Below are 120,771 nucleotides of genomic sequence, written 5' to 3' on the forward strand. Positions count from 1 at the left end.
CGGGGCTATTAAAAATAAAGCAGTATAAAAAGTAAAAAAAAAAAAAAAAAAGTGGAAAGGCTGCTCATGCAAAACTTTCAGGAGAACAGGAAATAAGTCAAGAGACTATTATAGAGAAAAAGATCACAAAAGAGAGAGAACTCAATGGCTTATGTGTTAGCCTTGGGGCCTTGCAATGAGCTCATTCATCATTCATTCACCTTGCTGTAGAAGGGCTGGGAGCTGGCCTAGGTGCTGAATTTCCACACAGGGGAGAATAGCCAACTTACATGCTAGGAAGGGGAGACTAAACAATTAGGCTGTGAACATAGCAGACAATCTGGCTTCAGAAAGCTCTAGATGCTTTGAAGAAAAACACACAGGATGGGATTATTGAGAGGCACTGTCAGGGTTGAAGAGAACACTCCTACAGCTTGGTGGTGATGGACAATGTCTCTGATGAGTTGGCATTTATAGGGGGTGTAAGAAAAACTCAGAGTAATTTTTGGAGTTTGGAGGCCTGGACAACTTGGTGGAAATGAGTTCTCAATATTCAAGATTAGTAAAGCCCTTTGAATTATTCTCAGGGACAAAATAAAGTATTAACCTTTGGTTGGTTGACCGATTTGGGTTTTTGTTTTTGTTTTTTGTTGGTCAGGGGCTTGAACTCAGAGCCTGTCCCTGAGCTGTTGCATTCAAGGCTAGTGTTCTATCATTTTGAGCCAAGTGCCACTTCTGTTGTTCTGGTGGTTTACTGGAAATAAGAGTTTCGTGGACTTTCCTGCCCAGCCTAGCTTCAAACCTTGATCCTCAAATCTTAGTCTCCTGAGTAACTAGGATGACAGCATGAGCCACGAGTGCTTGGATTGGTTTTGTTTGGTATTTTTTTGGATTGTAGGAGCCAGCTCATAAGAAATACAAGTGGTAGTTAACACTCAGATCTACAAGAGAAGAAATATTTTAGATTTTGTTTGCATATGATGATTTTTAACCTACTTCTTTGGCAAAACAAATGCCAGGCAGAGGTTAGAAACAAACGTTGGCATCCATGTAAACATCCACTTTGTGAAGATCAAGCAAAGACAGGAGTTTTCCCTGCCAAAAAGAAATCTATTTCTTAAGCAGGAAGTGGGTGGCTTATGCCTGTAATCCTAGTTATTTAGAAGGCAGAGATCTGAGGATTGAAGTTCGAAGCCAGTCTGGGCAAGAAAATCTATGAGACTTACATTTTCAATGAACCACCGAAAAGGTCTGGCTCAAGTAGTAGAGTACCAACCTTGAGCGAAAAAGCTAAGGGAGAGCATAAAGTCCTGAGTTCAAGCCCTGGTATTCACACACACACACACACACACACACACACACACACACACTGCCATATGAAATGACAATCATAAAGCAATCACAACAGATGCCTTTGTCTTGCAATGGAAAGCCTTCACAGCTTAGAGAAGTCAGGAGAGAATGTACACACAAGCTTGTGAGGCTGTTTGTGCTATGTGTATGCAAGTGTGTGTGTGTGTGTGTGTGTCTCAAAGTGCCAAAAGCCAAACTATCCATTGATTTTCTGACAAGCTTCATAGTTCCTCTCAACTGCCCAAACCAAAGAGAAGACAAGCAGACTTAACACTGTCAGGAAGTTCAGGAAGTACACACAGGAAGCCCTGAACACTTGATTCCACTCAACATTGGCAACCAATCAAGGAAAATTGTCCACTCTCAACAAGGTCAAAACAGCCCTCCAGGCACTAGGACCACTTCAGCCAAGCCCAGAAGTTACACTATTCATTGGCTTCTGACTGATAACGTCTAGGGGGTACAGATTCATTTCTCTGACCATTACAGTATTTTTTAAAAATCATACATGGAAGCTAGATATAAAATACACTGGGACGTAATAAATGATACAGGTCTCTAGGCATTCACACATGGTGAGACCAAGGAAGACTCCTAGAAGAAGAACACAAAGGCACAAGGCCTATGTGCCTCTAATGACTCAAAATTACATTTATCGACATGAACTCCAAGAAATAGAAACAAGAGATTTTCTTTCTGTTATGTTTCTTTTCTTTTTGTTCTGACTGTTCATTTATCTATCTTTGGGAGTGTGAGGAAAGGCACAGAAATGGAAGGACAAAAGGTGAACAAATGCAGCAGTGGGACTCACTGGACACGATGTGGAAAACGAACTCTACGACTTGTGGGTGGGGACAGGAGGGGAAAACTGGGAGAGAGGAAGGGAAGGGGTGACATTGTCCAAAGAGAAATGTACTTTTTACCTGGCTTATGTAACTGTAACCCCTCTGTACATCACCTTTATAATAACATGTTTTTATTTTAATGAATTTAAAGACAGGAGAGTGTGTAAAGTAGACACAGAAAGTTTATTTAAAGTGAAAAAAAAGCCAGGAAAAGAAAGCAACCAGACTTTCCCATCTTAGGAGAAGGGCCCCAAAGAAAAGCCCAATGGGTTCTCTCAGAGGGCAGTTTTTCTGGTAGGGGGGTTCTCCTCCCATATCCCTTCCCTTGTGGTGTGCACTGGATGCTTAAGGGACTCATGTATACGCCAACCCAGCTCTTTTCATTGGTTTGGGCACCTATGGGAAGACGTGTTGGCAAGAACCAAGGGCTTTATAAGAAGACAAAGGGCTTGAATGGAGGCCCACAGCCTTATGGGAAGAAGAAGCATTTTAGCAGGAGCCCAGAGCACTATGGGAACTGAAAGAGCCATGATGGGCTACACATTTATCTGCCACATGTTTTTTATCTGTTGTCACTTTTCATCCCTCTCGACCCTCACAGCTCCCCTTTCTTTCCTCCTTTCCAACACGTGCTGATGGAGAAGTTGCACCCTGGAGAGCTATGACAGGCTTTTATGGATTTTGTCATCCTATCTACTAAGATCTGAAGCCAAGACAATCCATTTCGAAAGAGGATATTTCCCCTTTCTGCCTTTCTCATGAACCCAGGATTAGCAAGTTCTTTGGGACTTTTCTTCTGGTGATATGTTCATAAAACACTCCCATGGTTTAAAAAAATTAAGTATTATCAAAACAATGTATTGCTTCATGAAAATTAACAAAGAAGACCTATTTTTAAAGGCCAATACGGAGGACTGGGTCATGGCTGTATTCCAGGCTCAGAGAAGGTGACATATTAAACACACAAAGGAGCACCCAAGAGGCAGGTTGTTTATGAAATACATAAACACATGCTGTTGCCAGCACAATTCAAAGAACTTGTCTTGTTAGACACTTTCCCACAGATATTCCCCAACATATTTAATCAGCTCCCTCAGACTGACACCATCATCAAAATCAAATCAATACTTGTTTTTTGTGAGAGTATGGTGTGGAAAGTATTTTCTCTAATAACCAACTTATTTGAGATGTGCAGTGTTAGTGGCTATTACCAAAAGGTATAGCTCAATTATTTACGTTTAACTCTACATTACTTTGATCTTTTTATCAGTGGCATTTGATAACATTCAAGCTTCTACTATAATAATGTGTATGTGTGCGAATCTGTCTGTCTGTCTGTCTATGCTGGAGCTTGAACTCAGAACCTGATCATTGTCCCTCAGCTTTTACCGCTCAAGGCTAACACTTTACTACTTGAGCCACAGCTCCATTTCTGGGGGGTTTTGTGGGTTGTTGTTTCATTTTGTTTTCTTTTTTTTGTTGTTTTATTTTTTAGTGGTTCATTGGAGATAAGAGTCTCACATCTTTTCAGCCCAGGCTGGCTTTGCACCCTGATCCTCATATCGCAGCTTCCTGAGTAGCTAGGATTTACAGGGGTGAGCCACTACAGTCTGCCTCCTAATGTAATTTTGTTGTGGTATTTTCTATGACATGTCTATTTATATCAATTGCTCAGGAGGAAAAGAATATGAGTAACTGATGGATATGGAAAAACACTTATCAAGCACCTTTAACATGCTAGCCTCAGAGCAAACCATCACAAAGGCTGTCTACTGTCATTTTCAGATAAGTCCATGAGGAAGACATGGGTTGGTAGTCCCGTTTCCTAAACAATGAACTGGGGCTGACACACCGTCTTCTCACTGGAACTGGACGCAGGCATTCTGACTCTAGAGTCTCACTGCCAGTCACCATGTGGGTCCACTACTGAGTAACATGAGGAATCCCCAGAGGCAATTTCCATCTGATTTCTTCCTGCTGAGTCTGCAAAGCATCTGGGGGAGGCTATGGACATGAGGGCTGGGAATGGACCTAGCAGATGGTCCAGTCTCTGCATAAGATCGAGGTCACTTCTACTTACTGTCTTCTGAGCTTTGATTTCCTTCTGTCTATAGCTTGCCCATTCTCTAGGAGTATTAAAACAAAAAAGAGCAACAGTCTATTAAAGTCTTCAGGCAAAGGGTACTTTCTAAGTAAGGCTAAAATGCAGGAGAGGAATGTATGGATAAAGAATGTCGGTGTAGCCAGGCACTGGTTGCTCACGCCTGTCATCCTAGCTACTCCAGAGGCTGAGATCTAAGGATCTTTGTTTAAAGGCAGCCCAGGCAGGCAAGTCTGTGGGTCTCTTATCTCCAATTAACTAGCAAAAGACAGAAGTAGAGGTGTGGCTCAAGTGTAAAACACCAGCCTTGAGCAAAAACGCTAAGGGGCAGTGATCAGGATACTGGGTTCAAGTAAAAAATTCCTATGTAGCAAGGGAAAGGGTGGCATTGTCCAAAGGGAAATGTACTCTTTACCTGATTTATATAACTGTAACCCCTTTGTATATCACCTTTATAATAACAATAAAATTCAATTTTAAAAATCCTGTGTAAATATATCAGCTTATCATCTCTTAGTTTTGTATATCTGAGTAAGGGCAAATTCTCTGTTCCTCAGTTTCTTATTTGGTGATGAGATGAGGAATGGGGAGAGAAAAATAAGAACAACATTTATGTGCATTTAGCAAGTGTCTGCTTCCAAAGAAGTGCTCGTGCTTGGTTATAGAAATTATGATTGCCTACTGAGACCACACCACTTTCAAAGAGAAAAAAAGATTTTTAAATTGAGTGGTAATTCAGGAGTTCAAGCCCAGTCTGAGCCCCAGACCAAGACCCTGTAGGAAGGAAGGAAGGAAGGGAGGGAGGGAAGGAGGGAGGGAGGGAGGGAGGGAGGGAGGGAGGGAGGGAGGAAGGAAGGAAGGAAGGAAGGAAGGAAGGAAGGAAGGAAGGAAGGAAGGAAGGAAGGAAGGAAGGAAGGAAGGAAGGAAGGAAAGGAAGGAAGGAGGGAAGGAAGGAAGGAGAGAGGGAAAGAGGGAAGGAGAAAAAGGAAGGGAGGGAGGGAGGATTGATTTCTCAATTCAGGTCTACTTTTCCAACCTCGCATAATTTATATGTTTACATGTCAGCAAACCATCTCTTTTAAAAAATGTAAAAATTTGCAAAATTATGGGTTAAACAATTTTTTGTGTCTTGCATCTTAAGTAATTACACAGTAATACTCTGATAATCTAATAGCAATTGACAAGATAAAAATGCACAGTAATCATGTATTGTCCTGATAAAAGCAATATTAGCTCACCTAATCCCCTGCCTTTTATACAGCTGTTTCATTACTTGGAAGCTCCATGGTAATGAATATGATATTAAACCAGTGTTGTTGTTTTTTCAATTTGCATGTTTCTCTTATAGTAATTCTTCAATAAATTTTTCTGCCCCCCTTCATAAATAACTTTCATTATTCCTCGTTATTAAAAAAAAGCACATCCTCTTTTCCTGAAATGATGTCATATATTATATGATCTTCCTATATAAAATCACAAATTAAAAAAAATGCCAGGCAATAAGAACATAAGTAATCAAGACAATAGAGTACTAAATACAGCTGGGCAGACAGAAGGTATTACGATATAGTTAACCGTCTTCAAGAAATAAAAAAAAAGAAAAAGAAAAAGAAAATTTTACGATGCAAAAAAAAAAAGAGAGAATTTAGTTTTACAACAGCACAAGATGAGTTCCGGCATTTGCACAATTTATCACTGATTTCTTCCTTTTGTTGTTTGAAACCTGCTTTTAAGACAGGCCCGGATAACGAGTCAGAATTGTATACCGTTTAAATGACATTTCAGATAAGTTTTATTGACTTAATGCTCTGATAATAAAATTATAACAATCAGTATTATTCTGATTTATGGCCATTTTTCCTTTCGCTTTGCGAATGGACTGGATGCTCTCAGAGATTTGAATGGGGTGTTGCTGCCCCCTCAAGGTCACTGGCAAAAAAAAAAAAAAAAAAAAAAAAAGAGTTCCTTCCCTTCCAGACTAATGCATGATAAAGCCAGTCAGTAACTGAGGACTTTATGGATGAAAATACCACTTTGCAGACACATGACAGTAAATCTAAACTTTTATTTGCAGTGGAACCATGGGTTTTATATGAAATTTCCAATGAAAATATTCTCCAATAACACTAGTGTGGAATTGGTGAGTACTTGGTGTGTGAGAAAGAAAAAAAGCTTTTCTACCATGATCCTGGGGAATGAATGTGAATTTATTTAAACTGAAGAAGCACCTGTGTGCAAAGCTGGTTTAATGGCATGCCAGAATCCAGATGTAGATGTTTCCAAGATTTTAAAAACAATAAAAAATAAACTGGGCATCAGTGACTTATGCCTGTCACCCTAACTACTCAGGAGGCTGAGATCTGAGGATCCGAGTTCAAAGCCAGCCTTGATAGGAAAATCTATGAGACTCTTATCTCCATCTAATCACCAAAAAGTGGAGCTGTGGCTCAAAGAGTACAGTATTAGCCTTGAGAAGAGGGGAAAAAAACTAAGGGACAGCACTCAGGCCCTGAGTTCAAGCCCCATAAGTAGCATAAGTAATAATAATAATAATAATAATAATAATAAATTAATTAAGAAGAAATAGTGCTGGACAGAGTGTGAGAGTTTATTTTTCTTTCCTAAAGCTTACTTGGATCTGGCCACTGGTGGCTTATGCCTCTAATCCTAGCTACTTAGGAAGCTGAGATCAGAGGACTGCAGATCAAAGCCAGCGCAGTCAAAGAAGTCTGTAGGAATTCTTTTGTCCAATGAAACCAGCAAGTAGCCAAAAGGAGAAGGATGTCTCAAGTGGTGTGTTGTAGTGCCAGCCCTAAGAAAAAAAAGCACAGGGACAGCACCTAGGCCCTAAGTTCAAGCCCCAGCACCAACACACACACACACACACACACACACACACACACACACACCACTTTACTTGACTCTTTTTCTCTCTCTCTCCAATCTTTCCCAGTTACTGACCTCCGTGAACCTGACTCCCTCTCTCTCTCTCTCTCTATATATATATATATACATATATATATGTGCATATATATATATATCCTTAACATGATCAAATACTTCTCAGAAGAGAAAATGCCAACTGAGCTCGACTCACTCACAGATTTGTGTTTTGCCTAACAGATTGTCAAAGATCAAACTTTTGATAACACTGGCTTGGCAAGGTGGAACTGTAAATTAGAACACGAGAGAAATGTGGCAACGGTTTTCAAAGTTTTAAAATGTGTATACCTTTGACCTGCACTTTCCTTTCTTAAATTTAAAAAAAAAAAATCTACTTTCCTCCAGGTGCCTGTACACATGCGTACAAAGATAGCTATGAAAAATCGGGAAAGAAGTAACTGTCCATCAACAGAACACTTGTAAATTGTGGCAAATCCATCCAATAGAATGCTGTGCTGTCTCTGAAATCAACAAGGCAGCTCTATATGTACCAATATGGCACTGTTTCCTACATCATATGGCTGAGGAGGGGGAGGGGGAGAGGGAGCAATGTGTAAAACATCGTATGCATTGCGTGAATCTCCTCTAAAATATAATATATATAATTAACCATTACCCTTAAGAATGGTTCATCTGTAGGGGAAATAGGGGAACAGGTATGTATTCAGGCTGGGGGTGGGAGGGCTTCGTTTTCCCTGGATGCCTATTTTTATCTTTAATTCTATCCTGTACATACATATGAACTACTTGAAATGTGTAAAGAGAAATAAAACATTTTTTAAAAAGCTGCTTGGGATTGTAATTCTGAGAGCAAGTCATTAACTATGAAGACAAGACAAAGGGAGCTTGCAGGGAAAGAAAGAGAGAGGAAGAGAAAGATCCCGGAAGGAAGGTAAATGGAAAGCTACCATCAAGGCCAGGAGCTTTGCTCTGCCCTCCCCTCTCCTGAACCTCCATTTCTTCCCTGGTCTGCCCCATTTCCTCCACTCTCCTGCGACTTTCCATCCAATCACCCCAAAAGAGTTGTCAATTCTCATTGCGATTGCTCCAATTGCTTGGGTTCTGCCTGCCTCCCAGGAGCCTCTAAAGGTCCCCTCTGTAAGAAGGCTCTGAGCCAGCCTCCCAGAGCCTGGTGCCAGTGCGTGGCTGTTTGTGCCAGGTACATGCCGTGCGCACCCTGGATATACAAATAGTGTGAAAACACCATTGCCATACTGGGCCCCATCTGCCATCCGTCCATCCCTCCTCGACTGGATGAGAAACATCCTAAGCACAGTTGCTTGTATTTCTCATCATACCATAATGAGGAACTGTTTATCTGCCCATTGAGCAGCATATAGAAGAAATGCCTTTAGAGTGGGGGGTGTGGGGGGTGTGTGTGTGTGTGTGTGTGTGTGTGTGTGTGTGTGTGTGTGGAGAGAGAGAGAGAGAGAGAGAGAGAGAGAGAGAGAGAGAGAGAGAGAGAGACTGAGACTCAAGGCCTGAGCACTGTACCTGAGCTTTTTCACTCAAGGCAGTGCTCTACCACTTGAGCCACAGCTCCACTTCTGGCTTTTTGGGTGATTCACTGGAGACAAGAGTCTCACAGCCTTCCCTCACCAGGCTGGTTTTGAATCACAATTCTCAGATCTCAGCCTTCTGAATAGCTAGGATGAGAGCCATGCTAAAACAAATCTCTTAATTAAGGGGATAGGTGGTGGGGTTGAGAGAGACAGAGAAAAATAATAGAAGGGTGATATTGATCAAGATGCATTTATACTCATAAACTGACATGTTGAATGGTCCTTCCTTTGTACAACTACTTTCAGATAATAAAAATATAACTTTAAAAATATAAAAAAAGCTCTTGCTATTTTTATAATTCCCTTCAATGGCACATCACTAACAGTAAAGCCAAAATTCTATCTGACATCGCCTCATAACTCAAATCCCATCATACAGCCATACTTTCATATGCTATTGCTATGCAGCATTTGAAAAAAGCATGCACTTTTCTGCTTTCCAAACTCCAGCACGGACTGTTGGGATTATTTTTTCCGCATTAATTTGCAATGCAACCGTTCCAAAGATTAGGATTCCTGCCCCAACATGGTCACTTTTACAAACTGTATCCACTTTGAAAACAGACACATCATTTTTATTCTGTTTGAAGGTTGTTGAAATGTTTTGAAACAGACCGATAAACAGAGATAGGATGGCAGATTTCTGGTTTAAGGAGATCCTTCTTCATTTTTCTTGCAGATACTTTCCAAGAAAAGGCGAACACCACATCCTAAGTCCTGTTAAAGAGATTTGGAGAAACCATCACTGAGGCAGGACTGCTGAGGCAGGCGGGGGGGGGGGGAGGGCTCCTTGGGGATGTGGGGCTCCGTGACACCACCCCACCACGCTGCCCCTCTCTGAGATCCAGCCAGATCTAAAACACTATGACATTCATTCTGAAATGAACAGGCGAAGAAGAACAGGAGAACAAACATGGGGGACAATGAGACAACTTTTGAAGGCTTAAAAACCAAACCTGGACCCATCAGAAACAGGAAATGACACCCACCTCCCTTTCTCCCTGTCTTCCTTCCTTCCTTCTTTCCTCCTTGCCTGCCTTTCTTCTTTATTTCCTTTGTTTCTTCCTTCTTTCCCCCTCCCTTCCTTTCTCCATACCTTCCTACCTGCCTTCTTTTCTACCTTCCTTCTTTTCTCCTTGCCTTCCCTCTTCCTTTCTCTCTAACTTCCTTCTTCCCTGCTTTCCTTCCTTCCTTCTTTCCCCCTCCTTTCCTTCCTCCATCCCTGCCTGACTTCTTTCCTTGCTTCCTTCTCCTTCCTTGACTTCCCTCTTCCTTTCTTTCCCTCCTTCCTGTTTTCCTTTCTCCCTGCCTTCTTTCCTTTGTTTCTTCCTGCCTTCCCTTCTTTCTTTCCTTCTTCCCTGCCTTTCTTCTTTCCTTCCTCTCTTTCTTCCTTCTCCTTGCTGGCCTTTTTCCTTCCTTTTTTTCTCCTTCCTTCTCTCTTTCTTTCCTTCTTTCCTTCCTTTCTTCCTGCCTTCCCTTCTTCTTTCCGTTCTTGTTCCTTGCTTCCCTTTCCCCCTTCCTCCCTTTCTTCCTGCCTTCCTTCCTATCCCTCCTTTTTGTTTTTCAGGGACTTGCATAGATATAGATTCAGAGAGACTAGTTCACCTAGTATTTTTGCCTCAGCGTTCCTTCTTCACTCACCTTCTGTGTAATTACCCGCAATCATCCCCAACATATAAATAGACACATTTAAAAATACCCCCACCTCATCAGGCGATCCCCACTCCAGTTCAAGATGGTATTTTAGAAATCCAAGATCTCCTGAGGATAGAAGGTATGTTTGTCTAAAAAAAATTAGGAGAAAAAGGGTAAATCTGCTCTCTCAAATATGGCTGGACATTTCAAGGGGACAGATGCTGGACCTCAGTGTAGAGACTGTGGAATATCTCCCAGGGGAAAGGATGTCAGTTGAAGAAAAGTTGATAAGAAAACCCTGGCCTTGGGCTTAGAACGTAGCTTAGTGGTAGAGTGCTTGCCTAGCATGCATGAAGCCCTGGGTTCGATTCCTTAGCATCACATAAACAGAAAAAGACCTGGCTTCACCAGGCACTGGTGGCTCATGCCTGTCATCCTAGCTACTTAGGAGGCTGAGATCTGAGGATTATGGTTCAAAGCCAGCTCAGGCAGGAAAGTCCATGAGACTCTTTTCTCCAATGAACTGGAAGTGGAGCTGTGACTCAAGAAGTAGAGCGCTAGCTCAGGGACGGTACTTAGGTCCTGAGTTCAAGCTCCAGGACTAGCACCACAAGAAGAAAAAAAAAGACTTTGGCCCCTCCTATGTTTTCTTTCATTTGTGGAAGCCAGATCTAAAATATAGCTGGACATAATAACCTATTCAGGACTCCAGGCCTTCACACACACACACACACACACACACACACACACACACACACTGTGAGCATAAAGGAGAACCCTTCAGGGAAGAACCCAAAGATGGAACTCCTCTGAACATACTACTTATCAAAAAAGAATTCCAAAAAATAGAAACATGATTGAGCTGTGGGTTTTTTTTTCTTTTTGGTAGTAGTAGTGGTGTTTGTTTTCGCTTTGGGGATTTTTTTGTGTGAGGGAGGGCAAAGTGGGGGCACAGAAAGTGAGGGAAGTGAATAAATGCAGTGGTGGTATTCAGTAGACACCATGTAGAAAATGAACTATGCAACTTGTGGGCAGGGACAGCATGGAGAGACTGGGGGAAAGCAAAGGAAGGGGTGACATTGCCCAAAAGTAAAATGTATTCATTACCAGGCTTATAAATTGGTTACTGCTCTGTACAACATCTTAAGAATGCAATTGTATTTAGAGAGAGAGAGAGAGGCCAGGTACCAGTGGCGCATGCCTATCATCCTAGCTACTCAGGAGGCTGAGATCTGAGAATCAAGGTTCAAAGCCAGCCCAGGCTGGAAAGTTTGTTAGACTCATCTTCAGTGAACCACCAGAAAACCAGAAATGGTGCTGTGGCTCAAAGTGGTAGAATGCTAACCTTGAGCAAAAGAGCTCAGGGACAGTACCTAGGCCCTGAGTTCAAACCCCATGACCAACCAAAAACAAAAGACCCTGGACCCTGGTGTCTTTAGCCAAGGGTTCTGACATATCTGCCATAATTAATAACAGTGATGGCATGTGTGGTACAAAATCTCCCTTGCCATGATGTCTGAGTGTGGGTACCAAAGTGGATTCGTAGACAGAATTACCACCACGCCAGAGTCCTGGTGTTTCCAATGTTTTATTCCACCTTTAAGAGGCTTACAGGAAATCTCCAGGCAGTTAAGCTGAGGGGCTGAGGTTTTCAGCTGGCTTGGAGCCAGCCATTGGGAGGGTAGCTCTCATTCCTGGGATCCGGAGTCATACAGTCAGGAAGTGCTCCTGACCCCAATAAGGTCAGTGTCATGGCCAACTACACCCTGGGCTCAATTTAGAGACATAACTATGGCAACGAATGTGCCCAATCGGTTATTAGAGGAGATTTATTGACGGATATGCTTGAATAGCAGAGCCATTAATTGCAATTACCAGACAAGACACTTCGTTCATCTCCAGGAACTGAATGCCAACATGCCCTAACAACTTTGAAAATCCCATTTTCTCCTGGGCTCTGCTAGTGTTTCTGTACCTGCTTCCAGCCCACAGCCTGAAAGGAAGAGGAAAAGGGGGTCTGAGTTAATACGGTGTGCCACCCGGAAAGATTGACCAGAGCTGGCCGCTGGGGGCATCCACTGTAGGACATAATGCCCATGGAGTTGCCGTAAGATCCTTCACAAACACAAGGACCACCCGAGCAGGCCCCTGCCCCCCATGCACCTCCTCTGAGTGTCACCAGTACACTGGCAAAATGTCTTCTGCCTCAGCTGGACCAGTCCTCTGGCCATTTCCTCCATCTTGCTCTTCCCTACTCAGCTCAAGATCTGTTCATTTTCTTTTTTTTTTTTTTTTTTTTGGCCAGTCCTGGGGCTTGGACTCAGGGCCTAAGCACTGTCCCTGGCTTCTTTTTGCTCAAAGCTAGTACTCTGCCACTTAAGCCACAGCGCCACTTCTGGCCATTTTCTGTATATGTGGTGCTGGGGAATCGAACCCAGGGCCTCATGTATATGAGGCAGGCACTCTTGCCACTAGGCCATATCCCCAGCCCCCTCATTTTCTTGTTGTTGTTCATGTGTGTGTGTGTGTGTGTGTGTGTGTGTGTGTGAAAGCTAAGTCTTGAACACAAGGCCTAGGCACAGTTGCTTCTTCAGTACCTCGCACATCTCTGTGTAAAAGAAGTCATAAACTTTTAAACCCTGCCCATGTATTGGAATAAGTAAAAATACACAACCCAGCACTTTTCAAGGATTAACAACAGCTAACACTTAAGGATGAGCACAGCGTCAAGTGCTCTCCAGCGCATCTACCGTTCGCATTGACAAGATAACGCGGAAGGTGGTGAATGCCTTTCGCTGTCTGTGACAGGTGTACAGCGATGGAGACAGAAGGGATTGTATAAGCTAGCAGGTGACAGAGACACAGCCAGGATCAGACCCAAGCAGCCTAAACTGAGCATCTGTACCTCCACCCTAGTCTGTGCTGTTTCTCTAGACTTTAAGAACTAGCATAATGATAGCTGGTTACAGATTGCTCACCCCTGTCATCCTAAGAACTCAGGAGGCTGAGATCTGAGGATCATGACTCAAAGCCAGCTCAGGTAGGAAAATCCGAGAGACTCTGATCTCCAATGAACCACCAGAAAACCAGAAGTGGCACTGTGGTTCAAAGTGGGAAAGCACTAGCCTTGAGCAAAAAGAGCTCAGGGACAGTGCTTAGGTCTTCAGTTCAAGCCTCAGGACTGACACAAAAACAAAATCGAAAGGATTTCCTAGCCTATCCTTAGATGATCAAAACAGGGATGATGATGAAGACACACATGTTGAGAGTGGGATGTTGTTACTGAGCTTTGCCATCCCAGATAATACAGCACAGACCTGCCAACAGCCAACCCTGAGATGCAACCCCAGGGCTTGGTAGCCCAGGGTCAACTCAAGTCAGCCACTAGAAATGGGGCTGTTTTATATTGCCTCCATAAACATGCAGAAAAGCTCGGTGAGGTACCTATTATTATTTCTGTGTCAGTACCAGCATTCTAGTGCATCAGGATATCAGGGTACTAATTTTAATCTGCACAGAAATCACAAAATTTTCATGCTGAGAGGGACCCTTAAACCTCATCTGAATATTTGTGCATTTCTCCTGTATGTTCAGAGATGCTTTAGTGAATACTTTATTGCCTGTTAATATGGATATTTTTTTAGACTGCTCAAAGCTGCATGTTTTTCAAGAAGCTGGACCTGTAATGCATAGGTACTGTCATTCAGGTCCTTCTTCTTCCTGATTAAGCCTAATAGCACGCACGCTCTCTCTCGCTCTCGCTCTCTCTCTCGCTCTCGCTCTCTACCTCTTTCTATTTTTCCCTCTCTCCCTTTGTTTCTCTGTGTCTTTTGCTATTCCTTTGTCTCTCTTCCTCTTTCTCTGTCTCTCTCTGTCTCTGTCTGTCTGTCTCTCTCTCTCTCTCACACACACACACACATACACACACACACAAAGTTTACACCCAAATGGTGATCAATCAATGATATTAGTTGACTGACTTACTGGTAACAGACAAAAAGCTGCCTTTGAGTCTGATGGTCAAAGCCATACATTGAAAATAATCTGATTAAACACAAGGGTATCTGTGGCTCACCCCTGTCATCCGAGCTACTCAAGAGACTGAGATCTGAGGATCTCGTTTAGAAGCCAGCCTGGGCAGGAAAGTCCATGAGACGCCTACCTCCAATGATCCACCAAAAAGCTGGAAGTGCAGGTGTAGTTCAAGTGGCAGAGACCAGCCTTGAGTGGAAAAAGCTCAGGAACAGTGCCCAGGCCCCTGGGTTCAAGCCCCAGTACTGGCACCAAATTAAAAAGAGAAGGCCATGGAGCTGGGGATATGGCCTAGTGGCAAGAGTGCTTGCCTCGTATACATGAGGCCCTGGGTTTGATTCCCCAGTACCACATATACAGAAAACGGCCAGAAGTGGCGCTGTGGCTCAAGTGGCAGAGTGCTAGCCTTGAGCAAAAAGAAGCCAGGGACAGTGCTCAGGCCCTGAGTCCAAGGCCCAGGACTGGCCCCCCCAAAAAAAAGAGAGAAGGCCAGGAAAGATGCCACAGGACTGGCTAAATCCCTGGGCATGGAATGAGGATATTAAACAAGCTGCCATTTCAGAAAGAACTTCTCTTTCTTTATCCATCAGTGTTGCCCTGGCCAGTGACCAAGTTCACACGGTCCAAGCAGACAAGCCTGTTCACACGCTTATCTCTCAAAATGGACAGAATGGATAGCTAAGATTAAACCTGTAGAAACAAACCCCTAGATGTCATTGTTGCTGCTGAAATAGCAAACATTGAGTCTTTACATTTAAAAGAAAAAAAATTTGAAGAGAAAGCGGTGTATGTCTTGACTAAACTACTTAAAATAATGCAAATGTGATTCACTTTCTGTGTTTCAAAGCCAAGTCCAGAGTCTTCTGGACTTCTTAACCAATATGTAACTCCACCGCGGGGTGTTAGCACGCATTCAGTTGCCAACAAAAATCCACATTGAGGAGAAAAAGGCTGAAAACCCTATGTCATATGTGACATTGCTAACAAGCTCACATCACATTCCAAGCTGATTATAGAGTAGCTGGTGACTCTGCCACCATTCTCTCTCTTTCTGAGTACCTTTGGATTTCCAGGATTTTCTTCAGCAGGGATAGACTGATGTGTAACAGACACCCCAGCACTTGCAGCCCTGCTAAACAACACCTTCTGGCCAAGAGCACACTGAATGAATGGATGGATGGATGGATGAATGAATGAAAGAAGTATTCCTCACCCTAGCCTTCACATCCAACTTCCAATTAGCCATCAAATGCCCCCATATTCTCTGCTCACAACATCTCATTTCTATGTTGCCCATTCACTTCATATCATGCCAGTCTGAATCTTTGCAAACATACGGTTTTCCTTTGGGGCAGTACTGGGACTTGAACTCAGGCCTTGAACTCACACCTGACTTCCTTGCTCATGGCTGGTTCCTTGCTCATGGCTTCACTCTACCAGTGAAGCCATCCATGCCGCTAACCCTGCTTATTGCTGGTTAATTGGAGATGGGGTCTCAATGGACCTCTCCACCCAGCCTAGCTTGGAACTGCGATCCTCAGATCTCAGCCTCCTGAGTAGCCAGGCTTTTAGGCATGAGCCACCATACCTCCTGGCTGCAAATACACTATTGATTACCAGTCACCTCCTATGTATCAGGCATATTGATGCTTCATATGCATGCTGTTCTTTAAACAAGGCACCGTTGGCTCGTGTCTGTCATCCTAGCTACTCCAGAGGCTGTGAATGGGAGGATAATGATTCAAGGCTGGGCAAATCCTCAACAGAGGGAAGCTGGGTATGGTAATACACCCCTGTCATCTCAGCAGGTGGATCGTGGTCCAGAGATAGGCCTGAGCAGGAAGCAAATCTCTTATCTCAAAACCACACAGCTCTAGAAGTGGGATAAAAGTGTAGCTCAGGGGTAAAGCGCAAGGCCCTGAGTTCAAACCCCACTATTGCTCAAAGTAAAGAAACTTCAAGTACCCTTTAGGTAAGACTACCACATTTTGCAGATAAGCAAAGACACAGAGAAGTTAAGAAACAACTTCAGTCATACAGCTCATGAATATTAATAGAGTTTGAAGATCAAGGTTATAACTCAAGTCACAGGCTAGATTCATAGGCCCTGCCTGAGGCTGACTCCCAGGTCCCTAACTAGGTGTTGGTTTTCTTTTTTTTTTTTCTTTTTTTTTTTGGGCCAGTCCTGGGCCTTGGACTCAGGGCCTGAGCACTGTCCCTGGCTTCTTCCCGCTCAAGGCTAGCACTCCGCCACTTGAGTCACAGCGCCGCTTCTGGCCGTTTTCTGTATATGTGGTGCTGGGGAATCGAACCTAGGGCCTCGTGTATCCGAGGCAGGCACTCTTGCCACTAGGCTATATCCCAGCCCCTAGGTGTTGGTTTTCTCTTTCCCACACTCCCCACCCTCCACATGATGCCCTCTCTGCCCCAAAGACTGCTTTGTATGGGTGTTCCTGTGTGCATGCATGCGTGTGCCTGCGTGTGTGCGGGTGTATGTGCCAGTCCTGAGGCTTGAACTCAAGGCCTAGGTTGTGTCCTTTAGCTTTTTTCACTCAAGGCTGGTGCTCTGCCACTTTGAACCACAGCTCTACTTTGAACCACAGCTCTACTTCTGAATTTGGGGTGGCTAAGTGGAGATAAGAGCCTCCTGGACTTTTCCTACCCAGACCGGCTTTGAACCACAATCCTCAGATCTCAACCTCTTGAGTAGCTAGGATTACTGAGTCACCAGTGCCCAGCGTGGTTTTTTGTTTTGTTTGTTTTGCCTTGTTTTGTTCTTTTGGGCAGGGTCTTGTTACATGCTCCACACTTAAACTCCTAATCTACCTACTTCCATCTCCTAAGAGCTGGGATTATAGATCTTCCTACCTCTACCTCCCAAGAGCCGGAATTATAGGCATGTACCACCATGCTCATTTTTATTGATGTCTTTAAGAAGCAAGAAGTAGAACTCTAGGCCATCTGACGATGATGTTAGTGACTCCTTCTAGTCTGTCACCTCAAGGGAAGCTGTCAAAATAACAAATGACATATTTTGAAGCGCCTGGATTGCCTCTGAGGTAGGATCTCTTGGTTTGATTAGTAGTCTTTCTTTTAGTGTCTTTCTTCATCTTCTCCTTCTTTTCATTTCTTTCCTCTATCCCTCTCATCAATAAAGGTGGATGCTTTAAGGAAAACACTGCTTCCCAGGGAAGAATTTCACAATATCCTATTACAATTACCCCACCTTGTTCAGAAGCAAATGGTATTACCTGTCAACAAGGCTTGAAGCATAGCAAATAGCTACCACCCAGCTTAGCTGATCTCCTACCTAACTCCTAGACAGATAGAAGTGGCAAAGGGAAGACAGTTCTTTGTGGAGGCCTCAAAAAATCTCATTTCCATTCCCTTTGCAAGAGAAGAGACTGGCTTTATCGACAAAGACGACTAAAAAATTGCTTGAGCGTTCCAATCACCAGACTGCACTGAAGCAGAGAGACAGTGTGGCTGGCGGAGGCAAGCCCCCCTGCAACTTCCCCACAGTTCTGTTGAGCCCCACTTTGATACAGCCCAAATCTGTGACATATGTACAGTAGGACTGAATGGAGCCTCCTGTCACTCTCAAAAGCAGCCCTGCTCCAGCTCCATGCCCAGCCTGCTGCTGTTGTGGCAGCGGCTGCTGCTGCCACTGCTGGGTTTCCTGGGTCTCAGACATAAATCAACATTCACCCAGAGAATCTCTGCCAGATATCAGACTCTTAGACTGAGTCAGAGCCCCAAGATGAGGTTTGAGTTAGCTGGGCAAGTCAAATGCCCCCCCTGACTCAGGGTGGTGCTTTGTGGCCTGGCTGCATGTTCCAAGGCTGTCACTAGATGGCACCACCACTAATGCGTGTCTACCTGGTGGGAGAGCAGGGGGAGAGGGGCTTTGAACTCAGAGCCTGAGCGCTTTCCCTGGGCTTTTTCTGTTCAAGGTTGGTGCTCTACCACTTGAGCCACAGATTCATTTCTGGCTTTTTGTCAGTTCATTGGAGATAAGAGTCTCATGGGTATGAATGAGATGGGGGGAGATGGGGGAGAATGAGGGAAGTGGTAATATTGACCAAGAGGCATTGTACTCATAATCTAACTTGTGGGACTGAAACCTGTTTGTACAACTACTTAAAATTTTAAGAATTGGAGGGGCTGGGAATATGGCCTAGTGTCAAGAGTGCTTGCCTCGACTACATAAAGCCCTGGGTTCGATTCCCCAGCACCACATATACAGAAAATGGCCAGAAGTGGCGCTGTGGCTCAAGTAGCAGAGTGCTAGCCATGAGCAAAAAGAAGCCAGGGACAGTGCTCAGGCCCTGAGTTCAAGCTCCAGAACTGGCAAAAAAAATAATAATAATAATTGGGGGGGAAAAAGGAGTTTCACAGACTTTCCTGCTCAGATTGGCTATGAACTACAACCCTCAGATCTCAGCCTTTTGAAGAACGAGGGTTACATACAGGCTTGAGCCTCTGTGCCAGTGCCTGTTCTTAATGGGCTTTTCCTAAATAAATGAACATCTCAGACCCAAAAGAGCTAAGCTGAAACTTAAGAACAGCCGAAATTAGCTGTAGCAAACCACAATTTTCACAGTCAACCCTGCTTTCTCCTCTTCTTCCTCGTATCTTTTTCTGTCCTATTTGGGGTCCTCGGTAAGAAATTAATTAACATGTGTGTCTCATATCACCAGAGATTTTAGACATCAATATGTAGCACTGAAATAACATGGGTTTGTGGCTTTTAGCTGAGAATGAATGACAGATGGATAATTTATGATGATTTCTCAGACCTGAACTATAATTATGAAGTATTTCTAGGTGTATATTCAGGATGCAAAGTGTATAGAATCCAGAGCTAATGTTAATTTATTACTGACAGCTGTATGTATAATAATATGTCATGTCTGTTCATCTTTCATGCCTTCTGACTTACATCAAGCAATCTTCGTTCATTAATAAAATCAAGCCTTGCCATTATTCTTAATGATGAAGCTGCGTTTTGATCTCTGAAGACTCCTATAATTAAACTCTGTGCATCCATATGCCTGACATCTGAAGTTAGAAAAAAAATAGTAAAGGGAAGTAATGGAGCTTGAACTCAGGGCCTAGGCACTGTCCCTTAGCTTCTTTGCTCAACACTGATGCTCTACCACATGAGCCACACATTCACTTCTGGCTTTTGAGTGGTTATTGGAAATAAGAGTCTCATGGACTTTCTTACCTGGGCTGGCTTTGAACCATGATCCTCAGATCTCAGCCTCCTGAGTAGCTAGGATGGCAGGTATGAGCCACCAGCACCTGGGTGGAGCTTATTTTCTCAGCACATGCTACCACATCCTTTTGCTTTTAATTGCCTTTCAGCCTCTTCTCACCTTTCCTGGCCTCTCCTTTGTGGAAGTAGTATAGACATTATTATGGTGGAGGTGGTGGTGTTAGAAGAGAACCCAGAGCCTGTACATAGAGGTACTGCTCTATGCCATGGAGCTAATTCCCAGAAGCTCAGGCAGTATAAGATTTTTAAAGGTTATGATAAAAATGACTATTAAGCCAAGTGCCAATGGCTTCCACCAGTAATACTGGCTACTCAGGTAGATGAGATCTGAGGATAGCTGTTTGAAGCCAGCCCAAGCTGAAAAGGCCCATGAGACTCTTTTATCTCCAATGAACCCCCAGAAAACCCTAAGTGACATTGTGGCTCCAAGTGGTAGGGCGCTAGCCTTGAGCAATAGAGCTCAGGGACAGAACCCAGGCCCTGAGTTCAAGCCCCATGACTGACCCCCAAAAAAGTCAGGTAAGACCATGCGGCCCTGAGTTCAAGGCTCAATACTGGCACAAGGAAAAAAAGGGGAAAAAAGATTAAACCCTTCAAGAAAAAAAAAATGTGACCTTATTGCATCAAAGATAAGGTATCCTTCATAAGTATCATGGCTAGAAACAAGTAGGACTTCCACACCTTTCAAGTAATTTGGTGTCTTGCAACTTCATACACTGTCCTTGTTTCCCAAATTTGTAGAATGTTCTGGTTTACATTGCAAAGCACTCTGTGTTATCACACTCCCTGGTCACTTTGGGAGATAGAGACCCATGATTCTAGTAGAAGAATCAAACCTTTAACCTTATCAACTAATTAATGAGCTCCAAATAGAATAATGGGACAGGACTACCTATCTGGGTCATCTCTCATCTGGGAAGAGAATCAGAATCCATTGAGTAGATGTGAGATAACCGAGTAAGCAAGTTTCCTATCTAGACCACTGAATCTTAGGACGATTGTTAATTAAATCATGATAAATACGTCTGCAGCAGGAGGAAGGGGGGAGAAGAGTTTAGATGAAATGTTCTGAAAGTCAAATGCACCTGAAGGTATACATTTCTCTGACTTGCTGTGATTTTTTTTCTGGTGAGTTCTATAGGAAAAAAAAAAGCTGATGTTATGTGTCACAAGTTCCTGAAGTTGTCTAAGTGTTTTATACAAGATTTGGTACCTTATAGTCTCTCTATTCTCTTTCTTCCTTTTTTTTTCTTTTGGTACTGGGACTTGAACTCAAGACCTGGGAGTTCATTCTTAGCCCTTTCTGCTCAAAGCTGGCATTCTACACTGGAGCCACATCTGTACTTCTGACTTTTGAGTAATTAATTGGACATAAGAGTTTCACAGACTTTCCTTCCCAGACTGACTTAAAACCACAATACTCAGAACAAAAAAAAAAAAAAAGCCGAGTAAGAGTACAAGGCCTTGAGTTCAAGCTCCAGAACAAGTGTGTGTGTGTGTGTGTGTGTGTAGGGGGGGGGGGTATGATTCAGACAAGCTAGTGTTCTTGGAGAGTTCCTGGAAAATACTTATTACTCACTTTGTATGTCAACATATTAGCAGGGGACCCCTAAACAGGACTGCTCACACCCTGTTATAAATTCCAAATGACAAACACTATGGCGGCCTTCAGCAGAAAAAGTTGTGTTACTTTGTCAAAATTAACCATACCAGTCCTTTACAACCCTTCAAAATGCTCTTAAGTAAATGAACCTCATAGCGCCAGCACTGCCCCTACTTACACATTCCTTGATTAAAGCCATGACCCAACCCAGAACTTCTTTATTTCAGATGAGAAAGCCTCAAAAAAGGAAAATTCCTGCCAAGCACCATTGGCTCACGCTTGTTGTAATCCTGGCTACTCAGGAGGCTGAGATCTGAGAACCAGGGTTTGTGAAGCCAGCCCTGGCAGGAAAGCCCATGAAATTCTCCCATTAACCACCAAAAGGCCAGAAGTGGAGGCATGGCCCAAGTGGTAGGCCACAACAATAATAAAGTAATATGTAAAGAGAAGCCCTCGACTCAATGATTCACAATCACAAGTAAGGGGAGAAAGCCACAGGCCCTCGTGGGAGAACGTGGGGCGGTGGGTGCTCAGATCAGCACACAGTAGGTTTAAGTGAGTGTGCAGTGAACCTGCACCCCCTTCTAGACCTATTCGACCCCTGGCAGGGCGGCTCAAGGCCCCACACACACCCCACGGAGAGCCAGGGCCAGGCCCCAACCCCACAAGCAGCCCAGCGGTTAGCTCTTTCCCGCCAGAACAGCCCCCGAAGGTCCAGGGTGGCCCTGTGGGCGTGGCTTCTCGCTGCCACGCCCACCCTCGACCAGCGGGGTCACCTGACCTGCCCGCGTCTCACGTGATCTGCCCCCGGCGCCGCCATCTTGCAGCTCCCGAGTGAGGAAGAGGGAACGAGGGAAGGCAAAGAGGGGAAAAATTCCAGGAGAGAGGCGGGTGAGGACGAGAGTGAGGGCACCCCCAAAGTCTTGGCCTGGCCACAGGAGGCTCGCGGAAGCAGCAGCCGCCGCCGCCCGACCCTCAGGTACCGGGGCCTCCCACACAGCCACGCACCTCGGCGCGCGGACCCCGCTGCCGCCGCCGCCGCCGCCGCCGGCGCCGGCCATGTGCGTCGTCGGCCCAGGCCTCCGTCGCCTGCACTGGCGGCCTGACACCCGCTCTCCACAGTCCCCCCAAGTTCCTGTCCCTGCGAGGCCTGCTAGAGACATCACACACACACACACACACACACACCCTCCGCGCTCACCCTGGGGGTTGCGGGGAGGCCCCGCTGCTGCTTACCCGCCTCCTGTCACCACCAAGCCGGTCCCTAGGCCAGGCTCTGCCGGAGCCGTCGCTTCGTTCCTGGGCTTCTGCAATAAGGGAAAATCGCTTAGACCCGCCCGGAAGCACCCAACTACTCCATTTTACTCGCCATTACATCCCCTACCCACCCTCCCTGAGCCTTTTTGTTTCTAGAGTGGATCTTCCTCAGCCTCCCACCCCTGTACCGATGCAACATAGAAAAAAAAATTGCTCATGCAATGAGTGCAGTCCTGGCCTTCCATATGCAATCACCGCCCCTCGGATAGGAAGATCAGATAGATTACTGGGAAAGAGCCCACTTCTCTATTGGGAGTGGGGGAGAAAGGGATTGGTTGGTGTGGAAAGGGCCTGGATGGTGAACTAGGTGATACCCTCCCTCCCGAAGGTGGTGGTCAGCTTTGGTTTACTGCTGTGGGATCTGAGTTTGCTCTCTCTCCTTCTCGCTTATCAGGGAGTTAGTGGATTATCACCTCTTGAGTTTGTACTTTTCCTTAGTGTGGTTGTGTGTTACTGATTCCCAGGGAAAGTCTACTCTTTATCTCCAGAATGCGTTTAAAAGTTAACTTCACCTAGAGGCCCTAGCAGTGAAGTAGCTTAACTTCTGAAGATAATCACTAAGTTTCTAGGTGAAAGGAAGAGCTTTAAAAAAAACACACACAACTTTTTAGACTTATTCTAGCTTGAAAAGTAAAAGGGTGTGGGAGGGTGATGACTGTAATCCTAGCTACTCTGGAAGCTGAGATGTAAGGATTCATATTTGAAGCCAGCCTGTGCACAGAAAGCCCATGAGAGTCATCTCCAACTAACCACCAGAAAGCCAGAAGTGGAGCTGTGGCTACTGGTAGTAGCCCTTGCATTGAGCCACAAAGCTAAGGGACAGCAGCCAACCCCCAAGCCCCCCTTTACAGGCACCAGAGAAGGAAAAAGGAGCCAAAGAATTAAAGGCACAGAGCAAGAAACTACATGGGTCAAGCCACTGTCATCTTTTCTTGCTGCTATTCTGTTCCCTATTGTTGGTTAATATTAAAATAGCAATATAGGTTTTGTTTTTCCAGACTCTAGCAAATTAGGTCAATAAAACCAAGACTTTCTGTTACAACATTCTGATATAAAACAAAATGCACAATATTTTAAGAGTTTTCCAGGGCTTTTTGCTTAACTACAAAATAATCAAGTCTGTTAAGTTATATGAGTTTGCCTCACATAATAACGCTGCATAAACACTGTTCTAAGTTTCTTGGTGTATTGGCAAGTTTTTCACTGCCAATATAAATTTGTTTCACCACCAAAGAGAAATGTTTCAAACTGTGTACTTTCATTCTTGGTCACAGCTGGAATTTGAAGATTGATCCAAGGACTGTATTAATTTCAGGAATTGATTTGAAAGACACTGGCTCTGCCACTTAACAGCCATGTAACCTTGGGTAAGTCACTTATACCTTCATACACAGTCTCCTTTTTTATAAAATTGTATGATACTACCTAGCCCTGTCCCAAAGAATTAATAAGGATCCAATACATGTTTGATACATTGTAGGTGTAAGGATTTACTACTTGGTCTCAAAGGGATATTTCATCTATGGCTTAGTTCTCAATAGCAATTGAGAGAATTAAGAAATTGCTGTTTTAGGGGCTGGGGATATAGCCTAGTGGCAAGAGTGCCTGCCTCGGATACACGAGGCCCTAGGTTCGATTCCCCAGCACCACATATACAGAAAACGGCCAGAAGCGGCGCTGTGGCTCAAGTGGCAGAGTGCTAGCCTTGAGCGGGAAGAAGCCAGGGACAGTGCTCAGGCCCTGAATCCAAGGCCCAGGACTGGCAAAAAAAAAAAAAAAAAAATTGCTGTTTTAGAGAACATCAAGTTTTTTTGTTTTTTTTTTTTATGGTGCGGGGTGTGTGTGTGTGTGTGTGTGTGTGTGTGTGTGTGTGTGTGTGTGTGTGTGTGTGTGTGTGTGTGTGTGTGTGCTGGGACTTGAACTTAGGACCTAGGTGCTTTCCTTTAGCTTTTTCACTCAAGGCTGACACTCTGCCACTTGAGCCAAGCTCCACTTAGAGCTTTTTGGTGTTTGGAGATAAAAGTCTCACAGACTTTGCTACTTAGGTTGGCTTTGAATGGTGATTCTCAGATCTCTTTCTCCTGAATAGCCATGGTTACACAAGTGAGCCACCAGTGCCTCATGAAAACATTTTTAGAATCAGATACTTTTATACCTGATTCCAGTTCTTGAACCAGTTACTATTTTACTCTGCAAACTTTACATGGACTATTTTATTTTACATCTGCAAGGTTCTTTGTCTACAAAGAACTTGTTAATACCAGCAATTACATAGGAATTACACAGACCCTACACCCTGGACTTGGACAGGTCAAAGTCTTCCTCGCTTTTATAGTCTCCAGCACTGATCAGCACATGATAGGAACTGAGTAAGTTCTAGTAAACCTGAATATTGGTTAGTGTTCATTAGGCTTTATGTCTTAATTATAGCTGCCAAATTAGAATATTCTCTCAGGCTAGGTGCCAGCTAGGAAATTATAGACAATGAAATTCATATATGTGTGATATTTATACTTTATTTGTGGTAATAATTACATTGAGCTCAAGATTTCAAATCAAATAAATTATAGCTGCCATTAGTAAAGTGTAAAGTATAAGTGGGTTCCACTTTTTATAGACAGCTTATAATTTAGAGGTTTTAAAAGTCCATCTAATTCTGCCCTTATGTTTTACACCTGAAGAATTTTAAACCTCCATAGGTGGTGACTTCCTAAAATCAGAAAGCTAACTGAGGGCACTTTGTGGAGCAAAAGAAATGTTTTGTCAGCAAGTGCTGGTGGTTTATGCCTCTAATCCTAGCTACTCAAGAGGCAGAAATCTGAGGATCAGGGTTCAAAGCCAGTCCAGATAGGAAAGCCTGTGAGACTCTTCTCTCCAGTTAACCACTAAAAAGCCGGAAGTAGAGCTGTGGTTCAAGTGGAAGAGTGACAGCCTTGAGCGAAAAAAAACTAAGGAAACAGTGCCCAGGCCTTGCATTCCCAATACCAGTACAAAAAAAAACAATCTCCTATTTTTCTAATACTTGTAGTCTTGTCCTAGTGAACATGGTTCAGCCGTTTTGATCTTCTCACTGAACATTATTCTCACTTTCTAAAAAAATGATATTGTTATGGTTGCCTCTGTTCCAATTAGGACTAGGGTAAGTCCAGGAGGTACATTTACTAGGGTGCTGTTAGTAATTGAGTTGGACTTACATAGGGATCATTAAAGCTAGCATCCGAAGAAGGGAAAAACCATCAGAACCATAAGCTAAGTCTGGTAGAGCCCCCTGTCTGGGGAGAAATGACCTGTTGAACACAGCTAGTTCAAGGGGACCTAGAGATAGGGAACCAGGACAGTGACTTCTCACTCTTCCTTTGCTCTATAAGGGCTCTCCACTGGCAGAAGAGAACCCGAAACCTAGAGGGTAGAGGAGCCCAATGAGGTAATCCCTCCTGAAACAGGAAATAGAATGGAGATGAACCTAGGGCCTCGGGCAAGTAGATGACATCTTACCTACTGCTTATCCTGGGAATCCTTTTTTTGCTTACTTTCCTAGCCCAGGGGAACTCTTCTGTCTCTCTCTGCCGATTTTTCTGTTAGTTGTTATCTGAAGATTTGCCTTGAAGATTAAGTCAAAAATATTTGGGGGGGAGGGCCTGGGAATATGGCCTAGTGACAAGTGCTTGCCTTGAAGCCCTGCACATGAAGCCCTGGGTTCGATTCCCCAGCACCACATTTATAGAAAATGGCCAGAAGGGACACTGTGGCTCAAGTGGCAGAGTGCTAGCCTTGAGCAAAAAGAAGCCAGGGACAGTGCTCAGGCCCTGAATCCAAGGCCCAGGACTGGCAAAAAAAAAAAAAAAGAAAGAAAAGAAAAAATGTTTCTTGGGGCTGGGAATATGGCCTAGTGGTAGAGTGCTTGCCTCATATACATGAAGCCCTGGGTTCGATTCCTCAGTACCACATATATAGAAAAGGTCAGAAGTGGCACTGTGGCTCAAGTGGTAGAGTGCTGGCCTTAAGCAAAAAGAAGCCAGGGACAGTGCTCGGGTCCTGAATTCAAGCCCCAGGAATGACAAAAAAAAAAAAAAAAAAAAAGTTCGTTAATTCTTTTCAGCTCCTGGGTTTAGGGAGGAGTCAAGTGATTTTTTTTGTTTTGTTTTGTGCCAGTCCTGAGTCTTGAACTCAGGGCCTGGGTACTATCCCAAAGCTTTTTGTGTATGAGGCTAGCACTCTACCACAACTCTACTTCTAGCTTTTTGGTGTTTAATTGGAGATAAGAGTCTCATGGACTTCTGTGCCCAGGCTGGCTTTGAACTGCAGCCGTCAAATCTCAGCTTCCTAAGTAGTTAGAATTACAGACTTGAGCCACCCACACCATCGGAATTTGGTTATTAACTGTGAGTCCTATGAGTTTAAATTTTTCTCATGCTTTAGGATGATTTGCTTTCTGTCTTACACATGATTTGAGGGGGTGGTTGTTAACTTTCTACTATGATAAAATTTAGGCATTTAGACAAGCAGAATAGCATGAGGAATTGTTAGGGTGTTCTGCACACAACTTGATTGACAGAATGGGTTATTATTTATCCCAGACATAATTTTTCTCTCTTGAATGTGCGTGTGTGTGTGTGCGCGCGTGCATGTGCACGCGCATGTGCTGGTACTGGGGCTTGAACTCAGGGCCTGGGCACTGCCCCTTAGATTTTTTCACTCAAGGCTCTACTACTTGACCCACAGTTCCACTTCTGGCTTTTTGGTAGTTAATTGGATTTAAGTTTCACAAGAACCACTGGCTCACTATGATCATTTCTTTTAGCAGTGTTTACATCAATCTTTTGGAATCTGGGTATAATCTATATTGTGATTGTTATTGAGATACTGTGCCTTGATTTGGGTTTTTGTTGGGGGTTTTGCATGTGGCCCCAAACTACTTTTTCAGGTGTTCCTTGATGCATTTTATGTTGTCATATCTGTTTTATAGCTGCCTTACTGTATGTATCCCCAAATGTATGCAGCCTCCAAAATGAGGTGCTTACATAAGCGTTCAGGGAAAATGGGAGCATCTGCTGCAAATTTCCATTAGCTCCTAATGCCTGAACAGACTCAGCTTCAAAATGTGTTTTTTCAGATTCTTTTGTATTAGTCTTTTTCTTGAGATAAGCTCCTCCCCTCTTCATTTCACTGTTGTGTTTTTTTTTTTTTGGATTGGAACACAGTGAACTCTCCTTGGGGAGAGATTAGCACTGTTCTGCCTTCTTCCTCTTAAATCTTGAAGACCAAGAGAGATAACAGGAGTCACCTTTGTTACCCTGTGGGTGTGCACAGTCTGTTGAGCAAACATTTACTGTTAACCTCTAGACTATCAATCAGTATGTGGGGACGTCACACTTCCTGGAGAGGGTAGAGAACCTAATCTTAGCCAAGAAACTGAAGACTTATATTAACCTTATCATTGAACTAATTTGCATTTAACACTTCAACTGCAAAAAAAATCCATAAAATTAATAAAGCTTGAAATTATTATCCTTTAGGGAAACCCATAGTCACAGGAAGAGTCACAGATTTCCTTGGCCTGAAAATGTGAAACCCAGGCCTGGAATATGGGTTAGTGGTAGAGTGCTTGCCTAGCATGCACAAAGCCCTGGGTTTTGATTCCTCAGCACCACATAAACAGAATAAGCCGCAAGTGACGCTGTGGCTCAAGAGGTAGAGTGCTAGCCTTGAGGAAAAAAAAGAAGCCAGGGACAGTGCTCAGGCCCTGAGTCAAGGCCAAGCCCCAGGATTGGCAAAAAAAAAAAAAGTAAAACCCTAGCATGGGAAAAATGATTGAGAAAGTCACAAAAGGGGGGGTTTCAAAGTAACAATCTGCCTTACCCCTATTTACCTCTTCTTTAATGACTTAAAAGTCTTTCTGAGTAAGATGAAGAGAGAAAGTAATTGTGTATGTGTATGCTTCTCTCTTGCATAATGGGGCTTGAACTCAGGGCCTGGGTATTGTTCTTTTTTTTCCTCAAGGCTGGTGCTCTACCACTTGAACCATGCCTCCACTTCAGCCTTTCATTGGTTAATTGGAGATAAAAGCCTCGTGAACTTTCCTGCCTTTTCCATCTTCAAATTCTACAATCCTCAGCCTCTTGAATAGCTTGGGTTACAGGCACCAGCCACTAGGGCATCCAATGAGAAACTAATCTTTTTGAGATATGTTGTAGGAGAGAGACTGAAGAACCTATGGCCTTTGGGAGCTAGGTACTCTAGGCATTCTCTTTCAAAGGCAGTTAAGCAGTCAGAAAACCCATCCTACAGCCTTACAGTTAAATATTGGCTTAGATCACAACGTTTTGTATATTTGTCTGATGCAGACCTAGATACGGAAAGGCTTTTGGGCGGCTTATGTATGGGGTGGGGCAAACTGGCCCTGTGGGGGGTAGATAATGTGGATTACGGCTAGGGAAGTTAGATGCCAAGGGCCTCAGCTATGTGAGGAACAGGAGCTAGGATTTACTACCTAAAATAAGAATTTAGAGCCTGTACTACAGTGTAAGAATAGTGCGTGGTCTTTGGTCTGTAGCTAGTGCTACTGAAAATTTTGCTGGCATTTATTGAATGTTGAGTAAGACTCCAGAATGCACCTAAAAATGTGGAAAAACAAAATTTGTTGCTGGAAAAAAGCCTGAACTTAAAAATGTGATCCAAGTCAACAAATTAATCCCACGTAAGCCAAAGAAAATGTTTGAAATAAAAGTGATGCCAGGAAGCATAAAGAATACTCAAAACTTAGAAAGATTTATGGGTATTTTTCTTTCTGGCAGTACTGGGTTTTGAACTCAGGGCTTTACACTGGTCATGTTGGCAAAGCACGAGCTCTACCACTACACCCATACCTCCAGCCCTTTTTGCTCTAGTTTGTTTTTCAGATAGAGGCTCAAGCTTTTGCTCATACTGGCCTTAGACCACAATCCCCCTACATCTGTTTATCAAATAGCTGAGATTACACCATGTGTCCAGCTCTAAGATTTATGAGTATTTTTGTTTAGTGACTTCCATGGCCATGATACATCATTAGTACTACAGATAGCCCCTTTGAAGGACTGGGTGCATTTCTAGACCTGAAACACAATGGAGGTATCAGTATTTTCCCTCTTAGGTGCGTGCCCCTTTCCCTTTCATGAAAAGGAAGTACTTGTGTATGTCTATAAGTAATAGTTGACCACTAATAATGACCTCTAGAAAAAAAAGCCACTGTATAGTTTGTGGTTTCTCTTCAAGAAATAAATCAAAGGAAGTAAAAGAAGGAAGTGGATTGTTGTTCTTCGTTTCATTTGTATGATACTTCTCAAAATTCACTATGACCTTTATAGTAAATTACATGACTCAGTTTTCACAGTTTGGAAGATTTGGGGAGGAAAGACAAGTTTGTGATTTCAATGATAAAACTACAGTTATATTTTGGTATAAAAAAAGAATTATATCATGCTGACACTTGGTGGTTCATGCCTGTAATCCTAGCTACTCAGAAGGCTGAGATCTGAGGATCATGATTTGAAGCCAGTCTGTGTAGAAAAGCCCCTAAAGACTCTTACTTCCATTAACCACCAAAAAACCAGAAGTGGAGACATGACTTAAGTGACAGAACACTAGCCTTGAGCAAAAGAGCTAGGGGACAGCACCCAAACCCTGAGTTCAAGCCCCAGTACTAATGCAGAGAGAAGGAGGGAGGGAAGGAAAGTTGATTAATAATTAGTGTAGACGCTAAATTGGCATTGATGTCCTGAATTACATACCTCAGATTCTCTGTAACTTGGCATTCTTTCTGTTGTTCTTTACCTTTCTTTTAAAGATATGGAAGAAAGCAGCAGTGTAGCCATGTTGGTGCCAGATATTGGAGAACAGGAAGCCATATTGACTGCCGAAGGTGTCATCAGTCCTTCATTGGAAGTTGATGAACCCAGAAAAACCAAAGCAGATCCCTTAATCCATGTGATTCAGAAGTTAAGCCGGATAGTGGAGCATGAAAAGTCACAAAAATGTCTTCTAATTGGGAAAAAGCGCTCACGATCAAGTGTGACAACCCATCCCCGGGAAAACCCAGAAGTTTGTGAGATTCCAGCTAAAGTAACCCATTTGCCCGCTGCTGCTATTAGAAAGGATGAGATGAAACAAGCAAGTTCCACCCCTGACTCTCTTGCCCATGGTGACAGCAAGGCTATGTCTTACCAGTGTAGCCTTTGTAAGTTTCTGTCATCATCATTTTCTGTGTTAAGAGAGCACATCAAGCTGCACGGCCAGCAGAATGAAGTGATATTAATGTGTTCTGAGTGCCATATTACATCAAAAAGCCAAGAGGAACTCGAAGCTCATGTGGTCAAGGAGCATGAAAATGATGCCAGCAGTCATACCCCGCCCAAAGTCCAGCAGTGCAGTGCCCCCTCCAACTCCTTCTGTCAGAGGACCACAGAGAGAACCATTGAAACCGGTGGCGATGTCCCAGTCAGTGTGGACAGTCCACAGACTCACCCTGGCCAAACCACATCCTTGGCAGAGGTGGGTGGGAGGAAATGGTACGCATATGAGCAGTATGGGATGTATCGATGCTTGTTTTGCAGTTACACTTGCGGCCAGCAGAGAATGTTGAAAACCCATGCCTGGAAACATGCAGGAGAAGTTGACTGCTCCTATCCCATCTTTGAAAATGAAAACGAGCCCTTGGGCTTGCTGGATTCTTCCACATCGACAGCACCTGGTGGCGTGGACGCAGTGGTCATTGCCATAGGGGACAGTGAGCTGAGTATCCACAATGGGCCGGCCGTCCAAGTGCAGATTTGCAGCTCAGAGGCATTATCATCTTCATCTTTAGACCAGCATTCAGAAGAAAGGGTACACCTAAGTCGCTCAGTTACCCTGGACCCTACTGAGGAAGAAGCACTTGAGGTGATGTCTGATGCTGAGGAGAGCTTGATCGCCGACAGTCTGCTTTCATCAGCACAGAAAATCATCAGCAGTAGCCCCAATAAAAAAGGTCACATGAACGTGATCGTGGAACGTTTGCCGAGTGCCGAAGAAACTCTTTCACAAAAACCTTTCCTCCTGAATGCTGAACTAGATGAGGGCAAAAACCTGAACCCATCAGAAGGCCAGGCCAGCTGTGCAGGAACCAGTGCCATCTTCCATGCTGATAAATGCGCTGTTGATATTGGAGGGTTGATCATTGGCTGGCACAGTCCAGAGAAGAAAGACAGTGAGTTACTAAGTAAAGGACTGGCCCCTGATGAGAATGCCCCACCTGGCCGCAGGAGGACAAATTCTGAGTCTCTCAGGTTGCACTCATTAGCTGCCGAAGCCCTGGTCACGATGCCTATAAGAGCGGCTGAACTAACCAGAGCCAGTCTTAACCACTATGGGGATATAAACCTGTTAGATCCAGATACAGGGCAGAGGCAAGCTGATAGGCCATTGGCAGCATATTCCAAAATGATGTCACCTCTTAAAAACACTTCAGAAGGATTGACTAGCTTCAGCCAAAGCAACTCTACCCTGCTGGCACTCCCAGAGGGTGGACAGGAATTAACAGATGGCCAAGTCAAGACCGGCATCAGCATGTCCCTACTCACTGTCATTGAAAAGCTGAGAGAAAGGACAGACCAAAACGCTTCAGACGACGACATTTTGAAGGAGCTGCAGGACAATGCCCAGTGCCAACCCAACAGTGACACAAGTCTGTTGGGAGCCAGTGTGGTGGAATACATCCCTGAGGCTGAGCGACCCTACCGCTGTCGCTTGTGTCACTACACAAGCGGTAATAAGGGTTACATCAAGCAACACCTGCGTGTCCATCGGCAGAGGCAGCCCTACCAGTGTCCCATCTGTGAGCACATAGCCAATAACAGCAAAGACTTGGAGAGTCACATGATCAACCATTGTAAGACAAGAATCTACCAGTGTAAACAATGTGAAGAGTCCTTTCATTACAAGGTAAGCATTGCTTCAAGCCTTTGAAAGCTTGAGGATTTCAGAGGGAGGAGGAGACTTGGCAGATGTTCTCTGGCTACCTTATTTTTTTTTCTTTTTTTGCCAATCCTGGGGCTTGAACTCAGGGCCTGGGCACTGTCCCTGAGCTTCTTTTGCTCAAGGCTAGCACTCTAGCACTTGAGCCACAGTGGCACTTCCGGCTTTTTGTGTATATGTGGTACTGAAGAATGGAACCTAGGGCTTCATACATGCTAGGCAAGTACTCTACCACTAAGCCACCTTCCCAAGCCCCTCAATTTATTGATTTTCTTTTTTTTGTTGGGTTGATTGGAGATAAGAGTCTGACAAAACTTGCCTGCCCCAGGCTGGCTTTGAACCTCAAGCCTCAGATCTCTCATCCACCTGAGTAACTAGGATTACAAGCCTGAGCCACTAGTGCCCTGCAGTCAACTTTATTTGATAGGTAAGGAAAAAAAGTTCTGAAAGAGTTTGGTGATTTGCCCAAGGGATCCCCTGCTAATTAGTAATGAAGATAGGAAAGAAATCTAAGTCTTCAGTATTTCTTCTCCAGAATTCTTCCTTGCCTGTTTTTCTGCCTTCTTAGCAGCCCCTTGTACTTAACTGCTTTTGTGTTTTAGTGTGTATCCCTTGTTATAAAGTGTTGATTCTGGTTTACAAGGGACTGTCCACTGGATTTTCATGTTCCACACATTTGACTTACATGGATTTAAGTGTATCTTGTCACCACACACAGCAATAAGAATTCCTTATCTGACCTGGCCCCAAAATGCCACTCCCTCATGCCAACTGCCACCCAACCAAACAGTGATTTGTGTCATTGCAAAAAGGGAAATGGACTCTATTAGACTTTACTGTAAGGCAGTATGCTACTCATAAAACCACGGTTGTTTCATGGACAGTCCCTGCCTCCAGTGCTGGGCTTACAGGTGTGTCTCACCATGCCCAGCAGGGTCACCCTTTCCTCTCACATGCTGACCCAACAGTATGAAATGCTATTCATTTCTTTGTAAAGGAAACTTGATTATATTGAATCATCATTGATTTCTGTGTTTGCTTCAGTGTGCCCAATAACTCAGAAAATGTGTTGGAAATGTATCAGCCAGCTGCAGTGTGTGTTTTATCTCTATTACCTACAGGTAGGGGTCTAGCTGATGGTAAGAAGGTAATCAGGAAGGGAAAAAAGCTGTCTGGGAATCACTGCTGCTTCGATTGCCCTCATAAAATTCCAAGTAGTACATTCAGATAGACTACAAAGGAAATTTCCAGAAGGAGCTATCTAGGAAGTTTCTTTTGCTGCTGCTATACTCTTGGGGCTTGGGAGGAAGAACTGGTGGAGGAAGAGGATGTCCTTGGAGATCTGCTGATACTTAGAGGCAGAAGTTACCAGAAAGCCCAGTGGTTGCTCACTGAATTTGTTTTCATGCCAGTGTTGCATTAATCTGAGCACTCTGCCCTCTACCCTCTCCATCTCCAGGCCTACCCATGCTTCCATCAGCTAAGACCTCCTCTCAGAGACTATACAAGGAGGAACTGCCCTTTCCATGAGGTTATGATTGCCCTAGTGCATTTCTTTCAATTGTCCAGTGTGTCTAAAAATGCTTTAACAGATTACATTTTAAAATATTGGTAATCTCTTCTAGGCCATAGGCCCTGAAAGTAATCAACCCCTTCTTACACAGCCTCCTCATCACTAGACGTACATATTAATTTTCTCTCATTGTATTCAGAGTCAACTGAGGAATCACGAAAGAGAGCAGCACAGCCTTCCGGACACCTTGTCAATAGCATCTTCTAATGAGCCACGAATTGCCAGTGATGCTGCCGATGGAAAATGTGTTCAGGAAGGTAGCCATGCCTATATTAACTTTACACACTGATAGGTATCATTATGTCATTTGACACAATGTCCTTGATTGTATTTATCCTCTCACTTGTGCTTGCTTTTTTTTTTTTTTTTTGGCGGGTCCTGAGGCTTGAACTCAGAGCTTCTCTCTGTGCTCAAGGCTAGTGTTCTACCACTTGAGCCACAGTGCCACTTCCAGCTTTTTCTAAGTAGTTTATTAGATATAAGAATTTCGCAGACTTTCCTGCCCAGGCTAGTTTCAAACTGATCCTCACATCTTAGCCTCCTGAGTTGCTAGGGTTAAAGGAATGAGCCACCAACACCCAGCTACACTTGTGCATTTCTAAGTATGGCTACTGCATTGTCCTATGAATTATTTTCAGGACTAAAGCATATTTTGTCCTTCTTTATGCTACAGAGTAAATCAATCTTTTGCCTCTGAAAACCTTCCAGGTACTGATAAAAATAAATTACTATTAGGTACTGAGTAACACGTATTAGATCAGTGAGAACTCAACTTCTAACTATGTAGTTAAAGTCTTTGCCATCCCATACGAGTCCAGTGACAACAGACTTGGAAGGGGGCATCGCAGCAAGCCAGCAAAGCTGAAGCGTGGAGAAGCCACTTCTCCCACTCTGGTTTCCAGGTGATCTGTGCAGAGCTCAGCCTTTGCAGATGGTCAGCTCTTTCTCAAACTTTTGCTCAGGCTTCTTGCTGTGACCTCCTCCAAGTGTGGCTGCCAGATTTCATCCGCATTGTTTAAACATACCCTTTTATAGTTCAGTATCCACCAGCCAAGTTGCTGGTAATGGGAATATTAGAATAAAAAGGTTTAATTGGAGCTTTATGAAGAGGCGGGTGCTGTATGCAGAGTGTTGTGGAAGAAGTGCAGTAAGCTGTGCCGCCTGGCTGGCATCCATTCACTTAAATTGATACACTCTGAATGACTCCAGTGTGATTGGTATACAGCACTGGTGAGAAATAAAACATCTTGGGGTGACTTTCGTTTTTCGATTTCCCAAGAATTAAAGTTCGAAACAACTGCAGAGCGAAATGTTTTGCCATAATGTTTCATTAAGTTATATCCCAGAAAGCATAACTGATTCGGGGATGTTCAGAAAGAACTGACTGTGACACCACCGTAGCACAAAATTCCCTTGTCAGACAGATGTCACCCCTGTAAAACCATCCCAAACAAAGGAGTTTATGACATGACATCTGTTCCCGCGATAGATGGCTGAGCTAAAACACTTTTGTTTCCTTCCTGCAAAACAGCCCTAACTGCCTCCTTTTATTTTAATTCATTATGTTTCCATATCCCCTTTAAAGGAGACATTAAAACAGCAGAATGATTGCACCATAAATCCCTAATGAAGGAATAAAGTCCTACTCAGTAGCACCACCTGCAGTTAGCACCAGTGTTGACATCCGACTTTTCTAGTACCATCTTAAAAATGCAAAAAAATTCAAACGGTCCAAGTGCATTAACAGCTTAAAGTCACTTTTTCAGTAAACAAATTGAAAATAGCCATTCCAAATTTTACCACATTCATACCTCTTCACCATATCCCATTCTGGAGCATTTTTTCTTGGTGAGTTAAATGGCTTATCATGATCTTTTACCCCTTCTTCAGTGCTGAGGATGGAACCCACGGCCTTATACGTGCTATGCTAGCACTCTTCCACTGGGCTCCACCCCGGTTCCTTCCTGTGCTCATCTGATTTTTCATTCTACATAGTAGCAGAGCCATTCAAATAGCTAGTCTCTTCCTGCAGGTTTAGACCTAGACAGGCCAAAGAACAGATTCTTAGCTCATAAAGGTTTGATTAATTGGAAAGTAATTGGTGCCTGGTTAACACTACTTAGTAAACTGCTTTAACTACTCAGTAAGGTCATAATGAGAGAGAAGTTGTATGTCTCTAGGGTCCCAGTATTGCAGCAAGATACTTTGGATCATGCTTTCAAGTAACTGCAGATATTAATTCCACCAAGAGGCACGGAATGCCTTTCTCAAGGTGGGACTGTGCCAAGTAGTGGGTGCTGGCTGCCCTTGAGGAACCCCACCCAGTGAAGAAGTTAGAACTGGATTAATGGGTGTGTCAGCCACTCCTCTGGTGTTCTGATTAAGAGCCGAGGGCCAGGCCCTTTCCTGTGCTGTTTCTTTAGGATATGTAAATAACTTGTTCTTGGCTGCTCCCGTTGGCCAAGTCCTAGGGATGCAGTGTCAGCTACTGCCCCTCCTTTACCCTCAGCTCTCCAGTTCAGAAGAGGGCTGAGGTTTTCCCCGGACTTTAAGTGCACACTTTGCCTGAAGGGGAAACAGGACTTGCCAAACCATGTTGTGAAGTGCTAGGTACAGGGTTCTGTCAGGAACCGCCGAAGGCCATTTATAGCATCATTCACAAATGATGGCTGTACAGAAGTTTTCATACAGGCAGACAGCCATAGGCAACCAAAAAGAAACATATATGGCTATCCTGCCATGTACCAAATAATTTTATGGGCCCTATAACACCCACGGGCTGGACATTGCCTGCCCCAGCTAGAATTTCCATTCTATAGATAAGAAAAGTGATAGCCCACAAAGTAAAATAATTCACCCATGACCATACTCACAGGAAGTAGCACAGCAAAAACTAAGCTCAAGTGTCTGAACTTCCAATCCAACCTTCTTTCCACTGGAGACATTTGCTCAAAGTAGCACAGGCTCGCGTTCTGTGCTATATTAGGGTTTCCCATCTGTCAGTTTTATTAGTTGTCATTGATCTGTAATATTTCTCACACAAGCCATTATCCAATAGTTCACACTTCTTTTTTTTTCGTTTTTTTTTTAACTATATTTGGAACAGTGCCATTTATAACCAAGTCCAAGTTTTTAACCTACCAATTAAGAGCAATACTTAGATTGTAATTATGATTAGTGTGTATATTAATGTTATAGATTTATACCAGAAAATTAGGACATTTTGTACTGCCTGGCAGTAGTTATTAGGCAAAGAAAATTTCAGTTTTTGAAAGTGTAAATTTAGCTTAAGGATTTTTCTTTGTTGAAATTTCGGTGTGGGTTTTTTTTTCCTAGTAGTAATTTTACTTAGTGTTCCATGTGCCTGTGTTCTACCTAAGCTTTCCTTCTGCCGGCAGTCACAAAGCTCCAGTGCTACCCACATCCTGAGCTTGCACCTTTCCTCTGTTACTGTATGTAAAAGTAGTCAGGATGGGATGAGCCTTGAACTGTTGGCAGAAGTGTAAAGAATGCAGAGTGTAACCGAAGGAGCCAGTTGTATACATGAGTTCCTTTAGTTTGTGCTGTTACATTTGAATTGCCATGGCCTGCTATTGCAAATGATGTGGTTACCTGGTCTGTTTTCATTGGACCCCTGTGACTTGTATGTCAGAGAGCTGCCCATTCCTAACCTTTGTCCCTGTAGCCTGCCCGTTACTGTGTATAAATTGCAATACACTAAAATGTAGTGCTTCAGAATTCACAGAGGCTTTTCCTTCCATGTTAACATTAAGTTGTAAACCAAAGAAGCCATAGGATGAAAACTTGCAGGCTTTTTATATTGCATTTACTATACATGCTTCATAACCATACATTATAGTAATATATTCTTGTGTTAAATTATAGCTAGTTGACAAATTAGTGTTTCATTAAGATAATACATTGAATGGCAACCCCTTTGTACAACTAAAGATTATTTTAATCTAAAAAAAAAAAAGATAGCAGCTATTGTTTGTTTGTTTTGTTTTTGCTAGTCCTGGGGCTTGGACTCAGGGCCTGAGCACTGTCCCTGGCTTCCTTTTGCTCAAGGCTAGCACTCTGCCACTTGAGCCACAGCGCCACTTCTGGCTATTTTCTATATATGTGGTGCTGAGGAATCGAACCCAGGGCTTCATGTATACAAGGCAAGCACTCTTGCCACTAGGCCATATTCCCAGCCCAGGATAGCAGCTATTGATGATAGCCTAACACCTTTGAGATCAGCAGCCAGTCTTCCAGTTGCTACCTATTCAGTTGCAGCAGAAAGCAAGTTCATTGTACACTAGAATTTGGGGTGAGGTTATGCAGAAACCAGCCCAGCTCAGTGATGGTTACAGGTCAGAAGACACTGGGTTTCTTGCTGCCAGGCGTAGGAAAATCTGTGAAGCCACTGTGGACATGTTACATGTGTAGATCCTGAGGAATCCCCAGTTGAAACAGTGATACTGTGTGGCATAAAGACTCACAATGTGCTGCCAATGCTGTCATATGCATTCTACCAAAGTCTGCCTCTAAAACTCTCAAAATACTCTGTCTAGGGAATAAGTCGTCGGCCCAGAAACAGTATAGATGTGACGTGTGCGATTACACAAGCACAACATATGTTGGTGTCCGAAACCACAGACGGATTCATAACTCTGATAAGCCGTACAGGTAAGTCTGGTGACTGTGGAACGTTAGTGCTTCTGTTAAAATAAAATGTTTTAGAGCTAGGTAATAGTGGCTCACACCTGTAATCCTAGCTACCCAGGAGACTGAGATGTGAGGATTTGCAGTCCTAAGCCAGCTAGGGCAGGAAAGTTCATGAGACTCTTATCTCCAGTTAACCAGCAAAAAGCCAGAATTAGAGGTACGGCTCAAGTGGTGGAGTGCTAACCTTGAGCAAAAAGGCTCAGAGACACTGCCCAGGCCTGAGTTCAAGCCCCATAACTGACAAAAAAAAAGTTTAAAGTGAAGAAATAAATCAGGAATGATTTAAGATTCATAACACTTGTTGCAGCATAGGTTAAGTAAGAGCTAAGAAACTTTAGCTGCTGGTTTTCTAAGTCTTGTTTAGTTCTTTAAGGAATACAAGCTTGGAGTCTGGGTCTAGTACAGTATACTTACTGTACTGTCTAGTGGGAACATGAAAGTATCTGTACCTGCCCACTTTGTTCTCATTTCAGTTGCATATAAGTTATCACAGCAGAGCCGAGCACACTCTTAAAAAGGGCATGTAAGCTGGGCATCAGTGGCTCACATCTGTAATCCTAACTACTCAGGAAGCTGAGATCTCAGGATTGAGGTTCAGAGCCACCCCAGGGAGGAAAACAGGTGAGATTCTTATCTCCCAATTAACCACCAAAAAGCCAGAAGTAGAGCTATGTCTCAAGTGGTAGAGTACTCACTAGCCTCAAGCAAAAAAGCTCAGGGATGCCCTGAGTTCAAGTCCCAGGACACACACACACATGGCAATTTAGGCATTTACTTCTACAATTTGGAATTCACTACTTACATAAATATCCATTATTCATTTATGAGCTACCTCATTCTAACTGGTTTCTTCCTGACACAGTAAATACTGACAGATCAAAGCATTAAGTCTGGCCCTGTCCCACAGTGTGTGAGTGTTCTTACCTCAGGCAGAGAGGTGTTGGCAGTGGGGCACAGAACATCTCAAACATACATTGTGACTGCATGCTTTCTTAAAATTCTTAAGATACATTTTTAGGGGAGAAATGGACTTTATCCTAAAGAATAATCAGTAGTTTCACTTAATTTGTTGCATAATATGATTATAGCAATGTTTATAATGCCAAAAAGATAAAAATCATTCTAGCTCTATAATGCTAATAGAATGATTAAATTATACTTTCATAGGATGGACCATTATACTAATCCCTATTGAGATGCATGATTTTAATGAGAACATACTGGTGGAACATTATCAAAAATGGGATTAAAAATCTGTACTGAGGTTCCATTTTTACATCAGATCTACAGCTATGTACATTTTAAAAGATTAGGAAGCTATACAAGTAATACTTTAGAGTTTACTTGCCTATATGTTACATTTGTGTACAAAGTATATAGGTTATATAATGAGAAAGTAAGTATTCCTGAACAACCAGGGGCGGTTTTGTTGCAGTATGTTCATTTCTATGGAATAAAGAAGGAATGTAGCCACTCATAGCATTACTCTGAAAGTGCTCTGACTTTGCTCGCACCTGTCTTCTAGGTGTTCTTTGTGTGGTTACGTGTGCAGCCATCCTCCTTCCTTGAAGTCACACATGTGGAAGCATGCCAGTGACCAAAATTACAACTACGAGCAAGTAAACAAGGCCATTAATGATGCGATTTCACAAAGTGGCAGGTACTGGACCTTCTCCCTCCCTTTGTTGCTCTGTATGTGTGTGCGCGCGTGCACGTGCGCGCGCACGCACGCAAATATTAAAGGTTAGAATCAGGCCTGGTGCCAGTAGCTCACACCTGAAATCCTAGCTACTCAAGAGGCTGAGATCTGAGGATCACAGTTAAAATCCAGCCAAGGCAGGAAAGCCCCTGAGACTCTTACCTCCAGTTAACCACCCAAAAAGCTGGAAGTAGAGATGTAGTTCAAATGGTAGAGCACTAGCCTTGAGCAAAAAAGCTCAGAGACAGCACCCAGACCCTGAGTTCAAGGCCCAGAACACACTTACACACACACACACACACACACACACACACACACACAGAGTTTGGATTAGGATTGCATTTACTGATCCTACAGTATACTACACCTAGGTTTGGTGTGCTTTGTTTTTCAAGAGTTCTGGGGAAATCTCCTGAGAAAACTCGGTTGACCACGGAAGGAAAAGCTGATCCAGTCACTGGAAGATCAGAAATTTTGGTGTCCGCCTCAGAACTGATGTCTCAGGCGCCCAGTGAAGGTGTGGATTCCAACGAGGGTGAGAAAGTGAGCCCTCCCAGTAATGCATCGTACAGTTTAGAAAAGACCTCCAGCCTGGCCCCTCCTGGTATGGAGTACTGTGTTTTACTCTTCTGTTGTTGCATTTGCGGTTTTGAATCAACCAGCAAAGAAAATCTGTTGGATCATATGAAAGAACATGAGGGTGAGATTGTCAACATCATTCTCAATAAGGACCAGCATGCTGCCATAAGCACAGACTAGCTGGAAGAATACCTGGAAGAGACTGCTTTAACCACAGATGACTAACCTACTAGACAAAGAGGTGGTAGGCCTGGTGTGGCTTTGGAACCAAACTTGTCGTAAGATGAATTCCAAATCGATAAGCAGTAATGATATTTAAGTTATCTTGAGTGTGGGGAAGCAAACATATAATCCTATATTAACTTTCTGTCGCCCTTCTTAGTGTGGAGTATGTTTGTTATTGCAGCTTATTCTAGTTTAGAGATACAGGCAGAAAGGCAGTGCAGAAAGGTCTTTCAGGAGCCCTTCTGAAACTTGCGATGAAGTTCCACCGTCCTAAGCAGATCCCAGGAGCTTCGTGTCCACCTGCCAGCTCTAGAGTAAACACGCCTCTGCTGGGGGAGCTCAGGGGGGTTAGGGAGGGCTTCTCCAGTACCAGCAAGGAAAGATTTGAAGTGATCTCTTTAAATTGTTCCCTTACTCTAAGAAAGTAGACATCTCTAAATCAAATTTAAAGCCTAAATAGACATTTCTGAAGTCAACTGTCATCTGAAACTTAGATGAATTTCTTATGGGCAAAGGAAACAATCTCAAACCATGTCCCAAATTCATAGAGACACCTGTACTTTTCAGAGATGCTCTTCAGAGTGTTGAAAGATGAAGGCCCCCTTCTCCCAGTTACTTAGGCTTTTTCCTCCTCTCCTGTATGAGACTCTCTCATCATCTGAGTCTTGGCATAAGAGTATGAAAATGTACATGACTATCAGCCCTGGGAAATAATTTGAATTATCAAGATAAAAGTTACTTAGAGGGCTAAGCTGATGACGCACACCTATAATCTTAGCACTCAGTAGGCTGAGGTGGGAGGATTGCAAATTCAAGACCAGTCTGGACTATATAGGTGAGATCTAGTCTGAAAAAACAAATGTCACTTGGAGAATGAGAGAGGAAATTCAGAAACTTCTTAAAATTAGTACTGTTACAGAGATCTTTCCTTACTGGAGTATATTAATTACATTTATTTATAGCGGAAAAGAAATATCCAAATATTCTTAAGACACTGAAAATTCAGGTTGTAAAAGTTCTAATAAGAAACAGCAAGTCAATAGGATTTTTTTGAAAGAAGCTCCATTTGTTTGATGTAAGAAGACAGGAATACCCACTAGATGTGCTTTGCATAAAAACTTGCCATCAGGTAAATAGACATAATCATTTCATTAGATATTTTATATTGCGTTTGATTGAAAAGGTGAAATACACAGGGTGTTGTAGTTCTGGTCACATTTTTATACATTGTTTCATCAAAATAAATTCTGCCTAGGAGATAGGAGGCTGGCTGGCGCCCTGTGCAGGGCACCATCCTCACCATGCTGTTTCTGAGTAGCAATTACTAATGTCTAGAGATGGGGCTGTGCCTAAATACACCTAGGCCCTCAAAATAGAGCTCTGTGAATGGAATATTCTAGAGATAAGTGTTAGGAAAGAAGTAAATGAAAATATTGTCTTAAAAGCAGTAAGAACTATAGTAATTGGGGCTACCTTTGAAACATTTTCTGATTAGTTTCCTTTGTAATCTTATTTTGGTGATGGGATTTAAACAAATAGAACTAATTCTGTACCCCTTTGATAAAGCTTTAGTTTATTTGTGGAACTCAATCCATTACTGAGACATGGTTTTGGAAAAGATAAAATGAATTATAATTATATATGTAATTATACATATATATGTAATATATATATAATTTCTCAAATCCACAATACATGGAATTTTATATTAAGTTTTCTCCTTTTCAGAACTGATTTGAATTTTAAATTCAAATAAAAAAGTTCCATTTCTCATGCCCATTACCACCCATCTGTAGACAGTTTCTCACTGCTATTAACTCAGACCCCTTATTCCTTTCTAATGACCTTCCAAGAATTGGCATGGGCTTTAATTTTATATAATCATCTGGAAAATAATAAACAGAAAGATCCCCCAAAATTTCAAGTGTTACTTCTAGAATTACTTCTCTCTATTCTCTGAAACCACTTCCTATTGGTTATTACTTCAACTTGCCATCCGCAATCATGAATTTAAAGTTTCTCTTCCCCATGGGAAAACATTTACCCAGAAGTTCAAAGCCTTTAAACAGGGATGTGACTTTGAAAGTGGTCCTCCTGGCCCAAAGGAGGTGCCTTAAGGGAATAGCCACAGGAGAATACCATATCTACACACAGTATCCAAAGAAGAGTATCATATCCATACGTAATGTCCACAGGATATTCTGGTATTGCCATTCAAGTTCTGAGGCAAACCTTCCATGTGCTTCTACCAAGAAGGATTGAGTTTTCTCAAAGTAGTAAGGAAAATGAAATGTGCAGTTGTAATTGCATAAAAGATAACATTCATCACCAGGAACCCATTTACAGGAATAACACTTTATCGCTGTCAGCTTTTGTTATCTACCAAGCTGGTGCTGTTTGTTTGCTGCTCTGATAAGCTTTGATGGTGAACATTGATTTTTGAAAGAAAATGATTAGAGTAGGGCACCAGTGGCTTATGTCAATACTCCTAGCTACTCAGGAGGTTGGGATCTGAAGATCATAGTTCAAAGCCAGCCCAGGCAAGAAAGTCCCTGAGACTCTTTTATCTCCAAGTAGCCACCAAAAAGCCAGAAATGGAGCTATGGCTTAAGTGATAGATCACTAGCTTTGAGCAGAAAAGGTCAGGGACAGCACCCAAGCCCCAGTACTAGCACACACACAAAAAAGGAAGTTACTTGATTTGGTAAAGGGAGTGGGCATCTGATACATCCTCATTATAAATAGTACTTCCCAGGGCTTTTTCATTTTCTCCATTGTTCTAACAATCAGAGTAGGGTTGGTGTCATGATGTTCAGCAATATCACGCTAACGTTGTGGTCTATATACTTGATCTCTGGGTCCTGGCCTTGCAGTGCCGCAACACTGGCCGAAGCCATTGCTGTAGATCTTTCAGGCCTATTCCAAGGCACTGTTGGTGACTTCATTCCTTTGTTTTCTTTCTCACAAACCAATGGCAGACATCCTTGTTTACATTGTATGTTCCTGCAGAGTACTCAGCCTCTCTTGAGACTTCTATTTTTAGTTTTCATAGACACTTATTTAATCTTTTTTTTACTTGTACAGCAAGGTGCTCTTAAGTAATATTCTATAAAGTATATTTAATAGAAATTTGTGTTTGATATTCATGGACATGAATACATGTATTTTTTTAAAAAGTATTGTGTGTGTAACACTATGGCATTGCTTCTTTAGCCAAAGCATAAAGGTTTTTGGAACACTGACATGTAAAGAGTACAATGAGTTCTGTAACTTAGAAGAAGAAGATGATTCACATTTTTGTAACTTCATCCTGCACATGGGGCTGCAGGCCTTAAGCTGAAATTCTGGGATGGCTTTCATGGTGAAGCAGTGGATCTGTTCCAGACAGCAAAGCAAGGTCTGTAGTGCTGCTTTAACTACCTTTGAAAATACTGTACAATGTTAGAATAATTTATTTTGCTTTACAGGAGTTTGTCATGTATTGACTTTAATATTGTATTTTGGTAATAAATTTTTTTTGTTAAAAACACTAGCCTCTAAGTTTTATTAACCATACTTACCTTGGATATATTGGTATGGTTAGGACATCATATTTTAATGATGAAAAGATTGCTAAGGGTTAAACTAAGCCTGGTAATGTCCTTTGGTACCTTGTTAAACTTGCTGACTAGAATCAAGCTGTGTTACACAGTCATTTGGAAGAGCATTTATGGGGTTGTTTTTGGTTTCTTTATACCCCATTATTGGGGTTTGAACTCAGGGCCTGGATGCTGTCCATTAACTTTTTCACTCAAGGCTGGCCCTCTATCACTTGTGCCATAGCTCCACTCCAAGCTTTTTTGCTGGCCTATTAGGGTAAAAGTGTCACTGACTTTCCCACCTGGTCTGGCTTCCAACCACAATCTTAGATCTCAGCTCCTTGAGTAGCTAGGAGTAGAGGCATGAGCCACCGGCCCTGGCACATTGAGCGTTCTTAACCATCTTAAAACTTCGATTTGAGTTTCAATTTTTCTTTTCAGTTTTTCTTTAGTGAGCAAACTTTTTATCTTCCAGGTCATAGACTTATATTACATGCTTCCAGTTCAGTGTAGTCAGTGCTAAAGTCTAGGTCTGTTACTAATAATTAGCATTCTTTACCGAATTTACAGAAATTACAATGAATTCATACTCGGGATCGTTTCTTGCCCTATGCCAGTGTCTTTTGACATTGAATTTCCTGTATTAAGAAAGGACACTCACATTACCCAGTTATATCATTGGTTAATTAGTGCACTAGAATCTGAGGCCACCTTAGTTTGAAGTAACTGAGGCTAAGTATTTCTTCCCAGTAGCTATAATCCCTTAGTTTGTGCTCCTGAGCAGTGATGGAGTCACATCCCTTCATCTTCCCCCCCGCCCCCCCAATCTCAGGGCTTGAACTCAGGAACTGGGCACTATCCCTGAGCTTTTGCTCAAGGCTAGCCTAGCATTCTACCACTTGAGCCACGGCGCCACTTCTGGCTTTTTCTGTTTATGTGGTATTGAGGAATTGAATCCAGGGCTTCATGAATGCCAGGCAAGCACTCTACCACTAAGCCACATTGCCAGCCCACATCGTTCCATCTTTAAAGGACCAAATCCCAACGGTGGTGCCACTCCTAAGTTAGCTTTAGGAATCTCAGCATATAGAAAGTGAAGAGTGTGGGGCTGGGAATGTGGCTTAGTGGTAGCGTGCTTGTGTAGCATGCATGAAGCTCTGGGTTAAATCCCTCAGTACCATATTAAAGAAAAAAAATAGAAAAGAAAGTGAAGAGTATTCATTCTGATCTGATAGCCATGGCCACAAGCAACTACCAAGCACTAGAAATACAATTAATGTACCATATCCTAATGCGTGGCAGTTGCAGACATTTGAGTACAAAAACAAAAACTCCCATTTTTACAATGATTGCATGTTAAGATGATATTTGGAGCAATGCCCCAGTAGCTCACACCTGCCATCCTAGCTACTAAGGAGGCTGAGATCTTGAGAATTGCAGTTTGAAGCCAGCCTGGGTAAGAAAGTGCATAAGAATCTTACTCCAATTAAGCACCAAAAAGCCAAAAGTGGAGCTACAACTCAAGTGGTAGAGAGTGCTAGCCTTGAGCCCAAAAGCTCAGGGGCAGTACCCAGACCCTGAGTTCAAGCACCAAAAAAAAAAAAAAAAAAAAAAACCCTAAAACACAAGTTCACAGAGAGGAGATTGAAGTTGGCTATGGACTAGAGTAGTAAACTGAACAGAGTCCACTCCTTGTAGAGATCCATCAGGTATAACTTGAGAACACATTTGACTCTATATATTCTTAGAGGAAGTCTTTATTTTTTCGTTGGTTTATTTTCCTAGTACTGGAGCTTGAACCTCTGTCTCATACTTGGTCTGCTTGCTTGCTTGCTCACAGCTGGTGCTCTTCCACTTGAACCATGATCATGCCTCCAGCCCAGATTTTTGCTGGTTATTTTGGAGCTGGAATCTCAGACTTTCCAACCAAGCTACCTTTGAACTATATATAGTCCTCTAGATCTCAGCTTCCTATGTAGTTAGGATTATAGGTATAAGCCACTGGTACTCCATAGCCTGTTGGCTTTATTTAAAACCTTATGAATACATTACATGTCTTCCATTTCTTGTTTTTTTTCCCTACTTGTCTTTGTATTAATTTTAGTACCCATACTTCAGAAATAGTGTGGCTGCATTTCACAGAAATAGGCACATCAATCCACATCTTACTCTTTGTATCTGCAGTTCCTATTTAAATTCAGTGTCTCCAACTACAAAAGGTGTTAGAAAATGCTATTTCAGGCTTAGAAGAAAAGTACAGCTGAATGTGACTGAAATTGTAAGCTGTATTTATTTCTGTTCCTCTACAGCAAATGGCTATGTGAAATAAACAATGGTGGGGAGTCAGTGGTTACAAGGTCGCCTTCCCTGAGCAAGGAAGTGTGAGGACATTACATTCCACAGAGAACCACCTAAGTTAAAAACTCCATACCTTACCCAGGCACTGTGGCTCACACCTGTAATCCTAGCTACTCAAGAGGCTGAAATCTGAGAAACACAGCTCAACACAAGCCAGGTCATGAAAGTCTGTGAGACTTTTCTCTCCAGTGAACCACCAAAAAGCCAGAATTGGAGCTGTGGTTCCAAGTGTTGGAGCACTCGCCTTGAGCAGAAAAGGCCAAGTAAGAACAAGAGGCCTAAGTTTAAGCCCCAGTATTGGGACACACACACAAAATGAACTTGAGCATTACAAATACTTCCAATTCTGGCTGTAAGTCTTTCCCACAGAACTCCCCCCCCCAAAAAAATATATATGTATGTGTGTATATATGTATGTATGTATATGTGTGTATATATATGTATATATATCCTGAGCCTGACGATCTGTCTTGGCATCTATTAGCTAGCTAGGGAGGATCTGCCTGTGGGATTTTTCAGACATCTGTGTATACACCTGTGTGTCCACCTGCTGTGTAGGGAGTGACATTATACCCAGCCAAGGAAATAGCAGGAAGGACCAGCCAGGGCTGCTGATTCTTGGGAATGAAATGGCTCACATTTGGCCAAAAGAAAGCTTTTGTGATAAGGCATCCTTGCCTGCTTTAGTTGAATATCTTGACTATTCATGTCCTCTTTCAAAAATACACAACAGTTATTCTAGCCGGCAAAAAATGGAGAGGAAAAAAAAAGTGTAGGTGGTAACCATGGAGATGAAAAAAAATCACCAGCAAGTAAAGTAAGAAGAGCAGGTGTTAAGGAAGATTAAACAAAACAGATCACTTGAAAGATTTTGCTAACTTTTAACTTTGTGGAACTAATCCTTGACAAAGGCAAAGCGAGGCTAACCTGCTTTTAAGTTTCTCTATTCTGAATCACTTCAAACATGGTTTGACTCAACACTGATCAAAGGAAACAAGATCAATGACAACATACTAATGATAACTTGAAAGTCCCTTTTTATTTTTGTGCTGGGACTGGGGCTTGAACTCAGGGCCTAATGTTCTTATTTGGATTTTTCCCTCAAGGCTGGCTCTCTCCCACATGAGTCACAGCTCCATTTCTGGCTTTTTTTTTTGGCTTGGGGCTTAATCTCAAGGCCTGGGTGCTGTCTGGGGCTCTTTTTACTTGAGTAAAATCAAGGCTAGCACTCTTACCACTTCAAGCCCCAGCTCCACTTCCAGTTTTCCAGTGGTTAATTGCAGGTTAGAGTCTCACAGACTTTCTTGCCCAGGATCCTCAGATCTCTGTTTCCAGAGTAGCTAGGATGACCAGCGAGAGTCCCCAGTCCTGGACTTATGACTTTTTGTTGGTTAACTGGAGATAAGAATCTCCCAGGGGCTGGGAATATGGCCTGGAGGCAAGAGTGCTTGCCTCATATACATGAAGCCCTGGGTTCGATCCCTCAGCACCACATATATAGTAAAGGCCAGAAGTGGTACTGTGGCTCAAGTGGTAGAGTGCTAGCCTTGAGCAAAAAGAAGCCAGGGACAGTGCTCAGGCCCTGAGTCCAAGCCCCAGGACTGGCAAAAAAAAAAAAAAAAAGAATCTCCCAGACTTCCTTGTTTAGGCTAGTATCAAACCTTTATCCTCAAATCTCAGCCTCCCTGAGCAGCTAGAATTACAAGAGTGAGCTACTCCCCCAAGCTAAACAATGACTTTTTAGACATTTGAAAAAATCAACCTTGATGTATAAGGTGCAGAAATAATGAGCTGATTTGTTGGAAAAGATAGGGCTTCATAGTTCTGTGATAGTATTGCAAAGATCTCATTTCTCCCTAACCTATAAATTTTACAGAATTCTCACTAAAATGTCTATGAATTTTTGAAAGACTGTCAAGCTTTTTTTAGGAAATGTGTATGCTACTTACTGTGTTTTAAAGAAGTGTAATGAAGTCCCAGTACCCAGTTTTAGAAGGTCTGACTCACCCCACCCCCCTCCTTAGGGCTTGGTCACCCCTCTTCCAGATCCTGTCCATCTAGGGTGAGAAATCATTTATTTACCCCTACTTCAAAGACAAGTACTAGCTGGGCCACTGTGGCTCACACCTGTAACCCTAGCTACTCAGGAGGCTGAGATCTGAGGATCACAGTTTGAAGCCAGTCTGAAGTTGGTGAGACTCTGATCTCCAATGAACCACCAAGATGCTAGAAGTGGTGCTGTGGCTCAAGTGGTAGAGTACTAGCCTTGAGCAATGTAGTTCAGGAACAGCACCCAGGCCCTGAGGTCAGTCCCCAGGACTGGCAAAAAAAAAAAAAGAAAACGCTGGACCCAAGTGGATCAGGCCTGTAATTGTAGCTACTCAGGAAGCTGAGATCTAAGGATCGTAGCCAGGACAGGAAAGTCCACGAGACTCATGTCCAATGATCCAGCAAAAAGCTGTCACTCAAGTGGTAGAGCACTGTCCCTGAACAAAAAAGCTAAAGGACAGCACCCAGGCTCAGAGTTCAAACCCCAATACTGGCGTGAAAAAGAGAGGAAAAGGGGCTGGGAATATGGCCTAGTGGCAAGAGTGCTTGCCTCGTATACATAAAGCCCTGGGTTCAATTCCTCAGCACCACATATATAGAAAACAGCCAGAAGTGGCGCTGTGGCTCAAGTGGCAGAGTGCTAGCCTTGAACAAAAAGAAGCCAGGGACAGTGCTCAAGCCCTGAGTTCATGGCCCAGGACTGGCCAAAATAAATAAATAAATAAATAATATAAAAAAGAGAGAGGGCTGGGGATATGGCCTAGTGGAAGAGTGCTTGCCTCGTATACACGAGCCCCTGGGTTTGATTCCTCAGCACCACATATATATATATATGCCAGAAGTGGCGCTGTGGCTCAACTGGTAGAGTGCTAGCCTTGAGCAAAAAGAAGCCAGGGATAGTGCTCAGGCCCTGAGTTCAAGCCGCAGGACTGGCAAGAAAAATAAAGTATCTCTTCCCTACATTCCTCCTACTCTTTGAAAAAAAAAAGAGAGAGAGAAATGATACATAAAATAATGCCATATTACTTGCTATCCAAGATTGGCAAAGATTAAAGTTACCCAGTGTTGGCAAGGACACAGAAAAATAAGCACTATAATTATTGGTAATAAAAAATAAATTTGAGCCAGGTGCCGCTGGCTCACACCTGTAACCCTTGCTATTTAGAAGGCTGAGATCTGAAGATAGAGGTTCAAAGCCAGCCAAGGCAGGGAAGTCTGTGAGACTCTTATCTCCAATTAACCACCAGAAAACTGGAAATGGCGCTGTGGCTCAGAGTGGTAGAGTGCTAGTGCTAGTCTTGTACTGAAGAGCTCAGGGACAGCACCCAGGCCCTGAGTTCAAGCTCCACAACCAACCAAAAAAAAAAAGTTTGGGGGAGGGAATCTGCCAATATTTATTATAATTTAGACTATGAAATCTCGCAATTCTATTTTTGGAAATGTTTCCTGAAGAACTACATATGTATAAGGAAGTGCTTTCAGTATAGCTTATAGCATAAAACAACCTAAATGTCCAATTAACTGGGAATAAATTATGGCATCCGTACAGGTTATAAGTTATTTATCACCATGCAGTAAAAATACTGTCCCCCCCCCAACTTTTAATTCCTTAAAACAATCAACAGCCAGTTGCCAGTGCTTCACAATTGTAATCCTAGCTACTCAGGAGATTGAGATCTGAGGATGGAGGTTAAAAGCCAGCATGGGCAGGAAAATCCATGAGACTAATTTCCAATCAATCAGCAAAGAGCCAGAAATAGAGCTTGGCTCAAGTGGTAGAGTGCCAGCCCTGAGCAAAAGAGCTAAGCAAGAGAGCCAGGCCCTGAATGAGTTCAAACCCCAATAACAAGATTCTCCCCCTGCCAAAAAAAAAAAAAGAAAGAAATGTATATTAGCTGGAGGCAACAGGGGGAAAATGTGGGCACATTATGAGATAAACAACAGGTTTAAAAAGATATAAAAATGGATATATAAAGATGACAGGAAAGGAAGGCTATCAAAGCTGGCTCTTAGATTTATTTTGGGGGGGGGGAGATGGGGGTTGTGTGCCAATCCTACAGTTTGAACTCAGGGTCTAGACACTATCTGTGAGCTTTTGTGCTCAAGGCTAGTACTCTACCATTTGAGACAGAGCTCTACTTCCAGATTTTTGGTAGATAATTGGAGATAAGAGCCTGTCATATTTGTCTGCCCAGGCTGGATTTGAACAATAATCCTCAAACCTGAGCCTCCTGTGTAGCTAGGATTACAGGTGTCACCAGCACCTGGAAAGCCATTTCAGGATACTGATATAAGTAGTGACTGATGGGTACTGTTTTGTTTATTGGGTTAAGTGTTTTGCAGCGGTTACTCTTTTCCTGACTGAGGCTACTTAGGGAGCAAAAAAGAACAAAAGCTCTCCAATAAGAAGGGAACTTTTAAGAAGGAATCAGTTTGCATACTATTTATTAAGCTAGCAAATACATACTTTATGCAAGGCACCTTAATGCAAAAGATTAAAAATATAGCGGGGTGCTGGTAGTTCACACTAGTAGTCCTAGCTATGGAGGGGGCTGTGATCTGAGGCTCACCATTCCAAGCCAGCCTAGGCAGGAAACTCCATGAGACTCTTACCTCCAGTTAATCACCTAGTAACTGGATTGTGGAGCTATTAGTCAAAGTAGTTGAGAAAAAAAAGAAAAAAAAAAGCTCAGGGACAGTACCCAGGCCCTGAGTACAAGTCCCACAACAAACTATATAGACATAGATATAGATTACAATTATATAGCCCCTGCTCTGATGCCCCTAGCCAGGAAGATACCAGCAGCCAGGATGGAACCCTACAAATACCATCTGGAAGAGAGAGGGGAAAAAAAAGCAGCTTGCATCATTTATTAAAACCACCAGCAGATAGCGCCATCCATATGCACAGAAGGTGTGCTTGTTATGAACAGCCATGGACACACAAAGGAGAAGGAGATGCTCAGCCAAGCAGGGGGGACTTCTTAGATGGAAATCATTTCCTGTTGCATACAGAAGGATGGACAACAGCCTTTTCACAGGCGGAAATCTGAGGGACATTATCAAAAATCAATTCTCATTTGAGTATGTGCTGACACATAGAAGCTTTGCTCTGCTGTCATTTGCAGTGTGATTAAGAAATGCATCTAGGCCCTGTGTTAGTGGCTCACAACTGTAAACTCAGAAGACTGAGAACTGAGGATCAAAGTTCAAAGCAGGAAAAGTCTATGAGACTCTAATCTCCAATTAGTCACCAGAAAGTCAGTAGTGGAGGTTTCACTCCAGTGGTAGAGGGCCAGACATGAGAAAAAGCAGCTCAGGGACAGCACCCTTCAAGTCCTTAGCCATGCCCCAGTACCAGCACACAGACACACATCTAGGTATAAAGCATACTATGTGTCAGCTAAATCTGATTTGAAGGTGAATCTGAATCCAGGACTCAGCACTGGACGGCGCTCTTTCTGGGAAGCAAACAGAATAATGCATCTTCCTCCCCACCTACAAGTGTTTTCTGGCTTGGTGTGTGTGTGCCCCCGGTTGTGGAGCTTGAATTCAGGGTCTGGGCACTATCTCTGAGCTTCTTTTGCTTAAGGCCAGTACTCTTCCACTTGAGCCACAGCGCCACTTCCAGCATCTTGGTTCATTGGAGATAAGAGTCTCACCGACTTTGCCACCCAGGCTGGCTTCAAACTATGATCCTCAGATCTCAGCCTCCTGAGTAGCTAGGATTACAGGTGTGAACCACTGTTGCCCAGCTAGTAGGTATCTTTGAAGTAGGGGTAAATAAATGATTCCTGACCCTAGATGAGTGGGATCTGGAGGAGAGGAGGCCAGGCCCTAAGAAAGGGGGTGAGCCAGGCCTTCTAAAACTGGGTACTGGGACTTGTCTAAGTGACTTAGTGACCCAATTGCTCTGCCATACATAGGTTCCACTGCAGCAGTACAGGGACCACCAGGGAGTCTTTTAAAGAAACTGCCCACCCCACAGCCCCTCAAAAAGATTGGGGAGCCAGGCACCTGTTAGGAGGCTGCGATCTGAGAATCGTGGGTTCGAAGCCAGCCCAAAGCTGTAAAGTCCGTGAGACTTCTCTCCAATGAACCACCAACAACACCGAAGTGCAGCCATGGCTTGGGGGAGCTGTGACCTAAGTGACAGCGAGCTCGGGGACGGCGCCCAGGTTCAAGCCCCGGGGCCCACACAAAACCAAATTTTCAAAAAATCTGGAACTGCCTTCCAGGCTGAGGTGACCCCTTCCTCACGAGCAGCAGGGCACCTCCAATCACTCTGGTGAAAGGTGGCAGCGGCCAGTGGCCCCGGGGTCGGCTAACAGCAGCAGTCGGCGAGAGGGGCGGAGCCAGAAAGCGGAAGTGCGCCGCTTCCTTCCGGCCAGCGCCGCACGAGACTGGGCGGTGCAGCTCGAGGGAGGGCGGGGCCTCGCCGTGATGGACAGCCCTCGAGACCTATGAATGCAGCCGCGGCGGGCCCAGCCTCCGTCTCTCCTGGCGCGCCCACCTTAGGCTGTCGACGCCCCCTACCCCTCTATTTGCACAAAGCTTCGCGGGAGCGGGACCCGGACCCGGGTCCGCCCCGTGGCGTTTCGGAGGAAGACTGTCTTGCGGCCACGCCCCCCCCTCCCCCGCGACCCTCCTTCGGCGCCCGCCCGAACGGCGCCGCGACGGCCTCTTCCCCTTCCCCTTCCCCTTCCCGGGAGCCGCGGGCGCGCGAGGGGAGTGGAGGGCCGCTGGTCCCGGACTGCGGGTGGGACCCGAGTGTAAGTGCGGGCGCCAGGGCAGGGGTGGGGGCGGGGGGCGAGGTCCCCACGGGGGCACGGAGGGGGCGAGTGGCTGTGCACACACACGCACGCACACACACGCACACACACCTGGCGAGTTTTAGGGCCTCCTCGCCCCGTGTGTGTGGAAGGGGGACAGACAGACGGAAGCAGCGTCCGGGGGCCCGGCCGGGCGGGAACTCGGGAGCAACTTTGCGGAAGGACCTGTGGTCAGCGGCTTGCTGGCTGCACTGGCGGAGGGGGGAGGCCGGGACTAGACTGGGACGACTCCCATACCCCACCCCCGTGCGGTCACCGAACTGGATTGAGTGCCTGGACTTGTAGCATCGCCCCTGGGATGAAGGGTCTGAAGGATCCTCCAGATTGGGGGGGGGGGGGAGAGGGAAGACTCAGGGATGAGGAACTCGGTTGCCCTGCCCTGCCCAGGGATGCTCAAAACTAAGGTGAACCCTGCATGAACACAGAATTGTTCTCAGGATCCCTTTGCAGACTTTTGTTGTTGTTGTTAATGTCGGTCCTGGGGCTTGAACTCAGGGCTTGGATGCTATCCTGCGCTTCCCCCCTCCCTCCCCTTAAGGATCTTCACTTCCAGCTTTTTTGCCGGTTAAGTGGAGCTAAGAGTATCATGAAGTTTCCTGCTCAGGTGGCCATCGAACCACAATCTTCAGATCTCCCAAGGCTGACAAGGGTGAGCCACCAGCGCCTGGCTTCCTTTGCACATGTTTTATTTGCTGGAGCAACTTTTTTATAGTTCGTGCAACTAGCACAGTCTGCATTCACAGTTTACATCTTGTTGGCTTTCTGTCTTAATGCTGTTATATTGTATGCGTTATGGAATGGGGTATTGAAAATTCCTCTCCTTAAAAAATGACAGAACTGTAGAATTAGGTTGTTTGGGTGTTTATGTGTGCTGGGGCTTGAATTCAAATCAAGGCTTGGGGGCTATCCCTGAGCTTTTTCATTCAAGGCTGGCACTACTATTTGAGCCACAGTTCCATTTCTGGCTTTTTTTTTTTTTTTTGGTTGTTAAGTGGCAATAAGAGTCTCATAGACTTTTCTGCTTGGGTTGGCTTTGAACCATGATCTTTTGACCTCAGCCTCCTGCGTAGCCAGGATGGACAGGCGTGAAGTCACTGGAGTCAGGCACAAGTTGTTTATCTTTAGGTACCTGGAAGTGTTGGTTTTGATGAGCTATCAAAACAATCCCGGCTAGTTGCTGCTGATTCCTAATAAATAATTAGTAACCCGCTATTCATTATTCAGAGTGAAGCAAGATGTTCTGGGGACTGGAACCGGCTTACTCATTGCTGCCACACCCCCGCCTCCCACTCTGAGCTTCCAAACTCAGCTTTTACTCCCTATGGTGTCGCCCACTGTTGCTCCCTGAGCTAGCAGCTGCCCTGATTGGCATGTGTGTGCATGCGCGCACACACACATACACACTCACTCACCCACCCATCTTCCTAGATGGTCTGAAGTTTGTTTGGAGAATTGCTTTCAACAATACAGGTGTTAAAACTCAGATATCTGAAACAAAACAATGTTTCTGTTCCTCAGAAATCTGGCTGTCAATCCAGTTTACTGTTGAATCAGTTATTTGTGTGGAGGTCCCACATGACCATATCTGTAGGAGATATTGTCACTATCACTGCTATTACTGCAAAAAGTGCTACTACTGCAGGTGTCCATGGCTCACACCCATCATCCTACCTACTCAGGAGGCTGAGATCTGAGATTTGTAGTTTAAAGCCAGTCTGGTCAAGAAAGTCTATGAGACTCTTATCTCCAATTAGCCCGCAAAAAAGCTGGAAGTGGAGCTGTGGCTCAGGTAGTAAAATGCTAGCCTTGAGCCAAGTGGGAACTTGAGGCCCTGAGTTCAAGCCCTTGAAATCACTTTTTTTTTTGCCAGTCTTGGGGCTTGAACTCAGGGCCTGAGCACTGTCCCTGGCTTCTTTTTGCTCAAGGCTAGTACTCTACCACTTGAGCCACAGTGCCACTTCTGGCTTTTACTATATATATGTGGTGCTGAGGAATTGAACCCAGGGCTTCATATATGCAAGCTCTCTACCACTAGGCCACATTCTCAGCTCTTGAAATGACATTTTTAAAGAAAAAAGAAGTGAGCCTGATGCTGGTGACTCACACCTGTCATCCTAGCTAATCAAGAAGCTGAGATCTGAAGATTGCAGCTTGAAGCCAGCCCAGGCTGGAAAGTTCCTGACATTCTTATCTAACTACCAGAAAAACCACAAGTGGAGCTGTGGCTTAAATGGTAGAATACCAGGCTTGAGTGAAGAAGCCAAAAGAAAGTGCTCAGGCGCCTAGTTCAAGCCCCAGTACGAGAACAAAAATTTAAAAGCAGAGATGAGTAGGGTTTGACATGGGGGACGCTCTCATGGAGATGACTTTTCATTTCTATGTCTTTTGTAGGAGTGGTCAATAGAACAATGCATATAAGTCTTTGACATCATGATGTACCTCCGGCAAAGGAAAGAGATAAAAACCATAGAACTTTCTGAGGATTTTCCAGCACAAAAAGAAAATGTGAAGTTGGAAAACAAATTGCCAACTGGTAGGTAGTATAAACTAAAGCAGCATTTTGGATTACCTTGATTTCTACATTTAAAAAATCACTTTAAAAAAAGAATCATGCTGGTAGTGGGGCTTGAACTCAGAGCCTACATGCTTCCCTTAGCTTTTTTGTTAAAAGTTGATGATGTACCACTTCAGCCAGCTTTTTGGAGCTAAGAGTCTCAGGGACTTTGCTGCCTGGGCTGGCTTTAAACCATGATCCTCAGATCTCAGCATCCTGAGTAGCTAGGATGACAACTATGAGCCACCTGCTCTCCACTTACTAACATGCGTTTTGTGTGTATGCTGGTCAAGGAGCTTGAACTTGTCCTGGGTACTGTCCCTGAGCTTCCTTTGCTCAAAGCTAGTGCTCTACCACTTGAGCCACAGCTCCACTTCTGGCTTTTTCTGAGTAGTTTATTGGAGGTAATACTCTCACAGGGACTTTTCTGCTGGCTTCGAACTGTGATCCTCAGATTTCAGCCTCCTGAGTAGCTACTAGGATGACAGGTGTAAGACACCAGCACCCAGCAACAACATCCTTTTTTGACAGTGTTTCTGAGAACCTTGTGCAAACATTTCTTTCTCATTACTGGGATTTGAACCCAGGGCCATGTGACTGCTTGCTTAGATGGCACTCTTAACATTTAGCCATACCTCCAGCCCAGCTTTTAGCTGCTTAATTAGAGCTGGAGCTTTACGGGCTTTTCCTGTGCAGACTGACATAGACTCATGATCCTTGGTGCCCAGCCTCTTTTTGAAGCTAGGATGACAGGCATGAGCCAACAGCACCCAGCTTCTTTGTTCTACTCTTTAAAATTAAAACATAGCTTTGCTTCATTTTACCAAAGTAGTATTTATTCATGTCCAAAAAAACCTACAAAAACCTCTGAAAACTAAAGAAAAGTAGGCAAGAAGGAAAACAACTCCCACAGATACTGCTTGATGTTTAAAAGTCACTCTTGGTGGCACAGCATTGGTAGCACATGCCTATAATCCTGACTACTCAAGAGGCTGAGATCTGAGGATCACAGTCTGAATGTCCATGAAACTCTTATCTCCAGTTAGCCACCATAAAACTGGAAATGGAGCTGTGGCTCAGATGATAGAATGCCAACCTTGAGTGAAAAAGCTAAGCACATACACAAAAAAGTCACTCTTGGTTTATGTACACTCCCAAGGATTCATAGGTATTTTTAAAGGTGGAAGTCCATGTATTGCTCTGAAAGTTATTGTCTTATTGCATATCATCAGTCAGATACATTTTTATGTATCATAAGTCAGATACATTTTAAAAGATTGTATAAGATTCTATTGTGTGGCAGGCCCCCTAGCTACTCAGAGGTCAAGGTTCAAAGCTAGCCAAGGTAGATGTATCTCCAGTTAACCAGAAAAGAAAAAACAATAAACAGAAATAGAGATGTAGCTCAAGCCTTGAGCAGCAAAAGCTAAATAAGAACATGAGGCTCTTACCTGCACACATACACACAAAAAGTTGTTTATAACATAATTTAATTCCTTGATGCTGAGTATTAAAATACATTTCAAGCTGAGCATCGTTGGCTCACACCTATAATCCTAGATACTCAGGATCAGAAGGCTAAGATATGAGGATCTGGGTTTGAAGCCAGCCTAGATAGAAAAGTCTATGAGACTCTTATTTTCAGTTAACCACCAAAAAGGCCAAAGGTAAGGTATGGCTCAAGTGGAACACCAGCACTGAGAGAAAAAAAGCTAAGAGAGAGCACCTTGGTTCTTAGTTCAAGCCTCATTACTAGCACAAAACACAGAGAAAATAATACATAACTCAAAGGACATAAAAACTTACAACACATACAAGATAGTTTAAATATCTTTGAGTGTGGGATATTTCTGGATAATAAAAAAATGGTGGCTATTTCAGTAGGAAACAGATTAGAGACATGAATAGGCAATACACAAAAGAAAAAAATAGGCCAGTAAATTTAACAGAAGAAAAAAATGTTCAAATTAATTCCAATTCCAATTCACTAGAGTTGAAATGAAAATAAAAAACAATTTGAACTGTACTTTTAAAAAACCTTGGCCAATTCAGTAGCCTAGAAATTATAATACTCTGTCTAGGAAAGGGTATAAATAAACAGACATCTCCAAAAACTGATGCTGGGGGCTGGGGATATGGCCTAGAGGCAAGAGTGCTTGCCTTGTATACATGAGGCCCTGGGTTCAATTCCCCAGCACCACATATACAGAAAATGGCCAGAAGTGGCGCTGTGGCTCAAGTAGCAGAGTGCTCCCTTGAGCAAGAAGAAGCCAGGGACAGTGCTCAGGCCCTGAGTCCAAAGCCCCAGGACTGGCAAAAAAAAAAAAAACTGATGCTGTAAGAATTGAATTGGTACTTCTCTGGAACCCAACACCACAAAAGGAGTAAAAGCCACTGCATTGAGCCAATTGTTGGACCAGAAATTCCCCAAGAAGACAAGTGAAGTTCTAAATAAACACCGATGACAAGGATGTTTATTAACAGTTCTCTTGGTATTGGCAGAAGGCTAGAAATGCTTCTTTTGGGGTGCCAGTCCTGAGGCTTGGACTCAGCACCTGCACACTGTCCATACGTTTCTTTTGCTCAAGGCTAGCTCTCTATCACTTGAGCCACAGTGCTACTTCCGGCTTTTTTTGGAGCTTACCTGGAGATAAGAGTCTCATGGACTTTCCTGCCTGGGCTGGCTTTGATCCTCCATCCTCAGATCTCAGCCTCCTGAGTAGTTAGGATTATAGGTGTGAGCCAACAGTGCTTTTGCTTTTGGAGATGAATGGCAGGAGAGGGAGGGGGAGACACCATAACCCCTCCTGTGGAATCACAGAAAGGAACCTCTCCAAGGGAAGGCTTCATAAATGACAGTTATCTGGAGCTTCAGCTTACTTGATAGTCTGTAATAGAATTATTCTAAATCACTTACTCAGTTATTAACTTTTCTATGTCCTTTTTCCAAAAGGTGGTACCAATAGAAAGTTTTGGAAGATTCTGTCCTTCACGTTTGGTGGCACCATTGCCCTGTGTATTGGACTACTTACATCGGTGTACCTTGCAACCTTACATGAGAATGACTTATGGTTTTCTAATATTAAGGTACGGGGTTTCTGTGACCATTGTTTACGCACCCCTGTCTCTAGTAGTTATCCATGAGTGACCAAGACAATATGTTTTTGCTATTAAAGGATTTTGTCTAGAGCTGGATATTTGGCTCAAATGATAAAAGAGTGCCTGCCTAGCAAGCATGAGGCCCTGAGATGAATCCCTAGTGTTGGGGAAAAAAAAAAAGATCTCTTTTTTTTGTTATTGTTGGCTGTGGGGCTTGAACTTGGGATTTAGGTACTGTCCCTGAGCTCTTTTGCTCAAGGCTAGCACTCTACCACTTTGAGCCACAGTGTCACTACTTCTGGTTATTGAGTGGAGGTTAATTGGAGATAAAAGTCTCATAGGGACTTTCCTGCCCAGGCTGGCTTTGAACTATGATCCTCACATCTCAGCCTCCTGAGTAGCTAGGATTATAGGCATGAGCCACCAGCACCCAGCATTACTCTCTTCCAAGTTTTGATTCTAGAGTAAAAAGATATTTCTGTTCATTCTATATAAATACTAGAATTTTTATAAAGAAGCCTGATTTCTTTTTTATTAACTTTAGTCATACTGCAGTATGTCTGAACTACTGGTGTCATTCCAACAATGGATTGTGAAATTGGTCTAGTAGATTATGAGTAACTGTTTTTATGTAGTGTGTTATTCCTATACTAGGATTTGAACTCAGGGCCTAGGCACTGACCCTTAGCTTTTTTGCTCAAGGTTGATGCTCTGCTATTTGAGCCACAGCTCCACTTCCAGTTTTTTTGGTGGTTCATTGGAGGTAAGAGTCTCATGAACTTTCCTGCCCGGGCTGACTTCTAACTGTGATCTTCAGATCTCAGCCCCCAAGTGGCTAGGATTACAGGTGTGAGCCACCAGGGCCTGACTGAAAATGATTTTCTTTTATTGTAGTAGGAAAAAGAAAGAAAGAAAATTAAACACCACTGCTCTGAAATGTGCAGTCCTTATCTGGCTGTAAAGATGGAGTTCCATTTATTTATTTACTTATGCCTTTATTTCGTACTGGTATTGGGCTTCAACCCAGGGCCTGCACACTGTCCTTTAGTTTTTTTAGTCAAGGCTGGCAGTCTGTCACTTGAAGCATACCTCCACTTCCAACTTTTTGCTGATTAATTGGACATTCCTTCCGGGACTGGCTTCCAACCTCAACCCTCAGAGCTCAGCCTCTTGAGTAGCGAGGATTGCAGGCATGAGCCGTTGCTCCCCCCGTCCCCCCCTCCCCCGCACCTGACTATCTGCCCACCTCACTTTCACTGTGGTCATAGGGGTTGATCAGCATGTGGAGGATGGCGCACAGGGCAGCTGACCTGAGTTCGTGTTGCCAGTGCTTCAGTACACAGGCATGACTGATAGAATCATCGCCACAAGATGAAACTAGAAGAGTCAGGCTGATGTTGAAGGGCTCCGAGCCCTGCCTTCTAGTCACTGTCCTGGCAGCCTCCATCCTGAGTCATCGCCTTAGCATAAGCTTGAGGTTCCGTCTGCGTCTCCCTGCTGCAGGAACTGTCAGGTGTGATCTGCAGAGCTCATCTATGAATGTCTCTTTTTCTTTTTTTTCTTGGTGCCATTTCTGGGGCTTGAACTCAGAGCCTCATACTCCATATTTAGCCTGTTCACCTACAGCTAGCACTCTACCACTTGGGAGATTTTTGCTAGTTAGTGAGATAAAAGTCTCTCGATTTGTTTGCCCAGGCTGGCTTTGAACAATAACCCTTAGATCTCAGCCTCCTGAGTGGGTAGGATTGCAAGTGTGGGCCATCAGTCTGGCAATGATGGCTTTCCTATTCAGATATTCCAAGTATTTCAAAGCTAACCTCCCCACCAGAAGCTGAGGGCAAAGAATAGTAAAGCTACCTCCCAAGCCCCAGAAAGTTAGGACGTACAAGATATTGGGATTTTTTTTGGTGCTGTTCCTGCAGCTTGAACTCAGGACCGGGTACTGTCCCTGAGCTGTTTTGCTCAAGGGTAGCCCTCTATCATTTGAGCCACAGCTCCACTTCCAGCATTTTGAGTGCCTAATTGAAGTTTCCCGGACTTGCTGCCCAGGTGGTTTTGAACCAGGATTCTCAGCTCTCAGAATCCTAAGCAGCTAGGGTTACAGGTGTGAGACACCAGTGCCTGGCCTGTTTTTGTTTTCATAAGACTGCACATCCCTATGTGGCCTGAGGTAATCTCTCTCCTGCTACCTTTGCCTCCTGAGTGTTTGGGATTCGCATGACAGTTCTGAGCCACCATTCCCGGTTAGATTCCTTTATTATACGGAATGCGAGGCAGAAGTTGATGAGTCCAGGTTCAGCTCTGCAGGGAGGCACTTTCAAAGCCATGACAGGGAATAAGGGAAGCTTGGGTTGACAGCTCCAAAGGCAGAAATTGCATCTGTGTCAGAAATGGGCATTTTCCTATTACCAGCTTGTGGGTGCGTGGGCGAGATTGTTTCAGAAGTGCCTAGAAGGGGAGGAGCAAGAGAGCCCAGGCCAGTTTCTGTCTATGCCTCCATACCATCTGGGAAGCAGAAGAATGGGCCCATACTCCAGCAGGTTCCATCCCACCCACTGCCCACCCTCTAGAAGCAACAGCTGAGCAGCAGGGCCTCCCGGATTTTTTCCCCTTCCTTCAAGCAGTTCCATGCTCCTACCCAGGACAGCCACGTCTGAGGCTTAGAGTTATCTCCCAGGACCCAGGGACAAAAGCCAGCGAAATTCCTTTTGTCCTAAGGGACAGCCTGGGCACTACCCCCTTAGCTTTTTTTTTTTTCCCCCTCTTCTCAAGACTGGTACTCTACCATTTGAGCCACAGCTCCACTTCCAGGTTTTTTTGTTGTTGTTGGGGTTTTTTTTTGGTGATAATTGCAGCTAAGAGTCTCATGGATTTTCCTTCCTTGGGCTGGCTTCAACTTGTGATCCTCATATCTCACTCAGCCTCTCAGCCTCAGATATTCAGAAGTAGATCAGATTATATGCATGAGCCACCCGTGCCCAGCTGTTGATTTAATATTTAGTGGTACTCAGGTTTTCTCTAAGGGCCTCATGTTTCTTTCCACTTGACTTCTCTGCCTGGGCTAGCTTCAAACTTCCATCTTCAGATCTCAGCCTCCAGAGTCACTGAGCTTAGACTTGAGCCACCAGTGCGCATCCCTGCCTGGCTGAGTTAGGTGGTTTGTGATTGTATTGTGAAGTTCTTAACACTTGTTTACTTCTCACTTTAAAGTGACAATGTAAACATGTCACTTCCTCCCTCTCTTGGAATTGCCTCCAAGCAATTAAGAAAAGTGAAGCTGGAGAGTCAGATGCTATCTTTCTTCTTTCCTTTTTCCCTCCTGGTCCTGTTGTTCTGCCCAGGGTCTGTCACATGCTGGTAAGCTTTGTTTCACCACAGACCCACACCTTCAACCCTGAGTCCATCACTGAGAAAACTGAGAGTTCTGTAATCTGAAGAGTGACCAGTCCAATAGCAGTCAGAGATTATAAAAGATGCCGAGAGCCACACACAGTGGCTGATGCCTAGGATGCTAAGATCTGAGGCCTTCTGTTCAAAGCCAGTCTGGCCAGGAAAATCGGAGAGACTAGAATGTCCTCTTAACCACCAAAAAGCTGGAAGTGGATCTGTGGCTTAAGTGGTTGAACACTAACGTTGATCAAAAAAAGCCAGGTGAGAGTATGAGGCTCATAGTTCAAGGCCCAGAACTTCGCATGCATACACACACCCATACCTCAGACCAAATGCTAAGGCCTTACTCAATAGAAAAACAAGGAGATCTAGTGGGATTTTCAGGGATGATGACAAATTCCTCATCTCCTGGGCCAATACTAGAGCCACTAAGCAGACGTGTTTAGTTCACATAGGAACTTGTGGCTGGAGGCTAGTGAATTAGACATCAAACAAACCCTGAGTGCTCAGCCACAAGCCAGAGCCACCCATTCTTCCTAGGATTGTTTATTTAACACTGCCAAGGATGTACTAAGAACACCTGGGAAGAAGTAAAAAATCCAAACATTGGAGAGAAAGAAGTAAAATTACTTTTTTGTAGATGATGTGAGTATATATCTGGAACCCCCCGAAGAATCATCTGGAAACTATTACAAGCAATAAAGTTCAGTCAGTTGCAGGATATAACATCAGATGCACAAGAAAGCAAAACATTGCATTAGAGTATTTGTCAAAGAGAGATTCATGGAGACAGAGCTCCAGTGTGCCTGGAAGTCCTTCACCACTGGCTTCGGCTGTGCTGGCTGCAGGTGTAACGCATTATTCCCCACACCCTCCCCTGACCTGCCCTCATCTTCACCCCTCAGTTCTGACTTTGCATTTTGTTCACTGTTCAGTCTTCCACGCTGCAACTGGCTTGTGGCCAGTATCCTACCTTCTTTCTGCCTAAGTCCAGTGCTTCTTCCTTTTTTTTTTTTTTTTCTATACTGGGGCTTGAACTCAGGGCCTAAGTGCTTCCCTCTTAGGCTTTTTTACTCAAGGCTATTGCTTTTCCGTTTGAGCCACACCTCCACTTCCACCTTTTGGTGATTAATTGGAGGGTCTCAAGGGGTTTTCCTCAACTCTCACGTCACGCTGGGCACTGGTGGCTCACACCTATGATCTTAGCTACTCTGGAAGCTTGTACATATCAAGCCCAAGTCCAGGGGTGTCACCTACCAGGACCAGGTGATCTGATTGCACACTTCTTCTGTCTTCTCCTTTCTCCCTCCCACCTCCTTCTGACCTTACTAACCACCGTTTCTTTCTCCCCAACTCGGCTGCCTACCCTCACCCTTCTGAATGACTGAGAGTTATACCCATGTGGACCCCTTGTCACCCCTACAGATTTCTATTCAGTTGCCACTTGTCAATTGAAGCTGTCCCCATGGACCTTAAAAATCAACATCTGTCCCTATCCATGCCTATGCTTTACTTTTTCCTTCCCATTCATATCTGTCTTCATGGTGTGAATTTTGTGTGCTTATTTCTCCTCATCTTCCTCTCATCTGGATTATGAATGTTGCCAAGAGCAGAGATTTTTGTCTTCCTTCTGAATCTCCCAGCAGAAAAACGCTTATCACTTGATAGTTGTCAATAGGTATTTAGTGGATAGGTAGATGGATGAGTGAATGCAAAGGATGGGTGGCTGGATGGATGGATGGATGAAATAGATGTTTGGGAGGGAGGGAGAGAGGTTGAAGGATAAATAAATGAATGGAAAGAAAGAAGAGTAGATGGAAATAAGGTGGATAGATGAATGGTTAGAATAATAGACATAGACTGATGAATGAATGGATAGAAAGAAGGAGGAAGGATGGATGGAAAGAAAGAATACATATGCTGGGCATTGGTGGTTCACACTTAAAATCCTAGCTACTCAGGAGGCTGAGATCTGAGGATTACAGTTCAAAGCCAACCTAGGCAAGAAAGTCCATGACTCTTAATCTCCAGTTAGCCACCAAAAAAACAGAAGTGGAACTGTGGCTCAAAGTGGTAAGATACTACCTTCAAGCAAAAAGAGCTCAGGGCTAGCACCTAGGTCCCAAGTTCAAGCCCCATGACAAAAAGAAAGAAAGAAGGATAAATGGGACAGGTGTATAGATGGAATGAGATAGATAGATAGACAGACAGACAGACAGACAGACAGACAGACAGATAGATAGATAGATAGATAGATAGATAGATAGATAGATAGATAGATAGATATGTACTTACAGGTTCGTAGGTAGACGAATTAAAGGAAAAGATAAATGAATGGATGGATAGGTGGAATGATGCATATAGATTGATGAGTGGATGGAAAGAAATAAGGGTAAATGGGACAGATGTAGAGATACATGATGTATAGATGATGAAGATAGATACATATATACATACAGAAGTAGGAAGGTAGGTAGTTAGATGAGTTGAAAAGATGGATGGATGGATGGATGGAAATTGATGCATGAGTGGATGGAAGGAAGGATGGATGGAAAGAAGATGGAATAGATGTATGGATGGAATGATGGTAGGCAGGTAGATAGATAGGTCTATAGGTAGGTAGGTAGATAGATGAGAAAGACAGATGGGAGAAAAGCATGAAACCAAGTAGTTGCTGCAGTACCTGCCTCTGGCACTGGTGTCCCTTTGCTCTGTTATTTTCCTTTGTTTCCAGTGCATTTTCTTTCTTACTCAGACATCACATAAATTCCTTGGGATCCAGGACTCAGTTCCTAACATCCAGCAAACTAATGTTGAAATAAAATGATGAGGGAAGGTAATTCCCATAGCTTTTTCTCCTAGTCTTTTTCCCTGGCATTTAGCACTGACATCCTCTTGCTGAATGGTTGCTGCAGAGTTTTCTGTTCTTATGTGAAGGTAGGGCTATCTGAAATAAATAGGGTTAATATGTCCAGTAGTGCAGCAACAGCGACCGCACAGGTAGCACACAGACAACTGACTGCTTCTCGGGAGGCTCAGTGGAGGTCCTGTCACCGGAGCCAGCGTCTAACCCACTCCTTGGCAGACTTGGCAGCTCTCACGTGTCACAGCTTTAATCAACTCTAGGGCAAGAATCCCTCCATTCTAACAGATGGACGTGAATTTAACCAGACAATGAACCATGTATGTATGCGCCATAAATATGTTTGCTGAGGGCACGATTTTTTAGCACAGAACTTTTAAGAACAGATGTCTTATCATGAGCCCCGGATTCTTCATGAGATGATTTGTGAACCTAATTGAGAAACAGATAACGTTCATAAAGTTAATTGTCCATTTGGTTTTCTTCATGCCAGCAGCCTAATTATTTGGTGGGGGAGGGGGCAATTTTATATTTAAACATACCTATATCCATATATATGGTTTTTTTTAACTGATTTGAGTCAGGTGCCGGTGGCTCACACCATCCTAGCTACTCAGAAGGCCGAGAACTGAGGATCATGGTTCAAAGCTAGCCCAGGTAGGAAAGTCCATGAGACTCTTTATCTCCAATGAGCCACCAAAAAGCCAGAAGTGGAGCTGTGGCTCAAGTAGTAGACCACCAACCTTGAGTGGAAAAAGAAAAGGGACAGCAGCTCCCAGGCCCTGAGTTGAAGCCCCAATACCAGCACAAAAATAAATAAATAAATGAAATGGAAAAAAAAAACTAATTTGACGTTTCCAAATTTAGTGCCATTTGGTCTAAAACGGCTTGTTAACCTTTTGTGTGTCGCCAGCAACTTACTTTATAGCCTGTGCAAGATGCAAGTCGTTTACTGTGAATAGCCATTATTTTTTTCTTGCAGCCTTCTTCTTTTAGTACTTAAATTGCTGTGTAAGCTACTTAGTGCTTCAGTGGTTTCCACTGTACTGTTCTTTTAAAAAAATATGGTTCTTTTGTCTTTCCACTTCTGTCATTATCTGCAGAGACGTTTTCTGCTCTCTCAATAAGCCTGGGAACCCATGCAAATTAAAACATGGCGTATTTGTTCGTTTTGCATTCTGTCGAGGGTGACTTCTATTGATGTACATTTCTATGGCATGATCCACCAGGCAAGGGATAAATTGCCTTAAAACTGGGACAGTGTTTGTGGAAAGCAGATGTTGTCTTTGCATGAGGCAGATGTGACACTTGCAAGTGTCTGTCTAATAAAGTTTAGCATTTGGTTCTCTGCAGCTGGTGCCAGGATCACCAATTAATCATGTTTGAATGCATTTTTCACTAATTAGATCCCCCTCTGTTCTTTACTGTTCTGGGTATATCAAATGAAGGACGAGGGCACAAAACATTTCTGCTTTTAGAACTCAGAGCAATTCTTTTCTGTCATCCTTGTAAGACTACATTATTTTTAGAATCATTTAGGAAATGGAGCCCATAGAGGTACCTAACCACATTGACTCTCCACTTGGGCTTGAAGATTTAGCATTAGGATTTTTTTTTTCTATTGGAGGCAGTAGTTAATACATGTGTGTGCAAGTGTACGCACACATGAATACCAGTAATGGGGCTTGAGCCCAGGGCTTCTTGCTCTCACTTGGCTTTTTCACTTTTCACTCCAGGTTGGCACTCTACCACTTGAGCCATAATTCCACTTTGAGCATTTTGCTGGTTAATTGGAGGTAAGAGTCACGTGGACACTTCTGCCTGGGCTGGCTTCAAAGAGGAATCCTCAGATCTCAGCCTCCTGAGTAGCTAGGATAACAGGCCTAAGCCACCAGCACCCAGCTCAATTTAGTTTTAACTTGTGTGAAATAGAAGAACATTAAATCTGAAATGCTAGTGTAACTAAAACTAATTATTAGTGATCTCCATTTTAAACCATGACTTTTTTTTTAATTCAAATTTTTATTATCAAACTGATGTACAGAGAGGTTACAGTTTCATACGTTAGGCATTGGATACATTTCTTGTACTGTTTGTTACCTTGTCCCTCATACCCCCCTCCCTCCCCCCCTTTCCCTTCCCCCCCCCCAGGTGTTCAGTTCACTTACACCAAACAGTTTTGCAAGTATTGCTTTTGTAGTTGTTTCTCTTTTTTTACCATGTGTCTCTCAAATTTGGTATTCCCCTTGAATTTCCTACTTCCAATACCAGTAAACACGGTTTCCAATATACTCAGATAAGATTACAGAGATAGTGTAGGTACAACCACAGGAAGGTGATACAAGAACATCATCAATAATAGAAGCTACAGATACACATAGGACGTTGAAAGTAGTTACAACTGTGATATAACAATTGTTTCCATAACATGGAGTTCATTTCACTTAGCATCATCTTATGTGTTCATAAGGGTATAGCTATTGGACCTTGTGATGCTCTGCTATGACTTGCCTAAACCTGTACTAATTAATCCCAATAAGGGAGGCCATAGAGTCCATTAAACCATGACTTATAATAGAAAAAAACTGAGCCAGGCACCAGTGGCTCATCCCTGTACTCCTAGTTACTTAGGAAACTGAGATAAGAGGATCATGGTTTAAAGCCAGCCCAGGCAGGAAAGTCTGTAACACTCTTACCCTCCAATTATCCAGCAAAAAGCCAGAAGTGGAGCTGTGGCTCAAATAGTAAAGTACCAACCTTGGGCAAAAAAGCTCAGGGATAGCAATCAGGCCCTGAGTTCAAGCCCCAAGACCAGCACCAAAAAAGAAGAAAGAAAGGACCCACAGTAGTAGGAAGAATATGGGGATAGGCTCCAGGTCTCTCTCATCTAGCTCTTAACACTCAAGTCTCTTCTATGTATCTTTTTTCCCCCCAAGATTTTGAGTATTGTAATTGTAGGTTGTTTGTTTCTCTTTGAGCTGCAGGCCCCTGCTTCTACAGTGACAATATGTGTTTAAACCAAACTAGGTCAGCTCTCCTTTTATTTCAGGAAGTAGAGCGAGAAATCTCATTCAGGACTGAATGTGGACTGTACTATTCTTACTACAAGCAGATGCTTCAGGCGCCAACCCTCACACAAGGTAATCGTAGCCCGCAGTTTCACTTGGGGTCTGCTGCCTTCTTCCCAATATTTTAGTCAAAGCATAGATGGCACTAAGGTGTTTCAATGTTTTTACAGAACTTGTGTTACTTTTCCTCTCAACTTAGGCTACATTAGGTCCAAAACGTAGTATTAGAGCCAGGTGTAGGTGAATCGCTCCTGTAATGCTAGCTACTAAGGTAGCTGAGATCTGAGAATCACTCTTTAAAACCAGCCTGGGCAGGAAAGTCCAGGAAACCCTTATCTCTAGCCACCGAAAAGCCAGAAGGGGAACTGTGGCTTAAGTGGTAGAGCACCAGCCTTGAGTGAAAAAGCTAAGGGATAGCACCCAGGCCTTGAGTTCAACCTCCAGAATGGGCCTTTAAAAACAACACCAATTAATCACATTGCCGCTAACAATGTGATAGCCTAAAAGCCATTCAGGCTGTTTTAACTCTGCCTTTTCTACCTGGGGTAGAATGCCCCCTATGGCTTATAGCCCCATCCCTGTTTCTAGGTCACTTAGACTTTTCTCTGTGACCCAGCTACCAACTCAGTAGGTTTATTTGTTTTATCTTGCTTTTGATTTCTCAAGGATTGTGTTATGTATGTTTAGCAGTACCTGGGTTTGAACTCAGGACCTTGTGTTGCTAGCTAAGCTCTCTACCACTTGAGCTTCACCTCTACCCCATAAACACTCGTCTTTCATTTTTTTATACTTATACAGAATGTTTACAAGGAGCTGGGTGCTGGTGTCTCACACCTGTAATCTGAGATCTGAGGATTGCAGTTTGAAGCTAGCCCCAGGTATAAAAATCTGAGAAACTTATCTCCATTTACCCAGCAAAAAGCTACTATGAATGGAGCTATGGCTCAAGTGGTAGAACATCAACCTTGAAGGAAAATGCCAAGTGAGAGCTTGAAGCCTTGAGTTCAAGCCCCAGTACTGGCACAGAAATCAAAGAGTCTATGAGTAATTTTGTTTGTTTTTGCCACTCCTGGGGCTTGAACTCAGAGCCTGAGCACTGTCCTTGGCTTCTTTTTGCACAAGGCTAGCACTCTACCACTTGAGCCACAGCACCACCTCTTGACTTTTTCTATATATGTGGTGCTGAGGAATCGAACCCAGAGCTTCATGTATTTAAGGCAAGCACTCTACCACTAGGCCATATTCCCAGCCCTATGAATAGTTTTTTTTTGTTTGTTGTTTTTTTTTGGCCAGTCCTGGGCCTTGGACTCTGGGCCTGAGCACTGTCCCTGGCTTCTTCCCGCTCAAGGCTAGCACTCCGCCACTTGAGCCACAGCGCCACTTCTGGCCGTTTTCTGTATATGTGGTGCTGGGGAATCGAACCTAGGGCCTCGTGTATCCGAGGCAGGCTCTCTTGCCACTAGGCTATATCCCCAGCCCCCTATGAATAGTTTTGAATAAAAGGATTACAAGTAATAATTTTTCCTGATTTCCCACATATCATTCTTAGGCTTCCGTGGCTTAATATATGATAACAAAACTGAGTCTCTGAGGACCATTAACCTCCTTCAACGAATGAATATTTACCAAGAGGTTTTTCTCAGCATTTTATACAGAGTTCTACCAATTCAGGTATGTTGTCACTTGTGTCCCTGAATCGTTAATGACAGATAAAAGTTAAAATCTGCTATTTAGATTGGAGAGCTTCCCCTAGGCTATTCTGATCTTCTGCTGGCTTGAGAGGGAATCAGTAATAGCTGAGTTTCCTCTACTTGTACCATGAACTTGGATTTAATTTCTATACATTAGTACTTTTTGTTTATCTTTTTCAAGTTATAAGATTTTTCATAGAAAATCATCTGTACCCTAGTTTTCTTCATATGTGTTAGAAACCTTGATTTCTACAAGATACCGGTTTTTATGTTTTTGTATGTTAGCAGTTTTTTCTTTAGAGATGTTTCCTGTCATACTTCACAATAAATGTGTACAGTCTAGAAGGTGAATTTTTGTTAGAAGGTAAATATTTTTTTATTTATCTCTAAGTAGTTGTGCAGTGAAGTTTTGATTCAGTATATCAACTTATAAGTACAATGCATCTTGATGAGTGTCACCCTTTTCATCCTTCTCCTCATCTCTCCCAACCCTACCCATCCCCTCAAGTGACATGGCTCCATTTTCATATTTATACATTGAGTATTACGACTATTCACCCATGCTTTCTCTCTCCATCTGCCCTTCCTCCCCTTGTCCTCATCGCCACACATGTTTTAGCCACAAGCTGACGAGCATTTTTATCTGGAAATGGGTCATTGTTCTTCTTTCCTTTATCTTTTTTTGCCCTATAGTTTATCTTTGTGATTAAAAAACTTTCAACTTATGAACAATGATACTACACTTTTGTACAACCACTCTGGAAAGCAGTCTTTTGAGGTTCCTCAAAAGACTAAACATAAAGCTTCCCTATGACCCAGCAATCCCACTTGTGGGCATGTACCCAATTCACCACAAACCAGGCCACACTAAAGCTACCAGCATAGCCATGTTCACTGCAGCATTGTTTACCATAGCCAAGATATGGAATCAATCCAAATGCCCCTTAGTAGATGAATGGATCAAGAAAATGTGGCATATGTACACAATGCAATCCTATGCTTCCATCAGAAAGAATGATATTCTCCTATTCTTCAGGAAGTGGAAAGACTTGGAAAAAAATGTATTAAGCAAAGTAAGCCAGACCCAAAGAAACAGGTTGCATGGTTTTCCCTCATTTGTGCCTATAAATCTAAAAGTATTTTTTTTCTCTTACTCTCCTTTCTCCCTTTTTCTCTTTTTCTCTTCTTCTTTCCCCGCTGTCTCCCCACACCTCCATCTTATACAGGCCACAGTTTGCTCTTCCCCCAAAAAACTCTTTTCTGCCTGAAAAAAAAAATTACACAACAGATGGTAAAAGACAAAAAAATTACACTTGGATATGATAAATTAAATAGGACTCTATAAACATGATTCACACAGTGAGACCAAAGGAGGATATTCTTAGGAAAGGATCACAAAAGCTCAATAGTTATGTGCATACAATCATAAAAAAACTGTGTTTATGAAAATGAACTCCAAGAAATGAAAACAAGAGGTTTTTGTTATTTGTTGCTATTTGTACTATTTGTCTTGTATGAAAGTTTATCTGTTGTTGTTTTTTTTTGTTTTCTTTTTTTTTGGCCAGTCCTGGGGCTTGGACTCAGGGCCTGAGCACTGTCCCTGGCTTCTTCTTGCTCAAGGCTAGCACTCTGCCACTTGAGCCACAGCGCCACTTCTGGCCATTTTCTGTATATGTGGTGCTGGGGAATCGAACCTAGGGCCTCATGTATACGAGGCAAGCACTCTTGCCACTAGGCCATATCCCCAGCCCAGTTTATCTGTTTTGGGCAGGGTAATGGGGAACACAGAAGTGGCGAGACAAAGGGTGAACTAATGCAGCAGTGATACTCACTAGACACTGTGTTGAAAATGAACTATACAACTTGTTGGGGAGGAGGAGCAAGAGGGAAAAAACTGGGAGAAAAAATGAGGGAAGAGGTGACACTGTTCAACAAGAAATGTACTCATTCTACCTAACTTACATAACTGTAACCTCTATATATCACCTTTACAATAATTTTCTTAAAAACTCATATAGCTGATTTCCATAAAACACCACTATACATAAAAAGAAAAAATGACGTCCTCCTCTATGTAACTAATCATCTTTTTTTTTTCACATTTAAAATTAGTGCTTTCCAAGCACTGGTGGCTCATGCCTATAATCCTGGCTACTCAGGAAGCTGAGATCTAAGGATTGCAGTTCAACGCCAACCAGGGCAGGAAAGTCCATGATACTCTTATCAGGTGGTAGAGCACTAGTCTTCAGCAAAAGGAATTCAGGGACAGTGCCCAGGCCCAGAATTAAGATCCCAGGCTGGCAAAAATAAGTAAGTAAATAAATAAATGAAATAAAATTAAGGCTTGATATGTGGTTCAAGTGGTAGAATACTTCCCAAGCCAGTGGAAGGCTTTTGGTTCAAACCCTGGTAGTGTCTCCTCCCCCAAAGATTATAAATATATAAATGATATAAAGTTAACAGATTGTAATGATGACTTCTCACGGGAATAAAGTTAGCAGTAAGCTTGAATAGGGTAAAGAATGAAAGTAGATCCTCAATCCTCCTTTCTCTATAGACTGCCTGCTGGGATCTTTCAGATTAAGAGGTGGTGAAGATCCTACCAGCAATTAACAGCTCCTACTTGTGTGTTGCATTTCTAATGGCACAGATTATTTTTTTGTTTCCCTTTTCTTTTGTTTTAGTATGGATACTGAGGCTTGAACTCAGAGCCTAGGAGTTGTCCTTTAGCTTTTCACTCCAGGCTAGTGCTCTATGACTTGTTACACAGCTCCACCTCTGCCTTTTTCATGGGTCATTGGAGATAAGACAGATTCTCATAGACTTTCCTGCATAAAAAGGCTTCCAACCGTGGTCCTCAGATCTCAGCCTCCTGAGTAGCTAGAATTACAGACATGAGTTACCAGTGCCCAGCCTGACATACTTTTTAACCAGCAATGGAGAAGACTAGGGCTTCTCTGACATTTTTAATTCTGTCTTACAGAAATATTTAGAGCCAGTTTATTTTTATATTTATACCCTATTTGGGCTCCAAGCAATCTACGTCACAGCACTCTATGTCACCAGCTGGCTCCTTAGTGGCACCTGGCTGTCAGGGCTCTTAGCAGCCCTCTGGTATGTCACAAACAGGTGAGTTGGAATCTGGCTGCCTTTCTTACTTCCCTGATGATAAGTAAGGAAATACAAAGTTACTTTATTTTTAGTGCAGAACAATTCCTACTAGCATATTTGTTTGTTAGGGAACATTTTCTCTTTGTAGACCTAGTTGATATACTCATCTTCTTGTTTAGTAAGGTAAGAAGACCTACTTGGAAATGCAAAAATGAATGGGGATCAATAATAGAACTATGTGTAGTAATCCCAATTCTTTACCTGTTTGCCCCATGAGCCATAGTTCTTCAACCACGTACTCTCATCTCTTGAAGACTGAAAAATCCTTCATCATCATTTTTTTTTTTTGATGCTCAAACTTGAGCCTGGGTGTTGTTCCTGAGTGTTTTCACTCAAGGTGGATCTCTACCACGTAAGCCACAGCTTCATGTCCAGCTTTTTAGTGATCAATTGTAGATAAGAGTCTCAGGAACTGGGAGCTGGTGACTCACACCTGAGAATCGTGGTTCATTGCCTGCCCGGGTCACCTGAAAATCTGAAAGTGAAGCTGTAGCTCAAAGTGGTAGAGCACTAGCCTTGAGCAAAAGAGCTCAGGGAGAGTGTGCTCAGGCCATGAGTTCAAGCCTCAGGTCCAAAGAAGAAGAAAAGTCTCCAGACTTTCCTACTCTTGGCTGGCTTGAAACCACAAACCTCAGATCTCAGCCTTCTGAGTAGCTGGGATTCCATGTGTGAGCCACTGACACCCAGCCAGGGTGTGAGGCTCTTAATTTCAGTTAACCAACTAAACATCTGGAAGTGGAAATGGGCTGAAGGGGCTGGTAATTAGGGTGGTAGTGGCGATGATGATGATATCAATGACAAGTATTACTAAGAACCAGTGACCAGAATCTCAGTCTACTTGTAACATATCTTTCACTCTTCAGAAATCTTTGAGGAAATGACCGTAACTATTGTCGTTTGGGCCTTTTATGTTTTCTCTGTGCAGGATAGATACCACAAGGGTTGAGTTCACCATCCCACTGAGGGAGAACTGGGCACTGCCATTCTTCGCAATTCAGATCGCAGCAATTACTTATTTCCTAAGGCCAAATTTACAGTCTCTTTCCGAAGTAAGTTTCTGATGACTGGTTTGTTGAACCTTGGTATTTTGTGTGTGTGAGTGTGTGTGTGTGTGTGTGTGTGTGTGTGTGTGTGATGGTATTGGGATTTGAACTAGGAACATCACCTTGTGGTAGGCAGGTGCTGTGCAGTGTGAGCCACATCTCCAGCCCTGAATCACATTGCTGTGAAGCTTTCTCAGTTCCTCAGTTTGATTTAAGAAGCATAGAGCTTGGCCTTGCTGGCTCATGCTGATAATCCTACCCATTCAGGAGGCTGAGATCTGAGGCTAATGGTTTGAAGCCAGCCCAGGGGGAAAGTCTTTGAGACTCATATCCAGTTAAGCATCAAAAATGCCAGAAGGGGCTGGGAATGTGGCTTATCCATAGAGTGCCCTGGGTTCGATTCCTCAGCACCTCATAAACAGAAAAGGCCAGAAGTGGCGCTGTGGCTCAAGTGGCAGAGTGCTAGCCTTGAGCAAAAAGAAGCCAGGGACAGAGTGCAGACCCTGAGTTCAAGCCCCAGGACTGGCAAAAAAAAAAGCCAGAAGTAGAACTATGGCCCAAGTAGTAGAATGCTGCTAGCCTTGGGCAAACAAAGCTCAGAAACAGTGTAGACCCCGAGTTCAAGCCCCAGGGCCACAAAAAAAAAAAAAAAAAAAAAACAACAACTCAGAAAAATGCATGTGTAGTGACCCAATCCACGTGAACAGCTTGTACTCCATGACCGAATGTTCCACTGGGGTTAAAGTTTGCTTTCTCTGAGCTTTTCTTTCTTGGCAAATAAAATGTTTTCTTTTTCTTTCTTTCTTTTAATGTTAAGAAAATGTGGCCTGCATAGTCTACCCTTAAATAGCTATAGCAAAACCCACACACAATTTCTGTGCAACTGTCAGGATTTTTAAGCCTCTGCTCTTGAGCTGTGATTTGGTACGCGATCGCCTCCAGAATCCTGCAGAATACACATACCGTATGTGAATATTTATATGCAGAGTGTCACTTTAGAATGTTCAGAGTTTAAGCAATGCAGGGGTTTTCAGAGCAACAGTTAACAGTTTCGCTATTTGGTTCATAGAGATATGGGCTGCTTTTGAGAAAACTTGTCTGCAGCGCTGTTTTATTCCTAGAGACATGTAAATTTTACCCAGGTTTTTCTTTCTTTCTTTCTTTCTTTCTTTTTTTTCTTAACAGAGGCTGACGCTTCTTGTGGTCTTCATATCAACTTTCCTCTTTAGTCTGACCTGGCAATTTAATCAGTTTATGATGCTAATGCAAGCCTTAGTGCTGTTTACCCTCGACTCCCTGGATATGCTACCAGCTATAAAGGTGTGCCTCACTTACCTTTCCTTCCTTTTTAGACAGTCTTATGGGTTAGCTTTTTAAGTCACCAAATGAAACTGGGTACTGGTAACTCATGCCTGTAATCCAAGCTACTAAGGAGGCTGAGATCATTGGGTTGTGGTTCAAAACCAGCCCAGGCAGGAAAGTCTATGAGATTCTTATCTCCAATTAACTACCAAAAAAGCCAGAAGTGGAACTGTAGCTCAAGTGGTACAGTGCCATCCTTGAGCAGAAAAAGCCAAGGAAGAGTACAAGGACCTGAGTATAAACCCTAGTTCCAGCACACAAAAAAAATAATATTAACATCTACTTGATAGATGTTCTGCATATTCTTTTCTCCAAATAGTTCAGATTGTTTGTTGTTGGTTTGTTTGGTTGTTTTTTGTTTTTTTGGTAATGCACATATATTTCTTTTAGAACCAGGATACAGAATAAAAGGTGCTATTTTTTCCATAGGATGGTGGCTCGTCCCTATAATCTTTGCTACTTAGAAGGCTGAGATCTGAGGATCACAGTTTAAAGCCAACCTAATCATGAAAGTCCATGAGACTTTTTTTTTTTTTTTTTTTTTTTTTTTTTTTGCCTGTCCTGGGACTTGGGCTCAGGGCCTGAGCACTGTCCCTGGCTTCTTTTTGCTCAAGGCTAGTATTCTGCCACAGCGCCACTTCTGGCCTTTTCTATATATGTGGTGCTGAGGAATTGAACCCAGGGCTTCATGTGTATGCGGCGAGCACTCTACCACTAGGCCATATTCCCAGCCGTCCATGAGACTCTTACCTCCCATTAACCACCAAAAAGAGCCAGAAATGGAGCAGTGGCTCAAGTGATAGATTAATAGCCTTGTGTGAAAAAGCTCAGGGACAGTGTCCAGCGCTGAGTTCAAGCCCCAGAACTAGTGCTTGCACACACACACACACACACACACACATATACACACAAAATTTAAAAGTAATGTGGCTAATTTATGTGATAATTTACCATTCTGAACTTTGTTCGCCTTTTACATTTGAAGCAGTGTGGGTGTGAATGGTTAAAATTATCAGATTTTTAAGGATGAACATTTTTATCATGAAAAGATCCTGAGTTATAAAACTCAATTGCTACTCTCAGCTCTGAAAATAACTAGCTCTTTAAACTCCAGCAAGTGATTTAACTTTTGAGTCTTACTTTCTTCATAAATTAGAATCACTTATCTCAAATCATGTCAAATGCAAAAGACTCAGAATAATCAGCATGCAAAAAGGCAAGACAAATCCAGAGCTCAGTGTGGTGACAAGAAGCAGTTTCTTGCCAGCCAGGGCAGGAAAGTCCATGGGACTCTTATCTCCAATTAACTACCAAAAGAAAAAAAAAAGGAGGTGCAGTTCAAGTAGTAGAAATCCAGCCTTAAGTAAAAAAGCTGAGGAAGGGCTGGGATATAGCTCAGTGGCAGAGCACTTGCCTGTCAAGTGCAACATCCTGGGTTTGATCCCCAGTACCAAAATAAAACCAAGGTAAGGGACAGACAGGGTTCAGGCTTGGATTCAAGCTTCAAGCCCCAGGACTGGTACAAAAAAACAAAACAAACAAACAAAAAAACAAAACCAAAGGTAAGCAACTGATGTGCACACGCAGTTCATGAAGTTATTTTTACTTTCTGAGATTGGTCAGGGAGGGGCCCTGTCCCTTTTTTTTTTTAATGTTTTTATTTTATTTTTGTGTGTGCCAGTACTGGGGCTTAAAGTTAGGAACAAGGCACTCTTAGCTATTTTACTCAACACTGGTGCTCTACCATTTGAGCCACAGCAAAAAGCCACTTCTCGCTAGTTGGAGATACACTGCAGTCCTCAGCCTTCTGAGCAGGATTACAACCATGAATAAAAATGTTTTTGAAGCCAAGTGTGTTCTGAACATTATGTGCTAGTAACTTGAGGTGTGTCCAGCTGGGGCTCAAACTGTAGCCATATGCTGATCTCCTGATAAAAATCCATGTAACTGCTTAATCTTTGCTCTTTCAGGTGACCTGGCTATATGGGATCCAGATAGCCAGCTTGCTCCTTGTCTGCATCCTTCAGTTTTTTAACTCCATGATTCTGGGATCCTTGCTTATCAGTTTTAACCTATCAGTATTAATTGCAAGAAAATTTCAGGTAGGACCTAGGGAGCATTTTTACCCTTAATCCAGTTAGACTTCCTTATTGTATGGTTCATTGAACTTTCTTTTCCTATAGCACCCAAGTGAAACATTTTTGACCCAGTTGCCATTAGAAGCACAAGTAGCATTATTTGCTTTGGTTTTTTGTTTGGCTTGGTTTTTATGCCAGTACTGAGGCTTGAACTCAGCGCTTTTTTTCTTCATGGTTGGTAACCACTTGAGCCATATCTCTATTTCTGGCTTTGTTGGTTCATTGGAGGTAAGAGTCTCACCTGCCTGGGCTTGCCTTCAAATCTAGATCCTCATATCTTAGCCTCTGACTGTCTAGAATTCTGTACCTTCACTTGATATTGGCAATTACTGTTTCTCAGAGGATTAAAGCCTGAATTCAATTCAGGGATTAGCCACAGGTGCCTAGTTAAATATCATTGACTTCACATTGAAATAAAAAAGCCTGCTGCTGGTAGGAATGTATTCCTTAGTCATTTAATTTGGTAGACACCATTTTGTTGCTTAATTATAGTTACACTGACTTTTCTCCCTCTTTCCTTACTCTATTATTGATTTTCTAACTGAATTAAAAATTAACCATCTTAGCCTGGCGCCAGTGGTAGAGCTAAAGAACAGGGACAGCCAGCACCCAGGCCCTGAGTTCAAGCCCCAGGACCAACACACACACACACACACACACAAATTAACTCTCTTTTAGAGTTAAGTATCCAAATAGATTTAGAGATATGAGACATTTTCCAACCAGGTATAGTGGCACATGCCTGTAATCTCAGCTACTCTAGAGGCAAATTAGGAGACAGTTGGTTTAAGGCCTGCCCAGGTAGAAGTACAAAACCAAATGAAAGCAAAACAGGATGCAAGTGTGACTCAAATGGTAGACTACTTACATAGCAAGTGGAAAGCCCTGAGTCCAATCCCAGAACCAATAATAATAATAATAATAAACAAGAGTAGTCCCTAAAGTCTTATAAAATCATGCTTGACCTAGCTCTGGTGGCTCATGCTTGTAATTGTAGCATCTTAGGAGGCTGAGACCTAAAGATTAAGATAAAAAGCTGGAAGGTCCATGAAACTTATTTCCACTTATTTACCAAAAAAGCCAAAAGTGGTGGTGTGGCTCAAGTGGTAGAGCACCAGCATTGAGTGAACTGGGACAGTGCCCAGGCCCTGGGTTCAAGTCTCAATATTGGCACAAAAAAATCAGACACATTTCCTCATCTTATGAAGGTTCTTCTTAAGGGAATGGTCAAGTTGAAAAATAGAAATATTAATATGGCATATATATCCTGATGACATCATAATTTAAATCCTTACATAATCTTAGATAAAATGTAAGAATTAAAGTACATCTCTTTTGATTTCTAGAAAAACCTAAAAACTGGGACTTTTCTTACTAGGATTGGGAAACTAATGCTGCATGTACTTGCAGTTTTCTGTTTGACGCTTTTCCTCAACAATGTTATTAAGGTAAGTTGATAGTGACATATTTAATGTATTTTTGGTTACTTCTGGCACTGGAGACAGTTTTTGCAATGTTTAATTTCAAGTAATTAAATTCTTATTTTTTAAAGCTGATTAGCCTCAGGCTTTGTTTTAACTTCTGGTAAAGAGGATGATTTTGTTGGTTTTAATCATTCATTCCTTTTTTTTCTTCTTCTTAATTTTTCCTTAGCATAACTTAATTGTACAGCGGGATTTCATTGTGACATTTTCATACATGCTTGTAATGTGCTTTGATTAAATCCACTCTATATTTCTCTTTCTTTTTTTTTCTTTTGTGCTGGTACTCGGGTTTGAACTCAGGACCTGGGTGCTGTCCCTTAGCTTTTTCACTCAAGGCTAGCACTCTATCACTTGACCCACAACTCAACTCCTTTTGGTGGTTAATTAGACATAAGAACTCACAAGCTTTTCTGCCTGAGCTAGCTTTGAACCATGAATATCAGAATCAGCCTCCTGAGTAGCTAGGATTACAGATTTGAGCTGTCAGCATCCAGCTCACATACGTATTGGGAAACTATCAAGGAGGCAGGCCTAAAGTTCTAACAGCAATTTTCACATTCTCTCCCCTCAACAGAAAATTCTTAATCTGAAGTCAGATGAACACATATTTAAATTTCTAAAGGCAAAATTTGGGTTTGGAGCCACAAGGTAGGACTGAATTGGAAATCTGTGTCTTTTTCTTTGTTGGTAAATGTTTGTATGTGTGGTGTGTGGGTGTGTGCTGAGCCAAGGGCTTAACTCTGGGCCTTGAGGCTGCCACAGAACTTTTGTGCTCAAGACAAGCCCGCTCCCACTTAAACCACAGCTCCACTTCTGGCTTTTATGGTTAATTGGCGATAAGAGTCTTAATGGATTTTTCTGCAAGGGCTAGTTTCAAATTCACTTGTCACTAGATCTCAGCCTCTTGAATAGCTAGGATTACAGAAGTGAGTCACTGGGGCCCAACTGGCAGGTTGATTTTTGAAGAAAAAACAATGTCATTTCCTCCTCTCACATTTGCTGCTTTTCTCTCCCTTTGTTGCCCAGGGATTTTGATGCAAATCTCTATCTGTGTGAAGAAGCATTCGGCCTGCTGCCCTTTAACACATTTTCAAGGCTGTCAGATACTCTGCTCCTCTATGCCTACATCTTTGTGCTCTCCATCACAGTGATTGCTGCCTTTGTCGTTGCCTTTCACAAACTCAGGTATGGAGACTTGCAGAAATTTTAACACTCTTTTCTTTTGTGCTGGTATTAGAGTTGGAAGTCAGTAGCTGGGTTCTGTCCCTTAGCTTGTCTGTTCCTGGTTAGCGCTCTACCTTGCGAACCACAGATTCACTTCTGGCTTTTTTGGTGGTTAATTGGAAATAAAAGTCTCACTAACTTTCCTACCTAGCCCAGCTTCCAACCTTGATTTTCAGCTCTTAGATTCTTAAGTAGCTAGGAGTACAGGTGTGAGCAACCGGTACCCAACTCACTTCCGGCTTTTTGCTGGTTAATTGGAGATTTTTATCTTTTTGTTTTGTTTTGTTTTGTTTTTTTTCCAGTCCTGGGGCTTGAACTTGGTGCCGGAGCACTATCCCTGGCTTCTTTTTGCTCAAGGCTAGCACTCTACCACTTGAACCACAGCACCACTTTTCTATATATGCATGCTAGGCAAGCACTCTACCACTAAGGCATGTTCCCAGCCCTTCTCAAGACTTTTAAAAAGATAAAAAAAAATCTCTTGGGCTGGGAATATGGCCTAGTGCTAGAGTGTTCACCTTGTATACATAAGGCCCTGGGTTTGATTCCTCAGCACCACATATATAGAAAACGCCAGAAGTGGCGCTGTGGCTCAAGTGGTAGAGTGCTAGCTAGCCTTGAGCAAAAAGAAGCCAGGGACAGTGCTTAGGCCTTGATCACAAGCCCCAGGACTGGCAAAAAAAAAAAAAAAAAAGTCTTGAGAACTTTTCTGTTTCCTAGGGGTTTTATGTTTTTTTTGGTTTGTTTATTAATTGAACACAAATTTTTTGACAAGGTGTTGTGCAAAAAGGGTACCGTCACATAGTAGGGCAGTGTGTACATTTCTTTATGTTTGTTTTTAATCTCTTATGAAATAGCAAGTATTATTACTCATTTGGTTTTTGCTTCATGTTCTAAGGCACATAAAGTTGGAGTGAGTCATAATTATTAGTATCTGCTAAACACTTTAAGTAATAATTGTTTGGTTTAAAAAAATACATTATCAGCTGGGTGCCAGTGGCTCACGCCTGTAATTCTAGCTACTCAGGAGGCTAAGATTGCCAGCCAGGACAGGAAAATCCATGAAACTCTTATCTCCAATAAACCACCAGAAAACTGGAAATGGTGCTGTGGCTCAAGTGGTAGTGCGCTAGCCTTGAGCTAAAGAGTGACAGTACCCAGGCCTAGAGTTCAATCCCCATGACCAACATATATATACACACTATGTTGACCAACGTACTGAAAAAGGAAAAACCTACACCTGGATTTTTACTGGTTAATTGGAGATAAGAATTTTCACTTTCCTGCTCAGGCTGGCTTTGAACTGTGACCTCAGATTTCAGCCTCCTGATTAGCTAGGATTATAGGCATGAGCCACCAGCACCATGTTCAGTTTTTTGCTGTTATCTTTTTTTGCTATTCTCTTAAAGAATCAAAACATTTTAAATTTGTACTTAATCTGCTGAGAGCTTGTAATGATTCCAATCATTGACATGTTTGTATTGTAACATATTTAGGGTTATGAACAAATCCCAAATTGATCAGCACTAGTTTATTTCATCTTATGGGAAATACTGAGGATTAACTAAATTGAAAGGATACATTATGGCTCTAATTTCATGTGTCTGTTGTTTCCTTCAGTGATTCTGGAAACCAGGAGCCTAAGGGTGAGACAGGAAGGTGCTCCATTGACCTGAAGCCGGACACCGCTTACAACCTAATACACACTGTGCTGTTTGGATTCTTGGCATTGAGTACAATGAGGTATTTCATCTCTCTCTTGTCCATTCCTGTGATTTAGTTTTTAAAGGGACCATTACTGGATGTGACTTTGTGGGGGGCTTAAACTCAAGGCCTGAGCACTGTCCTTGACCTTTTTCCACTCACAGACAATACTCTGCCACTTAAGCCTCACCTCCATTTCTAGCACTAGATGGCTAATTGGAGATAGTCTCACAGGCTTTCCTACCTGGACTGGCTTCCAACCATGATCCTCATCTCTCAACCTTCTGAGTAGCTAGGATTACAGGCGTGAGCTACCCACCCCCGGCTTCCTGCAGAGTTTTATATTACATTTTACTGCCACTGACTATGAAGCTGTGTCAGCTCCAGGCAATGCCATGAGGAAATGCTGACTTTTCTCTCTTCCTGTTGTTTCAGAATGAAGTATCTCTGGACCTCTCACATGTGTGTGTTTGCCTCGTTTGGCTTATGCAGCCCTGATATTTGGGGGTGGCTTCTGAAGTCCGTCCGTCTCCATAACCCAAAAGGGGTCAGTCTTGTCCCTTTTCCATTAAACTTTTTCGTGACATAGTATTTCTCTACTAGTGGCTTTCCTGTTTCTTTCCTATTGGCTCTCTTTTTTTATTTTTTATTTTTAGTAGTTGTCAGTATGTCAATCACATATACTAAAATTTAAAAGTAGAGTATGCTGCTGGCTCACGCCTATAATCCTAGCTACTTAGGAAGCTGAGATCTAAGGGTCCCAATTCAGAGCCAGCCTAGGCAGGAAAGTCCATGAGCCTCTTACCTAATTTTTTTTTTTTTTTTTTTGACCAGTCCTGGGCCTTGGAGCTTCATGTGTAGGAGGCAAGCACTCTTGCCACTAGGCCATATTCCCAGCCCCCCTCTTACCTAATTAACCAGCAAAAAGTCAACAGTGGAACTATGGCTCAAATGGTAGGGTACCAGTCTTTTTTTTTTTTTTTTTTTTTACTGGGGCGTGGACTCTGGGCCTGAGCACTGTCCCTGGCTTCTTTTTGCTCAAGGCTAGGTCTCTACCTCTTGAGCCACAGCTCCACTTCCAGCTTTTTTTCTGTATATGTGGTGCTGAGGAATCGAACTCAGGGCTTCATATATGGGAGGCAAGCACTTTACCACTAGGCCATATTCCCAGCCCCTGGGTACCAGTCTTGAGTAAAAAGCAAAGGAACGGTGTCAGAATTCAAGCCTCAGTGCCAACATTAAAAAAAAAAATGGAAACTAGAAATAGCTCAGTGACATACTGAACTTTCCTAGGGGATTATTTTTAAATAATTTCACTGTTGTTCTGGGGCTTGATACCAGGGCCTGGCACTGTCCCTTTCCCTGATCTTTTTTGCTCAAGGCTAGCACTCTGCCACTTGAGCCACAGTGCCACTTTTGGCCTTTTCTGTTTATGTGGTACTGAGGAATCAAACCCAGGGCTTCATAGAAAAGCACTCTTGCCACTGAGCCATATTCCCAGCGCCCCCGGTTTTGCTTTTTTTAGTAGCTAATTGAAAATGAGTCTCCTTGGTTTTGTTCTTTTTTTAATTGGATTGGCTTAGAACCACGATCCTCAGAGCTCATCCTCCTGACTATCTAGGATTACAGGCTTGAGCCACTAACACACAATGTCATGATTCCTTTCATCTTATTTGTGTTAGTCTTTAAAGGGGAAATGGGCATGTTTTTACAAAGCAAAAGGTAGATGTACTTAAAATACTTGCAAACTTAAGTATGTCTCTCCGATACAGATCTGTATCATGCGATACTCAGTTCCAGTGTTGACATTGCTCTACCTGTGCTATAAGGTAAGATGGATTTTCTTATTTCTTGGGGGTTTCTCTGGGGAGCAGAATCCTTGCTCTGACTCTATGCCTTCTGTGTGGTCTGGCAGGGTTTGTGGAATTCATAACATCTTATCAGTTGGCATTGACAGGAAAACCTATATATTTCCAAAATAGTTTTTAACAATTAAAAACATGATAGCAAACACTATACTAGCATTAATTAAATCATTGTAATTTTGATTTTGACTATGATTCATCTGATGAAAAGTTGGAAAATGTCTTCAGACCTATTTTGCAATGATTAAAGTAGTAGTTTTTTTTTTTTCTTTTGTTACGTGAGGTAAATCAAGTAAGAGAATTTAAAAGAACTGGTGACAGTGTCTCAGACCTATCATCCCAGCAACTCAGGAGGCTAAGTTCTAAAGATTGGTGTTCAAAGCCAGCCCAGGTAATGAAGTCAGTGAAGCTTATTTCCAGGTAACCACCAAAAAGCTGGAAGTGGAGCTATGGCTTAAGTGGTAGAACACCAGCCTTGAGTGAAAAAGCACTAGTAACAGCACCAAAAAAAAAGATTAGAGGATTTAGAAGGCATCTTCCTTTGTTCTATGTATTTTATTAGTTGCTGCCTTCATATGAGAACTGGATATACGTAAATAAGTATACATCAGAGGTTAAGCTTTGGGGGCTAAGTGTGGTGGTACATACCTGTATCCCAGCAGTCAGGAAACTGAGGCAGAAGAATCACAAGTTCAAGGCCAGCCTGGGTTGCATAGTGAGACCTTGTCTAAAAAAATATATATATATGCTTTTTTTTGTTCATTTCTCAACCTATTTCTCACTTTGAGTAGGAAGAAATGAGATTTTTCATCTTCCCAACTGAGTGATTTTGCTTCATTTCTGAGTTCCTTTATCAGAGACAGAGATCGCTGAATGGCTTGCCTGCTTTGTGCTTCTTTCATCCTAACTTCAGGACTTTTAGGCCTTAAATTATCATCTGGAAAAGGCAGCCCAAATTGCTTTATCCACTTGAACTCTTGTCCTCTCTTTTAAAAAAGAATTATTAGCCAGGCACTGGTGGCTCAAGCCTGTGATCCTAGCTACTCAGGAGACTGAAATCTGAGGATTGGAGTTCGAAGCCAGCCCAGTCTGTGAGACTCTTATCCTCAGTAAACTACACAGAAAAGGCCAGATGTGGCACTGTGGCTCAAGTAATAGAGTGCTAGCCTTGAGCATAAAGAAGCTCAGGGACGGGCTGGGGATATAGCCTAGTGGCAAGAGTGCCTGCCTCGGATACGCGAGGCCCTAGGTTCGATTCCCCAGCACCACATATACAGAAAACGGCCAGAAGCGGCGCTGTGGCTCAAGTGGCAGAGTGCTAGCCTTGAGCGGGAAGAAGCCAGGGACAGTGCTCAGGCCCTGAGTCCAAGGCCCAGGACTGGCCAAAAAAAAAAAAAAGAAGCTCAGGGACAGTGCTCAGGCCCAAGTTCAAGGCCTAGGATGGGCAAGAAATACATAAGTAAAATAAAATTTTAAAATATATATACACACACACACTTAATTTAGATACTTTTTGAGTTCTATTTTTTTTGAGTTTTGACACGTGCCATGCAGACTATGATGTGGATGTTTTGACTTGGAAGGCAGCTTACACATGGAGGCAGGCCTCACCCAAGAGGATCAGCTTTGTGTTTTCTTTGGTTTTATTTTCATGGGAGTGTCTGTGTACCAAAGACTTTAGGTTAGGAAACATGAATTTGATATTTACAAGTTTATGAGAGATGAGAATGCCCTTGTCCAGAAAAGACAGCACTGGTTTTCATTTTTTTCCTATCAAAAAAGTGAGGCTCCTGTGTCCACATAACCACCAGAAGCTGGAAGTGGAGCTGTAGCTCAAGTATTAGAGCCATCCAGGTAGTTCATCTTCTCATAGTTTAGCACAGTATAATGTCACAGAGAAACCACGTGCCAGTGGCTCACACCTATAATCCTAGCCTACTGAGGAGACTTAAGATCTGAAGATCATGGTTCAAAGCCAACCTGGGAAGGAGATTTTTATCTTCAATAAACTACCAAAAAAAGAAATGCAAGGGCTAAGAATGTGACTTAGTGGTAGAGTGCTTGCCTAACATACATGAAGCACTGGGTTTGATTGCTCAGTACCACATACACAGAAAAGGCTGGATGTGGGGCTATGGCTCATTGTGGAAGAGTGCTAGCCTTGAGAAAAAAAGTTCAGGGGCAATGTCCAGGCCTTGAGCTCAAGCCAACACTGGCAAAAAATGAAAACAAAATCAGAAAAAATAAATGCACCATATCGGGCTGGGGATATGGCCTAGTGGCAAGAGTGCTTGCCTCGTATACATGAGGCCCTGGGTTCGATTCCCCAGCACCACATATACAGAAAATGGCCAGAAGTGGTGCTGTGGCTCAAGTGGCAGAGTGCTAGCCTTGAGCAAGAAGAAGCCAGGGACAGTGCTCAGGCCCTGAGTCCAAGCCCAGGACTGGCCAAATAAATAAATAAATAAATAAATATAAATAAATGCACCATATCTATTGGACTTACCTGAAATTCAGTCCATTTTTCCTGTACTGTAGCTTACGGGTCTCCCTGTCTGTTGTATGAATGAATTCATGTGTCTCACAGCCAGGTGTATATTTACCTAGCAGTTACAGTGACACTTGGAGACTTGGTTCTCTCTCTCTCTCTCTCTCTCTCTCTCTCTCTCTCTCTCTCTCTCTCTCTCTCTCTGTTGGAAACTTCTCTGGGCTCAGCTCACTGATGCTGGGGACCTGCCAAGGGGAATGGGCTGGCCACTGTATCTGCAGCTAACACAAGGGACAGCCAGCTTCCCTTTCTTCCATTCCATCTTCCTGCTTTCTATGGGATGGGGTGGATTTGCTTTTGTTTTTATTTTGTTTTTAATTCCAGTTCTGGCCAGGAGTGATGGATGAGCTCTCTGAATTGAGAGAATTCTATGACCCAGATACAGTGGAGCTGATGACCTGGATTAAGTAAGAGGTTTTTTAACATTTACATTTGTGAGTTGCTTTTTCAAATAACTGTAGAGCAAAACCATTTGTTTTGAGGGGTTTTGTTTGGTTGGATTTCTTTTTTCTCTGAATCTAATTGTAAACATTCATCTTTTTTTATTTTTCTTTAAAACTGCATATTTAGAAATAACTCTTTGCATTCAGAAACTGTTGGGCCAGGTGCCTCTATCTCACACCTGAAATCCTAGCTACCCAGGAGGCTGAGATTTGAGGATCGAGGTTCAAAACCAGCCTAGGCAGATGAGTCGGTGAGACTCTTATCCCTGATTAACCAGCAAAAAGCCAGAAGTAAAGGTATAGCTCAAGTGGTAGAGCTCCAGCTTTAAACAAACAAACAAAAAAGCAAAGGAAGAGGGCCTACTTGTTAAAGCTTCAGTGCTGGTACCAAAACAATAAATAAACAAGCCCCAGAAATTGTTGGATCCAACTATATTCCAAATGCCAAATGAAATAGGAATACATTTCTACTTACCTCTGTTAAAACATACTATCTTAGGCTATAATTTGCTGATGTTGTTGTTTTTGCCAGTCCTGGGGCTTGAACTCAGGGCCTGAGCACTGTCCCTGGCTTCTTTTTGCTCAAGGCTAGCACTCTACCACTTGAGCAACAGCACCACTTCCAACTTTTTCTGTTTATGTGGTGCTGAGGAATCAAACCCAGGGCTTTATGCATGCTAGGCAAGCACTCTATCACTAGGCCACATTCCCAGTCCCAGACATAGTTTTAATAAAGATAACACTGGCACAGGTTTCATTCTTGGCGAGTTTTATCTTTTCATTTTTAGTACCATTCACATATTCTGTAAATGCTAAGTATCCTTTCCTTGTTGTTTTGTCTTTTTGCCAGTCCTGGGGCTTGAACTCAGGGCCTGAGCACTGTCCCTGGCTTCTTTTTTTTGCTCAAGGCTAGCACTCTACCTCTTGAGCCACAGTGCCACTTCCGACTTGTTCCGTTTATGTAGTGCTGAGGAATGAAACCCAGGGCTTCGTGCATGCTAGGCAAGCACTCTACCATAAGCCATATTCCTAGCCCCTTGTTAATGATTTTAAAAGTACTATGTAAACTGTAATTAATTTGAGTCATAATAGCTCATTGCAGAGTTTATGTTAATAGTATTGCTTAAGCCTGGCGCTGGTGGCTCATGCCTGTAATCCTAGCTACTTAGGAGGCTGAGATCTGAGGATTGCAGTTCAAAGCCAGCCCAGGCAGAAAAGTCTGTAAGACTCCTTTTTTTTTTTTTTTTTTGCCAGTCCTGGGCCTTGGACTCAGGGCCCACCAAAGCTCTGTCCTTGGCTTCTTTTTGCTCAAGGCTAGCACTCTGCCACTTGAGCCACAGCGCCACTACTGGCCATTTTCTATATATGTGGTGCTGGGGAATCAAACCCAGGGCTTCATGTATACAAGGCAAGCACTCTTGCCACTAGGCCATATTCCTAGCCTCTGTAAGACTCTTATCTCTGATTAACCACCAGAAAACTGGAAGTGGCGCTGTGACTCAAGTGGTAGAGCACAAGCCTTTAGCTGAAGAGCTCAGGGATAGCACCTAGGCCCAGAGTTCAAGCCCCCAGCTGACAAAAAAAAATGCTTAAGTTCTGGATTATTAGAAAATTTCAAGTACAAAAACTGAAGCTTTTTCTCTCTGTGTCTTTTTTATGGGGGTAGGGGAGGTGTTTCAGTACTGGGTCTTGAACTCAGGACCTGGATGCTTTTTTGCTTAAGGCTATCGCTCTACCACTTGACCCAAAGCTCCACTGCCAGCTTTTTGGTGATTAATTGAAGATAATTGTCTCATGGACCTTTCATCCCAGCTTGCTTTGAACATCTATCCTCAGATCTCAGCCTCCTGAGTAGCTAGGGTGACAGATGTTGAGTCACCAGCACCTGGCTCTTTTCCTCTCTTGAACACAAAGTATTTTGCTTTGTACTAGTTCTTGTTTGGTTTCTTTGCCTCAGCCCCAAGCTGCAGAATTAGAACATATGTTTGAAAGCTTTGTTCATGAACCCTGACTGAACTGATAGCATTCCATGCATTGTGATGCTGTATTCCCCTTCTTTATAACCAGAAAGCAGCCCCATAATTGCCCACAGGGAAAAAGGTGCTGCACCTCTGGAAAGCATTACCTGAGCCATCTCCATCACTTAGAATTTCCATAGTCCTCTCAGCACTTAATCCTGACGGATGTTCACTAACCAGTACAATTTAGCACTCCTTGTGTATTAAGAGATGGTAAATGTTTGATAGCTTCAGTCTCTTGAGTGCAATAGGGAGATTTATGTCTAAAATATATATGTGTGGCTTTAGTCCCAGTGTTGGACTAGGTTTGACTAGATGCAATGAATATAATTTTTCCCCTATTTTCAGTGCCGAGAACCATGAGCTGCACTTTATCTTTGCTTATTTAATTTTCAATCATGGCCTATGATTATAGAGTAAATTATTCCTCCAATATTTATTGGATGTAGGAGAGGAAGGTTATTCATATGTAAGAAAAGCAATCACTTTTGCGTTAACTGTAGCCAACTGAAAGCTTGTGGTGCCTGCTGTTGAAGAGAACTGGCGTTTTCTGTTGTTAGGATTGTGCAGTCCCAGAGGCGACGTCACAGGCTGTCCTCTTTCTGGTGGCTCTTCCAGACTTGCCTGGGTTAGCATTGCACATGCTCCTGTCTGTCAGGAGTTCCTGTTAGTCATTACAAATGTGCTCCAAGGCCAGGGGCCAGTGGCTCACACCTGCCATCCCAGCTACTCAGGAGGCTGAGATCTGAGGATCTCAGCCCAAAGCCAGCCTGGGCAGGAACATCCCTGAGACTTTTAACCCCAGTTAACAACCCAAAAGCCAGAAGTAGAGCTGTGGCTCAAGTGGTAGAGCTCTAGCCTTGAGCAAAAGAAGCTCGGGGACAGTGCCCAGGACCTGAGTTCAAGCCCCAGGAGCAGTGCTCATGCACGTGCATGTACACACACACACGCACGCGCGCACACGCACACACACAGTTGTATTCCAGCAGAACCCAAGGTTACCTTAGGCTGTCTTAGACTGTTCTTCACTTACTCATGGTGACTTTATTTTCATACTTTCACTCAAAGAAGGAGACAATGGTGATGGTGATAATGATGTTTGTTTGTTTGTTGCCATACAGGCATTTGAACTCAGAGCCTGTATTTGCTTCACCTTCAGCCCTTTTTTCACTTTAGTTATTTTTCAGATAGGACCTCATGTTTTTGGCTGGGCCCAGTCATGATAGCACAGTTCTCCTGCTTATACCTTCCCAAGTAGCTGGGTGACAGGTTCACACGCACCACCACATCCAGCTTATTAGTTGAGATACTAAGTTTTTACACAGACTGGCCTAAAGCTGCAAGCTTCTTCCTCTCCACCTCTCCAGTAGTTGGTGTTACAGCCTTGAGCATCTCCCCCTGCAAAGATGTTGAAAGGACTCTTTCTGGCTTTGGAAAACTATAGATGAGCTATTAATATGCAGGCATATATTAGTCTAGTATTCAGTCCCTGTGAAAGAAGAGGTCTTTGCTTTTTAGATTCCCCTCCTCAGGGAATGGTTGTTTGTCTGTTTGATAGTGCTTGAACTCTAGTCCTAAGCACTATCCCTGAGCTGCTTTTGCTCAAGGCTAGAGTGCTACCAGTTGAACCACAGTTCCATTTCTGCTTTTTTGGTAGTTTAGTGGAGATGAGTCTCCCCGACTTGCTTGCCCCAGTTGGCTTCAAACCATGATCCTTGGAGCTCAGCCTCCTGAGTAGCTAGAATTACAGGCGTGAGCCACCAGCGCCATCCCAGCAGGTGGTTGTTTTTTTTATAATTCACAGCAAGTGAAAGATTCACATTGTTCTAAAAATATGTTCCCATTGTGATCTAATCCTGACTGTTTTCCCTGAACAATTCTTTAAGTCGAAATGATCACTTTAGTAAAAATAGCTAGCAGGCATATTTGTAGAATAAGCTTAAGTGATGGTGAATATATGCCAAACAAGGGCCTTGTTTAGACACAAAACATGTTGAGTTAATCAACATTTAGACACTTAAATTCTGTTTTCCTCTCTACAAAGACATTTTGATTTGTCCTTTCCTTTTTTTAGTACGTTCTTTTTTTTTTAATGTGCGTGTGGTTGGCACTAGATCTTGAACTCAGGACCTCAAGCTCTCACTTGGCTTTTGTTGCTCATGGGCACTCTACCACTTGAGCCACCTCTCCAGTCCTCTTTTTTATTGTTTTTTCATAACAGAGCCTTACCAGAGAGCTCTAGGCTGGCCTTGAATTCACTATCTTCCTGCCTCAGTCTCCTGAGTACCATTTCTAGTCCCACACTGCAATGCCCAAAAGATTTAAATTCAAGACATGTTCATCTGCCGAGATGTTTTGTGGCAGTCAGGCCCCAGGATGTGGGAGCCCTAGCCACCCTTCCTGTGCCCAGTGAGGAGGCCTGAGAAGTTGGCTCAACCCATGCCCTCCCTGTCCCCAGCCTCTGTGTGTATCACCATACACCCAACTGCCAGGTTGTGTTTCCAAGTAGAGGGAGAGTGTGTGTGTACATATGTGTGTGTGTGTGTGTGTGTGTATGCTCATATTTGTCCTGGCTGATTATGTTTTCCTGGATACAAAGATCCAGTCTGGCCAGATAGACAGATTGACAGCTAGGAATGGTGCCTCGTGCCTGTTATACTAGCTTCTACAGAGGCTGAGATCTGAGGATTGAGGTTTAAAGATATCCCAGGCAGACAAATCTAAGAGATTCAATATTAAAAAAAAATTTTTTTTAAAGAAGTAGAGCTATGGCTCCAGTAGTAGAACATCAGCCTTGAGCAAAATAAAGCTAAAGGACAGTACTCAAGGCCCTGACTGCAAACCCCAGTACTGGCACACATACACAAAAAAGTCTTTAGATTCGAATATTTTGAAATATGTCATTTTAAGTACTTGGCTTTAAGAGATTTGCAATTGATATAGTCTCCAGTAATGAAGACTGCTCGTACAAAATTTTCTCAATAGAACTGGAAAGAATGTACAGAATTTCTTTTGCATTTAATCAAAACTACAAAGAATTTTTTTATGTTTTAAAGATGATGTAGGCTGAGTTCAGTCTTTAAGTGCCTGTAAACCTCTTCTGTATTTAATGAATAATTTTTGGCATTTGCATAACTGAATTTTTGAAGTACAGTTAAGCAAATGTTCACCATTATTTTATAATGCTTGGTTAGCCCATTCATTCAATATGAATTAACTTGCTGAAGTTTAGCGCCTGAAAAATAAGCAAGATTGGTCAGCTATCAGTGGCTCACGTGTAATCCAAGCTGGGCAGGAGACTGAGAGCTGAGGATCATGGGTCAAAATCAACCCAAGCAGGACTCCTTTTTTTTTTTTTCTTCAAATTTTTATTATCAAACTGATGTACAGAGAGGTCACAGTTTTATACGTTAGGCATTGGATACATTTCTTGTACTGCTTGTTACCTTGTCCCTCATACCCCTCCTCCCTCCTCCCCCTTTCCCTTTCCCCCCATGAGGTGTTCAGTTCACTTACACCAAACAGTTTTGCAAGTATTGCTTTTGTAGTTGTTTGTCTTTTTTTTTTACCCTGTGTCTCTCAATTTTGGTATTCCCTTTCAATTTCCTACTTCTAATAGCAGTATACACAGTTTCCAATATACTCAAATAAGATTACAGAGATAGTGTAAGGTACAACCACAGGAAGGTGATACAAGAGCATCATCAATAATAGAAGCTACAGATACACATGGGACGTTGAAAGTAGTTACAACTGTGATATAACAATCATTTCCATAACATGGATTTCATTTCACTTAGCATCATCTTATGTGTTCATAAGGGTATAGCTATTGGGCTCTTGTGACCCTCTGCTATGACTTGCCTAAACCTGTACTAATTATTCCCAATAAGGGAGACCATAGAGTCCATGTTTCTTTGGGTCTGGCTCACTTCACTTAGTATAATTTTTTCCAAGTCCTTCTATTTCCTTACAAATGGGGCAATGTCATTCTTTCTGATAGAGGCATAAAATTCCATTGTGTATATGTACCACATTTTCCTGATCCATTCGTCTACTGAGGGGCATCTGGGTTGGTTCCAGATTCTAGCTATGACAAATTGTGCTGTGATGAACATTGTTGTGCTGGTGGCATTACTGTGATTTTGTTTGTGGTCTTTTGGATAGATACCCAAAAGTGGGGCTGCTGGGTCATAGGGGAGTTCTATATTTAGCCTTCTGAGGAATCTCCATACTGCTTGCCAGAGTGGCTGAACCAGTTTACATTCCCACCAACAATGAAGTAGGGTTCCCTTTTGGCCACATCCCCTCCAACAATTGTTATTGTTAGTCTTCTTGATATATGACATTCTTACTGGGGTGAGATGGAATCTCAATGTTATTTTGATTTGCATTTCTTTTATGGCCAGTGATGTAAAGCACTTTTTCATATGTCTCTTGGCCATTCTCATTTCCTCATCAGAGAAGTCTCTTTGTAAGTCTTTAGCCCACTTGATGAGGGGGCTATTGGTTCTTTGCAGTTTTGTTTTGGAAGAAGGTAATTTTTTTAGTTCTGCATATATTTTAGAGATGAGGCCTTTGTCCGTTGAATGGCCAGTAAAGATCTTCTCCCAGTCCGTGGGCTTTCTGTTTATCTTGCAAGCTATGTCCTTTGCCGTGCAGAAGCTCTGCAGTTTGATGCAGTCCCATTTGTCCAACCTTTCTTTGATTTGTAGCCTTTCTGGGTCATTGTTAAGGAAGTTCCGTCTTGCGCCAAGGAGCCCAAGTGTTTCTCCTGCTCCTTCCTTTAGTGTTTTCAGGGTGTCTGTTTTGATTTCGAGGTCTTTAATCCATTTGGAATTGATTTTGGTGCAGGGTGATATATAAGGATCTAGTTTTAGTTTGTTGCATGTGTTGAGCCAGTTTTGCCAGCACCATTTGTTAAAGAGGCTATCTTTCTTCCAAACTATTGTTTTAGCTCCTTTATCAACAAGCAGGACTCCTATCTCCAATGAACCACCAGAAAACCAGATGTAGAGGAGTGTAGTGGAAGAGCGCCAGCCTTAACCAAAAACAAAGGGATAGTACCCAGGCTCTGAATTCCCAGTACCAGCACACACATTCATGCAAAGTACCCTAATGAGTAGAAAATGAACTAGAAATAATACTCCTTTGAAAAGTGATGGGAGCCTAGTCTGGCTATATTAAATAGTAAACTTCCTAAAGAATGCTTATCATAAAATGTTTTTCCAGCCCAGCACCTAGGAATAATGCTGTAATTTTATTTATTTATTTATTTATTTATTTATTTATTTATTTATTTATTTATTTTTGCCAGTCCTGGGGCTTGAACTCAGAGCTTGGGCTCTATCCCTGAGCCTCTTTGTGCTCAAGACTAGAGCTCTACTACTTGAGCCACAGAGCCACTTCTGGCCTTTTCTGTTTCTGTGGCACTGAGGAATCAAACCCAGGGCTTCATGCATGCTAGGCAAGCACTCTACCATTAAGCCACGTTCTCAGCCTGAATATGTTTTTAATAAATAAAGAATGACTCTTGGCTACACACCATGGCTCATATATAATCTATAGCTCCTAGGAAGGCAGAGATTAGAAGAATTACAATTTGAGACCCATCTGGGTAAAAACATTCTTGAGACCCCCATCTCAACCAGTGACTGGTCACAGCAGTACACAGCTGTCATCCCAGCTGTGTAGGAGGCTCAGATTGGGAGGATTGTGTTTCCAGGCCAGCCTGGGAAAATTGTTCACAAAACCCCACCTCTAAGGCAAAGACTGGGCATAGCATGTGCACACATCATCCCAGCTACAATGGGAAGTATAGACCGGGGGATTGTAGTCCAGGCAAGCCCAGGCAAAATGCAAGACTACCAAAGACACCTACAATCCTAGCTACTCTCGAAGCTGAGCTCTGAGGATCGTGGTTTGAAACCAGCCCAGGCAAGAAAGTCTGTGAGACTCTCCTCTGCAATTAACTAGCAAAGAAAGCTGGAAGTAGGGCTGTGCCTCAAGCCAAGTTAGAGCAAGAGACCCTAAGTTTATGCCCCCATGCCAGACCAAAATAATAATAACAATAACCACCACAGCAAAAGTGAATGTAAACATATCTAAAGTGGTGGAGCACCTGCCTTGCAAACATAAGGCCCTGAGTTCACACTCCAGTACTATAAAGAGAGACAGACTGACAGACATAACAAACTCCTCCTCGCAAAATTCAGGAAACTGAAAGCTTTGTGAGACTTAAGATGGGATTGGGGCAAGCTGAACCCTTCCCATTGGCTGTGAATTGATAATGGCGTCTGCCTGCTATGATTGTGAAGCATGCCATGGCCAGATGTGCGAGTCTTCTTGGTGCTGGTTCCTCTTCCGTTTTTCTGCTTGGGATATGAGCAGGTGCTGGCGTCTCGGCTGCTTGATTTGCCTTTGTTGTAAAGAAGAGCAGCTGGGCAGCTCGAGGCACAGGACCGTCCTGGTGCCGCGTACTCGCCCCTGTCACTCCTGCTCTGCCTCGTGCTCTGCCAGGCGTGAGAAGCAGGCTCCTCTCCTCTCTGCATCTCAAATCTGTGTCTCGTCAGAGGACAGCCGCTTCTTGGCACTGCTGGGTGATGTTGTTGTACGATTTATCACGAGTGGAATGGCTCGTGCCAGTTGAGAACACACAAGAGGAAAGAAACTTGGCTTCAGCCTGTCATGGCATTTTCTTTCATTCATATCTGTTTCAATGTAGTCTCTTTGGCAATGATGACGCCCCAGAAATGAGGTTATCATCATTCACACGGCCCAAAATAAGTGTTTAGTAACTACGGAGTGACTTCTAAGCTGTAGGGCCTCTTCACTAAGGCCTGTGTGCCTTCATACTTTTTTTTTTTAATTGAAATCCTTCTGGTCTCTGACCACATGAGACAAATGTCAGCCTCCCTCCCTGTAGGTTGTGGGTGTCTGGGGAGAGAGGACATGTGTCGCCGGATGTCAGGATACTGTCAGCTCAGAGCAGCCCAGTTCATGTACAGCTTCTTTCTGTCAGAATACATGTTCTGGACCCAGGCGTGGAGAATGTGCAGACAACATGTTGTTTCTCAGGCCCATTGTGTCCACCCATCCGTTCTTCCCTCTGATCAGGATACAAGTGAGTTAGGGAGGGGTCTTCAATTTGAGGGGAATACGCATCATCACTTAAAGCAGGCTGTATTGCTCGTAGATATGCAGAGGTCTCTGTTGGCTTGCATTTATCTAAGCTCTGGTGGTTCACGCATGTAATCCTAACCAAACAGGAGACTGAGATCTGAGGATTGGGGTTCAAAGCCAGTATGGGCAGGAAAGTTCATGAGACTCATTTCCAATTAGTCACCAAAAAGCTAAACTGGCTGGGTGCTGGTAGCTTATACTTGTTAAGCCTACCTACTCAGGAGGTTGGGAGCTGAGCGGTGCAGTTTGAAGCCAGCCTGGATAGGAAAGTCCATGAGACTCTTATCTCTGATGAATCACCAAAAAGCTGGAAGTGGAGCTGTGGCTCAAGTAGTAGAGCACCAGCCATGAGTGAAAAAGCTGAAGGATGATGTCCAGACTCTCAGTTCAAGGACCAGCACACACCACACACACACACACACACACACACACACACACACACACACACACACACATATCACACACCCCAGGGAAAATTGCATAAATAGGGGTGCACATCAGAACTCAATCCTTCTTGTTTGTTTTATTCTCCCCCTGACTCTTGCTGCTTCTTCCGGTAGCTAGGTGGTTATGAGGGTGTGATTGTCTGATTCAGTGTCTTGGAGGGGAATTGCCACAGCAAAGATTCACGCAGACTCTTTATAACATCTTGTAGCTCTAACACTCCAAGGAAAGCTGTGTTTGCTGGCAGCATGCAGCTGCTGGCCGGCGTGAAACTTTGTACTGGAAGGACCTTAACCAACCACCCACACTATGAAGACAATGGCCTCCGAGAGCGGACCAAAGCGGTGAGGCCCCTCGCTGCCTTTTCTCATTTCTTGCAAACCCAGGGTGGGGCTCCATTGCCCGGGTGCGGCTGAAGATGGAGCTTCTGCTGCCTGCCTCCAGCCTGCAGCCCAAGGCAGAGCCAGAGTGGAAGAGTCCAGAAGCATCTCTCTCCTAATCTAGGCTTCACTCCATCTCCATCTACCACTTGCTCTACTCCATGAGATAGGTTGATGAGAACCCTTAGGTGGCCACCGCCGGCAGCTCACGCCTGTCATCCTAGCTGCCCAGGAGGCTGAGATCTGAGGATCCCAGTTCAAAGCCAGCCCATGCAGGAAAGTCCAGGAGACTCTTTTCTCTATTCAACCAGCACAAAGCCCAAAATGATGGCTCAAGTTGTAGAGCACCAGCCTTGATTAAAAAAAAAAAAGCTAAGGGAAAGCATGCAGGCCCTAAGTTCAAGCCCCAATAACAGCACCCCAAAAAAAAAAAATTTTTATCCGAGACTGTAGCAATCATGACCTTTGACTCTTAGACCTCCTTCAAGACTGGAAAGAAAGCTGCTTCCCTTTCCGTGAGCACCCCAGCTAAGAGCTGCAGGCCCCCTAAACTTGGGAGGACAAGGGGTAGGCATGCAGGCTCTGGTTCTCCTGCTGCTCTGATGGTGTATGCTGTAATAACAGTAAAGTAGTAAGAACCCTACCCCTCCCCCCAGGGGGGGCTTCTCCCTAGGTGTGTTGCCAGATGAGTCTCTTCCTCTCCCCCGCCCACATCAAGGCCCCTAGGCTGTCTGATGGCCCCAGCTGCCCATGTCATTTGCCCTCATTAAGCATTTGGCACAGTGCATTTCCCAGTCCACATGTGTCTGGACCCTGAATGCAGGTGGATTGGGCATGTGTGACTCAACTCACTGGCACTCTTCCCTGAGGGCATAATTACAGTATCCATCTGCAGGGCTGCAGATGACACAGACAGACAGACACAGACATACAGAGACAGCCCACCTGCCCATGGTGGCCTAGACCTGGGTGATCACTCCTTTTCCTCTGTCAACTCCCAGGCGACTGAAAGATGTTTTCTCCCTCCCTAGGTCTATCAGATCTACGCCAAGAGGTCCCCGGAGGACGTGCATGCGCTCCTGAGGTCCTTCGGTGCGGATTACGTCATCTTGGAGAACAGCATCTGCTATGAGCGCAGGCACCGCCGGGGCTGCCGCCTGCGGGACCTGCTGGATGTCGCCAATGGACACGTGAGCCCATGGCCTGCCAGCAGGGGACTGTGCTGGGGGCAGGGGAGGGGGGCCTCTGTCTTGCATCGGGGTGATGCAGATCTGTTTCTGCTGGGAAGGTGTTTTATCTGTTGCAATGAGTCTGTGGGTCTTCTGCAGACACCTGCCCTGCTCTTCACATATGGGAGAGAGGACTCGTCCCTCCTACACTTAGATTCCCATTTCTCCTCAAATGGCAGCTCTGTTTTGACTGTTGTACAACATGTGGCTTTGCAGAAAAATAATTTTTTTTAAGGATTTTACTGCAGAACAGCTTTGAAGCCACCTGCTCACAGCATTTTTAAAAGTTGTTATTGTTATTATAAAGGTGATTCAAAGAGGTTACAATTAGCTAAGTCAGGTAGAGTACATTTCTTTTTGTCACCCCTTCCTTCCCTCTCTTCCAGTTTTTTCTTCCCATTCCCACCCACAAGTTGTAGAGTTCATTTTCCACGTAATGTCTAGTGAGTACCACTGCTGCATTTGTTCAACCTTTGTCCCTCCATTTCTTTTTTTTTTTTTTTTGGCCATTCCTGGGCTTGGACTCAGGCCCTGAGCACTGTCCCTGGCTTCTTTTGCTCAAGGCTAGCCCTCTGCCACTTGAGCCACAGTGCCACTTTTGGCCATTTTCTCAAACCTAGGACTTCATGTATACGAGGCAAACACTCTTGCCACTAGGCCATATTCCCAGCCAATCCCCGTGTATTTTAGATCTAGCTTCCACATAGGAGAGAAAACATTCACCATTTTTCAAAGCATTTTTTTATTTTTATTTTTTGACAGCATAGGCATTTGAACTCAGAGCATCTAACTTGTTAGGCAACCATTCTACCATTTAAGCCATGCCTCCAGCCCTTTGTGCTTTCATTTTTTCTTCAAACAGGTTCTCACAATGATGCCCGACTGGCCTGAGCTGTGACACTCCTATTTACACTTCACATAGAGCTGTGACTGACAACAGGCCCATGTGACGACGTCCTGCTTTTTATTGATTGAGATGAGATCTCACAAATGGTTTTGCCCTTCGTCTTCAATAGTATATTATACAACTACTTAAAGATAATAAAAAATATAATTTAAAAATATTTTTAAACAAGTTTTTGCCAAGGCTGGCCTCATACCATGATCCTCCTGATCTTACTCGTAGCTGGAATTATAGATAAGCATTTCTTTTCTTTTCTTGTCTTTTCTTTTTGGGTGCTGGGATCAAATCCGGGACATTGCACTTGCTAGGCAAGTGCTTTGCCACTGAGCTACATCCCAGCCCTAGCATTTCATTCTTAAGCAAACCCAGTACCTATTCACATTCCCGTTGTCTCTTATGTGATGTATTCATTCACTCATTATCAAGCATGGTCATATATACATGTAATCCTGGCATTGGAGAGACTGAGGCAGAGGAGTTGGGCATTTTAAGTGCATCATGTTCTACATAGACATGTCTGATAAAGATGGATGGATGGATGGATGGATGGATGGATGGATGGATGGATGGATAAATAAATAAATAAGAGTTGGATGGATATTTAAATAGATCATTTGATCATAGAGATAGATGATAGACAGACAGACAAATAGGTAGAATAGATACTTCTCTCCCCACACCCCAGTCTTAACTTGCATTTGTTTTGACATTAGGTGATGGACGGCCCAGGAGAGAATGATCCAGATCTGAAAGCTGCAGACCACCCTCGCTTCTGTGAGGAGATCAAAAGGAACCCGCCTCCCTACTCAGCCCACTTCACTAGAGTGTTTCAGAACAAGACCTTCCACGTCTACAAACTGTCCACAAACAAGTAGCGGAGATGCCTGCCCGGTCCCTTCGTTTTTTTCTCACAGGGAGACTGCAGTGATCTGGGGCTCCGTGGCCCAGGCTTCCTGTGCGAGGCGGTCTCCCGTCCCTGAGAGCTGTGGCCTGAGACATCCTACAAGTTTCCCGCAGCATCAGCGTCTTCGGAAGCATCTTCCAGCAGGCTTTAGGCGCTTTCCTGTCTTGTGTCTCTCTGTTCCATGTGCCATTTCTGTCTTTCTGGGTCCAGATTTGAAAGGCGTTTCATTTCAGGCTGACGATCTTTTCTTGGGACCACTCTGGTAGATTGGGATTAACAGAAAGAATCAAATTATTTAACAGGATTACACTAGAGAAGAGCAGTTGGTGGCTTTTTTAAAAGCTTTTTTTTTTTTTTTTAAGCCAGGCTCCCAATGACTCATGCCTGTCTGTAATCCTAGTTAGTCAGGAAGGCTGAAATCTGAGGATCATTTTTTAAAGTGAGTCCCAGCTAGAAAGCCCAGGAGACGCTTACCTCCAATTAACCAATAAAAGCCAGAAGTAGACTTGTGGTAGATCACTAACCTTGAGCAAAAAAAAAAAAAAGCTCAAGGGCAACACCCAGGTCTTGAGTTCCAAGTCCCAGGACCAGCGCGCACGCGCGCACGCACACACACACACACACACACACGATTTTTTTTGTTCTGTGTCACTGAGTATTTTCTAATGTTCTTCACCATTGTAGTTTTAATGTGAACAGAAAAAAAAATCATGTCAGGTTTTTATATGTATCTTAAAGTATTTTGTTGTACTCTATCTGAAATGTTTTCAGTTTTCTAATATTGTCATATATGAAGGAAAATGTTGTCTGTATGTCTGTGTGTCTGTAAAAGTTGGACATAGATTATGTGTCCCAAGGCTGGGAATATGGCTTAATGGTAGAGCACTTGCCTAGCACACATAAAGTCCTGGGTTCTATTCCTCAGCACCATATAAACAGAAAAAGCCAGAAGTGGTGCTGTGGCTTAAATGGTAAAGCACTAGCCTTGAGCAAAAAGAAGCCAGGGACAGTGCTTAGGCCCTGAGTTCAAGCCCCAGGAATGACAAAAAGAAAAGAAAAAGAAAGTGTGTCCCCAGTTCTGTGTGGCACCACCCCTCAAGAGGCAAAACTATTGGGGGCCACGGAGAATTTGTGACTTTTATTCTTTTAAAACCTATTGAATATTCTCTCTTGCAAGTGAAATGCCAGTCTTGCTTCATTTCCTACCCATTTCACCTTACTGGGTTTGCAAAATTTTTAGCCTTTGTTGTAACTTTTATAGCCTAGAACCTTGGAAAGCGTGGGACTGCTTTTGAAACATTCTATCTTGCCAAGGTGACTGCTCAGTCAGCATTTCCATGCAAGTTAGTCTAACTTGTGCTCTCCAACCTTAGTGAGCAGATCTTGGTGACATCATTTTCTTCTTCACCAAAAGATAGCCAAGTGCCTCTAAGCCATGCTTGTCTGTAGATGACCCCCCCCCAAAAAAAAAATCATATGTACCTACTCAAAATTTGTAATAGTTGCTTTTTTATCAACTTGTCATTTATAATAATAGAGACGTGTAAAAATTGCTGATAAAAAGCATTTCCTGTACTTAATTTCATCAAGATGGCTATTGAAGCCCAGCACTGGTGGGTCACTCCTGTAATCCTGGCTACTCAGAAAATGAGATCTGAGGATCTTCCTAGGAAGCCAGCCCCGGCAGGAAAGAAAGTCCATGATACTCATATCTCCAGTTAACCAACGAAAACCTGGAAGTGGAGCTGTGGCTCCAGTATTGAGTGAAAAAAAAAAAAAAAAAGCTCAGGGACAGGCCCCAGGACTGGTAACTTTGTTCCCTGTTCTTGCCAGTTGGGAAGGATTTCAATGTTGTTCCTGGCAGTTAGACTGAAGTAAATTGCCATAGGCACAGAGATGGAAATGGATGTAGATTTCTATTTCTAGTTACTACTTTCTAAAAATTCTTTAACTTGTCTTATAGAGCACAGGAGACTCTGCTTTTATCAAAAACATATTTAAAGAAAAAGGACAAAGTCAGCAGCTCACGTCTGTAATCCTGACTCCTCAAGAGGCTGAGAGCTGAGGATCGTGTGGTTCGAAGCAATCTTGGGCACAAAAGTCCATGAGACTCTTATCTTCAGTGAACCACTAAGAAGCTAGATGAATGGTAAATAGCCAGCCTTTAACAAAAAGGATAAGGGGCAGCACCCAAGCCCTGAGTTCAAGCCTCGGTACTGACACACACACACACAATCTGTTACTTTTTCACATATTTTAAATTTCCCTATTTGTATTAGATCATTTGGGAATTTTGATTCTTGGTGTACAAAGAATAATGTACTTTGATTTTTTTGTCACCACTACATGGGCAGTGACTTTATTTTTCTTTCATCATGCCATCATTGCCAAAACATGTAGCGTATGCTCTTTAGGAAAAACAAAAAAATTGCGAGACAAACTCCACACTCTTTTCCAGAACACTGTGAGCATGTACATAAGTTTTTATTTCCTGAACAAACTCCTCAGAGCACAATGGGAGATATGTTTAGCACCTGCGGTATCCTGTGTCCAGCCCGGCTCTGGTGCCCAGCGTCTGCCCGAGACCCACGGCTTAGCCACCCCCACCACACCACATGACTTTCAGGGCTGTTTCAATTTTGGTAATAACAATTGGTTAACAGAAGTACAATAGGTCCTGGGCGCTGGTGCTCATGCCTATAATCCTCACTACTGAAGAGGCTGAGAGATCTGAAGATCACGGTTCAAACCCAACCTGGTCAGGAAAAATCCATGAGGCTCATCTAATTCTCCACCAAAAAGCTGGAAGTGGAGCTATAGCCCAAGTGGTAGAGCTCCAGCCTTGAGCAAAAAGAAGCTCAGAGATAGTGCCCAGGCCCTGATTTCAGACTCTAGTACTATTAGCAAGTGAGTGAACTGTTGAGTATTCTGAGCAACACGTCTGCACTTGACGTAGTTACTCGGTGTCCAGCTCCTGCTGCTGGTCATGGCAGGCAGCAAAGGCTACACTTGGAGAGGTCCCTGCCACTTCTACAACAGAGCCCATAGCACAGGGCCTGGTCAGAGGGGCTTTTACAGTGAGGACCAGACTAGAGATTGAGTCCACTTGCTTAGCATGGAGAGATGTTTCTGACCTGTGAACATTGATTCCCTGGCGAAGAGCACGTGTATGTGTTTGCTTTGGTCTACAATCTTTATTTCTCAATGAACTAAAAAGACAAAAAAAAGTTCATTCCAAGTAGCTTTCGTTAACATGCCCAAATTGCTGGGCATCAGAGACTCACACCTGTCATCCTAGCTACTCAAGAGGCAGAAGTCTAAGGATCTTGGTATGAAGTCAGCCTGAGCAGAAAAGTCCATAAAATTCTCATCTCTACTGGACCAGCCAAAACCAGAAGTAGAGTTGTGGCTCACGTGGCAGAGTGCCACCCTTGAGTGAAAAAACAGCAAGAGAGGCCCTGACTTCAGGCCCTAGAACTTGCACGTAAACACACCCACACACAAGTCCACATTTTAGCTCATCTCTACCTACTATCTACTTGAATTGTCAGAAAAAATGTTTTAACTCAGACCTTGGAATGAATAGGGAGATGTTCGAATGTGCTCAGATTATATGTGTTGGCTCATGGGTTCACAAATCCTTTCTCATGTGACCAGCCTCCGTCCTGGGAGAGAGTTTAGATCTGCTCAGGGGTTGGGTGGGAAAGTATCAGGATGAGTGGGATTAGAGGCATGGCTCAGGTGGTAGAGCACCTGCCAGTGAATGAAATCATCAGACACCAAGCTTGAGTCCCAGTCTGGGGGTGGGGAATGGGGAAGAGATCAGAGAGTGGCTTCTTTTCTTAGATGATTTTTCTGATTTGTTCATCTTCTGGGTAAAACCTTACAAAGAGCTTTTATAATTTGTTGTACTAAATTGTATTGAAATTATATACTAAATAAAGCTCTTTTAGATTACACAAGATTGTGTGTCTTCCATGGTCTTTGAAAAATAAATGTCAGGGGGCCTGCTGAGAGAAGTGGGTGTGTATGGAAGGAATTAAATGTCAATGTTAAAGGAATTAAGTTGGGGGGTAGAGGTTGTTCAACATGGGGCTTGAACTCGGGGCCTGGGTGCTGTCCCTGAGCTCTTTGCTCAAGGCTGGTACTCTACCTCTTTGAGCCACAGCTCCACTTCTGGTTTTCTGGTGGTTAATTGGAGTTAAGAGTCTCATAGCCTTTCCTGCTTGGGCTGGGTTTGAACCAGAATCCGTAGCTCTCAGCCTCCTGAGTAGCTAGGATGACAGGCCTGAGCCACCAGGGGCCAGTGGTTGCTTATTTCACTTGAATCTCAATGTTAGACTCCAGATTTCTAAAGAGAAGGCTACTATATACCAGTAGGATTTATTTTCCGGGATATAAATATAGTTTGTCTCGCCTTTAAGAACAATTTCTATCAAAGTATTCATCCTTTTGTTTGTGTGCCAGTGCTAGAATTTGAACTCAGGCCTGGGCACTGCCCCTTTGCTTTCTTTTGCTCAAGGCTGGCTGCCACTTGCACCTATGTTTCCATGCTGCATTTTCTTCTTTTATAGCAGGGAGGATAATAACGCACCTGTGAGGTGAGTTAGGCTATTTAAAGTTCTAGGCCCCCTACCGACCCATGGCTAGTACAGTTGAAGGAGCCTGCGGGATGTTACTGCTGTCATTTATCAAAATAGAGGCGTGGTCCGATACCAGCAGCTCACAACTACAATCCTAGCTAGTTGGCAAGTAGAAATCTGGAAGATCACAGTTGGAGGGGAGGGGAAGAAAGGGGAGGGCCACGGGCCAACAGGACGGGAGGCGATTGTCAAAGTGACACCATCCTTGCTGATGCTAAGTGCGTAGGCAATGCCCAGGGTGTACCCCAGCACACAGACAAGCGGCTGATTGTCGTTGTTGTTAAAAGAGAGATTCAGGACCCCACTCAGTAATTAGAACAGCGGTGTGCTAATTAAGGCTTATAAATGTAATGAAACTATTAGCATTTCTCTTGCAAGAAAAGGTGGATTTTTTTCCCCTCCAGGAAATGACACCTGTGAACAATTATCTCGCTTATTGCTATTAAGATTATTTACATAAGTTGTGTTTATTTCCTTCTCAGCACTGTTAATGATTTCTTTCAACACCTGATCTCACACTAGGTTTCTTTCTCTGGGACATGGCTGGAGAGTATTGATAGTGCATGACAGAACACAGATAGACACGCCCATTGAGGGGATCTCAGGGCTTGAACTCAGGCCCTCAGTGCTATCTCTGAGCTTTTTTTTTTTTTTTTTTTTTTTTTTGCCAGTCCTGGGGCTTGGAGTTAGGGCCTGCACACCACCGTCCCTGGCTTCTTTTTGCCCAAGGCTAGCACTCTGCCACTTGAGCCATAGCGCCACTTCTGGCTTTTTCTGTGTATGTGGAATAGAGCTGAGGAATAGAGCTCAGGGCTTCATGTATATGAGGCAAGCACTTTACCGCTAAGCCATATTCCTGGCCCCTCTCTGAGCATTTTTTGCTCAAGACTAATGTTCTATCACTTGAGTCACAGCTCCACTTCTGACTTTTCGATGGCTCTTTGGAGATAAGAGTCTCACAGACTTTCCTACCCAGGCTGGCTTTCAACCATGATCCTCGGATCTCAATCTCCTGAGTAACTAGGATGACAGGCGTAAGCTGTTAGCACCCAGCTTGTCATTTGGCTCTTTTGTGGTGGTTTTGATTGTTTTCTTTAGCATTTGTTGAGTTCTAGGCATTCTGAACACAAAATTCCCAACATCATTCTTTCTGTGGGATCTTACTGAGACCCCTCTTCCATGCCAGGGGCAAATCTGGCCATAACATGTGCCACCAGGCCAAGCGCTGTGGTTTATACCTATAATCCTAGGTAATTGGGAAATAGAGATCTAGAGGATCACAATTTGGGGCCAGCCCAAGTGCCTCCCCCCGCCAAAAAAAAAAAGTTATGATAAAATTCCCCCATCTTGAGGCTGGGACTATGGCCTAGTGGCAGGAGTGCTTGCCTCGTATACATGAAGCCCTAGGTTAGATTCCCCAACACCACATATATAGAAAATGGCCAGAAGTGGTGCTGTGGCTCAAGTGGCAGAGTACTAGCATTGAGCAAAAAGAAGTCAGGAACGGTGCTCAGGCCCTGAGTCCAAGGCCCAGGACTGGCCAAAAAAGAAAAAAATTCCCCCATCTTGATCAATACCTGGGTGTAATGTGACACAGCTGTTATTACAGCTACTCAGATTGGAGGGATCCCAGTTCAAGGGCAGCCCAGGCAGAAATGTTTATGAGATACAGACCCACTCATCTCAACCAATACCCAGCATGATTCTTTTTTTTTTTTTGCCCGTCCTGGGGCTTGAACTCAGGGCCTGAGCACTGTCCCTGGCTTCCTTTTGCTCAAGGCTAGCACTCTACCTCTTGAGCCACAGCGCCACTTCCAGCTTTTCTGTGTATGTGATGCTGAGGAATTGAACCCAGGGCAAGCACTCTATCGCTAAGCCACATTCCCAGGCCCCTGGGGGTTTTGTTTCGTGAGTTCTTTGTATATTCTGGATATTAGGCCCTTGGCACATGTATAGCCTTCAAAGATCTCTTCCCAATCTATAGGCTGGCTTTTGAAAAAAATTTTATTGTTATTCTAAAAATGTGCAGAGAGGTTATAGTTTCATAAGTCAGGTAAAGAGTACATTTTTTTTCTTTTTGGACAATGTCACCCCTTCCCTCGCTCTCTCCCAGTTTTTCCCTCCCAGCCTCACCCACAGCTTGTCTAGTCATTTTCTTTTTTTTTGGCCAGTCCTGTGGACTGGACTCAGGGCCTGAGCACTGTCCCTGGCTTCTTTTTGCTCAAGGCTAGCACTCTCACTTGAGCCACAGCGCCACTTCTGGCCATTTTCTCTATATGTGGTGCTGGGGAATTGAACCCAGGGCCTCATGTATACGAGGCAGGCACTCTTGCCACTAGGCCATATTCCCAGCCCCTGTCTAGTCATTTTCTAATGAGTACCGTACACTGCTGCATTTGTTCACTCTGGATCCCCCCATTTCTGCACCCCCTTTACCCTCCCAAAGACAGATAAATGAACAAACAAGACCCCCAATAAAAGCATAAACAGCAACGGAGGAAAAAAACTCTTGTTTCCATTTCCTGGAGTTCATTTTGATAAATGTTATTTTTTATGATCAGATGTGTGTGTGTGTGTGTGTGTGTGTGTGTGTGTGTGTTGTGACTTGGCGTTCCTCCCCTGAGCCTATCCTCCTTTGATCTCACTGTGTGTGAATGCCTAGAGTCCTGTATCATTGCTCATGTCCTGGTGTATTTTAGATCTAGCTTCAGCAAATGAGAGAAAATGTGCTATTTGTCTCTCTGAGCTTGGCCAATCTCATTTAACATGATTTGTTCTAGGACCATCCATTTCCCTGCAAAGGACATAATATTCTTTCTAATGGCTGTGTAAAATTCTACTGTGTATAGGTAGCATAGTTTTGGGGTCCACTCATGTATTGTAGGGCATCTGGGCTGTTTCCATGACCTGGCTGAATAGTGCGGCAAAGAACATGGGTGTGCAAGCATCTTTATGGTATCCTGGCCTCTGACGTTCTGGGTAGATGCCCAGGAATAGGAATAGGAATGGCCAGGTTGTAGGGAAGATTTGTTTCATTTTTTTTAGGAACCTCCAGACTGCTTTCTAGAGTGGTTATACAAGTTTACAATCCCACCAACAGCACATGAGGGTTCCTTTTTCCCCCCATCCATTTTTTTTTTTTTGCCATTCCTGGGGTTTGAACCCAGGGCCTGGGTGTTGTGCCTGAGCCTCTTTGTGTTCAAGGGTAGTGCTCGACTATTTGAGCCACAGCACCACTTCTGGCTTTTTCTGAGTAGTTTATTGGAGATAAGAGTCTCACAGACTTTCCTGCCCCGGGTTGGCTTTGAACCGCGGTCTTCAGATCTCAGCCTTCTGAGTAGCTAGGGTTATAGGTGTGAGCCACCAGTGCCCAGCCTAGCTGTCTTTTTAAGTAACTAGATCCTCCATTGTGCAGAAACTTTTCAGCAATCCCATTTGTCAATTCTCCTTCCTAATAGCTGAAACAAATAGGAGACAGAAATATTAACCTACATTGCCTTAAACTATCCAGGGAATTTTGTTTTGGTTTGTCTGTTTTTTGTGCTGGTCCTGGGACTTGAGCCTAATCACTGCCCCTGGCCTACTTTTGCTCAAGGTTAGCACTCTACTATGTGAGCCACAGCTCCCCTTTCAGCTTGTCTTGGGTGCTTAATGGGAGATGGAGTCTCACGGACTTGCCTTCTCCAGGCTGGCTTGGAACTGTAATCTTCAGGTCTCAGCCTCCTGAGTAGCTGGGATTACAGGCGTGAGCCACCAGTGCCCAGCTCCTATAGCATTCTTTATTGTCAAAACACTGTTTCGAAAGGGGCATGGTCTCCTTGGTATATGACTTATGACTGTTGGGGGGGAGGGGCGAGGGTGGACAGTAGAGACCAGATCTGTGAAACAAAAAAATTCTTGTCAAATGGTATTTCCACAGGTTTGGGTCAGCGACCTTACATTATGTATCTAAAACCAAACAACTACTAAACATAAAAAGATCTAAAATAGACCTCTCAGTGGATCACAATAGCTCAACAGCTATGTATGTATGATCATATAAGTCAAGGATAAGCAAACTCTATTGTTGACATTACATTTAAAGAATTTCCTTTGGCGTACGCCACGTGGCTACTGTATATGATTTTGGTACACTGGGTATTGTATATATGCCTACCTGATCTAGGGAAGGGAAAGAAAAATAAGGGTGTAAGATATCACAAGAAATGTACTCACTGCCCTATTATATAACTGTACCCCTTTTGCACAACACCTTGTCAACAAAATTTAATTAATAAAAAAAAAACATTGTTTCGGTATAGTAAGCATGGTGCTGATACTGATCACCCTGAATTAAATATATTTCTCACTGTTTGTTGAGATTCCTGAGGGCAGGGACTATTTCTCATCATCCCTTGCTCAGATTGTGTGTGTATGTATGTGTGTGTGTGTGTTAAAAAAAATTTTTTGGTCAGTCATGGGGGCTTGAACTCAGGGCCTAGGCATTATCCCAGAACTTTTTCACTCTACTACTTTGAGGCACAGTACCACTTCCAGTTTTCTGGTGGTTCATTGGAGATAAGAGTCTCTTAAATATGTCTATTCAGCTGGCTTTGAACCAGGACCCTTAGATCTCAGTCACCTGAGTAGGTAGGATTACAGGCGTGAGCCATGAGCTCCTGGCATGTGTGGTAAGATCTTTTTTTTCTTTCTTTCTTTCTTTCTTTTTTTTTTTTTTGCCCGGCCTGGGGCTTGGACTCAGGGCCTGAGCACTGTCCCTGGCTTCTTTTTGCTCAAGGCTAGCACTCTGCCACTTGAGCTACAGGGCCACTTCTGGCCTTTTCTATATATGTGGTGCTGAGGAATCGAACCCAGGGCTTCATGTATACGAAGCAAGCACTCTACCACTAGGCCATATTCCCAGCCCGTGTGGTAAGATCTTAAAGCATTGGAAATCATAGGGGAAGGTCAAGTTCAAGTGTAGAGGGTGAGTTCCTCTACAGGAATGGAATGGCAGTGGGGACCAGGTTGTCAGATGAACTAACTTCCTCTCTTCCGACTGTCTATCAAAGTAATGGACTTCACTATACATTCCAGAAGGAATGTATGAATATGAAAACCTCACTAAAAATACACAGGCACATGAGTTGACAGGCACAAAAAAATGCAGTGGTGACAGAATATAACGGCAGAATATGTTTGTGGGGTTTTTTTTAAATAAAATATATAAGACATGCAAAGAAACTTGTGACCAATAGACAGGAAAAGAATTACAGGCAATAAAATTGCCTGCACTATAACCCAGGCATCACTTTTGACAAAGACTTCAAAACAATTGTTTAAAATAAGCTCAAAGCCAGGTGCTGGTGGCTCACACCTGTAATCCTAGCTACTCAGGAGGCTGAGACCTGAGAATCATGGTTCAAAGCCAGCCAGGGCAGAAAACTCCATGAGACTCGATATCCAATGAAGCACCAAAAAAGCCAGAAGTGGACCTGTGGCTCAAGTGGTAGAATGCTAGCCTTAAACACAAAGCTCAGTAACAGTACTCAGGCCCAGAGTTCAAGCACTAGGACTGGCAAAAACAAAGAAAACCTCTATAAAATAGAGCCTACTTTTTTTTTTAAGTATGCCATCCTGCTTTTATTTTTTTTCTCAGAGAACCTACTTTTTCAATGCCAGTAGTGGAACTCGAACTCAGGGCCTTGAGCTCTCACTTGGCTTTTGTTTTTCTCAAGGCTAGCACTCTACCACTTGTGCCACAGCTCTACCTCTAGCCTTTTTGGTACTTCATTGGAAGTGGAGTTTCACTGACTTTCCTGCCTGGGTTGGCTTTGAACCATGATCCTCAGACCTAGGCCTCCTGAGTAGCTAGGATGACAGGTGTGAGCTACCACACCCCACTCTGTTTTCTAATATGTTTTACTATCCTTGTAAAAGATTTGAAGGCGTCACTGCATGGTGGAGGATTCTGAGGGAGAGGGAGAGGCCATCTCTGGCTGGGAGCATGACTTACATACATTGTCTGTGTTTTACTTTCCTGAACTATAAATAGATTAACTCAATAGTCTTCTCCCATAGGGCTTGTGGAAGGATTAAGTTAGTTAATAATTTAAAGCTCTTACAACAGTACCTAGGACGTAGTAAGCACCTAATAAATATTTATTGCTATTATTAACACAATTCTGACACTTTCTAAAAGAGAGTTCAGCTTGCAGAATTATTCTTTCTGCCCTCTGGTATAAAATGCTTACCGCTGCCATGTCTACACTACACATGAATGGAAAACTACCTCCTCCTTTTTCTTTTCTACACTGGTTTGTGTGTGTGTGTGTGTGTGTGAGAGAGAGAGAGAGAGAGAGAGAGAGAGACAGACACAGACACAGAGAGACAGAGAGAGAGAGTGTGTGTCCTGGCCTTGAACTCAGGGCCTGGGCATTGTCCCTGAGCTCTTCAGCTCAAGGCTAGCGCTCTACCACTTGAGCCACAGCGCCACTTCTAGCGTTTTGGTAGTTTATTGGAGATTAGAGTCTCAGAGACTTTCCTGCCTGGGCTGGCTTCAAGTCGCAATCCTCAGAGCCTCCTGAGCAGCTAGGATGACAGATGTGAGCTACCTGTGTCAATCTCTCTTTTCCCCCTATTTTGAGGTCTCACCAAAGCAGTCTTTGGTAAATGAGACCACTGATCTTGGACTTTTTGCCTCCAAAATTGAGAGCTTCTTACTGTGTGTGTGTGTGTGTGTGTGTGTGTGTATGTGTGTACGTACGTGTGTGCATGCATGTGCAATGCACACATACATGCACAAACAGACACACCAATACTGAGCCTTGAACTCAGGGCTTGGCCACTGCCCTTTCTCTCTGACTACATCAACGCTAGCACTCTACCACTTGAGCCACAGCTCTGCTCCTCACTTTCTGGCGGTTAAGTGGAGGTAAGAGTCTCATGGACTTTCCTGCCCAAAGTGGATTTGAACCCAAAACCTCAGAGCTCAGCCTCTTGAGTAGCTAGGATGAGAGGTGTGAACCCCCCCCCCCCACAAAACCTGGCTCCCCTGAAGAACTTCAGCTAGCAGCATTTTGACCTTGTCATCCCTGCTTTTCTAAGGCCCATCTTTTCTTGTAAGTGTCCTGCTGATATCTGAATGTCAGCTGCCTAAATGGCTTCAGAATGAAGTCCTTCCAAACTGCCAACGGTTATATTTCTGTCACTTCAACACCATCTACTCCAATTTGTGTCCTAGTAAAAAGCTAAGTGGAGACCTTACAGGGGCAGGAGAAGCAAATCTCTCTATTCAGCCATCAATCAATCACAAGCTACCTTGTGGGGCCCGAATCTATCTAGCAATGTGCTCAGTCCATTCTGGCCTTCAGCAAGGCCGTTAGGTCCCCCAACAGCAAAATACAATGCAAGGTGATTTTTCTACCAGTAAAACCTGCCCTTCACAATGTTATTCGGGAGATACCTCCATTCAACTGCCTTAAAAACAGTTCTAGAATCCTGGTGGATTCAAATAGTAAAGAGCTTATTTCCCACTCTTACTGGTCTCCTGAAGACTGACCCCCCCCCCCCGTTTTTTTTTTTTTTTGGCCAATTCTGGGTCTGGGCGCTGTCCCTAAGCTCCCTTTGCTCAAAGCTAGTGCTCCACCATTTGAACCACAGCTCCACTTTCAGCTTTTTCTGTGATTAATTGGAGATAAGAGTTTCACGGACTTTCTTGCCCAGGCTGGCTTTGAACTGTGATCCTCAAATCTCAGCCTCCTGAGTAGCTAGCATTACAGGTGAGAGCCACTAGCTTGCCTTTCAGGACAAAGTGTTGGGTCTGCCACTGTGGCAGAGAGACAGACAACTCAGTGTGTGTGTGTGTGTGTGCACGCGCATGGGCACACATATATCATGGGGCTTGAACTCAGATCCTGGGTTCTGTCCCTTAGTTTTGTTGTTGTTGTTGTTGTTTTTCTCTCCTGCTCAAGGCTGGCACTTGAGCCACAGTTCCACTTCTGGCTCTTTTCTGGTTAATTGAAGATAAGAATCTCATGGACTTTCCTGCTAGGGCTGGCTTCAAACCTGCATCTTCAGACCTCAGCTGCCTGAGTAGGCAGGATTACAGGCATGAGTCACCGGTACCTGACCATCGATACTTTTACGCACTAAATAACATAGTTCTAAAACGTATAAAGAAAAACTATAGGAAATACTTGGGAAGAGAAGCAGAACATGAGGCCTAGATTTCGAGCCTCAGTATTGGCACACACGCATACACACACACACACACACACACACACACACGTCTTTTCTTTTTGGCTGACATTTCAACTTGACATATCCAATGGAAAAGAAGACCTTGGTTGTGAGATTTTTTTCTTTCTTTTTGAGAAAGGAAGGTCATAAAATTCTTTTCAATTCTCAATCGATCTACCAGATGGACATAAATGGGTTCTGTAGAGTTTGAGCTGGATAATGAATATTGCATCTTATTTATAATGAGATTGAAAAAGATAAGAAAATCAAGTCTGTGACCAGTCTACCCCCAAATGTAATTTCTTCATTCTAAGGGACAAACCAGTAAAGAACTTAGAGAACTTTCTTAATAAAAAGCACTGAACTGCCACAAGTCTAATGGACTATTTAGAGCTGTAGAAGAAGATGGAAAATTACCTAATAAAAAATGGCAATTTGCATAGATTTGCCCCATAATTACAAAACTTAATAAGCTCCATTTTCCTGATAGACCATAATGGGGTTCACCTTTCATTTAATGTGATTTGTGATCACTGACTATACTGCGGGCAGCAAATGTTGGGAAAATCAAATCCATAATTGTATTTTTGGTTCGACGTGAAAGGCTGAAATATTCATTAGCTGATATTTAATCTATTTGTTAAACTTAAGTAGAAGGAAAAATCTGAAAGGGAGATTTCCCTTAGTCATTTATTTATTTATCTATCTATTTATTTTTATTTTTGTGCCAGTCCTGGGACTTGCACTCAAGGCCTGGGCACTTTCCCTGAGCTTTCTGCCCAAATCTAGCACTCTACTACTTGAGTCCCAGCTCCATTTCTGGACTTTTTTTTTTGCCAGTTCATTGGAGATAAGACTTTTCACAAACTTTTCTTCCCAAGCTGGCTTTGAACCTCAATTCTTACATCTCAGCCTCCTGAGCAGCTAGGATTATAGGCACAAGCTATGAGCACACTACAATAGCCTCTATTTAAGAAGCAATGGTAAGGGCTGGGGATATGGCCTAGTGGCAAGAGTGCTTGCCTTGAATACATGAAGCCCTGGGTTCAATTCCCCAGCACTGTGGCTCAAGTGGGAGAGTGCTAGCCTTGAGCAAAAAGAAGCCAGGGACCATGCTCAGGACTGGCAAAAAAAAAAAAAAAAAAAAAAAAAGAAGAAGAAGAAGAAGCAATGGTAAGTAGAAGAGCCAGGCCCAGCCAAATGGGAGCTTGCTTTCTTCAGGGGAAAGCAGATTGAGACCCCACACTCTCCCATTTGAGCTGGGACCCCAGCCTTAATTCACAGAAAAGACCAGGACTCTGGTCTGAGTCCAATATGCCAAAGAAGGTGGCCATCCACTCATGAGCAGAGCCCCAAAGCTCAAGGTGGGGGATGTTTCCAGAAGCAGAGTGATAGAATCCAGTCAGCATGTGGTGAGCGTCTCCCTGGCAATCAGCTTCAGACAGCCAAGTCCTTTGTGTGGCTCAAAACCAAATGTTTGCCTCCCAGAGAGAGGTTGTTATAGCAACTTTTTCAGAGACAATGACTTCACCAGAAAACAGTGGCTTAAACTCTGGAGGGGGCAATCCTTTTCTTTACTTATTTTTTTCCCTGCCATGGCAATTAGACCCCAGCAGGAAGGCAGAAGCAGGCAGTACCAGTAAAAGAAAAAAAAAAAGCACTGGGAAAGGGCTGGGAATATGGCCCAGTGCTTGCCTAGCATGCATGAAGCCTTGGGTTTGATTCTTCAGCATCACATATACAGAAAAAAGCCAAAAGTGACGCTGTGGCTCAAGTGGCAGAGTGCTAGTCTTGAACAAAAAGAAGCCAGGGACAGTGCTCAGGCCCTGAGTTTGAGGCCCAGGACTGGCCAAAAAAAAAAAAAAATCTAAAGAAGGAACAATTCACTGTAGTCCCCCAGAGCTGCTAAGCTGCTAGGACCTCCTCACAGGACCCTGTAGCTACAGTCTGTCACGAAATGGCAGGTCTTCCTGATCTGTCTTTAGTGGATAGAGGAGAATGAAGAAGAGTGAGATTTTTCCATCAGAAGCCAGACTTTCAGTTGGAATGTTGCATACAGTAGGCACTTAATAAAAATTTAACTGGATAGATGGAAACCAAAGCACAGACATGGAAAAAAGTAACTTTTTCCTAGTGGTGACAAAAGAATTCTGGTGATGACGGTCATAAAAAAAAATCTGCATTTTGTGTGTGTGTGTGTGTGTGTGTGTGTGCGTGCGTGTGTGTGTGTGTGTGTGTTACTGGGATTTGAACTCAAGACCAAAGAACTCTCCCTTGACCTTTTTGAGCAAGGCTGTCACTTCCAGCTCCACTTCCAGCCTTTTGGTGTTTCATTGGAGAGAAGAGTCTCAGGGGCTTGCCTGCCAGGGCTGGCTTCAAACTGCGATCCTCAGATCTCAGCTCCTGAGTAGCTAGGATGACAGGAGTGAGCTGCCAGTGACAAGCACCCTGTTAGTTTTCTGCAGCATTTATCGATTGATTCACACAGTGTGCCCGCCCCCCATCCTATGCTAAAAGCAGACAGCCCCAATCCTACATCTAAAGAACTGAAGAAGCAAAACATGTTTCATTAGGCATCCATAGAAAAGACACTACAGACACAAGATTCCATGTAAATTGCTCCGGCTGAAGTTAGACACTCAATTAGGCACTTAATTATCCTGAAGTCTTATTGATGCCCGATTAGAGGCAGCCCCACCCCTCAGATTCAAACAGACAGACAGGTCAACTCCCTCGAGGAGCTGGAGACAGGTGGCTGGTGGCTAGGGCAGAAACTGTCAATCAACAGCCGGGGGGGGGGTGCCCGCCCCTTCTATGAGCTTGTTCATATTACTTATTATGCAAGCTTCTCCTGCCAGAGATCCCCTGAGCTCTAAATTATTTTTTTATTTCATTGTTCCAGGACTGGGGCTTGAACTTAGGGCCAGGGCACTGCCCCTTAGCTTTTTTTCCAAGGCTGGTAACCATACCACTTGGAGAAATAACTCCACTTCTGGTTTTCTGGGTGGTAAATTGGAGATTAGAGTCTCTCAGGCTTCCCTGCCTAGGCTGGCTTTGAACCAAGATCTTCACATTTCAGCCTTTAAGGAGATAGGATTGCAGGTGTGAGCTTCCAGCTTGAAATCCAAAATTTCAGTGCAGGATTTCATTCAGATCTCCAAACACACCCATGTTTTATGTGACCGCCCCCCATCCACCTGACCCCTGTTGGTCCCCAGGGGTCATCTAGCAAGCCTGTGGGCTGCTGGGAGCTTGCTTCTGAGGAATGGAGTTAATGGTCCATGCCCCTCTCTCCATTAGAAGTTCCAGAACTCTACCCATGAGATCACATTACAGAATCATTATACTCAGATTAGTTTTGCATAGCCTTTGGACAGGCATGCTAATTTGAATTCTCAGACATTCAAATCTTAAAAAGTTTACTAGTGACTTTAGGGTCCATTTCTTCTCCTTCTTCCCTCCCTCCAACTCTCTCTCTTTCTCTCTCTCTCTCTCTCTCTCTCTCTCTCTCTCTCTCTCTCTCTCATATGCCAGTCCTATGGCTTTGAACTCAGGGTCTGGTCATGGTCTTTAAGGTTTATATTCATGGCTATGCTCTACTTTTGTCTTTCTTTTTCCCCTTTGGTTGTCTTGTTTTTGTTTTTGTTGTGTTTTTTTTTTGGCCAGTCCTGGGGCATGGACTCAGGGCCTGAGCACTGTCCCTAGCTTCCTTTTGCTCAAGGCTAGCACTCTGCCACTTGAGCCGCAGCACCACTTCTGGCCATTTTCTGTATATGTGGTGCTGGGGAATCGAACCCAGGGCCTCAAGTATACGAGGCAAGCACTCTTGCCACTAGGCCATATCCCCAGCCCCTGTTGTTGTTTTTTTTTTTTTTTTTTTTTTTTTTTTTTGCCAGTCCTGGGCCTTTGACTCAGGGCCTGAGCACTGTCCCTGGCTTCTTCCCGCTCAAGGCTAGCACTCTGCCACTTGAGTTACAGCGCCACTTCTGGCCATTTTCTGTATATGTGGTGCTGGGGAATCAAACCCAGGGCTTCAAGTATACGAGGCAAGTGCTATTGCCACTTTTTTTTTTTTTTTTTTTTGAGATAAGTGTCTCATAGACTTTCCTGCCTGGGCTGGGCTGGCTTCAAGCTTCAGTTCTCAAATGTCAGCCTCCTGAGTAGCTAGGATTACAGACATGAGCCATCGGTGCCCAATTTAGTGCCCATTTCTTAATTTGGGTGTTCTATATTAGAGAAAAGGCATAGCTGTTGGCTTCCTGTCTAGAATTAAGCCTGGTGTCAGTGGCTCACACCTGTAAATCCTAGCTCCTCATGAGGCTGAGTTCTGATGATTTCAGTTTGAAGCTAGCCCATGCAGGAAAGTCTATGAGACTCGTATGTCCAATGATCCCTCAAAAAACTGGAAGTGGAACTGTGGTTCAAGTGATACTCGAGAGCCAGCCTTGAGCGAAAAAGCTAAGGGAAGCCAGGCACAGGTGGCTCACGCCTGTAACTCTAGCGGAAATCTGAGGATTGTGGCTCAAAGCCAGCTAGGGTAGGAAAGTCCGTGAGAATCTTATCTCCAATAAACTACTCAAATAAAGTGAGAAGTGGCACTGTGCCTCAAGTGTTAGTGCACTACCCTTGAGCAGAAAGAAGCTCAGAGACAGTGCCCAGGCCAAGTTCAAGGCCCAGGACCAGCAAAAAAAAAAAAAAAAAGAAAAGAAAAAGAAAGGAAGGAAGGGCGAGCTAAGGGACATTTTCCTGGCCCTGGGTTCAAGCCCCAATACTGGCACAAAAAAATACTGAAACAAAACATAAAGTGTGGAAGTAGACACATGCATACACATATACCTATATCTACAGCTATACATACACATATACATAACCAGGGCATAATATAACTCTCTAAGCTGGCAAACTACCACTAGGCTGTGCCTCTAGCCTAGTATATTTGATATAGATAAGGGGTACATTTCTGTATGTTTGACATTTTATGTAATTGAGACACCAAAAATAAGGCCAAGCATGGTGGCACCCATCTGAAATCCCAGTTACTTAGAAGGCTGAGATAGAAGGATCACAGTTTAAGGCAACCAGAAGCAAAAGCTAGAGACCTTATCAGAAAAAATGAGGGGTTGGAGGTGTGGCTCAGTTGGTAGAGCACTAGCCCATGAACAAAAGAGGCAGGTATGGAGTTCAAGACCAGGCCTCAGACTTAAAAAACAAAGAAAAAGAAAAAGAAACTAAAAGCAATAGAACTGGGGACTTGGCTCAAGCAAACTAGAGGCACCAATGCTGGGAATGTGGCTTACTGGTAGTGTTAGTGCTTGCCTAGCATGCACGAAGCCCTTGGGTTTGATTCCTCAGTACCACATAAGCAGAAAATGCTGGAAATGGCACTGTGGCTCAAGTGGTAGATTGCTAGCCTTGAGCAAAAGCAGCTCAGGAACAGTGCCCAGACCCTGAGTTTAAGACCCAAGACTAGCAGAAAGAAAAGAAAAAAAATACTAGAGGCACTAATTCAATCTCCAGGACAACAAAGCAAGGTAAAGGAGTCTGAGGGGATTCTTAGAGAGGCAGCTGCCTGTTCATCTTTGAGCCATAAGAATTCCTGCTGGAAGCCAGCCTTTGTTCCGGGCTCTCCTATGTGGAGGAAGCCGATATCCCAGTGAGCGAGGGCAATAATTTAGGCACAGCTGCTCCTGCATTCAAAGACGCCAAGCCTCTTTCAGACAAAGAACTCTTTTTCTAAAGATTTTTGTGCCAGGCCTGGGGCTTGAACTTGGGGCCTGGGCACTGTCCCTGAGCATTTTTTTTTTTTTTTTTTGGGCTCAGGGCAAGTTAGTGCACTATCACTTGAGCCACAGTTCCACTTCTGGTTTTTTTTCCCCCAGATGGTCCACTGGAGTCACAGAGCAGACTTTCCTGCTCAGGCTGGCTTTGAACCTCTATCCTCAGAGCTCAGCTTCCTGAGTAGCTAGATTGACAGGCGTGAGCCTGTGGTGCCTGGCTTTCTTTTCTAAAGGTTTCCATTGGACTCTCCAGCAGGTCCGGGGTGGCAACTGGTCTGGGATCAGAACTAAGTTAGCCAGGGCTTTTTTTGGTATGCTAGTGCTTTAGTGCCAGGCATCCTTGGCTCACACCTGCTATCTGTAAGGTAACACTGCTTTGGTAAAAAGCAACTCTGGTGCTGGGCACCGTGGCTCATGCCTATAGTCCTAGCTATGCAGAAGGCTGAGATCTGAGGATCATGGTTTGAAGCCAGCCCTGTTAGCAAAGTCCATGAGACTCCAGTGCACTACCAGAAAACCGGAAGTAGTGCTGTGGCTCAATGTGGTAGAGCACTAGCCTTGAGTGAAAGAGTTTCGGGACAGTGCTCTGCCCTGAGTTCAAGCCCCACAACTGAACAACAGCAACAAAATCAACTCTGGGGTTTTCTGCCTCCTGGTCTGCTGACATGCAGAGGTTCCCTCCCTTTCCATAGAGTGTGGGCTCCCTCTGCTGCCCACAGGAGACACCAGGACTCCAGACACTGGGGGCTGCTGGGATCCCCCGAAGATGGAGCAGGTGAGGAGAGGAAGGTGAGGCTGATAGGGATGGAGGGACCAACCAGTTCAGTGAGCATTCCCAGGGGTTCTAGAACCACTAGCCCTTGCTGCTCATGGAAGATGCAAGAAATGACAGGGAAGACAGACTACATGGCTGTGTGTCTACCAAAGTGTCAGGCAGCCTCCCAATATGGCCTCCCCTTCCTCCCTCCTAGCCTCTCCATCTCCCTGCCTCCCTCCCTCCTTCCTTCTACCATGCCCGCCTCGACTCACACTCTCCTCCTCCTCTTCTCTTCCTTTCTTCTTCTCTCCAGGCCTGTCTTCCTTTCCTTCCTTCCTTCCTTCCTTCCTTCCTTCCTTCCTTCCTTCCTTCCTTCCACAAGATTCTTGCCACCTCCATTCTTTCTTTTTCTTTTTTTTGATTGA

At 43.5% G+C, this 120,771-nt stretch overlaps 2 protein-coding genes across 5 annotated transcripts; both read left to right on the forward strand.

The window, feature by feature from the left end:
• Nucleotides 1-22,140: 22,140 nt before the first annotated feature.
• Nucleotides 22,141-43,968, forward strand: Znf507 (zinc finger protein 507). 3 transcript variants are annotated; one of them, XM_048369270.1, is made up of 7 exons: nt 22,141-22,225; nt 23,926-24,018; nt 30,474-32,605; nt 34,351-34,468; nt 38,768-38,882; nt 40,447-40,581; nt 41,016-43,968. In XM_048369270.1, the coding sequence occupies exons 3-7, from the start codon at nt 30,476-30,478 to the stop codon at nt 41,377-41,379; spliced, it is 2,862 nt and encodes a 953-aa protein (XP_048225227.1). In that variant the 5' UTR covers nt 22,141-22,225; nt 23,926-24,018; nt 30,474-30,475; the 3' UTR covers nt 41,380-43,968. The 3 variants fall into 3 exon arrangements, with proteins under 3 accessions (XP_048225227.1, XP_048225225.1, XP_048225226.1); XM_048369268.1 differs by having other exon boundaries at nt 22,154-22,313; XM_048369269.1 differs by lacking the exon at nt 22,141-22,225 and having other exon boundaries at nt 23,430-24,018.
• A 9,972-nt stretch (nt 43,969-53,940) lies between these two features.
• Nucleotides 53,941-101,460, forward strand: Dpy19l3 (dpy-19 like C-mannosyltransferase 3). Of its 2 annotated transcripts, none has more exons than XM_048369309.1 (19): nt 53,941-54,181; nt 56,633-56,774; nt 59,746-59,882; nt 69,197-69,287; nt 70,765-70,886; nt 73,890-74,035; nt 75,003-75,126; nt 76,306-76,440; nt 78,453-78,584; nt 79,967-80,068; nt 80,679-80,752; nt 81,131-81,289; nt 82,949-83,071; nt 83,468-83,579; nt 84,805-84,861; nt 87,770-87,852; nt 97,744-97,876; nt 98,944-99,102; nt 100,759-101,460. In XM_048369309.1, the coding sequence occupies exons 2-19, from the start codon at nt 56,672-56,674 to the stop codon at nt 100,918-100,920; spliced, it is 2,154 nt and encodes a 717-aa protein (XP_048225266.1). In that variant the 5' UTR covers nt 53,941-54,181; nt 56,633-56,671; the 3' UTR covers nt 100,921-101,460. The 2 variants fall into 2 exon arrangements, with proteins under 2 accessions (XP_048225266.1, XP_048225268.1); XM_048369311.1 differs by having other exon boundaries at nt 59,749-59,882.
• Nucleotides 101,461-120,771: the final 19,311 nt, after the last annotated feature.

This window comes from Perognathus longimembris, chromosome 20 (assembly GCF_023159225.1).
Source record: "Perognathus longimembris pacificus isolate PPM17 chromosome 20, ASM2315922v1, whole genome shotgun sequence".
NCBI lineage: Eukaryota > Metazoa > Chordata > Mammalia > Rodentia > Heteromyidae > Perognathus > Perognathus longimembris.

What these genes read in the sequence shown, in the direction of transcription:
- Znf507 (XM_048369270.1), top strand. Translation starts at nt 30,476, where the DNA reads ATGGAAGAAAGCAGCAGTGTAGCCATGTTGGTGCCAGATATTGGAGAA. An exon ending in TGGAAAATGTGTTCAGGAAG is followed by an intron (nt 34,469 to 38,767) that starts GTAGCCATGCCT and finishes TACTCTGTCTAG; the next exon opens with GGAATAAGTCGTCGGCCCAG. An exon ending in AACTCTGATAAGCCGTACAG is followed by an intron (nt 38,883 to 40,446) that starts GTAAGTCTGGTG and finishes CCTGTCTTCTAG; the next exon opens with GTGTTCTTTGTGTGGTTACG.
- Dpy19l3 (XM_048369309.1), top strand. Translation starts at nt 56,672, where the DNA reads ATGATGTACCTCCGGCAAAGGAAAGAGATAAAAACCATAGAACTTTCT. An exon ending in GGAAAACAAATTGCCAACTG is followed by an intron (nt 56,775 to 59,745) that starts GTAGGTAGTATA and finishes TCCTTTTTCCAA; the next exon opens with AAGGTGGTACCAATAGAAAG. An exon ending in TGCTCTACCTGTGCTATAAG is followed by an intron (nt 84,862 to 87,769) that starts GTAAGATGGATT and finishes TTTTAATTCCAG; the next exon opens with TTCTGGCCAGGAGTGATGGA.